At 43.2% G+C, this 144,179-nt stretch overlaps 1 protein-coding gene across 1 annotated transcript; it reads left to right on the top strand.

The window, feature by feature from the left end:
* The first annotated feature begins 39,741 nt into the window (after positions 1 to 39,741).
* Positions 39,742 to 141,061, top strand: LOC134874819 (semaphorin-6D-like). The gene is made up of 20 exons (XM_063899035.1): positions 39,742 to 39,944; positions 40,354 to 40,468; positions 41,449 to 41,506; positions 53,817 to 53,873; positions 54,810 to 54,911; positions 72,671 to 72,761; positions 73,126 to 73,248; positions 77,517 to 77,605; positions 79,669 to 79,758; positions 79,993 to 80,120; positions 80,443 to 80,574; positions 80,855 to 81,010; positions 83,796 to 83,969; positions 84,168 to 84,308; positions 87,504 to 87,581; positions 114,475 to 114,533; positions 114,736 to 114,789; positions 137,303 to 137,544; positions 137,944 to 138,075; positions 138,612 to 141,061. Exons 1-20 carry the CDS (start codon positions 39,794 to 39,796, stop codon positions 139,824 to 139,826), a joined length of 3,387 nt encoding a protein of 1,128 aa, XP_063755105.1. The 5' UTR covers positions 39,742 to 39,793; the 3' UTR covers positions 139,827 to 141,061.
* The last annotated feature ends 3,118 nt before the right edge of the window (positions 141,062 to 144,179 follow it).

The raw sequence follows: 144,179 nt of genomic DNA, 5'->3' as shown, positions 1-144,179 counted from the left end.
AGGCATCCCTAAACAAAACATTTCTTGGGATCTTCATTAACGTGAAAATGGCCGGGATTCAAGATGGGATCACTGCCCCCTTTTCAGACCCAGTCTACCTCAAAGCAGCTGCCTTGGATCCAGCCTTTTCTCTGCTGTGGGTGGAGCACCATGTACTGGTCAATCGTGACATCAAGGCAGAGGTGGCACAACAAGTTAAAGGTAAATATTATTGACTTCAATGCAACTTTTTCCTCATAGTCTGATCTTATTGACAGCATCAATAATTGCATTTTTCAGTCTAACACTGTATCACCAACACCAATGGTAATAAGGGCTCTTTTGTTTCTGCTGTTGTTAAATGTTTTTCCAGAATTGATCCTGCAAGATGCTGCAGAGACTGAGCAACCTGTGCCTCTGGTTGATGAAGAAGAGCAAGAGGACCTTGGATAAGGAGAAGGGCTGTTTGCTGCATAGCATAAGAGGCAGAAGAAGGATGTTGAGACCACTCCAGCAGTACAGCTAAGTCCCTACCTAGACACAGCCTAAGGACAGAAAGCCCTTTTGTTGTGTTTGAACAATGTTCTTGGTTTGATAAATATATACAGATCTTAAAAGCATACATGATTTGTGTAAATATTATTTCTCCGTTGTTAAAAGGACTCGAAAGGACTTGAAACTCAAACGGTAGGACTTGGGACTTGACTCGGGACTTGAAGGCAAGGACTTGAGACTAACTTGTGACTTGCAAAACCATGACTTGGTCCCACCTCTGCAAACTGTTTGCCTCAGCAAAGTTGTAAGCAAACACTAACAACGCTACGCTACCAAACTTTTAGGCTGTATGCCCACTAACTTTACCTAAATTGTGCAGAAATACGGCGATGATTTTTCAGTCACAACACGTTAACCTCTTAAACCCAGACGCAGCAACTTGTAACAAACAGCGTCTCAGGGCATGTTAACCATTTTGACCAAAACAAAACATAATTCTAACACCAAGCGTCTAAACCAGCACTGAACGAAAACGAGCCAACGCTACATAGCACTGAGTGAGCTACGGCTTTTTTTACTTTATGCTATCTGCACAAACCACATATCATATGAAACCTGAGATTCCACAGATTCCATTAGTATAAGTCTCATTACTGTACGACCAAAACTCACTGAACTAGCAGCCAAGAAAGAGCAAGAAAACTGCTTCACTTCACAGAGCCATAGCTATAAGCAGTCTTTGCTGTTTGTGATCAAAAGTAGTGTTCAAGGTCATACAAACGCTGCTGAAGGTTAATACGATGTCTCTGTGTCACTTCAAATGATTACTGGTAATCCATCATTATTTATTTGGAATAAACTGGTACGGCACAACAAGCGATGCCATTTTTTCACAGTTTTATTCAGGGGCTGGACATTTGACAAATCTCTAAGCGGTTGACCAATCACAACAGAATCGCCAGCTAACCAATCAGAGCAGAGTGCGCTTTTGCAACGGTGGGGGCATGAGCTCTTCAGAGCGTTTTCAGATGGAGTGAAAATTTAACAGGATTGATTAACACAAATAATATGATAAGTCTACAAGGGAAACACGGCTGTACAATAAACTGTAAGTTACATGCTAACTGAGGCTAAAAACAATAACATCCGGTACTACCGGAAGTACAAAGATCTGACCCGTTGGGAAACAGTGAATATCCTCTAATGTTTCGTTTCTATATATTGATTTGTTCTCACAACACGGAGCACGGAGTGTTCAAAACGAACACTCTTCAAGGCTCGATGTGGACAGCGCTTGTTTGACAGAAGTGTTTTCGCGTAAACAGGAGCAATCTGTCTATGTTTCCATTACACAAGTGGGGCCTGACTGTAAAAGTTTGAGAACCACTGCCGTAGCGAGAGGGTCTTCTCCACAGCAGGAGACATTTTTAGTGCCAGCAGATCTGTCCTTTCTGCAAGCAATGTGGACAAGTTAGTCTTTCTAAAAAAAAAAGAAAATACAATGAATGTACAAGCTGACAAGTCCTAAATGTCAAGCTGCTTATGTGAATAGTAAAGTAGTTCATTTTCGAAATGCTGCACCTTAATGTTTATTTTATTATATTTTGTATTTATTTGAGAGAATATTCACCGTTTAATAATAATAAAAAAAAACACAATTATTTTATGTATTTTATCATTTTTTCTGCTGTACCGAAAACGTTCCGAACCGTGACCTAAAAACCGAGGTACGTACCGAGCCGAAATGTTTGTGAACTGTTACACCCCTAGTGCTTCTTTTTTTTAATTAATAGACTGAAAAGAAATGTGTCGACAAATACTTTTTTTGCTGACTAAACGGTTAGTCGAGTAATTGGGGGCAGCCCTAATGCTCTGTCAGTATTCATTTGTTATGGATTGTTTTAAAGTAAGTGTGGCTCAGGTTCACCTCACTGCACCCCAAACATGCAGTGGATAGGAGGGTGGTGTGGGGGGTGCCCCCCCTGCTCAAGATTAGGGTAGTAGGGATTATCTGATCCCGCTGAAGGCCAGAGACCCCCGCTGCAGGTCCTGCAGCAGCAAAACCACATCCTGACCGGCTCAGAGACTGCTTCAGGAGACCATCAGCTACCCCCCAACCCTATTTACTGTGATCCTGGTAGTAAACCAAGTGAAAATGTTATTGCTGACCATCATCACATGTTGATGTATATTCACTGAGAGTCATGGAGTAACCGCGAGGAGGGCCATGTCTGCTCGTGGTTACTCCATGACTCTCATTGAATATCCAAAATGACTCAGCAGTTCATTGACTACTGCTGGATTTGTTTTCTAGCTCTAACTAGAGGTGATGGAGGCTTTCAGCCATATTTCAGATTAGCAGTGGACAGCTAAACTCATATCAGCTGTTCATGTGATATATGACATGCCATGATGAGGGTTCAGCAGTTTGTCTTTTTTTTGCATCAATGTCAGTAATCCATATGGTAGAGTATAAATGTACTGAAGGCCAAAGCATCAGTCTGAGCCTGACTCCATCCCTGCACCCCCAGCCTTTTGTTTTCTGATTGACCCAGCCTGCACTCATTCATACCCTCTCCTTCCATCATGTCCACATGTGACCTGCTCATAATCAGTCGAACGTCGGCTCGTTTTTGGAGGATTTATATCAAAACTTCTGATATGGTCATTCGGGTTTTTGGTGGATTTTAAACAATTCAAGGCTTTCAGAATCTGAAACCCTTATCGGAATAATCCGACGATAAATACATTTGAGTGTGTGTGTGTGTGTGTGTGTGTAGTTAGCAGTAGGGGGGGGGGGGGGGGGTGTCTGTCTGTTTTTGGATTAAAACTGTTTCCTCCACTCTTTAATCCCCCTGGCTTGAAAAAGCCCTAAACCCCCTGCCCCCTCATCCCCACTATTTTGCAGTGTGTTTTGATCAGTAGTAACATGAAAAACATCACGACTTAATTCTTCTTCCAGCATTCACAGAGACACTGCATCATTATGGGGAGTCGTGTTTGTGACCACCTGATCCGTCTATGGTCTCCAACACCTCCTAAAGAAAAGATTTGTCTCTCTTGAGTTTATGAATTGTCCTCCAAAAACCCCAGCTCAACTCATGATGAAATAGTATACAGTCAAAGCTCACTGCGGGGTTTCATCTACAAACCTCAACCTGGACGTGTCAGATTCATCTCCCCTCCTTGCTTTATGATTCAGTAGAGATTTGAAAGCTCCATGGCAGGGAGGACAGTGTTTGCTAGCGGAGTGCTGTAACCTTATTGTGCTGTCACACTGTTGTGAAGTTGCGTGTGCAGATTGCACTCATTTAGTTCTCCTGCAGGTATGTTTGATGTTTTTTTAGTGCCCTCTAAAAAAAGTCCTTATTTAACAAAGCTGATGCAATATTTCAGCATGCAAATCAGTGGCCGTTATAAAATTAGTTCTTATTAAGGTTCCAATTTCTGTCTTTTTGACGTTATGATCATGTGATGAACATATATTTTATATGTTAGCTAATAAAAAGTTGAGTAGAAATACTCAAACTGTCAGCATTTTATGAAACCGAAAGAAGAAATCCTGTTGAATCCAACAGTTTCCCTCCCTGTCTCAAAGACCCTCGCTTGGTCCATCCATCCATCTTCTCCCTCTTTTCCGTCAGGGTCGCGGAGGTAACAGCTCCAGCAGAGCATCAACCAGCTCTGACTGGGGGGATTCCAAGGCGCTCCCAGGCCAGCGAAGAAATATAATCCCTCCACCTGGTCCTAGGTCTACCCCTCGTTCTCTTCCCAGCTGGACGTGCCTGGAACACCTCCCTAGGGAGGCGCCCAGGTGGCATCCTCCCTAGGTGCCCGAACCACCTCAACTGGCTTCTTTCAACACGAAGGAGCAGCGGTTCTACTCCGAGTCCCCCCCGGATGACTGAACATCTCACCTTATCCCTAAGGGAGATGCCAGCCACCCTGTGGAGAAATCCCATTTCGGCCGCTTGTATCCGCGATCTCGTTCTTTTGGTCATGACCCATCCTTCATGACCATAGGTGAGGTTAAGAACGAAGATGGCCTGGTAGACAAAGAGCTTTGCCTTCTGGCTCAGCTCTCTTTTCGTCACAACGGTGCGGTAAAGCGACTGCAGTACCGCCCCCGCTGCTCCAATTCTCCGTCCCATCTCACGCTCCATTGTTCCCTCACTCGAGAACAAGACCCCGGGATACTTGAACTCCTTCACTTGGGGTAAGGCTTCATTCCCTACCTGGAGTGGACATTCCATCGGTTTCCTGCTGAGAACCATGGCCTCAGATTTGGAGGTGCTGATCCTCATCCCAGCCGCTTCACACTCAGCCGCGAACCGATCCAGTGATTGCTGCAGGTCACAGACCGATGAAGCCATTAGGACCACATCATCTGCAAAAAGCATTGGTGCAATCCTTAGCCCATCAAACTGCAGACCCCCTCCCCCACGACTACGCCTCAAAATCCTGTGCATGAATATGACAAACAAGATTGGTGACAAAGCGCAGCCCTGGCGGAGGCCAACCCTCACCAGAAATCGGTCCAACGTGCTACCGAAGACCCGGACACAGCTTTTGCGTTGGGAGTACAGAGATTGGATGGCCCTGAGTAGAGACCCCCTCACCCCATACTCCCGCAGCACCTCCCACAGTATCTCCCTGGGAACCCGGTCATACGCCTTCTCCAAATCCACAAAGCACATGCAGACCGGATGAGCGTACTCCCAGGCCCCCTCCAGGATCCTTGCGAGAGTGAAAAGCTGGTCCATCGTTCCACGACCAGGACGAAAACCGCATTGTTCCTCCTCAATCTGAGGTTCGACAATCAGCCGGACCCTCCTTTCCAGCACCTTAGAGTAAACTTTCCCGGGGAGGCTGAGTAATGTGATGCCTCTGTAATTGGCACACACCCTCTGATCCCCCTTTTGAAAAAAAGAGGAACCCCGGTCTGCCACTCCCGCGATACTGTTTCCGACTTCCACGCAATGTTGATGAGCCGTGTCAACCATGACAGTCCTTCAACACCCAGAGCCTTCAGCATTTCTGGGCGGATCTCATCCACCCCCGGGGCTTTGCCACTGTGGAGTTGTTTGACTACATCAGTGACTTCCCCCCGTGAGATTGGAGTTGATCATCCTTCATACTCCAGCTCCGCCTCTAACGTAGAGGGCGGAGCTGTCGGGTTCAGGAGTTCCTCAAAGTGTTCCTTCCACCGCCGTAACACACTATCAGTTGAGGTCAACAGCGTACCATCCTTACTGTACACAGCTTGGATGGTTCCCTGCTTCCCCCTCCTGAGGTGTCGGACGGTTTTCCAGAACAACATTGGTGCCGACCGAAAGTCCTTCTCCATGACGGAGGCTTTGAACACCGCCCACTCTGGTTCAATGTCCCCAGCCTCCACAGGGATGCCTGAAAAGCTCTGACTCTCCCCCTCTCTCTCTGTATTTTGAGCTCTGCTTTAATTCAATCACTGTGTTGGAGTTTATTAAAACAATCCTGATTTGTCCAGAACACTGATTACTCTGTGTGTGTGTGTGTGTGTATATGTGTGTGTGTGTGTGTGTGTGTGTGTGTCTGTATGTGTCTGTGTGTGTCTGTATGCGTGTGCGGTTGCGTGTGTGTGTGTGTGTGTGTGTGTGTGTGTGTGTGTTGCCCATTAGTCTCCCACTTGAAGCCCCCCTCCTGACCTTTCATTTGTCTAATGGATGAAGACTTAAGCCTCCTTAAAGCCCAATGTGGAAGCATGTGGTGCACATGGATCCAATAATTAGCTAAAGAGGACCCCTTGAGCTTCCTGCCCCCCCAATCACCCCCCTTTTCTTCTTGTTTTTTTCACCTGCTTTACCCCTAAAAGCCTTAATCCCCCCCTCCTGACGATGTGACTCCTCCGATCAGCTCTCATTAAAAAGTGATTTATACATTCCAGTTTTTTTTTTTATCATCTATTTAGAGGAAATGTATACCTGAGCTGGCGCACACTTAGCTTCACCTGTGTGTGTGTGTGTGTGTGTGTGTGTGTGTGTGTGTGTGTGTGTGTGTGTGTGTGTGTGTGTGTGTGTGTGTGTGTGTGTGTGTGTGTGTGTGTGTGTGTGTGTGTGTGTGTGTGTGTGTGTGTGTGTAATCAGTTGGTCTGTAAAAGACAAGAAAACATGAGAGAAGCCGATCAGATTCAGCTCCTAAACAGTTAGTCAGTGATTGAGAGATAATTTACTCTTATTATATAGGAACTGTAGTGTCCCCGGCTGAATGATGGTCTAACTCTCGAACTGATGGTATGTATTTATTGTATACCCTTGCTTGTATACAAATCATTACCAACGTATCAAATAAAGTTCAAACAAACCTTGTACCCTTATCAGCCAGGTGCTGAACACCAAATTCAATGACTCATTAAATGTTCATTGCAGCATTGTCCATCGCCATTACACGTGTCCGTTTCACTGCTTCGTTTTCCGTTGTTTTCCGGTAGAAGTTCCTTCAAAACAAAAGTCCGGATCCTATACCACCAAAATAAAGGTGCAAAAAGAAACTCCAAAGGTTATTTACAGGAACAGTTCAATATGACATAAATACACAAGCATACGAGTAAATAACATACACACACACACACACACATACGCACAGACACACACACACACACACAAAGACTCATGTTATTAATGCAGTGCTGTAGATTTAAAATCTGTAGATACTTCCAAAATGTTTCATTGTTTGTTATGTCGTGCTGCTTCTCAGAGGCATAACTCCAGCAGCGGGCCGTGCATTTCCCCCTTAGGCCTTCAGCAGTGGCGTAGCTAGGCCTATTTTAGGTGGGCTTTCAAGCATTCACGTCTCATGCCCCTTTTTGAAGAATAACTTATTAAAATGAAAATATTTCACTTAATTGTCATTGTTTATAGTATTTTTTATACTTTGATTGATTGATATATTTGTCCTATTAGTGTTGAGAGTTGCGCCCCCTCCCCTTACCAAGACCACAAAGTTATGTTGGATCTAGCATCTTAATGTTGCTCTCAAAGTGCACCAGATGCATGCAATTCACTTTAAAATGTAAAAAAACTAAATCTGTCTGGGGGAGCATGCCCCCGGACCCCCCTAAAGGATGTGAAGGCTAGGTAACATGGACCTGGTTAACTTGAAGAATATATTGAAGACGCAACCTGCACAATACACTCTGGGTGTGTAGTGGCTTTGCTCAGTGCAAAATCTCCACACTTACTTATCCACCATCATGCCATCGGAGTTCCTGGTTATTGTACCCCAACACCTTAAAAAAATAGGCCCGGAAAATGTTTTAGTGCTCACATTAGCACGCACACAGCTCCACCTCACCTCTGGGCTAAGCCCCAAACTTGAAAACCTAGCTACGCCGCTGGCCTTCAATAGTGTCCCACCTGAATAAATCCACCTCTTAATACCATCATTATGACATCACAGCTATACAAACCATTAATATTATACAGAAAGGCCGTATAATAGTAGCATCACAGACAAGTATATGATGTAGCAGAATGAATGCCGTTACTAAAGCAAGAAACCCAGATAACACATTTCTACACTGAGTTTCTACAAAGGGGCGTGGCAAGCAGCAGCTCATTAGCATTTAAAGCACTTTTGGAACAGGGCTGAAACAGAGGGGTTTATGGCATGCTATAATCCATGGTCTCTTTTGTATTTTGAGCAAAACACTTCAGTGACATGTTTTGTAAATATCTAACACCTACAATATACTGTTAATATAAATAGTATAATACGTGACCTTTAAATATAATTGGCTAAAAAATCTCCAACATAAACAACCGTTACTGGAGAAGCTATAAAATGAAGAGAATTGAATGATGGAAATATTTTTAACGTGTTAATGATAAACTATATTAACGCTCTGAGGTCAACACTGAGGCCAGAAAAAACGTTTGCCACACTCTCGCTGGAATATCTTTGCACCAGAGCGAGCTTATTCCCAGCGCCACACCTCCCTCACACATAATGCCGCTCGTTTAAACCATTTTCAGGAGATTTGTAAGCTATTCTAGATTTTTTTATTTTATTTTAGATGTCAAGAAGCGTATAAACAAACAATGGATATCTCTTATGAACATTTATCCATGTTGGAAGTAGATTTAGAGGTTCTACGAATTAGAGATTATAGATCTAACTATGCATCCCATTAAGCACTGCATTAAGTCTTTTGGCCAATCAGAGGCTGTTGTTGGCCTGCATAGAGGTTTTTTGTTTTTTGTTTTTGTTGGCATATCATGCAGGCCAGCAAGTGGAGGTGTAGAACGTGTACTGGGGCCCTCTGGCTTGTTTCTGATAGAAACTGCTTTGAGGAATGGCACAACTAACCTTCTTGACAAAAAGGGCCATGCCTTTTTGTAAATGTTACGGATACATGTTGATTTCGGTGCTTTGAAATATTTTCTTTTTTTCCCCATGGTCACCAAGACTTGAAAGAACTATTTGCTGATGTCTGAAGACATGCAGACAACTTTTCACTGAGGGATTTGAATACATTTCTGAGTGATAACATCTTCGCCTTGTTTTTTTCTTGGACTTATGGTCTCATAACTATTTGTACATCCATGTGACATCCCTGTAGCCTACATATGCTGATAGCTTGTTAGGAATAACACATGTATATTACTTGATTATGCAGCAGTGGGTTCATGGCGAGCCAAACATATGAAAAGGGGGCTCAGACCTCAGAGAGTTAAAATGGCCAGGGATTGTAATGGTGTTCAGAGCAGGCCACTGTGTAACTCCAATCGGTATTCAAAAGTTTAAACATGCACACATTTAAGTGTAGAGCTAACTGACAGAGCTGACAATGCAATTTAAGATCTCTAAATGATAGAGTTTACAAAAGTCCTTTCCCTCACACAAGCTAAGAGCAGAGACACTGGTTTCTGAAGAAAGATCAGGTTCAGCCAGCGAGCGCTGCCCCTGAAGGAAGAGCTCAGCTTTAAGCTTAATGTTACGTCTGGGGCACAATAAAATGATAAAACCCAAATGCACGACTCGACACAAAAAGAGTTTCCAAAAAAGGTTTTTTACTAGAGGTAATATTCCATAGTCACAAAAGTCTAAGCATAACGCACACTAGCGTGGTGATAACTCAAAACGATCTGGCCTTGGGCACAGAGACAAACACAGCTTAAATATACAAGGTGAACACAGGTGTAACAATAAGGGCGGGGCAGTTAATCAGGTCAAGGGGAAATCAAGCTACCTGAAATGAGAAAGGATGTTAGTGATAAAATAAAACCGGAAATGACACACAGGAAATGGCAGACAACAAAAAGGATTATTGGACACAGACTAGACAATACATATACATAAACTAAGGTCAAAAAACCATAACCATAATTCAACATATTTGCCGAGACACAACACTTTAGCCTAAACCAGAAATGTGTTTTTTCCTTCAATTTCACTTTTATTGTGTTGGGGGGAATTTATTCATCAAATATGGATAAAAAATCAAACCATTCAGCTGTCTTTGCCCTATTTTATTTCACGCAAGAAAGATCAGTCCGTCATACAGAGAGCAGACTGTCGGAGTGAGAGAGGAAGCGACTAAGATGAGGTACTTGAGTAACACAAGAACCTGGACCTGGCTTGATGATAGTGCTGGTTGTCTAACTCACGAGAATAGACGAACTGGCACATGACAAGGGGAGACTAGAACAAACACACACAAGGTAGGAAACACAGGTGGAAACAATCAGGGCGGGGCAGACCATCACAGATGTGGGAGACACACAGGGGCAAGGAGCACAGAACTGAAACAAGAGGGAGAATGACTTTTCAAAATAAAACAGGAAGGTACAAGACAACAAAAGGACAGGACAAACACTAATTTGAATATGCAACTCAAATTATCTTTCGAGACATGACACCCGCAGTACTGAATGTATGTGGGTCGAGTTGGATAAAAGTGTCGTGATGTAATGCGATTGCTCCTCTAAACTGTCAGCAGCTGCTGGATGGTGTGGGTAGCAGGGCGCGGTGGAGACATTCTGAAAACAGAGAACCAGGAGACCGGTGCGACACTGAGACAGGAAGTCCCGCAAGCCATTTCCCTTCTGGTTAAACAGCCTCCGGCTCATGTGTCCATAGTTCCAATCCTGAGAGGCTCCTGGCAGCTTTTAGATTTGAGCTTTTAAAACCAACCATTGATTCTGACGTCCTCTTTATCAGCTGTCTGCAGTGGACAGTGCACCCCCATCCAGAGAACACCTTCATACCGCCTGCAGAGTCACATATGAGACTGATAAGTGATCTGACACAGTTTTATATGAACAAATACTTTACTATCATAGCTTTACAGGACGTCACCATCTCTGCTGATGGTCCGTCTGAGTGTTGATAGATAACACACCATGCTTGTGTGTGTTTGATGTGTGTGTTTTCAATTTAACTACTACTGCTGTAAGGACCTGTCTCCCACTGTCAGACTGAACGTCTGGTGTGTGTGAGAGATGTGTGTACATGTGATGTGTGTGTAGGATAGGTGTGTACATCATCGTGTGTTGTATCAAAATGAGAAATCCTGCATTAGTTCCACAGCCGGGAAACTTCTATTTGTATGTGTGGGTGATGTGTGTATAGGTGAGGTATGCGTGATGTGGCTATGTTTGCGTGTACATGTGAGGTGTATGTAGGCGTGTTATGGGTGTATGTGGGGTGTGTGTGTGCTGAATGTTTCCCCTGGTCTCTGCGGGCTCCCCAGTGAGTTGACGCTCTAAACCCAGCGCAGGGGGCGAATCTGGATTATCCAACGGAGACAGACTATGTGTGTGTGTGTGTGTGTGTGTGTGTGTGTGTGTGTGTGTGTGTGTGTGTGTGTGTGTGTGTGTGTGTGTGTATGTGTGTGTGTGTGTGTGTCCTGCTGAGTCGACAGCTCTCTGTAAATCAGATTTCCTGCAAGTTAAGACTGAGTGTCGCCGTCTCATCCCTCCATCTGTTATCCTCTCTGTCCCCCCCCTTTGTTAATCCATCCTTTTTCATAAACACTTCTTACTTATATCTGTCTGGCCATTTGACTTCCATAAGCTCTCCCTCCTCTCCCCTTCCCTCTCTTCCTTCCTCCCACATTATTTTGCTATATGGTTTTGTTGCCACTGCAGCCTCAGTATTCCAGCATGCTCATCATACCAGATCCAATGGCGAGGTATTGAGCCCAGGTTCTGCCAGATCCAGGTCCAGACCCAGGTCAAGGTATCTGAGATGAGAGGGAACCAAGCGAGAAAGTGATGAGGAGCGGCCCAGAGGAAGAAGGGACTACTTTGATGACCTGGAGTATAGGTCTTTGTCCAGGCGTAGGTCACTAAGACTTCAGAGAGAACCAACGCTACACCGGGAGCCTAAGTGGTTGCCCCTGGTGCCAGACGACAACATGGAACAGTTTCTCTCAGCCTTCAAACGCATGGCACCAGTTCTGTGGTTGGGACCGAGGGGAGTGGGCGGTCTGATTGGTTCCCCTGCTGTAAAACGTGCTTATGTGTCTCTCTAATGGACCTTAGAGACTGTGAAAATCACCACTAAGTGGAATATCACTGGTATTGGGATTGACTTATTTTCTTTTATTATTTCTTGCATAGAGTGGTGCAATGGCAGATTTTTGCAGGGCTCCCTCAAAATATTATTCCTTTAAATGTTTCACTCCACAAAACAGTCTTTTAAAAATGTGTTTGTTTGATTTGAAAATATGAGTGGAGATGAAATATAACTTAATGAAAACCATTTCATTAACACGGTTGTTCTCTTTTTTATTCATATTTTTCTTTATATATCCTTTAAAATGTTCCCCATTAATTGGTACCATCTCACTTTTAAGTAATATTTGGTGCTAATTCATTTCTCGGTTTCATGAAATATTGAATGTAGTGTGATTTTCCCCACTCATCCTGTAAAAAATAAATATATATTTTCAGAAAAGGAACTAAACTCTGACATGGAAATTTGAAATGTGTTCCAGACAGGAGCTGATAACCAACTCTCTGTGGTGGAGCACTCTATGCATGAACACTGAACACTGAAGGTCCTGGTAATTAAAGCTGCAATATATCAAAAACACCACCAGGGGGAAACTTACTTTTGCAGTCACTGACAGGAGTCGGAACAATTTTCAATTCGCCAGCGAAAAGGACAAGAACAACATAACGGTAAAATGCACTCTCTGTGTTGTTGAAAAGCTTCTGTCGACCTCAAAAAATTCCACTTTTTAAAAAAACATCTTGCATCGAAGCACCACTCTATCCCGCTGGTAGCAAGGCCTGCTGAGGAGCACGACGGTGGTGCACCATCTCCAAAGCAACAGCGTCTGAGTTTTAGCTCAGCTACCCTCTCTGCCAGTGAAATTAATAAGATTGTCGCCGGTTATGTGGTTGAGGAGATGCTTCCAATTTCAACTGTGGAGTCTCCATCTTTGAAGAGTAAATATGAGTTTAGGCCTGTGATACGTGAATAGTATTTTCATAGTTCAGCTATTAGGCTATATTTGTAATTTGCCTGCTGTGTGCCAGTGAGTGGTTTTATTGTTCGTTTTATTCGGCATTTTTGTTAGATCGTTGATTGGTCGTTAATTTATAAATGGATCTGAATCTGCAACCTGTTTACCTCAGATTCTGTTTACTTAAGCGCACGTAAATTTATGCACTTTCATAACTGCATCATATCGGCTACCTGGGCTGGGTACCAAACATTAGGCAACTCCTGAATTTTGATCACATGTTCTGTGATTTAAAAAAAAAAAAAAAAAAAAATGCTATGTGGCATATAACTGACTGTCTTTCTTGTTATTGTTATCCTGCAGAGTTAATTTGGTTGGATGATGTTATTCATTGGGACGTCTCGGTGCATTTAAAGTAGGCTGTGTGTCTGCGTCAGTTAAGCTGCAGCATACGCGAGGCGCTGCAAACGGCTTTTAATTTTCGGTAACGCAGGAGTACTCTAACGCGTTACTTTTATTAATAGGTAAGGCTGTAACGTAACTGATTACTTTTAATTGATAGTAACGTTGTAACCTAATTAATTACTTTCCAAAGTAACTATACCCAACACTGGTAGCATGTATATCATTTGTATTAAGAACTAAAAATAACCCAAAAATATTATAAATAAATGGACAGCTGTTTGCTAAACAGCAAGGTTTTCACACACTGCGAATACAATGAGTAAAAAGAAGGATGGTAAAGATGTCTGACACATTCTGGATTCACGTCCTCATTCACAGAGTGAATTTGATCAGCTTCAGTTATTACAAGTTGAAATTCGAAAACTTTTTAAGATCAGCCTCACATTTCTATAGAGGAGAATACAACAGAAGGATGTCATTTATCTTATAGGTGATCTTTGGTTGAGATATTCACCAGCAACTCAGAGCTCAGGCTCGAGCATTGCAGTCAAAGTGCAGAGTCATCGTCAGCTGACAGCACTTCTCTGTCACACAAAGTCAGCTGTGTAAATTTCATTCATTAGAGCAATCTAGACCATATTTCATCTTTTGTTCTGAAGAATCTTTGATTCACTGCAATCTCTCAATACACTCTGCCTTCCTGGAAGGTTGACACATATATCTAAAACACATTTTTCAGCTCAGATTAAATCCACATCTGGTGCTCACATGTTACTGATGTGTTTTGTTTCACACTAATGACATCTGTCTTAGTGTTAGTGGGATTCGATTGCGTGAAGAAGAAGCGCTGTCGGTTGTAAAAACATCTTCCAAACAGCAGGAGAGGATGTCTTCCTGTCCGCTGGGTCTCAGTGTTGATCACACAGTGTGTTGTGTATCTGACCCCCATTGCCTCTATGAAACTCTGCAGTCTCACTTCATCCTCTATTGCTGATCTCAATAGAAGGGTCGCCTATCATTTCTATGCTATAGTCTTCATGGCTCCTATTACCACTAGCTAACTCGTGTAGAACTTCCTGCTGCTTCCTCGATAATAGGCACTGTTGAAAAAGTTCATTCAAGCATCTGAGAGGGGTGGGATGTGGAGATAGTCCTTCTCTCCTGTCAGACAAGCTGAAAGCTGGGACTGAATTCACCTGTGGTCCATGTTCTCCAAAATCAGACTGCCCCGACTCTTTAAACTCCTCTGTCCGTTGAGTTCTCGTTCTCGCTCGAGGTGATCAGGCAGCTGATCTCAGTGTATCTTTAGTCGTGAAACCTCCAGAGACATCACATCCAAACATTTAAACCACAGGGGGAAGAAATCCAACCAGATCCAGAATATAACAATGAAAAGAAGTGTTTTTGACAGTGAAACGTCTGTAATCTCTGTGCTTGTTCATTCTTTCTAATGACCGTTATAGCCTTAGTGGCCTCTAGGGGCAGACAAGTGTGTTCAAAGTGAAACGTTCATGTTAGGTCTCGGTGCTGCCATTTTATTTGAGAGCCACATGGGGAGTAGTCTCCTGAGTCGGTCTACCTCTATCAGCTTATTTTTGCCCTTGAGATAGCATAATCTGTGAGTAAATGTATGTGGGGATACATTTTGTATAATCTGTGACTTGTATTTTTGCATTTTATGTAACATGTTATCTTTATTCAGCCTATGTAGTTAAGCCATGTATAGGTTTCAAGGTTTCAAGGTTTCAAGGTTTTATTGGTCATATGCACAGCAGATACAGCGTATATGTTGGCAATGAAAATCTTATGTCGCGTGCTCCTCCAACAACTCAACATGCATGGTGCAAAAGATAAATAAAGTAGTGCAAAAAGAGAGAAGAATATTTACAATATTAACAATAAAGATTTGAGGATGTGAAATATATACATATGTGGAATACATTGAAAGTATTTAAATACTTTACACTGTTGAATGAGGAGGTATGGACAGATGCATATATTATGTATAGCAGATGTATATGGCAGATATGTACAATATATAGATAAATTGAGGAGCTCGAGACACGGCAGCCATCCTCGGCGCCATCTTGTCTCTTAGAATTGCTACATGAATAATTATTATCTCTTTCTTGGTTGTTGAGTGCATTTAATTCATTTATAGGGAGAAATACATTGTAGTTGTTGTTTATACATGTCTTTGTTTGTTCTTTGTTCGAGCTCCTGTCTCTGTCCTTTTTGGGAGAGTGTTTAGTTTACTGCATAGCTACGTGTCTGCATGTGTGTTGAGGGCAGAAGAGTGAAAAGATGAACCTCACTTCGAAATCATCCCTTGGACTAGAAACCCTGCATCACTGCTGAGAGCAACGATGTCGAACGCCCCAGATCTCACTGAGCAACTCGAGATTTGATCACAATACAACATTCTGTCGTCATCATGACGCTCTAGTAGGATTGAAGGGCTACATGTTGGCAGCATTGGCACGTGCAAAGGCTGAAGCTGCAAGTATGAATACAGCTTATGCAAAACGTCAGGTGGACTTGGAAGTAGAGAAAGCACGCATTGATGCTACACTTAATGCTCTTAAAGAAGAGGGTGAGGCAGAAGCTGCCTCAGCAGCAGCAAATGTGCTTGAAGCAGGTGCAGACCTTGAATTTATGGAACATACAAAGAAATCTAGCCAAGTTTTATCTTCACAGTCTATGGAACACACCAGGGAGTATTGTCAATGAACATTACAACAGCCCAGAAGATTATGAAATGGGTCAGCAGACAAAACACGAAGAACAGCAAGCTGCTCTTTCTACAGCACCAGCTTTCCCTCGGAGTCGGTGGACCCTCACATGTAACTACATCCAGACCTTCAGAGATTTCAGACCTCGCCACATACTTGGCACGCCGAGACTTTGTCTTATCGGGGCGAAAGATGTTTGTCAACAGGCCGGAAGATTATCTGTCCTGGAAAGCCAGCTTCTGCAATGCTATAGTGGGCTTGAACTTGAAACCTAGTGAGGAGCTAGACTTGCTCACAAAGTGGCTCGACAGGGAGTCACTACAGCTTGTTAAAAGATTACGTGCCGTCAACATCAACTATCGTATGACTAGTCTTAAGGTGTTATGGTGTGACAATGGTTAGATAAGACTTACGGCTCTCCAGAGGCCATTGAAGCGTCTCTTTTCTCAAGGCTTGAAAACTTTCCGGAAATCCTAAATAAGGACTCTCAGCAGCTGCAGGAACTTGCAGATCTGCTCCTCGAAGTTGAAGCTGCTAAATGCGAGGGTTGCCTACCAGGCTTTAGCTTCCTTGGCACATCTAGAGGTGTAACACCCATTGTTGAAATACTCCCATATAACCTCCAGAACCAATGGATGATTCGAGGTTCATCATACAAAAAGGAACATCAGGTTTATTCCCCACCTTTCTCATTCTTTGTTAATTTTGTGCAAAGCCATGCCACAATGAGAAATGATTCAAGCTTTGCTTTCCAAAACTCCAGCGCTATACCTTTTAACAGTGAGAAACCTCCAGCAAAGCAGTGGAGGACTCAGAACACCAATTCAGTCAATAAAACAGAAGTCGGGAACTACTCCTCTCCTGACTCTAAAGCCAAGCCCAACAACGATCCAGAGGAGCTATGCCCAATCCACAACAAACCACACCCCCTCAGATAGTGTAGGAGCTTCGGGGGAATGCTGCTTGATCAACGGAAGAGCTTTCTGAAAGAGCATTTCATTATGTTTTAAATGCTGTGCTTCTACGACCCACCAAGCTAAAGACTGTAAAGCTGACATCCACTGCTCAGAGACAGTAATCATCACATCTCAGCCCTTCATGCTGGTCCACCTAACTGGGCAGCATCTGGACCCAGCACATCTGCCGCAAAGCATGGCAGGGGAGCAAGTTAAAGAAGTCACAGAGGTAGCCACCTGTCATTGCACCGAGGTCTGCGGGGAAGATCTCCAAGTTAAATCCTGCTCCAAAATAACTTTGGTCAACATCTATCCTAAAGGATATCTGGAAAAGAAAAAGAAAATGTACGTGATGTTAGGTGACCAGAGCAACTTATCACTAGCAGGATCTGACTTCTTTCACAAATTCGGCATTCACTGAAATGTTGCTCCTTATACCATCAAGACATACTCTGGCACAACAGAAACCACTGGAAGAATTGCCAGCTGCTTTGTTGTCGAGTTGGTTAAAGGAGGAGTGCCCTTGTTACTGCCTACCCTAATCGAATGTAACCTAATTTCTGGTAATAGGGCCGAAATTCCCACTCCGGAGGCTGCAAGCTACCATCTTCATCTGAAAATGGTGGCTGCTGAAATCCCACCACTCGACCCTTCAGCCGAAATCTTACTATTGCTCGGTAGAGACATTATTCATGCTCACAAAGTTCGCAGCCAGTGCAATGTGCCACACAAATGCTCCCTTTGCCTTAACGAGGCAAGGCGTTAGGGCAAAGGTCAAGGCGTTGGCCTTGACTTGGGGTGGGTTATCGTGGGCGACGTCTGGCTTGGGGGAGCCCACAAGCCAACTGTGAACACTTTGAAGACGAACATCCTGGAAAATGGACGCCCCAGCCTTTTCCGTCCATGCGAGAGTAACATCTATGTGAAAGACAATTTCCCAGGTCAACAACAAAGGCCTACACCTGACAAGCTAGGAAGGCTACTACGCAGGATTTTTACAAAGAAACCTGAAATGAAGGGCCACTACATGGACAATATGAGGAAACTCTTCAGCAATGGGCATGCAGAACCTGCTCCGACACTGAAGGAGCACCAAGAGTGCTGGTACTTACCGAGTTTTGGTGTCTACCATCCACAGAAACCAGGACATATCAGGGTTGACATTGGTCAAGACTCTCCTCCTATGCAACATAGTCTTGGACTTGGATGGGACCTGTCTACAGACCCGTTTGCCTTATGCGTGGCAGCCAGTGAAAAACCCTTCACACGTCATGGTGTCCCGTCAACCATTCACAGCTTGTTTGACCCTCTGAGAATTGCGGCACCCATTAGCATTCAGGTATCCCAGCTAATCAGCTTGCTCTGTCTCCATGGCTAACTGGATCCACCTTTCCCTCTGAGCTACAATCTTATCAACCAAACAACGAAGCTGTGTCTTAGACCTGCGGACTCGGAGATAGTCCTTCTCCTAGCAAGGGACACTTACTAACATTCACTGTGAAGTTAGCTACTACAGTGCATCAAACCTAACACTTTCTTTTCAGGTTCTGATTAGTTTTGACATCTTACAGATGCCAGGTGGGGAGTGTTCTGTCTTTCCAATGACTGTTATAGCCTTAGTGGCCTCTAGAGGCAGGCAAGTATGTTCAAAGTGAAACGTTCATGTTAGGTCTCCATGCTGCATTTTATTTGAGAGCCACATTGGGAGTAGGCTCCTGAGTCCATCTGCCTCCATCACCTTATTTTTGCCCTTGGGAAAGCATAATCTGTGAGTAAATGTATGTGGGGATACATTTTGTATAATCTGTGATTTATATTTTTGCATTTTATGTAACATGTTGTCTTTATTCAGCCTATGTAGTTAAGCCATGTATAGAATTGCTACATGAGTAATTATTATCTCTTTCTTGGTTGTTGAGTGCATTTAATAATAATAATACATTTTATTTGAAGCCGCCTTTCTCTGCACTCAAGGACACCGTACATGATACAAACACAAAGACAATAAAAGGAATCAACAATGCAAATTAAAAAAAATAAAAATAATAATAATTCATTTATGGGGAGAAATACATTGTAGTTGTTGTTTATACAGTGGGGCAAAAAAGTATTTAGTCAGCCACCAATTGTGCAAGTTCTCCCATTTAAAAAGATGAGAGATGCCTGTAATTTTCATCATAGGTACACTTCAACTATGAGAGACAGAATGGGGGAAAAAAATCCAGGAAATCACATTGTCTGATTTTTAATGAATTAATTGGTAAATTCCTCGGTAAAATAAGTATTTGGTCACCTACAAACAAGCAAGATTTCTGGCTCTCACAGACCTGTAACTTCCTCTTTAAGAGGCTCCTCTGTCCTCCACTCGTTACCTGTATTAATGGCACCTTTTTGAACTCGTTATCAGTATAAAAGACACCTGTCCACAACCTCAAACAGTCATACTCCAAACTCCTCTATGGCCAAGACCAAAGAGCTGTCAAAGAAGACCAGAGACAAAATTGTAGACCTGCACCAGGCTGGGAAAACTGAATCTGCAATAGGTAAGCAGCTTGGTGTGAAGAAATCAACTGTGGGAGCAATTATTAGAAAATGGAAGACATACAAGACCACTGCTAATCTCCCTCGATCTGGGGCTCCACGCAAGATCTCACCCCGTGGGGTCAAAATGATCACAAGAAAGGTGAGCAAAAATCCCAGAACCACACGGGGGGACCTAGTGAATGACCTGCAGAGAGCTGGGACCAAAGTAACAGAGGCTACCATCAGTAACACACTACGCCGCCAGGGACTTAAATCATGCAGTTCCAGACGTGTCCCCCTGCTTAAGCCAGTACATGTCCAGGCCCGTCGGAAGTTTGCTAGAGGGCATTTGGATGATCCAGAAGAGGATTGGGAGAATGTCATATGGTCAGATGAAACCAAAATAGATCTTTTTGGTAAAAACTCAAGTCGTCGTGTTTGGAGGAGAAAGAATGCAGAGTTGCATCCAAAGAACACCATACCTACTGTGAAGCATGGGGGTGGAAACATCATGCTTTGGGGCTGTTTTTCTGCAAAGGGACCAGGACGACTGATCCGTGTAAAGGAAAGAATGAATGGGGCCATGTATCGTGAGATTTTGAGTGAAAACCTCTTCCATCAGCAAGGGCACTGAAGATGAAGCGTGGCTGGGTCTTTCAGCATGACAATGATCCCAAACACACCGCCAGGGCAACGAAGGAGTGGCTTCGTAAGAAGCATTTCAAGGTCCTGGAGTGGCCTAGCCAGTCTCCAGATCTCAACCCCATAGAAAATCTTTGGAGGGAGTTGAAAGTCCGTGTTGCCCAGCGACAGCCCCAAAACATCACTGCTTTAGAGGAGATCTGCATGGAGGAATGGGCCAAAATACCAGCAACAGTGTGTGAAAACCTTGTGAAGACTTACAGAAAACGTTTGACCTCTGTCATTGCCAACAAAGGGTATATAACAAAGTATTGAGATGAACTTTTGTTATTGACCAAATACTTATTTTCCACAATCATTTGAAAATAAATTCTTTAAAAATCAGACAAGGTGATTTTCTGGATTTATTTTTCTCATTCTGTCTCTCATAGTTGAGGTATACCTATGATAAAAATTACAGGCCTCTCTCATCTTTTTAAATGGGAGAACTTGCACAATTGGTGGCTGACTAAATACTTTTTTGCCCCACTGTACATGTCTTTGTTTGTATTTTTTCAGTTTCACACCACTCCCAATTAAAGACCAAATGTCAGCTCCTGTCTCGGTCCTTTTTGAGAGAGTGTTTAGCTCACTGCACAGCTACGTGTCTGCACACGTGTTGAGGGCAGAAGAGCGCGGCCTCCTGATAGATACTTTATTGTTTTCACAGCAGTATTTTGATGGTCAATCTCCAAGAATTACAAATGATCTTATAAATGAAATGAAATACAAACATAATAAATATAAACTCTGAAAAACAATATAAACATATTCTCAGTAAAAAAGACATTTAGTAAAAACAACATATATTCAGAGGAATATCTAAACACTAACAGTACCAGCACTGCTCTCATATCTGAAAACACTTGTGTAATTTGTCCTGGTCAAACTTTCTCTTGGTTCTTTTTGTTGTTGCAGGATATCTAAACGGGGTCCCTGCTGCCTCCTGACTTCCTGTTTAAGTCCTGGAACGCAGTGAGCACTACCTGTCCCCTGACTGCTGGAGGCTCCCCTGCCCCCACTGAAGAGTCCTCAGGGTAAGCATGAATTTATTTTAAGATATTACAGTAGGGCTGTTTTCGACTAAGAATTTTCATAGTCGAATCTGATTCTTCAGATTTTGCCGTAGTCGACTGATAGTCGAACCTTTTTTTTTTCAGATAGCAGCTAGATCTTTATATTTTTCTGTTTCAAACAAAAGAGCTCAAAAAACATGGTAGGTGTGAAACAAATAACTTTATTTATTTAAAGCCAGATGAACGAAACTGGGCATATTAAACATCAGAACAGTTCACATAAAATCGGAACAAAATGGCTTCAAAAACAACAACGTGCCAAAACATGACTTTATCACTCAGTTAAGAACCTATTTCTTGGCTTTTAATTCACAGTTTACACTCGGGAATCGGGATAAAATAAATAAATAATTAAACTTATCGCAACAGCCTGGAACTAGTGCAAAATGACATAAATGTTTTTAGAAATACAATAAGCCTGCCTGAATAAATAAAAACAATTATACAACAACGAAAAAATAAACATAATAAAAGTCAGAATCAAGAAAAAGAAAAAAATCACTTCTTCACTCTACTGCACCTGTGATTGTCTGATTTTTTCTGAGGTTGTGTGCTAGGAAAACCAGCTTGTTCACGTTGGTCGGGAAAAGTGCGCTCCTTGATTTGTTGGCAATGAAACCCGCTTTGGAAAATATCCTCTCTGAGGGCGTGGAGGTGGAGGGGATGCTGTGAAATCTCCTAGCAGCTCTTGACAACTTTGGATATCTATCCTCATTTTTCTTCCACCATTCCAGGGGGCCTCCAGTTCATTTAGTGAAGTCCTTCAAATAGGCCTTCATCTCGCTTGTCTCATCCTGTTCCTCCTCATCTTCATCACTGGCCAGCAGCATAGCCATCACAGTGTCCTGTTTTGCAGTCGGGCCAGGATCCACCGTGTCACTTTCCCCCTGGCAAGACCTGTCAGTTAGACTCTCAGCTAGTTCTGCCACCACTGAATACGCCTCATCTCTTTGGTCGTCGGAGAGAAAGGAGAGCTTCTTGAAGCGTGGGTCAAGCACCACCGCACTGATGTAGACACTTCTTTCCAGCCCTGGCCCTTTAATCTCCCATTGCCTGTCCATCTCCTCCGACAGTGTAGTCTTGATGATCTTTGTGGTTCGACTGTCGTCTGCATGCACCACCAAATGTCTTTTTTTAATATTCATAAGCATGGGGACAGTGTTAGACAGGGATGCATTATTTTCTTGGGACAAAAGCTCTGTCAGGTGTGATCATTGGTTCAAGAACAGCGTCAATGTCCTCTGCTGTGCGCCACTGTAATGTGGATAGCTCCAGGTCACGATCGGACCGTTTGCTCACACTGTCATCTGTGAGCACGGCTGAAACTGGCCCCTTCTGTTCGATCAAGCAATCGAGCATCAAATAAACAGAGTTCCAACGGGTGACAACATCCTGCATCAGTTTATGCTGAGGAACATTCTGTTGTTTCTGTTTATCTTGAAGTGCTGTGGTGGCCTTTGCGCTTTTAAAAAAAATGAGAAACCAAGCGCCTTGCAGCAGCAACAGTGCGGCAAATGGGGTCCTGCTTCAGAGCGCTGTTTATGCAGAGTTCTAATGTGTGGCCCGTGCAGCGCACCCCTTTCATATTTCCCCAGGAGGGCTGCTGGACCAACTGGTTGGTGCACGCAACCATGTTTGCTGCGTTGTCATGCACCACAGAAACGATCTTGGTACTTGGAATGTCCCACTCGCAAATTATCTCCGTCAGTTCTCGTGCAATGTGATCGGCTGTGTGACTGTCCTCCATTTTTTTTGTTATTAAAACAAAACTCTCCAGTCGCCAGTCTCCAGTGATGAAATGTGACATGACTGTGAGATAAGCCTCCATCTGAAGCAAGGTCCAGATATCAATTGTGAAACTGACAGCTTCACAGTCCTGTATTGCCCTGTATATCTCTGACTGTGTCGATAGATATTTTGTGTGCACGATATCCATCACAGTAGCTCTTGTAGGGATGGTGTAGCCTGCCTCAAGTGTGCGCAAGAGTTCTTTAAATCCCCCACCCTCAACAATGCGCACAGGCCTCATATCAAGTGCCACAAACTCCGCAATCTTTTCAGTAATTTCTCTTTTTCTCTTCTCTGAAAGTGGTGGTCTCAAATCAAGTTTTTTTTGCGTTAATCTCGGGGCCACCGCTGATGCAGACGTGCCGGCTGAGTTGTCGTCATGACACTGCGGGTGTAACTGTAAATGATAGAATAATATAAAAATAATATTTGAATGCCTGTATTGATAAAAGAGTGGTAGAACTGTTTGTTTGTTTGTTTGTGTTAGCAGAGCAGCCCGTTACAGCGGCTACTCGTTGTGAAACTCAACTGTGGGGTGCACCGAACGTGGAGGACAAAGAAAAAGACGAGAGACTCTCTGCTGCTTCTCATGGCACTCACTCTGCAACTCAGCGCAGCTGCGTGCAGGAAGGCCCTTTATTAGCCACACCCACCACACAGGTGGCTTGTCAGTGTGAATCACAAATTAAGTATGCCCATCATTTATGGAAACAAAATAAACAATAATTGAGAGCACCATTCAACACCCCCTCTTGCTCTCACATTATTACAAACAAATCAAAACATTACCTTAACAACCAGTCAGAAAAACATCACATATTACATCTCCAGATTTTTTCAGTTATCCCCAAACATAAATCTGGCAAATTTAGCCAACTTAAATTTTGTTGCAGGCTTGGTCATCAGATCTGCAACCATCTGGTCAGTTGGACAATATTCCAATAATACTTTACCATCAGTCACAGTGGACCGTATGAAGTGGTACTTAATGTCCACATGTTTACATCGCTGCCTACTGACTGGGTTCTTAGCTAAAGCTATTGTGCCTTGGTTGTCCTCATACACCGTGGGTAATGCATATACATGTCCATCAATACCATCTAAAAGTTGTGTGAGGTACAGACACTCTTGGATGGTTACAGCCAGAGCAATATACTCCGCCTCAGACGTGGACAATGCTACAGTGGGCTGTTTTTTCGTCTTCCACGACACCAAAGTGGCACCCTTAGTCAGGCTTACACAATACCCACTCGTGCTTCGTCGATCATTTACATCACCAGCCCAGTTTGCATCACTGTATGCATGTATACCCAGGTTTTCACCACACTTTCGATAACACAACTTCTTATCACTTGTGCCTTTTGGCTGTTCCATGTAAATCTCACAGTCTATGGGTGCATTTAAATAGGCAGTCTTCACATCCATTTGGTGTAAGATCAAATTTTCTTGTGCTGCCTTCTGCATCAAAACTCTTACACTAGTCATGTTAGCTGTAGGGGAAAATGTCTCCCCATAATCCACACCCATCTTTTGACTGTACCCCTTAGCAACATATCGGGCCTTGTATTTTTCAGATCCATCAACATTGGTTTTAATAGCATACATCCATCTACCCCCCACTGCTTTCTTACCCTCAGGCAAGTTGGTCAGGGTAAATGTGCTGTTCTCCCTAAGTGAATGCATTTCCTCATCCATTGCTTTGACCCACTCTCTTGATTTATCTGAGGTTACAGCTTCTGTAAATGACACAGGTATGTTACACATAACACGATAACAATAATCAATGTTACTCTGGACTTGATCAGTCTCCTCCTCAGACACATATTTAGAAACACCGCAATCTGTGTATCTGTCTGGTCTCCTCCTCTCTCTGGAAGGGTAACGGCTGCACTCAGGCTCACATTTGACCTCAACTGTCTGTGGTTGGTGGTGGCTGACTTCAGGTCTCTGTTCCACTTTAACATGATGATCTGGACTTCTGGACCTGTGCTGGATGAAGTCATCATTCTCAGATGCAAAATCAGTCTGTCTCTGTCGTTCTACACCTGATTTAGCCACAAACTTTACCAGTCTGTGCTTCTGCACTTTCTTACTGACAGGAAAGTAAACAATGTATGCAGGACTGTTTTTGTCGTACCCGATAAAAACACACTTTTCACACCTTGGATCAAGTTTTCTCTTGTCTTGTTTATAAGCAAAACATTCGGTTCCAAACCTTTGCATTCTAGACAAGTTGGGCCGTCTTCCTGTCAACATCTGGATTGGTGTCTGCCTTGTGCGTTTGTTAAAACACCTGTTCCTAACCACAGCCGCAGTCTGGACTGCATAGGTCCACAGTTGTTTTGGCAAACCACTTTCAATTAGCATGCACCTTGCCATGTCAAAAAGTGTGCGCCAATTGCGCTCAGCAGTCCCATTTTGGTGAGGAGAGTAAGGTGCTGATGTTTGATGTCTGATTGCATTTTTAATGAGTAAGGTCTGGTATGCTTTCCCTGTGAATTCAGTACCATTATCAGATCTGAAGCATTTCACTTTGCCATATAGGGCTGTATCAGCTAGAAACTTCAATGTAGCTTGTACTGTGTCACTTTTATTTTTCAAGAAATACACAAACACTGTACTGGAAAAATCATCAGTAAATGAAAGTGCATATCTGTACCCTTCTCTCGACTCTGGGTGGATTGGTCCTGCCAAGTCTGTGTGTACTAGCTCTAGAGGGGCTTTAGCCCTCACATCAGGGTCTCTGTTTCTAGTTTGGTAAAACTTGCCCTGAGTGCACACTTCACAATGTAAAGGTTTGTTCGTTGAACCCTTAATTTTCATACCGTCCACAACATCTTGTAACTTCTCAATGTCATTGTAGTTACAGTGTCCCAGTATCTCATGCCATGTCTGCATATCATGACATCCCTTGCATTGATCATCACATTCATTGTCATCATTGTTTACTGTGTGCAAATAATATAGTCTATCGTGTACGTGAATGTGGAATTTGGTACTGTCTTTGTGGATCAGAACGTCCTTCCCCTTCTTGAAGATCACCGTCGCTCCGCTGGCAGTAGCTGCTTTCACGGATAGAATGTCTTGTGTGTAGGATGGGATATACAGCGCCTGCCTCAGCGTTGCGTTCAGGCGTCTTCCTTTGCTGTCGATCAGACAGACTTCTGCATCGCCTCGGCGCTCTGCGACGCCCTTGCACCGCGTCCAGCTCCACGCAATGTGTTTTGGCTTGGAACCCGTCATCAAAGCTCTTAAACTTTGCCAGGTCTGTGACGATGTGCGAAATTGCCCCACAGTCGACCACCAGGCCCCTCACGTCCATTCCTGCTGCTCCTTCGCTCACCCGGAAGACGTACTCCTTGTCCTGGTCAGCTGTCTGCCCGGATACCTTTCGTGCGTCGTCTCGGTCCCGCCGCTGCCTCCGTCTGCAGGTTGTGTCCCGGTGTGTGTTGCTCTTGCAGTGACTACACCAGCGTTTACGCTGGCAGGCTCTGGCCAGGTGTCCCTTCATGCCGCATCTGAAGCACACCGCGTCCTCTGCGGCCCTCTCGGCTCCCTGGTCACCTGTCCCGGCGGGTCTCGCGCTCTGCTGCCGCACGTTCATCACGTTGTCATCTGTCGCTGCAGTGCGCATCTTCTCCGTGTCCTCGTAGCTGCGTAGCTTTGTTTTAAACTCAGCAAAAGATATTGTCTCATCTTGTTGTGTAACATGGATCGCGAATGGTTTGAAGGACTCAGGCAAACCTTTCAACCAGTCCCGGCTCCAGCTCAGTACAGAGGGGGGGGCAGCTGAAAACCGAGGGGGGGCGGTGAGTCACAGCATCATGTGACATGTCACCGGCGGTGACATGTCACATGATGCTGCATAGAATGAGAAAACATAACAGAGCAACATCAAAACAGACTCCACAGATCAGAGGCGCTGATCTAACATATCCAACAACGTATGATCAATAACCACATTGCTAACAAACAGTAGCAACAATACAAATGATAAAATAACCAGCTCTTACCTTCAGTAGAGTTGCAGTCTCCTCTTTCCTGACGAGTGGAACCTCCTCAGCAGCATCTCCTTCCATTCATCTTTGAATTTCCTACTGAGGTCATTCTCAAAGGCCAGCTGGATGAGATGGGCTTTGCGTCGATGCAACATGCTGCGTCTGTGCTCACTAAATACATTCTTCAACGTGGAGAACGAGTTTTCACATGTAGCAGTTGATGCCCCGAATGTTAGTGCGTGTTTGAATGCTGTCATTACCGCTGGCATGGTACTTAATACCCTGGACTCCTTTGCAACAAGGTGACTCAAAGTCACTCTCACTTCTCCCTGGCCTGTGCACCGGCTTTTCAAAAACTCTCGCGCAACTGTGAACTGTGCCTCAACCATGTCTGTGGTTGTTAAATCCAGTAGTGGTTTCACTTTCTCAGCCTCCAGGAAATTCACACTGGCGGGGTCCAAAGCGTCCAAAGCTGACATATATTTCCCGTTACGCTCGCTGAAACGTGCAGCCATTTCACTCGGAATAGAGTCGATGATGCCAAAAAACTGGACTGCAGTGATTAGATCTGTTTCTTCGGCTTGCAGCATCCGATTGGCTGGGTCCATCAGCCCCAATAGTTTGTGCATCACACCAGTGAGAAATGTGAAGCTCCGTTCTGTAATGGCCTTGTGAAGTCCAACAGATTCAATTTTCACATCAGCACTTGCTCCCATGGTTCCGATCTCTTTCAGGAAGTCCACCAGTGCAGTGTGTGACTTCAGCACCACAGACACCGTGTCAAGGTGTCCGGTCCATCGCTGCTCTAACAGCCTTTTAAGCTTCTCTCCTTTGTACTGTGCGGCTACAGTGGGCTTTTTCATGAATTTATAAAGGGAATTGCACACTTCAAAAAAATCCCCAACTGCACTCTCTGAGGAAATAGCATGCACGATCACCAAATGTAATTGGTGGTTGAAACAATGGATGTAAGGCACTTCTCTGTTTAACTTATTTTGAATAAGCTTCTGCATGCCTCCCTCTCGTCCCGACATGACGCTGGCTCCGTCATAACACTGACTAAGAATTTCGTTTGCGTCAAGGCCAGCATTTGACAGTTCATCAAGCACAACATTAGTGAGTGACTGGGCATCACATTTGTCCGTTGTCTGCATTGATAACAGCCTCTCTTGCATTTTGTAGTCCTTGTCCATATAACGCACAACTATAGATACATTTTCACTGCCTGTCGGGTCTTTAGTTCCATCCACCTTGAGTGTAAACCATGACTCCCCGACATCTTTAACAATTTGCTCTGTTACGATCGTGCTCATCAGTTCAATGATGTGATTTTGAATATCATGTGATGTGTAAGTTGCGTTTTTTGGAATTGTACTGAAAGCCTTTGCAAGCTCTTGGTTTTGCCTCAGCGTGTAACCAAACAGGGAGAGAAACATTCCGCTTCCCAGTTCATCTCTGCTATTGACTGAATCCACTTCACCCCTCAGTGGCAGTTCGTTTGAGACAAGAAATTCAATTATGTCAACAATTGCAGACACATACAGGCGGTTTCGCGCAAGCTGATGAGAGTTAACCATGGTTGAAATGTCACTGCCTGTGTTGCATCGCATTTCCTTCTCTTTCCAGCTACCATTGCATGCTTGATGCTCTTTGCTGTTACTGTGCCTGCTAAATCCCTTTGCCTTATCATTAGCATGCTTCCAATTAGTATATCCAGTTCTTGTGAAAACGGAGTCACTCCCAACAAATTTCCTGCAGGGAAAACAAAAGGCTGCATCCAATTGCTGCAAATATTCAAGCCAGTCTCTCTCGTTGTACCAATTAGCCGAAAATGACCGTTTACAGTCATTATTATGCTGTTGCTTCTTTGGAAACTGCCTGAGATGAACCTGAGCTGGCTTGTCAACTCCGAGGTCCTCTGGTAGGCCTAAACCATGCTGTGAGTGCGACAGCGGGCTCTCCGGTCCCAGTGAACCCAGCTCACTCTCCTCACTGCGAGGCTGAACCCGCGGCTCCTCCCTCGGCAGGTGTTCCTCGTCCTCTCCGGTGCTCCTGCTGCTGCTGCTGCCAGGCGGCGGTGATGCCGCCGACGGTGTGGTTGTTTCTGGCTTTTTCAGCCATTTGCGAATATCCATTCTGTCCATAGACAGAGATGTATAAAATATTCTGAATGTCCGCTTGAATTAAAATAACTGCTACGTTGCTTCGTTTGTTTTTGTTTTATGGCGGGAATCGGGATGACGCACTGACCGTCAGTAGGCTAACCGTCAATTTGACGTAGCCTAAACTGCGTAAATTGCAAAGCTGTTTTTTTATTTACCCATGCTGTTCATTTTGGTTTGTCAGTGGAGTTTTCTGTTGTTTTTAACACATCATAAACTGTTGTAATAAAACTAAAAACAATAAAAAATACATTAAAAAAATACTATTTTGATTGAGGGGGCGGACAGTCCGCGTGAGGGGGCGACGCTTTTCGCCCGTCATCGGCAGCCTCCCGCATCACCAGCGACAAACTTTTATCGTCCAGAAACTGAATGAGTTCTGCATAGGCTTCCTCATTCTTTCTGGTATCTTCCAGCAGCTCATCCGCGTCGTCGGCAGTGGGCTCTGTTAGAATTGTTTCTTTTAAGCCTTCCAAACGAAGGTGGCCCAAAAATTTCGCCTCCCATAACTCATAGTTCTTTTCTTCTCCATCAAACAGGAGCCGCGCCCAGCGGCTACTGTGGCGGCTACTTGCATCGGCAGCTCGTCCGCTCATGGTGCTAAAACTTGTTTCTTAGTTTCTCTGGGCCCATAACCTGTTAGCAGAGCAGCCCGTTACAGCGGCTACTCGTTGTGAAACTCAACTGTGGGGTGCACCGAACGTGGAGGACAAAGAAAAAGACGAGAGACTCTCTGCTGCTTCTCATGGCACTCACTCTGCAACTCAGCGCAGCTGCGTGCAGGAAGGCCCTTTATTAGCCACGCCCACCACACAGGTGGCTTGTCAGTGTGAATCACAAATTAAGTATGCCCATCATTTATGGAAACAAAATAAACAATAATTAAGAGCACCATTCAACAGTTTGTAAATTTAACAAGCCTTACCCGCTTCAAATGATATGCCATGTTGGTTGTCGTCGTGTGATATGCAAGAACCTGCTCACACAACTTACACTTCACTTTCTTCGGGTCATCTTTAACCTTTTCAAAATAGTTCCACACTTTTGATGTCTTTTTAGTAGCCATTGTGAGCCAATAAATCCGTAAACACTAACGTTCCTGTGTGCTGCTCACCTGCGCTCATTTGGATTGCGCAACTGCAGTGGGTGTGATTTATTAATACCGTAATAAGCTAAGACTACCATTTAAACGAACAAATCATTGGAACTCTTTATTAACATAAAATAGACAGATTTTGCATTAAAATAGGCTTTTATATAACAAAAAAAGACATTCTATCAGTGGCGGCTGGTGAAAAAAAATCTTGGTGGGGCTAGTGTGCCAACAGATTTCCCTGCCTAATTTAGCATAAGCATTCAAATGAACAGTCGGAAAATGACTACAGTTCCACAATAATAATTTAATTTCACAGTTTCCAGCTTCACAGAAAAAGTAACAATTTACAGCTATATTAGACTTTATGCTATCAAATACTATACAATACAATCAAGGGATAAATGAACAACAAGGGTATGATTTCAGCTGAATCTATACAAATCAACAGTGAGTGAGTGAATGAGTGAGTGTGGGTTGAGAAGAGAGAATGAAACAGAACTTTCCTATTCAAATGTAACATATACAAAGAATTTAGAACCAAGTTATTTTCAAAATTTTTTACATAAACAGATTATTTTAATACCCTCTCTCAAGGAAAAATGCATTTACTTGGAGAAAACAGCATCAGTGCCATACAGTTGTCATTGCATGTCACAGCCTGAGAGAAACAACAAAGCATTCTCCACAACTATATTATAATTACATACTATAATATTATTACCTATTACATCGCCATCATCTCTCTTCGTCGTCGCACGTATTTTTTCCCCACGTAGCGTAGGACAGAGTCTGGGAGTCGCACTACGAAAAAAAACTATCGCTGGCTCCTTATGTAGCTACAGCAATCCTAAACCTTCACGCATTTTACGTAGCAGTTGGGGCTAAATTTCCAGCGCCCCACCGGCGTTAAATTTGGCGACGTTGATAGGCCAATTATTCATAATTTCTCCCTAGCAACCATAACCGGATTGGCTGTTTAGCTGCCGGTCAGGGGCACTTTGCCGATCGCCCCATGAGAGAATGATACACTGTCTGTCAGTGGAAATTCACTGTTTAATGAGTGTTAGTTGGTGGAAATGTTGTTTAAATTATTTAAATTGCATGTAGGCACACACACTATTAAGTAAAACTGACATTGATTTAAAAAAAAATATGCAAAAAATATTTGTTCCCCTCAACAGCTGGTGGGGCAGAGCCCCAGCGCCCCCTATGGGCCAGCCGCCTCTGCATTCTATGTAACAATTAATGCTCAGCAGCCGCGGGCACCCCATATAGTCAGAATGGTATGGTCTTTGTTGTATAACAAAATTTTACGTAGATTCGACTACGAGGTTCATAGTCGAATCAGACCTCTCCGAATCGAATCGTCGAATAGTCGAATATTGGAGGTCAGCCCTATATTACAGTAGGAATAATAATAATATCTCTTGCATTGTGTGCAGTGCAAAATGACTCTGAAACTCTTTGTCTGAGGTTTTCAAGTGTATAAAAGAGTTCTGCCATGTTGGATCTTCTTCTTCACCTCACAACAAAATTATTGTGAGGAAAGAAGTTCTTGTTTCAATTACAAATATTTTTACCTTCAAACACAGATATTTTTTTTAATATTTATATAGTTATTGAATTTTCACAGGGAAACACAATCAAGACGGAGCATGATACCAATATATACCTTTTTTTGTTATCCCAAACACAGAACACATTCTCCACACATAGAATAATAAAAAGTATAAATATATAAATTGAAGAAAAACTAAATAATAATAATAATAATAATAATAATAATAATAATAATAATAATAATAATAATAATAATAATAATAATAATAATAATAATAATAACAAATCAATTATAAAAATAAATGTACAACGACACAGCACAACAGTAGAAGGAATATAAAGATGTGAACACCGAGGGTGATAAGACACAACAGTTACATAAAGGCTTGTTAGACATTGTAAAAGATATGGAATATGCCTTGAAATCTAAAACCATGTTTTTCCGTAGAGACCACTTTGGGGGGCTTGGGCCCCCTCATCTCCATTAAAGTCCAGAAAAGGGTTCCGTATGTGAAAAAAGTTTAAGTGTTTGCCCTTGAGACAGAAGCTTATAGCATCTAAAGCAGGGGTCTCCAACCTTTTCCCCTCTGAGAGCTACCTCTAATGAAAACAAATTACGGAGAGCTACTTGTGTTTTATATCATGTGTAACATTTATTCACACGTATCTAAATCCCTGAATAAGGTTTCGTTTGGCACATATGTATATACAGAACATACATCCAACACTCACTATTTGTGTAAGAACATTAATACTCAAATTAAACTCAAAGTATGCATGTCAAAACATTTCTTTCTCTTTTCAACAACATATTTTTTTTGCATGAACATATTCAAAATATTGGCAGCCAAAATACAGAAATGTAACTAAATATGTATCAGTATGCATGTCTATGCATTTCTTTCTTTTCAGCTATCACTGATAAACTCACATTTTTTGCATAACATTTACAAAACACTGACCTCTAATAATCACACTTTGTGTGAAACATAGCCCAAATTGAACTCATCAGCATATGCATTTCTTTATCTGTTCAAAATATAAAACACATTAAACTCACATTTTTTGCATAACATTTACAAAACACTGACACTTTGTCAAAACATAACTCACACCTTTGAAATCACATAGGCTACTATTGATGTTGAACAATTCTAACTTCTTAACTTTGTCCACATCACACTTTCAGTAATTTATTCACTAGCCTACATATTCAGTCAAGCACCTTTAGTTAGTGAGATACCTGGCACTGCATGGTGCCAACAAGAGAGCTGTATGCTGGAATATACCCACTTAGGTTCACTCTTATGGAGTCTTTCAAATGTTCATCTGTCAGTCTTGTTCTGAACTTAGATTTGATGACATTCATGTCGGAAAAAGAAGGTTCACAGAGGTATGTAGACCCAAACAAAGCAGCTGTCTTCAGAGCTGCTTGACACAGATTCTTATAGTTTTCTGGCTCAACCAAGCTCCAGAATTGTTCAGCATGCTGTTGAGATTTCAGCTGTATGTCGTTTTGGAGGTTTAGAGGGTCCATTTCCATTTCCACAGGATCGATACAGAAAAGGTCTGCCATCTGCCCAGAAATCTGACTAATGTCCATATTCATGAATGGGTTGGCAATTAATCTCACACAGGGCTCAAGTCTCTCAAAGTCTCTGAACCTGTCTGCAAACTCCTGGCCAAGCTTGATCAAGAGATCACAGTACTTCTCTGTGTTCAAAGCATCAGCTACCCCTGCATGGGTTTCCAAAACCTTTGTGACAGAGGGGAAATGCTGGAATCTTTTGGCCTTCAACTGCTGGATGAAAAAGGCCAGTTTTGCGCTGAACGTGTTAACAGCACTGATCATGTTGCAGACGTCTTTCTCTTTACCTTGCAACTGTAAGTTCAATTTATTCATTTTCTCAGTTACATCTGTCAAAAACGCAACATCAAGGACCCACACTGCATCAGATAACAAGGTTGTGTCCTCCCCCCTCTCTTCTAAGAAAATCTTGATTTCACCCAGCAAGGAAAAGAAACGTTGCAGTACTTTACCTTTACTGAGCCATCTGATGTCAGTGTGGAGCAGGAGATCTCCATAGGCCACAGTGCATTCCTCCAGGAATTGCTTGAAGGTCCTGTGTTGCTTAGCCTTTGCTCTGATGGAGTTGATAATCTTGACAACTGGCTCCATGACATGTTCAAATCCCATGACCTTCGCGCATAAAGCCTGTTGGTGAATTATGCAATGGTAGGCCAGAAATGGCGGAAACTCCGGGTCTGCTTTGCATCGGGCAATAAATCCAGAGTGACGACCTGTCATCGCTGGTGCTCCGTCAGTGGTTATTGACACCAGCTTTTCAATAGGGATCTTCTGTTCCGTGAAGTAGTTCTTCACAGCATTGTAAATATTGACTCCCCTTGTTGTAGTTTTCAATGAAAGTAAAGTCAAAAACTCTTCATGCGCAGTGAAATCATCAAAAACCATGCGGATGAAAACAGCCAGCTGGGCTGTATCGCTCGCATCAACAGATTCATCCAGCTGAATAGAAAACCATTTACACCTGTTAATGTCAGTTTCCAACTGTCTTCCCGCATCCACAGCCAGTGCAGACACTCTCCTTGCCATTGAATTTGCACCAAGTTGTACATCAGCAAATGCAGACAATATTTCTGTCTTACATTTATGGTCCGTGAATAACGTTTCAGCCACCGCGGTCATGGCCTCCTTTACAACACTGCCATCAGTGAAGGCCTTTTTGCGTTTTGTCAGGATGTGCGCCACTTTAAACGAAGCCTCCGTACAAGCAGTAGCCTTCTGTGCTGGTCTGGTAAAAACAGACTGCTGTCGTTGTAGCTGTATTTTCAGGTCCTTCATCTTTTCTTTTCGTAGATTGCTACCAGCGGGAAAGTTCCGTGAGAAGGTGTTGTGGACTGTGGTGAAATGGCGCTCCACATTGCATTTTTTACCGACCACCACGCTTACTCCACAGATCAAACAAACACACTTGTCCTTTATACTTGTGAAACAAAAGTTTTCCGCCTCTTGTTGCATTCAGCGGCCATGGTCAAGCTAATGCCGCGTTCGGTGTTTGCCGCGTTTACATCGGAGGTTGGAGGTCGGAACTGGGAGTGACGTCACATTCGAGGTCGGAAAGTCGGAAAAGATGGACGCGCCTTGTTTACAGATTTAGCAATTACCTCGGGTTAGCCATTGTTAGCAATACCGGTTGATAACAGCGCTCTGTGTCATATTTTATGAAAACAAATATCCTAGCAACATATCTTCAGATAGAAGATGAGCGGTACTTTATGTACAGGTGACAAATTAAATTGGCATATTATGAAAATTTGTGTTTAAATCTTATACACTCGGTTTAAATGTAAACTATTTGGTGAGCTACTTTGAAGGGGGCGGCGAGCGACTGGTAGCTCGCGAGCGACGTCTTGGAGACAGCTGATCTAAAGGAATAAGTTCCATAACCAATCAACATCTCCTTGCACTAAAGAGAAACCCCTTTAGTAGATTAAACACAGATATTCTCGCTGAGTAAACATTTAATTATTGATTCAGTGAGATACAAATTTGACTTGTAAATCAAGGAAAATGTATGTTGCCATCATTGCATTTATGAATGCTCAATAAATAAAGGTAAAGATAATCTAAAGAGCACACAGCTGGAAGCATCAGTGTGACCACAGTCAGAATACACTGCCAGAATGCCCTTTAGCCTGAGTTTATTATTTTTAGGGTCTGAGACCAGACGTCGGCGAAGACCCTATTATAATCGCTTGCAAATCACTTGTTTAATTGGTTCCGGAACTTTGCGTAAAAAAAATTGCAAGCCACGCCCACTTCCGTTTTTAACGTAAACTCCCCCCACCTTAACTTTCTCGTAAACGAACGAAATTTGCTAGGGTGTGGGGATGAACCAAAAAGCTTCTTGGAGGGGTATGAAAAAACATACAGGAAGTCAGCCATTTTGAATCTGGCATTGGCTTTGGCTTTGACGAACTCCTCCTAGGGCACTTATCCGATCAACTCCAAACTTGGCAAGTAGGGTCTCAAAACCTGAGCGATAAAAAGATATCCAACAGAATTGTTTTTATCGCACGCCGTGGTCGTGATGTGGCGCCCATTTTCACGTTCTGCGATGCTAGGTGATCTCCAAGAAAAATGCTCTGATCGGCACTAAACTTCACATGTATATCACTGGTCCATGCCTCAAGAGCTCTACATCAAGTCAGAGGTGTCATAATATGCCGTTTCATGGCAACATATCCCTCGTCTTAAAACACGATGTCCCCGTAACTCTCTGGAAAAAGGATTGATCGCCCTTAAACTTCACATGTTCATCACCGGTCCATGCCTCAACAGCACTACGTAAAATCAGAGGTTTCAAAATTTGGCGTTTCCATGGCCACAATGCCTCAACATAAAACACGATGTTGCCTTAACTCCAATGTACATGGTCCGATCGCCACCAAACTTCACATGTATATCACCGGTCAATAGCTCTACATCAAATCAAAAGTGTCGTCATATGCCGTTATGCCGTGTTCCATGGCAACACAATGCTCGCCATGAAACACGGTTTTCTCGTAACACCAGTGAACATTCTCCAGACGGCCCCAGACTTCATATGTTTGATAACAATGCAGACGTTAGGACACCTAGGCCTAATATGGGGTGTCATCATATGTCGTTGCTATGGCAACACAATGCTCGCCATGAAACACGGTTTTCTCATAACTCCAGTGAACATTCTCCAAACTGCCCCAAACTTCATCATATGTTTGATAACGATGCCACCCTCAAGACACCTAGGCCTATTATGGGGTGTCATCATAAGCCATTACCATGGCAACAGATCACTCGTCATGTTAATGTTACAGCTGTAACTCCCATATACATTCTCCGATCAGCCTGAAACTTCCCACGTTTGCTAACGGCCGAGTCCGGAAAACACATATGCGTGACGTCGACGTGCGGACAACAGCAAACCTGCGCGGAGCGTTGAAGACCCTCTCATCGCTACTCGCAGCTTTAATTGTTATTATTATTTGTTTACATCACTTTTGATTGTATTTGCTGAGCACACCTTGTAATTGTCATGGGTGATTCATGTATAAAGGTCACCTGTTGCATACTGGGGCTGAATGACAGAGGGTGCGCTTGTGCAGACATTTTTTTCTGTTCTGAAGTTATCGTTTGATCTCTATATTAATCATTATCGACCACTCAAAACTCTATGGATATTGTTATCAAAACGCGACACAGCATGAAGCCAGACTCAGCCTCTTGGTGACCCAAATTTAAATGGGAATTTGGCTGCCATAGTCACCTTAGAATGTCTGCCAATAAACTACATTAAACAAAGTTCCTCTGTGTCAGAAAGGGTTAGATGAGAAACAAAATCATCTGGAGCAGGCAATCATAGGATAGAGTCTCATATAACTTCCCTGTGAGCATCGAGAGCCAAGCTGCGAGAAGATGCCCTGAATGCTTCACAGGTTAAAGGCAGTGGAGGTCTAGGGCCTTTTTTATAAAGCTTTGCATAGGATTCACCTGAAAAGAAGGCGTACGTACGAAAAAAGGAAGTGAATATGCACAACAATAATCAGATTCATAAAACACTGCACACACACGTCCTAACGCCAGATCTCTTTATAAATCAGTTTCAGGCTTTTTACCTGTTCATAAGGCTTCTCCAGAAGGTCTGCAGTCCAGAAGCGTTTCCCCTAGCCCGGTATTATAATGACATAACAAACAGTAAGTTAGCTTTTTAAGCCAGCAGTTACTAAACATTTGGCAGCAGATATCAGCAGAGAGCAACATCTTCTTGTTTAGAAAAGACCCCTGAAATATGAAAACTTTGATCAATAAAACAAAAACAAAGGTCAGTGAAATATTTTAAAACATATATTATCAGTGGACTTCTTTGTTTGAATAATCTACCTGCGTTTGGTATGCTGTTGTCAAAGAAACAAGAAATGAAAGAAGGACATTTATATAAAATCAAAGGAAGGAAGAGAGATGAAGAAACAAATGTTGAAGGGAGGGAGAAAAGGAAGTGAGATGGGAAGAAAGAATGAGAGTAAAATCACTGGGAGTCCACTCTTTAATACAGCATGATGTTCATAAAGATGGATGGATTTTATCTTTAGTATTTTTTTGATGCATGCTTATTCTAAGCGGCCTTTGGCTCTGTGGTTGCTATAGCAAATGTAAATTTCCCCTCCGTGGGACGAATAAAGGTATTCTGATTCTGACCTATCTAGAGTTAAATAGACTATAAATAGCAGCGTAGGATTTAGGGCGGGGCTACCTGTGATTGACAGGTTGCTGCCACAGTGTTGTCTGGTCTCAGTGTCTTAAAGCTTTCCCAATGTGGTTTCAGCTATTTCAATCTTTATGAAATGCCTAATAATCAGACAGGAGGACAACAGATACACACCAAAACAAGGAGGAAGACGAGATGTTTCAATAATCTAAATTAGATTTGATTACATTAGATTAGATATACTCTATTGATCCTACTTCGGAAAATGAGTCTGGCTGACTGACAGCTGATGTTTAGTTCTCTTGCTCCATAAGTTTGCAGAGAAACACAGATTTAGGGTATGTGGGGAGGACAAAATAATGACTACCTGACAGATGGTACAAATAAATCCATGTTTGAACTTTACAAACGCAGGCGTGTGGAGACACTCACATCATGACAACAACAATAATAGAAAACAAATAAAGGGAAAAAGAGAATAATTGCGAAACAGTGAGGAATAGTCACAGCTGATCTCCGGCTTCTGTCCGGTCCACAGTCTTGTCAGACTGACACCGTTAAACCGCTTCTTTCATTTACGGTCCTGGGCTGAAGCTTCAAATCATCATTTATAATTTATATTCAAATTACAAATCCTCATTTGTATGTGTGCACCTATTGTCATTCACTTTAAGTCTATTCTTGAGATTAGAATTCAGTGGTGGTAGCGGGTTGTTGCCGACCTGTGTGAAACAAACATTCCAAAAACTACAGAGCATAAAACTGTAAGAAGAAACAGTTATTATGAAAAGATTGAAGAGATAATCTCCAAATTCCACAACATGTTTTTTGTTTGTGGAACAACAGGAATTTAATTGAGCCGCAAATTTGGTCTGTATTAGGAGCCATGTCATATTTCCTGGTTTCTGTCACATTGCATTTACTTGATGCTTTTATCCAAAATGACTTACAATAAGTGCATAAACCATAAATATTCAAACTAAGGACCACAAGAACAGTGCTGACATATTCACCTCAAACAAGAAATATCACTGTAAGTGCTGCTGCATAACAAAACTCTTACGTTCGCATTTTTTTATTTGTTAGTATTGTTTTGTTATTGGTAGGTCTTCAGTTTGCGACGGAGGATATGTAGACTCTCTGCTGCCCTGATATCAGTGGGAAGCTCTTTCCAACATTTGGGAGGTGGTGGGCAGCCATCTACTGAGAGATGTGAGCCAGATGAGCAGAGATGGAGATCAGCCAGGGTTTCAAGGGGGGGAGGGATAATTAGTTGTGTGTCGTCTGCGTAATTGTAGTAGGAGAAACCGGGAGAGCGAATGAGAGAACCAAGAGAGTTTGTTGTCAAAATCAACACAAAAGGACAAGGCTAATGGTGATCCAGCGAATTGATTGCAGGCTTTGCTCTGGTAGGTTAACCCAGGGCTAACTGCTAAATGCAAATCCCTTATAATTGATAGCTGTAGACGATGTTTATCTCTCCCAGGTAATTCTCTCTAAAACACACACACACCGTTTTTTGTCTCTAACCCTTATCTCTCTGTTTCCTCACAGACCACACAAACCATGTCCTGCTGACATCATCTCCCCCCCCCCCCCCCCCTTTTGCCTCTCCTGATAAAATGGCTTCCACCAGTTGGCTGTCACCGTGGCGACAGTTGCCGTTATTGCTGTTGCTGCTGCTCGTCCTTGCTAGCTGCTTCCTGTTTGAGCCCGCCTCCAGCACGCACTTCCCCAGAGACCTGGAGCCAATCAGTGTGGTCGACTCTGAGCGTGAGTGCACTGTTTGAGGGTTACAGAGGTTTCCCTGATGTTATCATTCTGTTCTGTATGCAAAAAGTGAAGTGAGGGATATTCTTTTTAACTTCCAGTCCACAACCAACACTCTCTTTCAGCAGTTTTATGCTTCTTATTTTCAAACATATTTAAAAAATAATGACCCATACAGGTATATGCAGTAAAAAAGAAGCACAAATAATGCTGATTAATTTCAGCTTGGCGAAAAATTCTAGAATGTTTCTACTTCATAGCTGGTAGCTTACTGTTTTAACATCCCTGATGGGAGCTGTAGTACTACACATCGGTAGTGCCAGAATTTTCTGAAATGACTACGGCTCAGATTGTACCGACAACATAAACACCTCTTCTGTCTGTCGGGATTCCCTCTGCTCTCTGTCTGCAGAGTCGGACCAGTTCCCAGGCTTCCAGGGTCTGCTTCAGGACAACGACACACTGCGTCTGGGTCTGGACTTCCAGAGGCTGCTGCGCATCAACCACATGCTGTACATCGCTGCCAGGTCAGACACACACACACACACACACACACACACACACACACACACACACACACACACACACACACACACACACACACACACACACACACACACACACACACACACCTTCTCTACCCGATGGATCAGTTTCACAGAAACACTTAAGAGCCATAGCCCAGCCCCTCCCCCATAAAAGCTTGCAAAGAAAGATGATTTGCTTTCAAACTGTTCTTGGCCGCTTTACAGAAGTACACTTTCAATAAGAAGGCGTCTTAATATCAGCCGGTTCCAGCAGCGGCACCACAGCAGTGATTTGCTCGTAAAGAATTATTAACAGTTCCAACATGTCCTATCCAAATAAAGGTTGATGCAGAGTGAAGGCTAAAGATTAAATGAGGGCTGGAAATGCAGATATAGGTCTGTGCTTCATGGAGACAAGCCCCACACACAGAGTGTTGCTGACCTGAACCAGCAGCCTGCAGTCTGACACACTGTGACCCGCCCTAACAGAACCCTGACAGGCTGAGGCAACCCTAACCCTCTGTGGGAAACCATAATGCTTTGGTTGAGGATGAAATACAGTTTTCCCCCCCTTTCTATATCAACATGTCCCACTGTTTTCGTCTTTTAAATGTTGGAATGCATTCTGGAATTTGTGAAAACGACTTGCTTCATGAGAAGTGGATCAAATTGGGATCCTAAACCCATAAACGACACGGTATGATACTTGGGTAAAATCTTGATTTCACACAAACAAGCAGAGTAAACCAGAGGTGGGACCAAGTCTTTCATTCAAGACCAGAGTAAGTCTCAAGTCAGGAGGGGCAAGCTCAAGTCAAGTCCTGAGTCATTGGTGTTCAAGTCCAAGTTGTTTGTTGTTTTGCCAAAGTTGTTACTCAAGTCCAAGTCATGTGACCCGAGTCCACACCCCTGGATAACACTGAGCACAACATGTATTATTGGATCTTCTGATGCGGGACCCTGTGCTCTGAACTCTGCAGGGATCACGTGTTTGCAGTGAACCTGACCACAGCTTCAGAGGAGTTGGTCCCTCAGCTGGTGAGTATATTATTTAGATTAATAGTAAATAGATTATTTCTATGTTTCTATGCAGATTTGTTAGTCTTGTTAGAGAGAAAGGTTACAGATACTGGAGCTTTGGCACCCTTAACCCTCTGAGTAACAACAGGACATTTCTGTTTTTGTAGATTTTGTTTTTTTGCCTTGTAAAAGATCAGTTCTTACAGTATAATCAAGTTCTACACATCCCAAAAATCAGCACAACCTCAGGCAATGTTATATGTCACTCATTAAAGACTTCTACACACAATAATAGGGGATATTTGGCTAAAAACGCACCTTGAATTATTTATTTTTTTAAACAGAACTGCAAACCATAGTATAAAAAAAAATAACATTCAACAAAGAAAGTTGCACACATTTGTTGGGATTGTGCCAGAATTTATTAGAAGCTTTTAACTATCTGTTCATGACTTAGGCCCATTCTTTTGGTGATGATTTTTAAATCTAAACATGGTGTATGTCATGGTAGTTCCTGTCCACAGTCACACACAGGGGCTCCTGGCATGCCTTGCAGTAGAATGGGGAGCACACATTTCCCTGTGGAGAATGTAGCTGTTGATGGTGGATACACCCAACCCTCTGAATCAGTATCTTTCCAAACTTGGCATCCAATCGGAGTATCTTTTCAAACTTTACGCATCGGTTTTACCGATGCAAGTAAACGGCTCACAATTACAAACTGATAACGTTGTTTAGCACTGTTTCTTTAGCTTCAGAGGGACAAACCGGCATGTCTCTAAATTAAACTGCAGAGAAGTTATGATGCCTTGAAGACGACGTGATATTTGGGGGCGTATACGATCCCGTGGGCCTCAATCCACAGAAAAAATAATTTTCCTAAAGGATTATTTATATTTAAACACTGCATTCACTTCACAGTGACTACAGTTCTAAACTCATTTTTTAATGGGTTAAACAAGCTTCCTATTTGAATCTGTGCCAGTGGAGTGTGCTGCTCATATAACGGATGCTCACAGATCTAAGTGCTACTCAACGATCCTGAATATTAAAGTTATGAAGGTTATATCATGCTCAACATGACTAGTGCTGTCGGGGTTAGTGTATTCATGACAAACCATCATGGTTCCCCATGCATAACACACAGTATGTAGACTGATGATTGACAGGTCAGTGGTCCGCCCTCACCATTCAGGGTCAACACCTTCGTTATTTTGGCAAATTGAGGAATACCGTTTAAGTGACGTAACTCAAAAAAACATTCTGTAGTTAGGTTTCATCTCCATGACAACTATGAGGGGTGCATTTTTTTTTTAATAACTAATCTGTTTGACTTATATTAAAGCTTAAAGTTATGCATAAACGAGGTCAAAGGATCCTGACCGTGTGTTCTGTTTCAGCCTTATTTCTCATAAGCCGTTTCTGTCATGAAATTATGTCTGGTGACTCAGGTCGGCTCATCTTCTGAACTCCTGAGTGTCAGACGCTCTCTCACAGACTGGAGATACTCTGTTTAGTTGAGCTGAGGTTAAAGTGTTAGAGGCAGCTGCCTTGTAGAACCTGATAATGTAATAATTTCCCAATAATGTAATAAATAGCCCCATAAGTCCACTGAAAATGTAATAAAACCTGATAATGTAATAATTTCCCAATAATGTAATAAAGTGCATTTCCCAATGATGTAATAATTTATTTACTGATAATGTAATAAAGTGTTACATTAACAGGAGGTTATTACATTATCAGGTTAGCCTTCATTTTGCAGAACCTGATAATGTAATAATTTCTAAATATTGTAATAAGTTTGGCCAATGCTATATAGTAGCAGGCCGCCAATTACTTATCGTCAGGTAGAACTTGAAGCTAAATGTAAAGTAGGGTACTAATGCATTTTTTAAAATAATTTGATAGCTTAGGACATTTAGATAAGGAATCAGATTAGTGCCGCTGTAATGTAATAATTCCCCAATGTTGTAATACTGTTATAGCAAGCCACCAATTAATACCACAACTTCAATTAATGTCTCTGGCAGTCTTTTGTACTGTTCTCGTACTCCAGTTTGTATTGTTGTGGGCCAAGCAGCTAAGTTGATTATGTTTTCACTTTTTCCTATTAATATTCCTCTGTCATTGGAGTCTGAGCACTTTGTGACATTCGGCACCCTGATTCGGGTCAGCTCCATGATCACTCACACCACTTTGAGCTTGAAGCTCCAACTCTCTAGCATCGCCAACCAGAGGTGGGACCAAGTCATTGTTTTGCAAGTCACAAGTTAGTCTCAAGTCTTTGCTTTCAAGACCCGAGTCAAGTCCCGAGTCAAGACAAGCAAGTCCAGAGTCAAATCCCAAGTCCTACCATTTCAGTTTCAAGTCCTTTCGAGTCCTTTTAATAACGGAGAAATAATATTAATATATTTAATTAATATGAATAAACAAAGGCAAATGTAATTTCCACAGAAAGTGTTGACATTGTATTTCCATTGCTTATTGCACGATAACTGTCTCAAAAGATCCTCATCTTTGCAAAACACTCTTCACCTTAAAACCTAAATTTAGCCTTGAACTAAAAAACATGTCTTCACCCTCAAACAGGTATTTGGAGGATCAGAAAAACAGTTGAATGTAACTTTTCCAAATGTGTTACCACTTTATACAAAATATTTTCAGTCTTTTTAACTCATTTCAAAACCTAAGTGTAACCTTAACCTTTTCAAACATGTCACCACTTTATACAAGATATCCTCACTCCCAAAAAAGTGTGTGTGTCTGTGTGTGTGTGTGTGTGTGTGTAGGGCTGGATATCGGTTGGGTTTTATCCGATACCGGTGCCCACTCGGTATTTTTGAAACGGTTCCGGTGCCGAAACGGTTCTCGAACTGGTACTTAAAAAAACGAAAATGTACACACATTGTCAAAAAACAATACCCTTTTATTTCCAGGGCCAAATTGAACACAGTATTAACTTACATCTTTAAACAATATAAATACAAGTAACCTATAGTAATAAATAAACCAATATAGAGAGTCCCAGCATGGGACTTTGTCCGACACTGGCTGCTGCCGTTGAAGTGCTTGGCCTTTCGTCACGTAATTTATCAAACACGGTGCATTGATCAGCTTTTAAATAAACTCCATGCACCGTCAGATGTTTCATTAAATTAGAAGTGATACCTCCCTTGCATGCTATTGCTTTAAGACATGTGTTGCATGTCGCAGAATCTGCATCCTTAGATGTGAAATGAAGCCAAACCTTGGAGGGTTCTACTTTTGGCATCTTTATTGATCCTCTCACTCAGTTCTGATCAACAAGTGTGCTGAGTAGCGGCACTGACATCAGGTTCAACAACCTCAAGTTGACGCCGGAACACCAGGGGGCAGTATATAAAAAAAGTCTGGCACCGAAATGTTCGTTCTTATTCGGTCTCATTACTACCGTTTATGTCGGAACCGGTGCCCTATTGGCACCGCGTTTCGGTGCCCTACCCTATGTGTGTGTGTGTGTGTGGAAGGGGACTAGATGTGAAGTGTCATGAACAATGAGTTGTGCTTTTCTATGTCAGGGCCCTATGCTGCATTGCATTTGCAAAAGATCAAATTGGCCAAATTCCTGTCAAAAACGTCATTTGTGCACGATGGGGACGTAGTATGATGCCACCATGGCTGAAAACTCGCTCCACTGGAGCACTAGAGGCAGGCACTGCCAAGACTCTGGTGGCCACTCGGAAGAGTGAAGGAAGAGACTTCATGTTCAGTGCCCAGAACAAAAGGGCGTTCTGTCCTTCGGCTGCGTCTAGGTAGTGACTTAGCTGTAGTGCTGGAGTGGTCCAAACATCCTTCTTCTGCCTCTTATGGTATGCAGCAAACAGCCCTTCTCCTTGTCCAAGGTCCTCTTGCTCTCCTTTATCAACCAGAGGCACAGGTTGCTCAGTCTCTGCAGCATCTTGCAGGATCAATTCTGGAAAAACATTTAACAGCAGAAACAAAAGAGCCCTTATTACCATTGGTGTTGGTGATACAGTGTTAGACCGAAGAATGCAATTATTGATGCTGTCAATAAGATCAGACTACGAGAAAAAAAGTTGCATTGAAGTCAATAATATTTAGCTTTAACTTGTTGTGCCACCTCTGCCTTGATGTCACGATTGACCAGTACATGGTGCTCCACCCACAGCAGAGAAAAAGCTGGATCCAAGGCGGCTGCTTTGAGGTAGACTGGGTCTGAAAAGGGGGCAGTGATCCCATCTTGAGTCCCGGCCATTTTCACGTTAATGAACATCCCAAGAAATCTTTAGTTCAGGTATGCTTCGAGACTTCCGACCAGGCCGCTCAGGAAACGAACTTGAGGCTTCAGCTTCTCAAGGTGATGATTGAGGGACAAGACGGATGGAACAACTGCATTGATTGTGACGACCTTCTCTCCCTGTGTCAAATCAGTTGCTTCTCCAAACGGCTTCAAGATGTCTCAACTCCTTATGCCCAGCCTTTTCTAGAATGGCACAGAGCTTTAGATGATCACACTGTTGAACTGCCTTTACTTGCCTCAGTGTTGAGTTCCATCTTGTGTTGACTGCAGCAGGGACGCCTTTCTGTTCCCCAAATTCACTATCACAACACATATTTGAATGTTGTGCTTGTGTGCAGCAATGAGCTAAGTTTTGATAACTTGGAAAGAGAAGGACATGCCACTTTTGTTTCTTTCAAACCGTCTCCCACCACCAGCTGAAGAGTATGCGCAAAACACTGCAGGCGCTGTTTCTTTGCCATAGCAGCATCTACCGTTTGCTGTTCTTCCAGGGTTAAGTCACACCAGAGATCAGGGTCATCAAGATGATCTCCGTCATCATCCTCTTGTTCACTGGGGAAGCACACAGTGAATGCATTTTGCATGTTAGCAGCATTGTCATTAATATGTAGATATGTAAATGTAGTCCAATTTATCTTTGATGTTGTATTTATCGCATATTGACTCAAATTGGTCACAGATTCGTTCAGCTGTGTGTGAGCCTTTGAAGCGATTGCAGGCCAATAGATTTGTATTTAGCTGTATCCTCTCTTTAGCTGTCTCTTTCTCTATCCAGTGGACAGTGACACCAAGGAATCCCCTCATCTTTCGGTCAGACCAAATGTCCACAGTGACTGAAACATGCTCAGTGTTGCTCAATTGAGTTTTTAATCTTGAACGTCTCTCCCCAGCGAGGCTCTCTGTTTTTGATATCAATGTTCTGCGACACACTGGGCTGTACTTACTGTCAATTACTGTCAGAAAGTGCCGAAAACTCTTGTGTTCCACAATAGACAGGGGAAGGTTGCAATCAATAATCAGGTCGGACAGTATTGCGTTACTGATAGCCTTCTGCTGTGGATGACTCATGCTGTAATGCGCTACACGACTGTCCAAGAATTGCGAGATTGAAGGCTCTTGTGGTTCATCTATGATGCTTCTACTCATCTGGTATTCTTCAAATCTGTAACAGGTAAGCATATAAAACAGATGTCAGAAAGTCCCTTATAGCCACACATAAATTGCATTTGAAACTATCTCCTCATATATCAATGCTAACACTGTGTTAATATTTATTTTTGTATTATTATGAATTGTATTGTATACCGTAAGATTGTGTTTGTTTTAACATTACATTGATAAAATACATTTCCATTTTCAGTGTACACTTACTAAAATAATTTATATTTTTCCTGCTTTACCTTGCCATCAAGCAGCCCTTTCCGACAGGAAACTGAAGTATGCTTGTTAATTCACTCTCTCCAGCACACCTGATTCCATTGGCAAAAACAGCAATTTTACCTGCATCACACAGAAATTGCTGGTCTACTGCTGGCTCAATGATTAAGTTTAATTGTGCTATTCTATGTCTTCGTTGATAGTTCAGCTTTGTTGTGATTTACCTAAATTGCATAAACGACCTCAATGAGGCAGCAGTAGACTAGCAACTCCTTTGTGCTGCAAAGTAAAATAGCCATTTTTGTCAATGGAATCTGGTGTGCTGGAGAGAGTGAGATATACTCGGAAAAAAATCGTCTGGCAGCAAGCTAAAATGGTACACATATTTATAATATAAAGTACATTAAACTGATTTGAATAGGCTTGCTTTAGTTTTGCTGCTGGCAGCAGTCTACTGTGTATGATCCACTGACTAGCTGTTAAGTACATACAATCTCGCTTCAAATAATCCTAAACTATCCTTTTACAATATTTGTATGGATAAGTTCACTGTTTTGCACTTTGAGCCCCATTTCTGGTTTGTCTAGGATGAAATAGTGTGTTAGACACCGACATTTTAACGATTGGTCCCCCATGTTTCATGTAAGGGCATTCATAAAGCGGTCCTTAAATCAACCTTAAACGTTCGTTTTCAAAGATGTGCAACTCACCGAGTGAGATCACCGAGTGAGTTGCACATCTGGTTAGCGGTGACACTGGTTAGTGGTGATGCTCCAAAACGAGTGTCTTAGCAAAATACAGTTTCTGTCGTGTTTAATTTTCCATTTTGTATTCCAAATATCAAGCGGAAGTTAATAGCCTAATCAGTGAGGTATCTGAAAACATAGCTAGTTCCACAATAGCAAATAACACAGATGGAAACCAAATATTTCGCCGATGTATTTTTTTAAAACAACCACGAACATCACTTACCACTCGGTGAGTTGCTCATCCTTGAAAACGAATGTTTAGGGTTGTTTTAAGGCCAATGTTATGAATGCCTGTAACCAACCATTCTGAAGCAAGGGGTGATTCCAAATTAGCCAAAAGCTGGAGACTGGACCAATCGTCAACATTTCTATTTCATCCAAGACGACCCAGAAAGGGGGCTCAAAGTGCAAAATAGTGAACTTATCCATTAATGAACCCACAGGAGATACCGTTTAGCGTGTTTGTAAGCCAAGGTGACGTTTACAGTCTCATTGATATGTAGCTAGCTAGCAATTAGCAAATAAGCTAGTGTTGGCTTTCATTCAAAACTTACCGTTATTTGTGCAACTTCAAATGTCGAACGAGTTGGAAGTTGTCGCGTCTCCGTCTGTTATCTTTACAGACTGCAGTTGTTTTTTTTTTTACCATCTCAAAGTTTTTAAATCCAAACGAAATTACCCGTGGTATCATTTTTGCCTACTTGGCGCCTTATAGTTTGTTCCGCCTGATTGGTTGGATGCTGTCAGATCAAAACAACGTGGATCTAATTTGATTGGATGTCGTGCCACACACACGTTACGCACACAGATGCACACAGGTGCAAAGAGAGATAGCGCTGTCCATGTCAACATACTTTTTAATCTTTGGGTTTGAGGAAAGTAGCAAGTCTTTTCGAGTCAAAAGGGGCAAGTCCAAGTCCAAATGAGAGTCACTGATGTTAAAGTCCAAGTCAAAGTGCAAGTCCTTTTAGATTTTGTCAAGTCAAGTCTCAAGTCATCAAATTCATGCCTCGAGTCTGACTCGAGTCCAAGTCATGTGACTCGAGTCCACAACTCTGTCGCCAACAGGTCAAGTGGATTGACCATATTGGATTTTATCGAAAGTTACAAACAGTCTTCGGACAATAACCTGGTCTCAACCAGTCACACGCGCGCGCGCCCACACGCACACACACACACACACACACACACACACACACACACACACACACACACACACACACTATGTAATAGTGTGCTGCAAAATGCAACTATTTTGTATTTTTTAGTTCATTTCAACACACAGCAAGCTTTGAACGATGAAAGATATTTGACACATAGGTTTTTACTTGTTGGGATTCTAATTGCAATGTAACACTTGCAATTCCTTGGATTCAGTGGAACAGTGGACTACTCTCTGATATAAATTCAACAATGCTCTATCAGGAATTTATAGGACTCTATTCAATAATTGTCTATACTTAGTGATAAGGTTAACACATTCTCCAGACTTTGTTTAAGAACATTAACACAAGTGCATGTAACTTCATTCTTTAATGACTTACAAAACAGTAACCTATAACAGTGTTTGTTTCAAAAAAAGCAACCTCATGTTAGAGCCACGACTTTAGAACTCCATTATGGTTGATTTCTTCATTTGTAGACTCTTTTGAATGTGTATTTGAACTTGATAGATATGAGTGCTCTGAAAACATTTGGGACATCAAAACATAACACGAAATACTGTATATACTGTAGATCACAGGTATAAACTAACTTGGCTGTTCTACTTCCAGTATATGGCACTCTGAGATTCCTGGCACTCTGAGATTCCCTTGGAATGAAGAGTGCATTACAAATTAAATATATTATTATTTATTATTATTAGTATATATCTCTGACTTGGTATCTCCCATAACTCAGATGCTTGAGCACAAGCCATGCTGTCATCCAATGAGAATGCTTGGCGAAGAGTTCCTTCAGTTTAAGAGCCACACCACGGTTGCACCAGATCCTTTGTATAACTTCATCATACTTATGGTACATTCTTTTTCTGAAGTCATTCAGAAATGTTACAGGAGGTGGTGGAGTAACAGGAGGTGATAGGGTGGCAGGAGATGATGGAGTAAGAGGAGGTTATGGGGTGACAGCAGGTGATGGAGTTACAGGATTGAAAAGATTGTCACTATTCTCGTGGTATTCAAGAATATCAATGGATGACATGGGTTGGTCAGAACCAGAGTTCGCTTGAAATTCACGTGTTGGACTCGACTCAATGTGTCTTCGAGATGAGACTCCTCTTGCTGAATACCATTAATGTATGGACTAATTGGGCCATCTAAGCTGACAAAATGATCTCCTTGACCCTCGGCTATATGAGCAAGTACTAAAGTGGGCAAGTCCTCACAATATTCTCCATCCACACCAGGAGTTGAAACAACCAAAATCTGAACTCTGAACATTTGAGCAGCTCGCTGGAGAGTGATATGATCTCCATAAGTTCCCAACTCACCCATGCTATCAATATACTCATCCCAGTTTTGATCAGTAACAAAATTTAACAAAGGTGTGCCATCAAGACCAAAAGGATTTGTCACCAAATTGGATACGATTTCCTGTCTAAGAGTTGAGGATGACTGGAAGATTCCCAAGCTAGCTAACTGGTCAGCCAAAGCTGAAAACTGGCAGTTGCCATCTGGGAGAGGATCAAAAGCTACTGCCATTCCAGAAGAAATAAATGAGTGAAGCTGATCTGAGTGACTTTTGCCTATGAGAAAAAGCTTTCTTTTCACATTAGCTGACTGATTAAGAGCTGTTCAACTTATTTCGTCACTACGTGTGACACTAGTTAATATCAGCTACTGAAAACATTTCTGCTCAGGGTCGGCGGATTCTGACATTCGATATTTGACCTTGTATTTGAAGATTTTTTGATTTCTCTTAACGATGATCCCTTGAACAACTGAATGCTTTTGGGTGACACGGTTGTTAGTGTGCTTTATCTTCACCAAAACCTCTTCATTTACATTGTGAACAGACACCGGTGTGGATTTAGTGGCTTGTAGGATAACATTCCTCACATATTCTTCATTTGCAGGTTGTGCTTTTTGTCGAATCTTTGATCTTTTCCTCCTAAATGATTGTCTTTGCCTCCTTGTGGGGAACGTGCATTGGATATTAGCATAGCCCTCTCTATTCTCTGTATTGGAATCATCATTTGACTGCAGGACAATGTTAGACTTTCTGCCATAATAAACCCCAAAAGGTGAGGCCCAGCCAAGTGTCTTCTTTGGATCATTGTTCAGTTTTCTGGCATAATCTGGCAAATGGTCTACCCAGTTAACACCACGCAAACTCAACAGGTCATGCAACATTGTTTTCCTCAATGTTCTATGCATTCGCTCTACCTTCCCGTGACTTTGTGGATGGTAAGGGATCTCCGAATGATTTTCACTTTCAGGGCTTGCATTAATTGTCCCACTGCCCCTCGAAACTCCCTTCTTTGATCGTGTTGCACTATTTTTGGAGTACCGTGTTCATTATAGATCATGTGCAAATGCTTGGCAATTTCACTGCTGGCCTTTTTTTTCTGTGGCTTCAGCCAAACAAATCTGATGAACACATCTTGCCTTGTCAGAACGTATCTGTAAACCACTTTTCCACATGTCACTTTCCATTTGCTCATATCCAATAGGTCAACCTGGTGTCTCATTTGCACTTCCTTTTCAGTTATCGATTTAGGAATTGATTTGTTTGTGAATCTGGCCTGTAAATGTTGCTAATGTCTAGATTTGTTGAGCCGAGATTGGATCCTTGCCTCACTGATGCCTCTGTAATAATCCCTAAAGCGTATCATTAGTTTTCTTGCCCCTGAGCCTTTCATTTTTGTTATGCCATTCTCCACCACGTTTGGAATTGAGCCTCTCCTTACAACAATTTTTCCATCACATAGGACAGTCTTGCCATCATCATCTAGAGAGAAGCTGTCCCTGTTCCTCCAGAATCTTATTACAGCATTGTACTTTTGTTCGCATTTTAACAGGGGTTTTAAACTTTCCTTGAAGTAACTGGGAGATGGTTTCTTATGCTTCATCGTCCATTGGCTGGTGACCATAGCCACAGCACATGGCCACGAGAGCCAGGAGCAAAATAATCCTAAATTTCATTCTGAAAAGATATTAAAAGATATGTATATATTATTATGTATTTATTTATTTATTATCATTAAATTAGAATGCTAATATATTCCTCATATGCTTGCCATGTGTGATTTCATTATGCTGGATTGTTAAAGTAAATATTTTCTTCTAATAAGAGAACAAATGCATGAGTAGAAGTAGCTTGTATGTAGCTTTGAGGTAGAATAGAGATGAAGCTGTCCTTGAGCTTCATCTACTGGTCATATACTGACCTGGTGTATACAGCAAATAAATATATTTCACAGGTAGAACTTGGGCAAAATAGTAGGGTACTATTGCAATATTTTTGCAGAATATGATAATTCAAAGGGTGCTGACTCATAATATGACGGGTGTTGCTCTCGCATCCTTGAGCCTGTACACATTGAAAATCATTGTGAATGCAAAACAATATAGGACTATGTACTGTCCATGGCACTGAAGGAGGTGGGACATGTCTCAATGCATGTTAACATGCATCATAGGCTACAACCAATGGCTTATTCGCCGTGCAAGCCATGCTTCCCCAGAGGCCAAATTGTATTAATTTGCGCCTGGTTTACAAATACACAGCACAGGCACATATGGGTCATGGCTATCAAAGTAATTAAACAGTCTAAAATACATATTTTCTACAAAACCTATTCACTGTACATTTGATATAACATAATTTGTGAACCAGAACGGTACAAAAGACTGCCACAGACATGAATTGTAGTTGTAATAGTAATTGGTGGCCTGCTATTACAGTATTACAACATTGGGGAATTATTACATTACAGCGGCACCCGTCTGATTCCTAATCTACATGCCCTTAACTATCAATGCAAAAAAAGAAAAGAAATGCATTAATACCCTACTTTACATTTAACCTAATTTCTACCGGACTGTAAGTAATCGGTGGCCTGCTACAGAATTGGCCAAAGTTATTACAATATTGGGAAATTATTACATTATCAGGTTTTGCAAAATGAAGGCTAACCTGATAATGTAATAACCTCAGTTTAATGTAAGACTTTATTACATTATCAGTAAATACATTATTAAGTTATTGGGAAATGCACTTTATTACATTATGGGGAAATTATTACATTATCAGGTTCTACATGGCTTTATGCTTTTCATTTGGTAATTGAAGCCGAGTCTCTTCTTTATCAGAACCTTCAAACCTCTTAGCCTCTCTGCTAAGATATTTTTTCTGGCAGACAAATAGACCAACAAAGCTTTTTTTCGAAAACCACAGCAACTAAAATGTACCAACATCCCAGATTTGGCTGTGCTGCTCCTCTGGCTTTGACTCACATAAGCATCTTTCTCTAAAAATGACGAGAGAGCAAAGCTGACGGTTGACAAAGTGCAGAATATCTTTTTGCAGAAAATTCAGAACAAACCAGAGCCTCTCGTGATCTGTGAGACAGCAGAGTCCCTTCAAAGCTCTCGTCCGACACAAACAATTCTAAGTTTTCCTTTGAATAAGTAATGTCACGAAAAAGTGTGTTTTACCACCTGATGAAAAGCTTTTTGCAAATGTGGACCTTGATTGAAACTCTTAAAACTCAAACATCTCATCATGATTCAACCTTTATGTGTGATCAAATATCACAGCTGCAAACAAACCTGTCAATCCTCATGGCTCAGCCACAGAGAAAGGTTTCGGTAATCAAAAGTAGAATGATATTCTGCTCAGGCTGAATGAATACGTTCCGGTCAGATTCAGACCTGTGCTGTCCTCTGTGTTTCAGAAGCTGACGTGGCCGTCTGAAGACGTCAGCAAGTGCACGGTTAGAGGGAAGAATAGCGTAAGTTCCTTCTCCTTCTCCCTCCTCCTGTTTCCACTTCTTTTTGTTTTATACTTCAAAACTTACCGTTCTTATACCATTTCCGGTTTTCTTATACTGCATTTTGACTTACAGTATCATTTTAGTATTTATGGAGGAATAGTTTAAAAAACGCTAAATGTGAAGAGGAAATCGTCTGACACATTTTTGTTATTTGTGAACTGCAGGGACTCTCTAAACTGATCTCAGGTTGCACGATTGGGAAGAAAAAAATAATTCTGATTATTTCCACTGATTTGTAATTGCAGTATGATTAATGATTCTAGAGAGAGGGTTAAAGTGCGCGACGCAGCTGGTATGACACCCAGGTCTTCTATGCACTTGTAATTTGGTAATTGAAGCTGGGTCTCTTAGTCAGAACTTTCAAACCTGTAGATGTTTTTTTCAGGCAGTGAAATAAACCAACAAAGTTTTTTCTTAAATGTATCAACATCCCAGATGTGTCTGTGCTGCTCCTCTGGCTTTGACTCACATAAGCATCTTTCTCTAAAAGTGGCGAGAGATCAAAGCTGACGGCTGACAAACTGCTGAATATCGTTTTGCAGAAAAACAGTAACTATCAGAGCAGCAGAACAAACCAGAATCTCTTTCATCTCCAAATGATCCTTATTTTTAACATAACTATCTCTTTCTTTGTACAAGATATTAAGTTGCTCATGTAGCGATTTCTTTCCTTACCAAACAAATAAGGTAAGTCTTTAGAATAGGATGTTTGGGCCAAAATATCTGTGCAGCTCTACAAAAGGAATTCAAAATGATGTTTAACCATATTAACCATTTTGCAATTTCAATAATGTTTGGAATAATTGTTCAGCCCTGGTTTCATCCCTGACATTCTTGATCAATAAGTGCGATAGATGAAAGTAGAAGACCATTGTTTTATTTGTTGGGTTTTAGGACGAGTGCTATAACTACGTCAAAGTCCTGGTGGCGCGAGACGACGAGACGCTGTTTGCCTGCGGTACCAACGCCTTCAACCCCACCTGCAGGAACTACAAGGTGAGCAGGCGGTGGTCTACACTGAAGGTGCAGACACCACCATTATCGCCCCCCAGCTCCATACACATCCATTCTCCTGTAAAGGTTTCATATCTGAACAGAGCAGAACACACTGCAGGTGATCCGTTTCCCGAGAAAAAAAACAAACTAAATTAATTCAGGATAAATGACACACACAAACCAACAAACTAAAATGTTTTCTCCTCCTATTGAAATCATTATATTTTCTTGGTACATTTCACTACTGTACTTACCGCTTTATTCAGGTCATTATTCATTTATATGTTGCTGTTCTAGTTGGTGTTTTGAAATAACAATAAACGATGTAGATGCAGTTTATAAATACAATTTACTACTGTGTGTGTGTGTGTGTGTGTGTTTTTGTTCTATTGCTAGCCTTCTGATTATCCAATCCCTTCATCCCTAGCGTCAGTGATCCCGCAGAGAGGCGTGGGTCCGGGACGGGGGCGATGTTTTCCTGCCAGCGATCCTTTCACTCGTTATGTTTCTAATTGAAAGTTTCAGACAGCTCGAGACCTCTTCAGAACCAAACACACACCTTGACAAAAAAAACATTTTCAGGTGTCAATCCAAAGTCATTTTCCCTTTTCGATGCTGCTGCAGTGCTGAGGGTTTGAGTGACAGGAGCTAACCACGTTTAGCTCCCTAGCTCTTTGAAACACTCACCCGTAGACTGTAGAGGAGCTTTTTTCCTGTAAGAGTTTAAACAAGATGAAAAGCACTGTGAAGATGCTGTTGCATCGCTAGCTGGCACTAAAATAAAATCAGCTTTTACAGAGCAGGAAATCATTAAAGAGCTATTTGGAACACTCAGTGTAGTGACCACGATATCAATTTGTTTGTTTCTTTGTTTGTGAATCAGTCCTGGGCTGATGGATGAATTGACACTTGATGTTGAGAAGAAATAAAAAGAGAATGTCCAAATGAGATTGAAAAATGAAATAGTCTTGTTTATTCCAATGCAAAAAAGGGTAAATAAGGTACCAAGCTACTCTGTCCCAACAAGCCAGGTCTAAAAACTGTATACTTCAGTTGGGCGGCAGCACCTCTCCTTTTATGCTGCGATCCCAACCTGCAGGAGCAACACACGCAATTTAAATAAATAATAAACACCATACAATCTCATGTTTTTAATCTAATTTTAAAATGATATATTAATTTAAACTAAGGAAATTGCTTCTACATAACCGGCTTCTAATTTTATTTGGGAGTAACAAAAAAATAAATCAAATATATATTTAAAAAAAGGGAGCTTACACAGTCGTGATTTTTATACATTTCAATTAGGCAACTATTACGGTAATATGAGTTTCGTGTGGTGTTACTTATCCCTGCTATGTGACGAAGAAGACTCTTTGCTACCATCACTCTTCACATTGCAACAGTAGACAGAGCTTGGTGATTGGCCTCTCCAGCACACCGGTTTGTGTTTTGATTTTGACAGCTCGAACAAGTCGTTTAGCATCTGCCATGGTATGTAGCTCTCTTCCCAGGACCCAAGAGCTGCGGGGAGCAGTAGGGTCAACTACCATGACCAAATCTCCAGGTTTAAAGCTTCTCTGTCCTTGCACCATTTCTGCCTTTCTTGCATGAGGGGTAAGAATTCCCGGCACCAGCGTTTCCAAAATAGGTCTGACATGTATTGCACCTGTTTCCATCGGCGTCTTGCGTACAGGTTGTTCTTTTCAAAAACGCCAGGGGGCCGAATTGATAGATGTGGTTTGGGGTAAAAGGCTCCAGGTCTTGAGGATCATTGGAGGCTGTTGTGATGGTTCGACTGTTCAAGATTGCCTCTACCTCAGATAAAAGAGTTTGTAGCCTCGGAGGCTGGAGACAGGGGCGTAGACCGTGGCGAGGGAACTCTGGGGGTCGGAGACGCGGGCGGAGGCCACGGCGAGGGAACTCTGGAGGACAACCTGGAGGAGGGCTGGAAAAGCTCCGGAGGACGGCCTGGAAGGCGGCGAGACAGCTCTGGAGGGCGGCCTGGAAAGCGACGAGACAGCTCCGGAGGACGGGCTAGAAGACGGCGAGACGCTCTGGACGACGGGCTGTAGGACAGGCTGCGGGACAGGCTGCGGGACAGGCTGCGGGACGGGCTGCGGGTGGCGAGACGCCTCTGGATGACGGGCTGGAGGCCGGCGCAGGCCGCACTGGGAACCCTCTGGAGGACAGGCAGGAGGAAGGTAAGGAGCACCTGGAGCAGGAGGCGGCGGGGCCACCGAGGAGACAAGAGCACAAGTCAGCGGGACCCCCGAAGGGAAATGGGCTGTTGTCGGCATGACATGAACTTGAGTCGGCGGGACCACTCACGGGACATGAGCTTGAGTCAGCGGGACCACCGACGGGACATGATCTTGAGTCGGCGGGACCCCCGCCGCGACAGGAATTGGAAGTGTTCTTTTATTTGAAGTCCAGGAGTAGGTTTAAAAGAAAATAAAGTGGCTCCGAAAATAAAGTGGCAAAAAGCCCCCCCCCAAAAAAAGAAAAATGAAAACAAAGTGAAGCTCCTCATACAAGTTTTAAAAGGAATATTGAATAAAATGATGCGGTGGTAGATTTTACAAAAGTTTCACAGGTGTGGCTCAATAGTTCGGAACACGCTTCTACAGGCCACTTAAGAGTAGAGACTCAAAGCAGTCAGCTGTCTGGCGGTCAGTGACCAAAGAGAGCGATTCTTCAGTTCAATAATCCTTTTATTCTGCGATCGCCTTTTCCTATTGGTCGCCTTGACGTAAAACTGAACTTCCGGTCAGTTTAGTGATGACGTGGCATTGGGTCATCTCCCTCCTTAGGGTATTACAGCGTCAATAAGTAGAATCAGACATTTTGTGTTTAATGTATAACACCACAAGTAACGGTTTTCAAAATAAGACAGTGTTGTAGTTACACATAATATTGATTATTATTCCTTACGGTGGGGGGTCCCGCCGGCCAGACAGGGACATGGCTCGGTGGGACCCCCGACTGGACAAGGGAGGCTGGGGTCGACTGGACAGGCGAGGCTGGAGTCGACTGTACATGCAGGCTGGAGTCGACTTGACAATCGAGGTTGGAGTCGGCCGAGCCGCCGCCAGCGCAGGAGAGGATGGAGTGGGCCGGGCTTGGGCCTGGAATTGTGGCGGCCGGGATTCGGCCTGGAAACAATGTGAAGGCCGGGACTCGGCCTGGTGAAGTCATGGTGGAAGCCCACCTCAACTCCAACAACCTGTTCGAACCCTTTCAATCTGGATTCCGATCACAACACCAGTACAGAAACAGCCCTACTAAAAATCACCAACGATCTCCTCCTCGCCTCAGACTCTGGACACCTCAGCATCCTCATCCTCCTTGACCTCACTGCAGCTTTCAACACCATCAACCATACCATTCTCCTCTCCCAGCTCGAAACCTCCCTCAACATCACTGGCACTGCACTCTCGTGGCAACAGTCTTACCTCACAAACCGACAGCAATTCATCAACATCAACAACTGTACCTCCCCCCCTGCTCCTCTGCCCCAAGGTGTCCCCCAGGGTTCGGTGCTTGGTCCTCTCCTCTTCATCCTCTATCTCCTTCCCCTCGGTAACATTGTACCCCGCCACGGCCTCCACTTCCACTGAAAACCACATCAAGCACATCACCAAAACTGTCTTATTCCACCTCAAAAATGTATCCCATCTCTGCCCATCACTCTCCTTCTCTGCAGCCGAAACCCTGATCCATGCCTTCATCTTATCCAGACTAGACTACCGCAACAGCATCCTCTATGGTAAACCATCCAGACTCCTCAATAAACTCTAGTACATCCAGAACTCAGCCGCCCGTCTCCTCACCCACATCCGCTCTCGTGACAACATCACCCCTGTCCTGTAGAACCTCCACTGGCTCCCAGTCCCACGCATCCACTTCAAGATCCTTCTCCTCACCCACAAAGCCCTCCATCACCAGGCCCTCTCCTACCTCACAGACCTGCTCCAGCACTCCTTCCCGCAGCCTCCGCTCGTCAGACGCAAATCTCCTCTCCCTTACTCCCAGGACCAAACTCCAGACCTGGGGGGACATAGCCTTTTCTGTCGCTGCCCCCTCACTCTGGAACTCACTCCCCAAAAACATCCATGACTGCCCCGACCTCACCCTGTTTCTATCCCAGATCAAAACTCACCTTTTCAAAACTGCTTTTAAACTGTAAATGAATGTTGTGTTTTAAGTGTGTTGTTTTAATTATGTTTTTATGAATTGTATCCCTGTAAAGTGTCTTTGAGTTTTCAGAAAAGCGCTATATTCATAAATGTATTATTATTATGGAGGCCGGGGCAAGGCCTCGACACATGGCAGCCGGAACTGGAGCCAAAGGCATGGCTGCAGGAGGTAGAGGTGTAGTGGCTGGGGCTTGAGCCGGAAGTGTGACTGCTGTGACACAAGGTTTAAGGCAAGGGTGCAGGCTCTCTGGGGAAGTGACAAATGTCCTTAAATATTCCGGTAGTGAGCTCTCTAACCATGGCTAATCTGCCAATTACCGGCGTGCATGAGGAAGAGCTGTATCCTGAGCCTCTTTAGAAAGACGATTATCTGGCATTAAAACATCATTCCTCCTGAAAGGTAGTCTTAGACTGCAGTGTCCATTCACAATGTTGGCTGAGTCTTTTGCAATTTGCATGAATTGCTTGTCCTCTGCTGACATTTCCTTTATTGATACAGTAGGTCTTTTCACTGAAGTCTGTGTTGTATTGTGTGATTATTAACTCCTGTACATTAACCAATGAGATCCTATTTACGGACACTGAAGGTGTATTGCTGTTTCCTCCTCTCAACGGGCCGTTGACCACCCATCCCTTTAGAGTCCTGCAGGCATATGGGCCTTCTCCTTGGCTATTAATGATTTCCCGCGTCTCCATTACTTTTGGTGCATTGGTACCAATCAACATGCCGATTTATGCATCAATGTTTGAGAGATTGATTTTGCTGAGATATGGCCACTTTGACAGATCCCTTTGGTTGGGAATGTTATATTTTGTGACAGGCATGTTTTTCTGTTTGTACATTTCTGGGAGAGTTATGAACGTGTTGCCATGTAACTCACTCACTTCCAAACCTTTGATTATATGCCTGCTCACAGTCTTTTCTTGGCCCATGGTGCGAAGAAGGATGCTTGTTTTCTTTCCTGTCATGTTGAGCTGGTTAATGAGCCTACTTGTGCAGAATGAAGCTATACTTCTAGGGTCAAGGAATGCATATATGTTTGAATGATTTGATTTCCTTTGTTAGTCTTCACTTTAACAGGAACAATTGATAGCACACTCTCCTCTTCAACTTCATTGGCCCCAATATGCCCACATGCTTTTAGAATTGATTTCTCTCCAGCCCTTGAGGTGGCTGACTGTCTCCAGTTTTGTTTCCTTTTCTTTTCCTATGTGAAGCACAGTTGGTTAGGATATGTTGCACGCTTTGCATGCCAAACGATGATTGCAGTTTCTACTCATATGACCTGGTATAAGAAAACCATAGCAGATTCCTCTTTCCTTTAGGAAGCTTATCTTTTATTTGTGTATTTTCTTTTTGAGCTGGAGACATGCGTCCATTGTATGTCCACCTGATCAGAACAAACAGAAAGTCTTGTTAACAGCTTGGGAGGTGCTGCTGTGAGGCTGGGGAGTTGCGCAGTCAATGTTTGTAACACTGGTGGCAAAGCTGCTTCTGGTGGATTTTGGTAATTTGTTAATAGTTGCTTTGAAGCCCTTTGATGTTTGGTAAGTTTGGTCCTGTATGCAGCCAATGACGGGTCTGTTAAGGTCTTCACATGACACTCAATGAACTTCACAAGGTCGCTGAATTTGACCTTGCTGGGCCGCTTTTCCTGAAGCATGCAGACTTCTGTTCGCCACCTCTGTCTTAGCTTGTATGGCAACTTTGTCGTCAGGGATTTAAGGTTTGAAGGAAGATCAATTTCCTCCATTTAGGTGATTTCCTCCATTCCATTACAGCATCCTCTTAAGTATAATGCAAAGGCCTGTAAAGCCTTGGAGTCCTCAGGTTTGATTTGAGACCATGACAGGGCCTTTTCAATACATGCATTTGGTTGCACACTTTACATATCCACTCTTGTATCCTCTGTGTAATCCTCTTCCTTTGCAGAGATTGCATCCTTTTTTTTCACTAACCGTTAAACCATAATAGGCATTCATTCCATCCGTTGTTGTTTGTTTGGCTTGAGATTCCAGAATGTTGAAGACATAGATTTTAGCAGCAGTTGCTTCTAACTGGGATTGCAGCTCCTTTTCTTGTTCTTAGTTGCTCCCTTTGCCTATTAGCTCCTCCTCCTCCAAAGCAGGCCTGGTCTCCAATGCATTTAATTGAGCATTAGTGCATCTTTCTCTGCTTCTGCACATATGGGAGCGGAAGCGGATGATGAAACACTTGAGGAACATTCTCTTCCTTTAGACCTTTTGGAGACTTCCGAAGCACTTACCCAGTGACAATCCTCGTTTCTTGTAGCGGACTCAGACAGCCATCTTGTCACAAAAATAATAAATTCTTCAATGCCAGTCGATTTGGATTGAAACCGAGCTTTTCTCTCACGTTTTTCTTCTTCCCCGTTTAAAAGTAAATGATAGGACAAGTGTGAGCCTTTAAAACTTTCAGACAAAGCATTATATTTTACCATGTTCTCCTGAACTTCTTCTGCATTCATGTCCTCCATTAATTCCTTAATAATGTTTGTAACGGATCCCCGTATATAACTGGTTTGAGTCTTTACTGCTGGTTCAAATTTACTGTTTTATTTTCTCTTGTTCAATACTACATTCCTTATACTTTCAAACTATCACCACCGTAAGAACTGTTTGGCCTCATACGGGTTCATTAAAACTATAAAATCCTTCTATTTTACACACGTACATCCGTTCGTGACCAGATCATACACTGTACTAAAAAGTTACACGCTAACAAAGTGAAGTATGATTAACATTTTACCTTTACCGTTGTCAAAATAAAAGTCTATAGGAAAATGAATGGCATAAGGCCTGTATAAAATTCTTAAACTAATTCCGTGTTCACAATTATGCAAATAAGTACAAATTAAACTAAAAATGAATTATACCTTCATGGGGTTATTTACACTCCCACCAAATTCTAGTGTTTTTCCAAAATGGAAACATTTAAAACACACAATTTCAACTTATAGGGATAACCCTTCAAATATATATGGCTACACCACACAGAAAACTATATTGCATTTCATAACTGCATAGTGCCTAAACAGCTTCTAGCAATAGAACTAATTTCTGGACAGGGCGCTCCAAAGAGGTCCTGATGGTGCGCTCTCCTTTGTGGTTCAGCTCCTTCTCTCCAAACAAGATTTTGGCCCGTCTCACAAGTCCATCTTTGCCTTGAATGACTTCAGTCACTGTCCCAAGTCTCCATTTGCTTCGTGGTAAAGTGTCCTCAGCGTCCATCACTACATCACCGACCTGTAGGTTCCTTTTAGTGCCATGCCAGCACTGTCTTGCTGTGATGCTGTGGAGGTACTCCTTTTTCCATCTACTCCAAAACTGTTCGGTCAGGTACTGCACCTGGCGCCACCTCTTTCGTCCATAAAGATCCTCTCTTTCAAATGTGCCAGGTGGAGGCAAGGCTGTGGTGGATTTCATAGTGATGAGGTGGTTAGGAGTAAGTGGCTCTAAACTGTTGGGGCTGTTCAGAGCGTCAACTGTGAGTGGACGGCTGTTCACAATAGCCATGGTCTCATAAAAGAAGGTGCGCAGTGAAGAATCATTAAGCCTACCAGGGGAGAGTAGCAGAGTGGCGTTGAGAACGCTTCTCACAGTTCTTATTTGTCGTTCCCACACACCCCCTGCATGGCTGGCATGAGGTGCATTCATGACAAAGTCGCACTGCTTTTCTGTGAGAAATGTATTCAGCCTATTCATGTCCAACTCTTGCAATGCAGCATTCAATTCATTTTTTGCACCAATGAAGTTAGTGCCTTGGTCACACTTAATTTGTCGCACTGCACCTCTTAAAGCAATAAAGCATCTCAGTCCATTAATGAATGTGTCTGTGGACATGTCCTCTAAAATTTCAATATGAATGGCTCTAGAACAGAAACAGGTGAAGAGCAACCCATACCTTTTTTCTTCTTTTCGCCCTTGCTTAGTCCAAAAAGGACCAAAACAGTCCATCCCACAGTATGTGAATGGTGGGGTGGGTTCTGTTCGTTCGACAGGCAGGTCACTCATCTTTTGGCTTTCAACAGGCCTTCTCAGCCTTCGACATGTCACACAGTGACGGATGTAGGTTGCCACTGCTCTGCTCAGTCCACAGATCCAATAGCCATTGGACCTGATTTCATTGATGGTGAAGCCTTTGCCCTGATGTTTCACTCTTTCATGATGGTGGGCGATGATCAGACTCGTCACGTGATGTCCCTGAGGAATGACTGTTGGGTGCTTGAATGTGTTAGGGAAAGATGAGCGGCTGAGCCTACCTCCCACCTTGAGCACACCCTCTGCATCTAGGAAAACATCGAGGTGATACAGCTTGTTTTGTTTTGGTAGCTGATGTCCTTTGCTTAGTAGCTTTATCTCTTCTCCGTATGTTTGACTTTGCATGTCTTTGATGATGAGCTGCTCTGCACTCTGTCTTTCACTAACTGATGAGAGGTCACATGATTTTACCTTTCTTGCACGCCGTATGAGCCGCGCCACTGCTTTGACTGCCCGAGACCAGCATGAGAACTTATTCAGTCTGTCTACAAGGTCAACTTGTTCTGAGGTCTTTGTCTGAAATGTCTGAGCCTTTCTAACCTCTGGGTCACCGACAGGCAGCTCTGAAGGCACCTCTGTTGGCATTTCGATCTCCCTTTTCCACAGAAAGCTAGGGCCAGTGAACCAATCAGAAGAAAGTAGCTCATCTACTGTTTTCCCTCGAGATGCATAGTCTGCTGGGTTTTCGTCAGTTGGTACATAGAACCATTGCTTGGGGTCTGAGGCATGACGAATTTTCTGCACCCTATTTGCTACAAAGGTGTGAAAGCGGCGAGCATCATTATTTATGTAGCCTAAGACAACTTTTGAATCTGTCCAAAAGAACTCTTCTACATTACAGTAGCCTAATTCTTCTTTGAGCATATTGCTCACTGTGACTGAGACAACTGCTGCGGTAAGCTCTAACCTGGGTATAGTTGTGACCTTCTGTGGCGAGACGCGTGCCTTTCCCATGAGAAGAACACAGTGAATGTCTTCTCTTTCGTTCTTCAGTCTTAGGTATGTGCATTGGCCGTAGCCTGTGGTGCTTGCATCTGAGAAGTGATGTAGCTCTGTTTTGATCACTTTTCCAAAGCCAGCTGGCTGGTAGCAGCGAGCTACGCGTATCTTTTCCATCTTAACAAGGTCATCTTGCCATTTCTCCCACCGTGGCTTCAACTGCTCTGGAATTAGGTCATCCCATCCTGTTCCTTGATGGCACATGTCCTGGAGAATTTTCTTTCCGTTAAGAAGGTACGGAGCTACGAAGCCTAGCGGGTCATATATGGAGGCAACAGATGACAGGATGCCGCGCCGTGTTGCGGGCTGGTTCTTTGGTGCGACTTTGAAGGTGAAACAGTCACTCTCGATGCTCCAGTATATTCCTAATGCTCTCTCTAAGGCTGCGTCATTGAATCTGAGATCCTTTGCTTTAATGTCTATAGCGTGCTCTGTTGAGGGGATGCTCTGGAGAACAGCACAGCTATTGGACACGAATTTGTGAAGGCGTAAGCCTCTCTTTGCACACAGCTCACGTGCCTCCTTTGCTATCTGAATGGCCCTTTCAACAGACTCAACACTAGTGATGCCATCGTCAACATAAAAGTCTCTGGCAATGAACTGTGATCCTAATGGGTGTGTGTGACTGTGTTCTTTGGCGAGCTGCTTTAGTCCATAATTCGCACATCCTGGTGAAGACACTGCTCCAAACAGATGGACCTTCATCCTGAATTCTTCGGGAGGTGTGCTTACATCGCCGTTCTTCCACCATAAGAAGCGTAGGTAGTCACGGTCCTTCTCTGAGACATGGAACTGGTGGAACATCTTTTCAATGTCACACATCATAGCAATGTGATGCTGGCGGAAACGAATGAGAACACCTGTGAGACTGTTAATCATGTCTGGGCCTGGGAGAAGGTGTTCATTGAGGCTACTTCCCTTGTACTTTGCCGAGCAGTCGTAAACTACTCTCAGCTTTTCAGGCTTTTTGGGGTGATAAACACCATGGTGAGGTATGTACCATTTTTCTCCAGACGTGCCTTCTGCGCTTACCTCTTCTGCGTCACCCCTTTCAATGATGTCTTTCATGTAGTTAATGTAGTCGTTCTTGTAACTTTCATTTGCAATGAACTTCCTTTTCAGGTGACTGAGCCTCACGGCAGCAAGCTGCTTGTTATCAGGTAAGCACGGTCTCTCTCTGAAGGGGAGGGGCATTTCATAATGTCCATGTTCGTTTGTCTTTATGTTTTCCTTTAATTTGTCAAGAAACATCAAATCCTCTTGCGAGACTGTTTTGTCATCACTTTGAATGTCTCTGAAATCAGTCTCCAGAATTCTGATTGCATCCATTGGAGTCACTGCAGGCAGCTCCTTCACAGTTACTCGGTGACAGTGACTGTTTGACATGTGCGAATCAGAGTGAGGTGCAGAAAAGCCAACAATACTCCAACCTAAGTCGGTAAGAATGGCGAAGGGTTCATCATCCTTTCCTGTTATGACCCGTCTCGGTACAAGACTCCTTGGACAATTGTAGCCTATCAGTAGCCCCACCTCGCAACTAAGGAGGGGCGGTATTTGGTCTGCTATTGCCGTGAGATGTAGCCATCTTTTTGCCGTTTCGTGTGTTGGTATGTGTTGTTTGTTCACAGGTATGCAGTCTTTGGTGTATGCGGGAGGCAGTTTGATGTGCACAGTGGAATTGAATCCTCTCACTCGCAGACCAGATGTGCGTTCACTTTTAAAGACCATATTTTCACCCATCATGGTAGTGAGTTTCAGTTTAACTGGGCAAGTAGTCAGCTGCAGCTCTGTACACACATCTTGCTCGATGAATGTTGTGTCACTTTGTGTATCCAGCAAGGCGTACACAAGTTTTTCTCTGGATGGATTCTTTTCGTTAGACACCCACACCGGCACTATCATGGAGGTGTTTTCTGACTGACCTTGGCTGGTGACGTTGAGGGACAGAGCAGGTGTTGGGTTCGTTGTACTGCGTTGTGCTGAATCTTTGTCTTGACCTTTTCCGTAGTTGTCATCATGAAGACATGTGGGATGTCGTCTTTTGCATGAGTCACATGTGTGGCGGTGCCTGCACTCCTTTGCGCTGTGACCAGGTTTTAGACATCCTTAACACAGTCTGTTGTCTTTGATGTACGCTCTTCTATATTCCAGTTTTCTTTTCATGAAGTCTGGACATTTGCAAAGCTGGTGACTGACATTCTGACATAGCATGCAGGGGGGCTTGACCTTTTCGTTTGTTGATGTATGCTTATTATTTTCCACCACTGTATGTGTGTTGAAGGCACTGGCTTTGTTTCTTTTGCCTTCCCTTGTGCTCCACTTGTCTTGACAGGATTCTGCTGGATGGAGAGCGAGGAAAGAGGTAACTGGATTGCAGGCAGTTTCGGCCTCCACTGACATGAACTTGGCAAAGTCCTTGAAGCTAGGGAAATCCTTTCCCTCCGTGAGACGTGCTGTCACTTGCCGGTTCCATCGTGAGGCTATCCACTCTGGCAGTTTCCGCATCAACTTCTGATTTTCCTCACAGTCGTTTAAGATGTTTAAGCCTTTTACATGGGGCATGGCCTGCAGACAAGCATTTAAGAAATCTGAGAAATCTCTCAGTCCTTCAGCATCTTTAGACTGTATTTTTGACCAGTTGGATAACTTTTCCCTAAAGGCCTTTTGAATGATAAACGGCTGGCCGTACCTCTGATTGAGCTTGTTCCATGCGTCACTGTAAGCTTCACTGTCGCTACGATAGAAAGTCCCTTTTATGCATTTGTGAGCTGAGCCACCTACATATCTCTTGAGGTAGTGCAGCTTATCGGTAGTGGGGATGTTCTTTCTATCTATAAGTGATGTGAATGAAGCCTTCCACTCAACAAAGTCAATTGGATTGCCATTAAACACTGTGGGCTCTGGCATTGGAAGTCTGTTAATAGCAATGCTGTCCTGAACGGCTTGGGCTAGGCAGGATACATCGATGGCAGGAGATGGAGTGACAGCCGTGTAAGGGTGCGTTATGGCAGGGGGAATAGAGTTGTGTGGCATAGGATCATGACATGACTGAAAAGACTGGGCATCAGACTCCTCTTTCACTTCTCTGTTGTATGCTTCAAGTCTGGCGTGGGCAGCTTTCAAGTCTTTTTCAGCTCGTAATTGTTCTAATTCGGCCTTGTGCTTTTCTAATTCCCTTCTGTGTTCTTCTTCTAAAACACAATTTTTTTCCTTCTGTTTCTTTTCTTCCATTAGCACCTTATATTCAGCCTCCTTAGCAGCTAACTCCGCCGCTGCTTCTGCTCGCTTGGCTGCAACACTTGAGTGCGTGGAACGATGACTGCCAGTCAGTATTGAAGCAGTGGAGCCATAAATGGACCGCGCATAGTCATGCTTAAGCAGCTCATGCAAACGCTGCCCTTCATATTCTGCATCATATTCTCCATTTACTTCAGTCAGTCTTTCGTTCAAGATTTTGACAATGTCAATCGTCACCGCTGCACAAGCATCAACTTTACACCTTAGCTCAGTATCGGGCGTGCCGTGCTTTCTCAATTCTTCATACACATTCATGATATCCATTTTCCTTAATTCCAAGTTGTCTATAAGGGATGTTAGGCATTTTTCAGCTAGCTCAGATTTGAGTTCATTGCGTGTTTGACGAGCTTGGGCTTTCCACTGTTCATACAAGCTAACAAGTTTCTTTGCTCGTTTGCACTGTTCATCTTCACGGTATGCTAGCATCTTTTCAGTGGGAACTCGCGCTCTGTCAGAACGTCTGGCTAAATCTGTATCAACATCTTCATTGCTTAACAGTTCGTCGAGAATTTTCTGCTTGATTTGCAATGAATCTTTTAGTTCGTTACTAACAGCACCTTGTTCTGCTTCCCTTTCTATGATTTCCTTGTATTCCTGAATTACCTTTTGAAGGATATCAATCTGCTCCTCTTTATCCTTGCCGTGCAGAGTAGCATCGTTTCCCTCCATTTTTATTATCCTTTGTTCGTCTTCTTGCTGCCTTTACCGCCAAACCGTCTTCAATTCACCGCTGCACGTATCCCTTTCATCCATAAAAGTGTTCCTTTCCGTCCGTAGAAGTTGTCCTTTTCGTCCGTTGAAGTCGTCAATGCAGCAGGTTTACTGAAGAGGTGAAGCTTTTGCAGGGGAGGATAAAGTTCTTACTTTTTCCGTGGAGGATAAGTTCTTACTGTAACGGATCCCCGTATATAACCGGTTTGAGTCTTTACTGCTGGTTCAAATTTACTGTTTTATTTTCTCTTGTTCAATACTACATTCCTTATACTTTCAAACTATCACCACCGTAAGAACTGTTTGGCCTCATACGGGTCCATTAAAACTATAAAATCCTTCTATTTTACACACGTACATCCGTTCGTGACCAGATCATACACTGTACTAAAAAGTTACACGCTAACAAAGTGAAGTATGATTAACATTTTACCTTTACCGTTGTCAAAATAAAAGTCTATAGGAAAATGAATGGCATAAGGCCTGTATAAAATTCTTAAACTAATTCCGTGTTCACAATTATGCAAATAAGTACAAATTAAACTAAAAATGAATTATACCTTCATGGGGTTATTTACAATGTTCCTTCTGCGCGTAAGATGTCCAAATCTGGCTTGTCTCGATAAGCGCATTTTTGAAACATGATCCTTGTCCATTTGGGTTTCAATTGAACTCACATTCGCCACAGCTGCTCAAATCAGTTCATTGTCATCCATTTTGCAGATTATTTTTCACTTTTGTATTAGTATCAATGAATCGGCATAGTCACTCCAATATTGCTCCTTAATTAGGATTGATCTCTTCCTTAACGAAATAATTCACATCCATCCAGCTTGTTGCACTAGTTGGAGCATGTTGATACTTTGAAACTTTATTTACCGTTGTGATGTTTTCCGGGTTTGCGCCGTCTCCATTGTTCCTTTGTTTGGATGCCGTTGCTCTTTCACTCACTTTTCCTCCAGTTTTCCACCCAAAAGCAAGTCTTTTGACTATAGTAGTGACCACGATATACATTTGTTTGTTTTTTTGAATCGCTCCTGGGCTGACGGATGAATGAATGCTTGTTGTTGAGAAGAAATAAAAAGAGAATGTCCACATGATATTGAAAAATGAAATATTCTTGTTTATTCCAATGCAAAAAAGGGTAAATAAGGAACCAAGCTACTGTATCCCAACAAGCGAGGTCCACACAGTTAGGTGGCAGCACCTCTCCTTTTATGCTGCGAGCCCGACCTCGCAGTATAGTAACACACCTGCAGGAGTAACACACGCAATTTAAATAAATAATAAACACCACAAAATGTCATGTTTTAATCTAATCTTAAAATGATTAATTAATTTAAATTTAGGAAATTGCTTCTACACTGGGGATGCAGCAGTTTCCAGATCCTCAGTGACGAAGCATTAGCCATGCAGCTAACGTAGCTTCTGAACAAAGTGTTATCATCAAACAGCTGCAGGCTGACAATGAAATATCATCAGTGCTATCAGCTTAGCTAATACAACAATGACATTCTGACCGGCATATCTAAATAAGAGTCGATGCTGAGAATAAAAAACTAAATAAGAAAGGCGCTGTCATGGATTACAAAGGGAACTGCATACAGTGTGGGAGGCGAACAAGAGATACACAATCATGCTCAGACAGAACCACTTGCAGGAGTGAAGGGGCTGCTAGTTGTTCAGCAGTGGGGGTCCGGTGCCTTTCTCAAGGGCACATTGGCAGTACAGGGGGTGAACTGGCACCAGCTACCAGTACACACTCCATATGTTTGGGTCCGATCGGGACTTCAAGACCCTTCCGTTCACATGCCAAGTCCTGGATTGGTTCCCAGCCCAAGCCCCTACAGACTGAGCCACTGCTGCTAGCCAAAATAGTGATGATCTTAGGGAAGTAAACAAAGGACTACATTGGAGGGGTTTGTTGTTTTGGAATCCCCACATTCAATGTAAATCACACACGTATAGTATGTATCACATACACACAGTGGGTTGCAACGTTTCTTAAGTCTGTGTTTTCATAATTATATTTAAGTAACCAATACTTAACATGATAGTCACATTTAAACTCCATCAATTTAACAACATTGAATGACGGTTAGAAAAATCCTAGCATGCATATATGTTTTGGATGCTTCTATTATATATAAGGGGCCATATTGTGCTTTTTTGGGTTTTCCCTTTCCTGTAGTGTGTTTTATATGTTTGTGTGCATGTGATAGGTCTGCAAAAGCTAAAATCCCAAAGTTCAGGCTAGAGGGGGATTCTCTCCCATATTCCTCCCCCCTACCTGAAACTAGAGTTGTTCCGATTCCGATACCAGTATCGGAAATGTCACCGATACTGCTGAAAATGCTGGCATCGGTATCGGCGAGTACTGGAGTCCAGGCACCGATCTGATACCACGTAATTTATTAAAATAGGAATCTATTTACTGGTTAGCGCCGTTAGCTCTGACACAGTTCTTCTTCGCCACTCTTAAAACAGTTGCGCTGTGCTGCCATCTGCAGCCTGCTGTTTTAGAGGGGCGAAGAAGAATTGATCACCTGACACCTGTTATACAAGGACCTAGCACTAGCATATCATGTCAGCGGTGTGGCAATATTTCACACTGGATGCTCCCACCAGCAAGATTGCGACATGCAACATATGCCAAGACAAAATTTCGAGGGATGGCACGAGTGTTGCTAATTTCAACACCAGCAACTTGATTAATCACCTGAAGACGTGTCACACTAAAGAGCACGACAAATTTACCAAAGCAAAGGGGAAAAAGAAGGACGAGCTGCAGCAGCAAACTCTGGAAACTGCGTTCCAGCGACGAGATAAATTCTCGAAAGACAGCCCAAAAGCAACAAAGATAACTTTTGTTAAATTGTTGAATTTATTGTCCAAAACTGCGCTACCCAAATTATACGAGTTAGGGAACACATTTCGTCTATGCTTAGAGACGTGCATGCAATCAGCTTTACCACGGAATATTTGACGTGTGTCCCATGTCTTTGATAAGTTTAACGTCACACTGGGTGGACAGAGAGTCAACATAGAATGATTTTTTTGTAACATACTGGTATCAGTACTCGGTATCGGAATCGGTATTGGGAGGGAAAAAATGGTATCAGAACATCTCTACCTGAAACGCCTCAATTGGATTCCTTTCTTTACTTCATGGTTCAGTTCCGTATCACACTGACGTCACCTGATATGGAACTGAATTCTAGCCAATAGTAGTGCGAGCCGCTCCAACACCACAAGGTAAATCCGACCCAAGCGGAGGAACCATGGCGAGGAGACGCTGCCCCTTTCGCTGCAAACCACAACTTTCTTTGTTTGCCATACCTAAGGAAGGAGATGTGAAGAACAAGTGGCTTGCTTTTATTTTTACCATTATTCCCCCGGAGCAAAAACCCAAATTATGGTTGTGTCACTCAATTGTGGAGCGCCTGTGGAAGTTTGCAAGGAAGTTGCAAGCTAACGATATCAACGCCACCCTACCAAGCTCTTAGGCTGTATGCCCACGCAGAAATACGGCGATGGTTTTTCATTCACAACACGTTAACCTCTTAAGCCCAGACGCAGCAACTTGTAAGAAACAGCGTCTCAGGGCATGTTAACATTTAACAACCTATTCATGTAACATACCCACTTAACGGGAAGAAACACAACAACCACACTATATTAACCATTTTTACCTAAACGAAACACAACTCGAACACCAAGCGTCTAAGTCAGCACTGAACGAAAATGAGCTATCGCTGCATAGCACCGACTGAGGCGAATTTTTTTTATTACATGCTATCTGCACAAACCACATATCATATGAAACCTGAGATTACATTGGTATAAGTCTGACTGTACGACCAAAACTCACTGAACTAGCAGAGAGCAAGAAAACAGCTTCAGTTTACAGAGCCATAACTATAAACACGTGTTATTTTTGCTGTTTGTGATCAAAAGTTGTGTTCAAGGGCATAAAAACTCTGCTGAAGGTTAATCCAATGTCTCTGTGTCACTTTGAAATGATTACTGATAATCCATCATTATTTATTTGTAATAAACTGGTACGGCACAACAAGCGATGCCATTTTTTCACATTTATTCTTTCGACACATGGTTGACCAATCACAGCAGAGTCGCCAGCTAACCTATCAGAGCAGAGTGCGCTTTTGCAAAGGTGGGTGCATGAGCTCTTCAGAGCCTTTTCAGATGGAGTGAAAAGTGATACTTTATGCACAGGCACTGTGAGGAAAATAAAGCGTTTTTTCAACATTAAAGCATGTAAACATAGTGGAGCAACAATATACATATATGGACCTGAAAAGTAGCATAATAGGGGACCTTTAACAAGTTCCTAATATGTCTTAATTATGTTATGTATTTTTTTACCAACATTTCTGATATGGATTTCAAAATTCAAAGTGGCATACATGAACAGTTCAAAATTTGAACCCATAAACGTTTATTTTGTGATGCATTCCTCTCTCCTGTCAGATGGCGTCCCTGGAGCAGGTGGGGGAGGAGGTGGTGGGTCAGGCCCGCTGTCCCTTTGAGTCCGGGCAGTCCAATGTGGGACTGTTTGCTGGTAAGTCCAAAGTCACTGTCTGAAAAAACTCATGAGCCACATTTACTGAGGGCTTTTAGTATTCTGCACTTTTGTCTACAGGTATATTCTAAGATATGTAATTCATTAGTGATTTAAAGGATTTTCCACATGTGTATTTACAGTAGAGCAAAAACACCAAGAACTCTACAAGTCTGGGCAGCAACATGTAGATAGTTACAATTAATGCAGGCCAGAACAAATGTTCAACAATACGCTTACAGAAAAATTACATGGAATAATATATTTGAATTCATATTGGTAAATGGTAAAACAAAGTCATTCCCTCATTTCAGTATGTCAGAATAGTTCTCAGCATGAACATTAAACTGCGGCATTTGCTCAGGCGGAGACTTCTACTCGGCCACCATGACGGACTTCCTGGCCAGTGACGCCGTCATCTACCGCAGCCTGGGTGACGGCCGGCCCGTCCTCAGGACCGTCAAATACGACTCCAAGTGGCTCCGAGGTCAGTCACAGGTTTCCTGTCTCAACTCCAGACTCAATTCACCTATTGTTTCTTGAAGCTTCACATGAAGTCAATATGGAATTTGAGGCAATGTAATGCATAAAAAAAGCAAACCTATTTCAAGATTCAGATGCTTTAATGTCATTTGCACAGTAAAAGGTACAGTTTAGGAATGGTAATGAAAATCTGAGGTCCTGAGCTCCTGCAACATAGTTATATAAGACATACACAATACAACTGTCAAGAACTTTTGTCAGGGTTGGGGAAACAGGACCCAAGTGCAGTAAATCAAGGGGAAGCAGGTAAGGGTCAAAAACAAAATGCGAGCTTTATTCAAAAGCTGTTGACGAAAGCACGAAGCAAGGGTAACACAGGACATGAAAAACACTTAGCTTCAGACATGAAGGGCGACAGGAACAGGCAGGTACCTTGGACGAGATCAGGGAAGAAATGACGACGACCGAACAACAGACATAAGGGAAACAGGGACTAAATACACATGGATAATCACAAGACAAGAGACACCTGGAAGGGGGAGGAGAAACACAGGAGCAACAGGTGAACACAATGACACAATCAGGCACAGGAGGGAAACGCAGACAGGAAGTGAAACTTAACGGGTGACACAAGAGGGGAAAACATTTCAAAATAAAACACACATCACAAGGACATGACAGATACGAAACAAGGATCATGACAACTTTACACACAAGGCAGTAGGACTCAAATGCACGAACCCAGGAGACAGAGTTAGAGTATAAAAAAAATGCTTTATTTCAAAGATGCAAAAAAAGGCGCTCACAAGGAGGATAAATAAACAAAAACTCTCTCAGTAAGAGAATCAACATTTCCTACCAAAAAACGGTACAACAAAAAGGGTTCTCAAAAAGTCTCAACAGGATATCACTGGGAATGAGGAACAATAACTTACTAGCACAAAAAGTCAAGAAGAAGAAAAAGACCTGATACTTGAAACAAAATGCTGGTACGCTGGTAACTGACTCACAGACAGAACAAGATGAACTGGCACAAGACAAGGGGAGAAAGGACTATTTAAAGATGAGGTAACAGGGAACAGGTGGAACAATCAGGGGCTTAGGAAGAAGAAGAATAAGAAGAATCGGAGGCTGAAACCCTCTTTATTGTCACATACATCATGCACACAGCAGAGCACACACAGTGAAATTGGTCCACTGCATTTAACTCATCCTAGTACTAGGAGCAGTGGGCAGCTACCGTGCAGCGCCCGGGGAGCAATGGGGAGGGGGGATTGGAGATGTCTGGTGCCTTGCTCAAGGGCACTACAGCAGGGCCCAGGAGGTGAACTGGGACCTCTCCAAGTAGCAGTCCACTTTTCATATTTCAAGTCTGTTTGGGGACTTGAACCGGCGACCCTACGATTCCCACAGGATCCTAACGGAGCGAAATGCAGCTTATTAAGCAGTTTAAAACGTATACCACAACTTACTTTAGTGCTTTGTTTTGAACATTCAGCTCTATATTAATCAAAAGGAGAAATATGAACGTTACTTTTTTACTGAAATGATCAAATAAAGTCTACATTTCAGTGTTTCCTGAACTGTGTGGGGTTTCTGAAACGTTTTAAAACATGTTTGAATTGTGATATACAAAGTGATAGATTAAGGCATAACTAGTTTATTATAAATACTTTTGTATTTATTTTAAAAATATTTTCATATAATCATACGTATTGGGATTCATGTGGATTAATACATGTGGACTGGAGGGTGAGGGTGGCAAGCATAAGTTTCAATTTCCTTTTTTATTTAAATTCCAACCTTTGTAATGAAGAATATACAGTATGTCTCTCTGTTGTCCTTGTTCATAAAGCATACATGACCAACCATAGACCTGGAGCATGATGAGGCAAATAACAAACCTGACAAGACTAACATTTTTGACAAGACACAACAAAAACAAATAACGAAATAGTGCTCGAAGAAGTCTATATACATGTAAATAGAATTTGATATGTAGAAGATCAGAATGTAAAATTAAATATTGAGCAGTAAAATGACATTAAATACTCTTTATCAGAGTTCAGGAGTTTATCACTCTTATGGCCTGTGGAATGAAGCTGTCTCTGAGTCTGACGGTTTAAGTCCGGATGCTGCGGTGCAGCCTGCCAGACCGCAGCAGAGAGAACAGCTTGTTATGGGGTGATGGGGGTCTTTGATAATCCTGTGGGCTTTCGTCCTGAGCCGCTGGGAGTAGAGGTCCTGCATGGATGGCAGCTCCGTCCTGGTGATGTGCTGTGCAGTTTTCACCACCCTCTGTAGAGCATTACGGCTGAGGGCGGTGCAACTCCCGTACCAGGCCGTGATGCAGCCGGTCAGGATCCTCTCTATGGTGCACCTGTAGAAGGTCAGCATGCTCTCTATGGTGCACCTGTAGAGGGTCAGGATGCTCTCTGTGGTGCACCTGTAAAGGGTCAGGATGCTCTCTATGGTGCACCTGTAGAGGGTCCTATCTATGGTGCACCTGTAGAGGGTCAGGATGCTCTCTATGGTGCACATGAAGAAGTTGCAGAGTATCCTGGAGTCAGTGGTTAGTGGGATGACTCCATGTTAAGGGGTCAGCTGATGTGAGGATTTTTTTTTAATGTATTGTGAACGCAACGTGGGCATAATACAGTATGATGTGGCCTGTAAACACCGGCCTAAAATAAGACGTGTTTACTCAGCCCAGATGCGTTGACTGCAAGCCAAATCCATGAATGTGGCGCAGTGAGAACTAGGCACCTGTCAGACTAGCGATTAGGCATATTTCAGCTTCAGGAGAATAATGAACATGTGATTGTTTGTTCCACTGTCTGTTTCTCATGAGACCAGCGTGCTGCTGTTAAACATTAATGTGGACCGGCCCGACTGAAACTGACTGCAAGGTTATTTATTGTTGAAAGATGGATCCTCATCCTGTGAAAAAAAGAGGAAAGGTGGCACAGAGAGTAGGAGGGAGTAAAAGAAAAGCCCCCTGCATGTTACAGAATAACGAAGCAGAAAGTGAGTTAGCTAACATTATTAGCCACATTTCTATATTGTAGCCTGATGTGCAGACAGACTGTCAACAAAACAGTTTCTCTGTCCAATGTAAGGTTAGTGGCAGACTCTTTGTCACTGGAGACTGTAAGGCTACACAAAACCCAGCTCCTTGGTTTTGCTCACGCTGAGATGGAGGTTGTTATCCTGGCACCAAGATCTCATTGTTCTGACCTCCTCTCTGTCCGCCGCCTCGTCTCCGCCGGTGATCAGGCTGATGACGTTCGTGTTGTCAGCAAACTTCACGATGGTGTTGGAGCTTTGTGTGGCCACACAGTCGTGTGAACAGCGAGTAGAGGAGAGGGCTAAGCATGCGGCCTTGAGGGGCTCTAGTGTTGAGGATCAGGGTGGAGGATTCCGTAGGTTCAGGATCCTATCTCAGAGGACGCTGTTGAGCCCGAGTTCTGTGAGCTTGGAGGGCACAATGGTGTTGAAAGCTGAACTGTAGTCAAAGAACAGCATTCTCACAGATGTGTTCCTCTGATCCAGGTGTGAGAGGGCAGTGTGGAGGGAGAAGGCGGTGGCGTCCTCTTTGGACCTTTTGGACCTTTTCAGCAGAAGTGAGATTTGATTGGATTTGCTTAAGGGAGGGTGAGGGAGAGCATTGAAGATAGATGCTCTCAATGAAAAGATCGGTCAAAAGAAATAACCCCCACATCCGAGCACCAGTTATTGTTCACCATAAAGCACACACCTCCTCCCTTACTTTTTCTTGAGTTTACAGTCCGGTTCTGGCAAAAATTCTGACGGGGGCAATGGCGGAGTCCGGGATTGAGGAGTTGAGCCAAGTCTCAGTGAAAACCATAACATTAGAGTTCTTAATGTCCCATTGAGAAGTCGTCTTGCTTCTAAATTCATCCAGTTTATTACCTTACCTTACATTACATTACCTTTCATTTCTTGTAACAATAACTAATATTAACAAGAGCCATTACATTCAGCTAAAGCACTGCAGGATGTTCAATCAGATCTGTGATTTTCAAAAGAAAATATTTTAAGAAACATATTACAATCAATTAGTCCATATAGTCTCTCTGGGATTTCAAAGAGTTTTCCAGGGGGAAAAAGCCAGTCAGGGTGGAGTGGACAATGAAGGTGACAAGATTGCTGGATTTGTTGAACATGATATAATGTGTTGCAGTGAAAGAAGATATGAGGAGAGCTCTACCTTAAAAAAAGGAATAATTCATCATCTCCATCTCTCTTCAGAGCCTCACTTTCTGCACGCCATCGACTACGGTAACTACGTCTACTTCTTCCTCAGTGAGATCGCAGTTGAGTACACCACCTTGGGCAAGGTGAGTTTATGTGTGTGTGTGTGTGTGTGTGTGTGTGTGTGTGTGTGTGTGTGTGTGTGTGTGTGTGTGTGTGTGTGTGTGTGTGTGTGTGTGTGTGTGTGTGTGTGTGTGTGTGTGTGTGTGTGTGTGTGTGTGTGTGTGTCATTAGAGATGACACATTGTATAAGATTCAGGCACAATGAAATAATTTCCTCTGATTCTGATGAGACCTTCTGCTAGGAGCTTCTGCACCTGTTACATCATGACCCTCGTGCAAAAATGATTTCCCATTCAATCTAGATGTTGCACAAAGACTACCACATTGGTTGGATCAGTGGTTCCCAACCCTGGGTGCTGGGACCCCTAGGGGTACTTTACATAAAAAGACTTGTGATTGCAATATACAGTATTTCCACACACAAAAAACACGAGACCAAAAAGGTTTGAACCACTGGGTTGGATGACCGTCTGTTTCAAATTTGATATCAACATTCTTTACAACCAACGCATAGGCCTCCCGGTAAGCTGGCTGCAGAAACTCTCCAGGTATTGTTTTGCTGTGCATGTACATTGCAAGAGTTTTACTCAGAAGTCCACAGAATGTGAGTAAAAGCAGTTAAAGGAACAGTACTACAACACATGCTGCATTTCCACGGAAGAGCAACAACTTTGAACAATGATGTGATTGTCACTCAACACTCTCAAATGTGTTAAGGAGGCGGGAGGCTGTGGCGCAGTGGACTCGTGCTTGGATTTTCGGATCAGGGGAGCAACGGTTCAATCTCCACTGCAGTCAGCATGTTGTTGTGTCCCTGGGCAAGACACTTCATCGCAAAACTCACTTTGGATAAAAGCGTCTAACATGTAACATGTGATGTGTTAATGTCATGCAAAGTGTTCTATTTGTTATAAAAGTGGTGTGGCTCCTTTAAGGGTAGCTCTGTGCGTGGAGTGGAAGGGGAAAGATTGAGTGGAAATAGGTTAAAGAAAATAATTGGACAAATATGATCCGTCCAGAAACAGTGAATTATCTTTTAATGTTCCGTTTCAATATATTGATTATTTCTAACAGTAGCCAACATATAAACAGTGTCTGTGGATTAAAAGAGAGGACCAAAGTTAACGTATTGCTCAGGTCACAGCGCTGTTATTTCTGACATGCATTGCATACAGTTCAGTCACATGAATCACAATGATTTAAAATATATTCCACATGAACAAGAAGTGGCTTAACTGGAAATGTTAATATATACCAAAATAATATAACTCAAAACACACATTCACGTGACTATCATACCTACAGTTACTCCTATTTTAATACATACAGTCTTGCTAATGCTCATTCAACACACACACACATACACACACACACACACACACACACACACACACACACACACACACACACACACACACACACACACACACACACACACACACACACACACACACTCAACAATGGGCCTACACTCCCAAAAACATCCAGAACACGTCCCCTGATGCCACAGAGTGCCAGATGTCAGCCACCCACACCCCCCAAACTACTGTGCAAGACCGTGTCCTATGAAAAACACTACTTCGCATGGCAATGCTAACCGGAATAATTAGCTACAACAGGATGCTTGCTACACTTACACACATGTCAAAAGTCATGTTAAACATTACAAAACTATTGACAATGCATTTACACTATATATTGATGCAAGGTAAAGACAGAAAAGTCAGTTTTTCAGTGCCTGTAGATTAATAGAGAGGACCAAAGTTAACGTCTTTCTCAGGTCACAGCACGTTTATTTCTGACGTGTGCATGAGCTTAGTTTGTCGCAATATTCTCCCTAATGCATCCACAGCAGCGCCAGAGTTACATCTACTGATGTTACAAGATATTGTATACATTTGTGTTGGAAAGATTATTTATTCACAAAAAATACGGGGGTGTCTGTTTGAATAAAACATAACATATAGCATTTCTAACCTGCTACACTGGCAACAGAACAAACTTAAAGTAAACAGAATACATTTTCAATTTGGAACGCAGACCATGAATCCATAGCGGCATTACTCACTACTCTCTCTCTCTCCAGGTGGTGTTTTCTCGAGTCGCCCGGGTCTGTAAAAATGATAATGGAGGATCTCCAAGAGTTCTGGAAAGATACTGGACTTCGTTCCTCAAGGTGAGTTCCCAAATCGCTGGACATGAAGACCCTCCTCTGATGAAAGAGGAGAATGAATTTCACAATGTGGAGCCAATTGGAGTTTCTTATTTGCATTTACCTGTTGGTGTGTGTGTGTGTGTGTGTGTGTGTGTGTGTGTGTGTGTGTGTGTGTGTGTGTGTGTGTGTGTGTGTGTGTGTGTGTGTGTGTGTGTGTGTGTGTGTGTGTGTGTGTGTGTTTGTGTTTGTGTGTAGGCTCGACTGAACTGCTCTGTTCCTGGAGATTCGTTCTTCTACTTTGACATTCTTCAGTCCCTCACCAACGTGCTGCAGATTAACCAGAGGCCCGCTGTGGTGGGGGTGTTCACCACGCAGGACAACAGGTAACATGAGGGGCCCACTCTGTGAGGGCAACTCAGGTTTACACCTGAAGTGTTAGGACAATCGCTTAGTTTCTCTGGATATATCACAGCAGGACTGTGCAAAGAAGGAGAATCTCAGCAGAGATCTCGTCAGTGTGTTGTTGTGTTGTGTTATTGTGTTCAGATCTTCAGAGTGTTGGAATTGAAGTTGTTGGTTTTGGTTTATTTTACGTTATATTTTCTTTGTTTCTTAAGTTTGGTCTGACACTTATCAATGCTTCTACATTCAGATAATTAATGTTGCTTGTTCTTGGTAAATATTTCTCCCTGACATTCTGCGCAGTATTCCCGGCTCAGCAGTCTGTGCGTTCTACATGGACGACATTGAGAGCGTCTTCAATGGAAAGTTCAAGGAGCAGCGGACCAGCGACTCCTCCTGGACTCCAGTCCCTGAGGAGCAGGTTCCCAGACCCAGGTGAAATGTCCCTCAGACTGTGGCCCAGGGTCCTCCCAACCTAGATCGCTTTAAAACACAGTCTTCATTCGACACATGCAATGGTGTATTCAGGCTGGAAATAAAGAAGATATTCACCTTGTGTTACTCCAGTCTGAGCACGGAATCATTTGCTTTTCCAGGCATCAATATATGAAATAACCGTTTGAATAACAGCTTAAAGAGCAGAGTGGTGATCAGTTTACAGCCGCATTTCAAACTCAACACATTTGGAATTACTTTTTGTTTTTGTTGTTTCCAGGCCCGGTGCATGTACCGGTGACGGCCCGGCTGCGGACTACAAATCATCAGTCCAGTTTCCCGACGAGATGCTGATGTTTATCAAGTCATACCCTCTGATGGACGAAGCTGTTCCGTCTGTCAACCACTGGCCCTGCTTCACCAGGACTTCCAGCCGGTAACACACACACACAAACAAATTGAATATCGAAATATCAAGAGTCAAATCATAAAATAATTGTTTAAATGCGGAGCCGTGCATTAAACGGTATGATGTGCAGCCTGCAGGTGGTTAATGAGAACCCCTGCATCTTAGAGATATGTTTTTGACACACAGTATGATTTTATATATTTTTGGAACTTTTAAGATGAAATCTATGAATTAGAAATTGATATTCTGATAATAGGCAGCTGTTTGTGAATGAAGGATGTTAGGCTCCACCAGATCACAATAATGATATTTGGGTTTCGTTTTCTGGAAGGTCAATAATAGTTTATTGTTGATAAATCCTAATTATCATAATAATATAACATGACAAAACATGACACTTTTCAAGTGGAGCTTATCAGTATTTTAGGGTGTGCTTCTTGTGAACTGTGTGTTAGACACTTAATCTCATGCTGCTTCTGAAAAATGAAAGCCCAGGATTAGCCACACAAAACAAAATCTCTATATTTATATAGCACTGTGCCTGCAACTAAAAATCAACAACAGTTTTACACCCAGTAGCAGCTACACGGTTGGTGTCAAACAAACCAAATCCACAGGCAAAAAAGCTTACTGCCAGGTGTGAAACATGAATCACATATTGTTTGTTGTGAACAAAAAACGTTTTCATATTTCCTGCACTAGCTAGCAACTTAGCCGAAGCTAGAGCTGTGTTTGCAACTTTAACAAAAGCTTCACACCTAAACCCCCAGGAGTAGACATACTGTTTGGTTCAAACATAACAGATCCACAGCATTAAATAAAGCTTACCACAGGTTGTGACCAACAGAGAGGGAACTTCTCCCCCTCTCATCAGTTAATGTTGTGAAAAACCTGACCGTGAGCCGTGCGCGGGTCAGGAAGCAGTCCGGAGGAACAGTGGTGAAAACTAATTTCAGCCTCTTGTTCTTCAACTGCTTTCCCGTTCGCAAGGCAGAAAGCAGTGTCTTCCTGAACATGGTGTTCTGGGTCTGACTAGAAACATATGGGGTCAGATCAGTCTCATAATACACAAATGCACACAGAAGGATTCACACTTGTATTTCATTATCCGCAAAAGCATTCACACTTGTATTTTCAATACACACACAAATGTGTTCCGTTTCACATACATGTAAATAAAATCCACATACATAAAAAAGTTTACATGTGTATTTTTGATCTACACATTTGTTTTCCGTTTCAAACCGCTGAACCTTCATACACAAACCCCTTTCTGTGCATGGATCGCTGTGCATTCGTGTGTTATTATTTAAATATTCCATTGTGTTTAATGATGGAGTTGAAATGAACATTTAGAGCTGACGTTAAATAGGATTAACCGGTTAAGGTCCTAAGTAGTCTATTAGCATTATATTTATATTAGCAGCTAACTTGTCACCCATATTACTTCCATGCTAACAGTAACACATCACTTACGTCACAAGAATTCATACCATAAACATATTTAATCATTCACGCAGAGCGGATCGGCACCACAGAGGAGACAAAAGGGGGCTTTGCCCCTTCAGTTTGATCCTCATACATCCATCAAGAAGTACAAAATATGTCACAATTATTAAATAACTATAAATGATTACTTCCCCCAATTCTAAGGGGCTTTAGTTTTTCTTGAAACTGTCATTAACTTACAAAGTAGAAGGACAAATAAATATATATTAACTTGTACATTTACTTGTGTCGTTCTGTTTCTATTCATCTGTTCTTGATCGCCCACACATGTACCTGAGAGCACTTCACTGTCCCACTGTAGGTATTCTGCTTTCAGCCACTTTGACACATTTACATTGACGTTGATTGTTCAATACTGTATTTAGTACTGTGCTGTTCTAGGTTTCTGTGATTTATTTTTTGTGATTTGGTTAATAAATGTTGAAACCGTGTGTTCTAATTGTTCAACCTTTTTGCATGGGTACATTAAGTTACTTTATTTTCTGAAGATATTTATTTAGTTTTTTTTTTAATAGCCCGGCGCCAGGATAAAATGACTGAGGGGGCTTTTATCACTTACACTTGTGCTAGACGCAATGTTGAAGTTGACCTATCAGCTCCGGACAGCGCAAAATGCGTATAAAGCACTACGTCATGAATGCAAGAAATCATACCCTCGTGGGGGCGCGCTCATGTGATTGGCTTAGAATGGAGGAGACATCTGATTGGCTATAGATGGAAAACATTACACGGGAGTCTAAAAAAAAACCACACATGAATGCACAGCGATCCATGCACAGAAAGCGGTTTGTGTATGTAGGTTCAGCGGTTTGAAATGGAAAACAAATATGTGTGGATCTACACATCTTCTGCTGCAGACTGAAAACTCACCTGTTCCAATGCACCTTGGCCATTATTTTTAATTTATAGTTTTATTTTTCATGTAGCACTTACAAAGGTTTGGCTTTAAGTGAAGTAAATGCAGTAGCACTTGATCTGGTTGGTTGGTTTATAGAAAGCGAATGTACCTGCAGGACTCCTGCTTTTGTTTCTTTATGGGCTATGCACTTATTGTAAGTCGCTTTTGATAAGAGCCTCATCTAAATGTAATGTATAAAGCTAAATAGGGCCGCTTTAAATACATGTTATTGTATGAGGGGGGATGTTGCATGTGGCACAGGTGTGCTACATTTGAATAATAAAGGAGTCCATAAGTTGTTTTTATTAAAGTCTTTGGCATCACACAATTTATTTAGTCAAAAGGAGGTTTTTCCACCTGATATAGTTCCTCACAGATCACTGAGCATCCCTTTTTTACTGCAAGGTCCAAGCTGAGCAAGATAGTGGTGGATGTTTCTGCTGGGCCGCACAAGGACCGCACCGTGATGTTCCTGGGTTCAGACGACGGCCGGGTCCTGAAAGTTCTGGCAAGCACACATCCCAATGATAGCTTTGGATCCAAACTGCTAGAGGAAATCCGTGTCTACAATCCATCCAAGTAAGATCTGAGCACATCTGAGATGAGTTCCATACTGCCTTTCTGCTGAGGACGGCTTTATATGATGAAAGTGTGTGTGTGTGTGTGTGTGTGTGTGTGTGTGTGTGTGTGTGTGTGTGTGTGTGTGTGTGTGTGTGTGTGTGTGTGTGTGTGTGTGTGTGTGTGTGTGTGTGTGTGTGTGTGTGTGTGTGTGTTTAGGTGCAATGTTCAGGGTCAGGAGGATAGAAGGGTTCTGGCTCTGGAGCTGGATAAGGAGCGCCATGCGTTGTTGGTAGCATTCAGCAGCTGTCTAATCAGAGTGCCGCTCAGTCGCTGCAGCCAGCACGGAGCCTGCAGAAGGTAAGTCCACACACAGCTTGAGCTTGCTTTTAACCACAAGACATGAATAGAGACTTCACCAACATTGCTTAAAGGTCCCCTATAATGCAAAGTGCACTTTTTGCTGCCTTTTATACATAAATATGTTTCCTCGGTGTGTAAGGAGACTCACAAAGTGTCAGAAAATACAACCCTCTCTCTTTTCCTCCTTACTCACATCTCTAAAAAAGGGGGTACAAACGAGCTGATCCAGATTTGCTGCCAATATGACGTCATATAGGAAATGTGGGCTGGCTTTACATTGAACTCCTGGCAACTTCTCACCCACGTGTCACGTCACAACCTATCGTCTGCAAATTACAGTCGCAAGCTGAATCCCCTTGAGCACCTCTGTGTGTTCAGCAAGATGTCTGCAGGAGAGACTTAGAGTTGGTGTATATATAATACATATAATGTCTCTGTTCTAGTGGTAAACACTGAGAATGTTTTCCGAAATAATTCTGGATGTGGTTTGGAACATAATATGACGTTTAATCACGGCAGCGATTTGCTGAGTTTCTCCATTACAAACCTCTCTCTTCAGAGCGATCATGATGCTCCAAAAGGGAGTGGCCAGCTTTAGCTCAGCTCAAATTTACAGCAACAGTCACAGAATCATCACTTTCGAAAATGGGGCTGAAACAGAGGGATGGAGGACATGCTAAAATGCATGATCTGTTTGATATTTTGAGCAAAACACATCAGAGACATGATTTTTTAATATATTTTAGACCTATAACATATTCCATGAAAGAGCATAATAGGAGATTTTTAAGACTTATGATGTAGTTATGTATGTGTTCATGCATATTCTGTTCTTTTATTTTTACTTCTCATGAGTTTTTCTCATCAATAAAATCCTCTCTTTTTTCTTCATGTCTTCCCTTTATTGTCCCTCTCAATCTTCCTTAATGATTTCCTCTCCTCTCCTCCCTCCTGTCCCTGGTTGCTGCCTCAGCTGTATTCACTTTCTTTTTTAGGGAACCCCTCACCATTGATAGTGTTGTTACAGTTCCATTTGACAATATCAATATTATGGTGGTGAATCAATTTTAATTTAGACACAAACATTTTTTTTCCCCAGCCATGACTATTTCATTGTTTGAGTCTTGATTTATACACATCAACACTTGTTTTTGTGTTATGCCACATACATTTAGAAAGACAGGCCTTAAGGATGTCAAGCTGATATCCCCCATATGTACCACACTAAAGCCATATGGTCAACTTTAAAGAATATAATTCAAATGTATCAGCAATGACTTCAATTCAATTTCCCATGTGAGAAAGTGTTGAACAGGAAAACAAGAACAAAGATGGCAGCTTTTCTGAACTGCAAAAAAGCCATGAACTCCTGGATTATAGTTTTTCTGTTGGTTCCTTTCAAAGCTCACATGGAATATAGCCACGGGAGAATTGTCCAGATCTGATCTGTTGGTTGCATTGAGTGTACATTTTTTTTTATAATGATTAAGGTGACCCATTCAATAGGTTTATTAAGCTAGACCATATACATTTGTTGTTTGATGATTAACTCAGAAAGAGATCCCTCTTGTGTCCACTAGATGGCAACACACAACAGAAATATTTCCCTTCTAGCTACATCTCAGCACAAGCACCAGCTGTGTCTGTGTGGAGACGTCCGTAGTCTCATCAGCTTGAATGGCTACATAGTTTGCTGACTTCACCTCCTCCACAATGCGTTCCCTCACGACCGCTAGCATACACTCTAGTAGCTCGTTTTGAACAGTGTTTGATGTGCCCTTGAACACTGTAGCATGTTTTAGATGCTCATCAAAAACTTAAACTAACTGTGCCACGAAGTTGACCAGTCCGAGAAAAGTGCCAGGGTTGGTGGAGCCCTCAGTTTCATCTTTGCCTCGCAAAGCTAGCTCAAACACCCCACAGAATTTCACACACTGGACAAGCCTCGTGTATGTATCCCTCATCCAGTTGAGTGGCAATGTTCACCCTCCCAAAAGAAAATCTCAAGCAGCTATCCATGTGGATCTTCCACAGCTCATGTTTCTTTATTTTTTCAGATAGATTGTGCATATCTGACGTCCAAGCATTGCTGTCTGCCGTGCCACCTTCAGGGTGAAAAAGTAGGCAGGGATAGTTGTGCACTTCACAGCCTGCTAGCCAGGTTTCTCGCTCATCCCAATTTGTAGAAACTTGTTGAATGGTAAATTTTGTCTTGGAGGTCCTGATTGTCTTAATGCCAATTTATCTGAATTTGCACGCCGACTAAAAGGAACTTCTTTCAAAGACACAATGGAATTGCACTGAACGCTAGCCACCTTGAGAGTAGTAAAGTGACTTGATCGAAGAAGCTGCCGTTTTCTTTCTCAGTTACGTATGACGAAAGCGCTTAAGTGCAAACCCTCCCGGAACCCATAGAGATTGGGACCATGTGAAGCACGACTTTAGTCTGATTGGACAATGACGTTTTTGACAGATCTAACGTCTAGAACACTGAATACGACTGCTGTTGTGTTAGAAACAAATTCCCTCTTTTTCCCGTTGGTATTGAGTAGCACAGATCACCCTAATACACAAACCGCCCCTGATGAGTTTATAAAATACTGGGAGGTTTATAGATCCTATTGACTCCTGAACGAAAATTGAAAGTCACATTGCGTTTGATTTCCAAATTCAAAACTGAAATTGTGACACTGCTCACCATCACTACCTGCAATAACTTCATTTTTGTGTAGAAGCCAAGGTTACCCAACAGGAAGGGAGATAAGCCTTCACATGGCCGTACCTAGGCCCGTTGAAAAATAATTTTACTTGAGAAATTGAGATAACCTTACATAAAATAATATCATTTTCAACTCAATGTGTTAGTATCATTTATCCATATTATATGGATATATTCATCGCCATGTAAAATGTTTCCTGTCGTTTAACCACTTTCTCATTTAAAATGGTAAACAATGCAATCTTAACATGAGGTGCACAAGACGACTTCTGCAGGAGATGTTGAGTCATACGTTAAAGGTTCACACTGTGTTTCAGAGAGTCCGACGTCCCCCTGTGGTTGGACCGTAGGAAAAAGTTTTGTCCAAATAGAAATGTACCTTCTCATTTTATTTGAGAATTCACTGTTTCATTTGGTCAATACGAACTGAAATATTACTGATCCAGATAAACATTATCCCCCCCCCTCTCCAGATCCTGCCTTGCCTCCCGTGACCCATACTGCATCTGGCTGCGCACCGGGAGCTGTGCCGACATGGCGCCAGGTTTCAAGTACGTGTCCCCTCTCTCTTCCTGTGTCCCTCAGCCTCTCTTTTTTCCTCTGTCCCTCAGCCAGCCCCACAGCTGAAAGCTCTCAGCTCCACGTATATCTGAGAGACGTTAATCACGAAGCCTTGCACACCAGAGAAAGGGTTGGCTGAGGAAACATGATGGGACACATATTTATACGGATGTCATGTTCTGGGGATTGGATGCAATTTGTTAGAAATCTCTCCTTATTAAATGGCCCTGGGTAGTGGGCACACTTAAATTGTCCCCCCCAAAAAATCAGATCTTATAATATTATAAACACCATGGGGCTAATTAATGTAAGGCAAGGCAAGGCAAGGCAAGTTTATTTATATAGCACCTTTCAACAAAAGGCAATTCAAAGTGCTTTACAAAAATGAAAGCCATTAAGAGCATTAAGAAATAGTGCAGCATAAACACATTATAAAAAGACATTTAAAAACAGTCATTTAAGATCAAAGATAATAAAATAAACACAACAGGTATAAAATACATGATTAAAAGTTACAATGCAGAATAAAACTTAGAGTTAGATAAGAACAGTTCAATTAAAAGCAGCCGCAAAAAGAAATGTTTTCAGCCTGCATTTAAAAGTAGTAAGAGTTGCAGCGGACCTGCAGGGTTCTGGGAGTTTGTTTGCAGATATTTGGAGCATAATAACTGAACGCTGCCTCTCCTTCTTTAGTTCTAATTCTGGGGACAGAAAGTTGACCCATTTCAGAACACCTGAGAGTTCTGGAAGGTTCATAATGTAGCAGGAGATCACAAATGTATTTTTGGGCCTAAACCATTCAATACTTTATAAACCAGCAGCAGAAGTTTGAAATCAATTATTTGACAGACAGGAAGCCAGTGTAAAGACCTCAGAACTGGAGTGATGTGATCCTCTCTCTTAGTGTAAAGACTTCAGATCTGGAGGGATGTGATCCACTCTCTCAGTGTAAAGACTTCAGAACTGGAGCGATGTGATCCACTCTCTCAGTGTAAAGACTTCAGATCTGGAGTGATATGATTCACTCTCTCAGTGTTAGTGAGGACTCGAGCCGCAGCGTTCTGAATCAGCTGCAGCTTTGTAATGGATGAGGTAGTGAGACCTGTAAAGACACCGTTCAGCAGTCCAGTCTACTGAAGATAAAAGCATGCACAAGTTTTTCTAGATCCTGCTGTGACATTAGTCCTTTAATCCTAGATATGGTCTTCAGGTGATAGTAGGCGGACTTAATAATTGTTTTAATGTGACTGTTGAAGTTCAGGTCAGAGTCCATGACTAAACCTACATTTCTGGCATTAGCTGTTGTTTTGAACATTGCTGACTGAAGCTCAGCACTGCCTTTTTTTATGTCATATTTGTCAGCTCTGATGTGTAGCTGCCTATAGAAACAAATTGTTTCCTGTCCTTTAAGTAGGATTCAAACCAATTTAACACTGTTGCTGAGGGTTTCAACCAGTTTTCTACTCAGTCTAGTAATATGTTGTGGTCAACAGTGTCAAATACAGCGCTTAGATCCAATAATACTAACACTGAGATTCTGCCACTGTCTGTGTTTAAGTGGATGTCATTGAAAACCTTAACAAGAGCAGTGTCAGTGCTGTGATGCGGTCGAAAGCCTGACCGGAACACATCAAAACAGTTATTTAAAGCAAGAAATTACTCAGTTGTTTAAAAACTACTTTTTCAATGATGTAACCTAGAAATGGGAGGTTTGATATGGGCCTGTAATTATTCATTGCTGAAGCGTCCAGATTATTCTTTTTTAAGAGCTGTTTAATTACTGCAGTTTCCAGGGCCTGTGGAAATACATCTGAGTGAAGAGACCTGTTTACTATATGAAGTAGATCTGAGGACATGCTATGAAAAACATTTTTGAAAAATCTTGAAGGTATAATAGCAAGGCAGCAGGAGGAGGACTTCAGATGTTGAATGATGTCTTCTAGGTCTTTATCATTAATCTGATGGAATTGTGTCATGGTGTTTGAATTGATTTTAAGTGGACACAAGGACAACACATTTACTGTACCTTATACAGAAACACCGACTGCCTGTCTGATTTTCAGAATTTTGTCAGTGAAAAAGGAAGCAAATTCATTGCAGGGCACGTGAGTTGTTTGTGTTTTTGGCAATGATGTCAGAGAAGGAAGACTGTCGTGTCTTTTTTAATTCCAAATTATAAAGCCCAAGTCTTTCTTTATAGATTTCCAAGTGAACCTGGAGATTTGTTTTTCTCCACCTGCGTTCAGCTTTTTCTAGACTCTCTTTTTTTCTGTTCTCACGCTCATGGACTTTCTCCATGGAGATATTTTCTTGCCAGACTCCTCATTTACTTTGTTGAGTCAGTCCATAGGAATCAAGAACACAGAACAGTTTCTTTATCCCTCTGTCCTATGTAAGATGTGAAGGAGGACTCATCAGACTTTAAGAACAAGAGAGTCTCCTGGAATCTCCTCCATGCTCTTGAGACTGTGCTGGGAGACACAGCATACCTTCTGGCAATGGCACGTATTGATGTGTTGGACTGGCGGTGCACCCTCTGTAGGGTCCAGGTATCGCCTCATGCTACCAGTAGAGACAATGACCCTAGTCAAATGCAGAACTATTGAAAAAAAGATGAGGAGTGGGGAAATGTCAGCGGACTCCACCTGGAAAACCATTCCTGTTTTGGGGGTCATCTCATTGTTGCCCCTTTACTGCACCTGTTGTTAATTTCATTAAAATTCCCCCACCCTCTGCGACTTAACTGACCAGATCAATATTCCCGGAGGTTAATTTACTTGGTGCTATATTCTGAATGAAAGTGTTCCTTTATTTTTTAGAGCTGTATATACGGTATGTGAAGTATTAGGATGGGTAACAAAATCAATTAGGACTCAAAAAGGGTGAATTATTTATAATAAAGAAATACAATCTAGGATTAATTAATAAGCAAAAATGTCAACAAAATGGTTGACATACTGAGTGCTATTCTTCCCAAGAGCAACTGGATACCTCTCCACACTGCAGGGATTTATACCATTGCTGGCCAGTCCATTACAGAGTGCAGGAAAGAGAAGACTCTAAAGATGGTGGGTTAGAATAAGTGGCCACTGAAAGCTGGTAGATATGGCTGGAAGCTAACAGTGCTATAGACGCTATCCTTTATATCTTTTCCCAGTACACAGTACGGTTCAAATTCACGAGTAAAGACAAAATCCATCGCAGCAATCTGGAGTTATCTCTGCAGCCATTATCTGAAATGTCTTCATTTGAAAGCCTTGCATTTAAATGTAAGTCCCCCTCCCCTGTGCTGTCCCCTGTCCTCATTTACCGACCACCAAAACCAAACTGATCATTTATCACTGAGATGTCAAATCTTCTCACAACTTTCTGCACATCCTCTGCCAATGTTATAATAATAGGTGATATGAACATCCACGTTGAAACCCCCTCCTTTAATTTAAAGCAACTTGTTGATGTCCAGGGGGCACACCATGGACCTCGTCATTACAAACTCTGCCCCTCTCACCAACCTGCAGGTGTATGACCTAGGTGTGTCTGATCACAAGGCCATTTCTATGGAGTTGCCATCCCCATCCAGCCTCTCCAAGCCTAAACAGAATATCTGTTTCAGAAACCTAAAAAGCATAAACCCAGAACTCTTGGCAGCAGACCTTCAGGATCTTTCCACACACTTTTCATCAGCCGACGAAGCAGTGGACTACTACAACAGCCATCAGAGCAGCCTCCTGGACTTCCACGCCCCTGTTAAAACCTGAACAGTCACCTTCACCCGCTCAGCTCCCTGGTTCACAGATGGGCTTCATAAGATGAAAGCAGAAGGGCTGGTCCTTGAGCGGTGCTTCAAAGCCTCTGGCCTCACTGTCCACAAGCAAATTTACCGGGAGCACCAACAATAATATGCACAGTCCCTCAAAGAGGCAAGTTCACAGTTTTACTCCGATGACATCAGAAACAGTCCAGGAAATTCCAAGCAGCTTTTATCCACTCTCAACCACCTTCTCAAACCACAATCCCCTCACTTACTGGCACTACAGAAGAGCAGTGCAATAAATTCATGGATTTTTTTCACATCAAAAATTGCACATATTTGCTCTACCCTTTCTGGTCCTCCCACCCTAACTGTTCCCCCAACATATGCCATCTCCCAACCCCTAAACTGCTTTCCTGAGGTTTCATCAGAAGAGGTGCAGAACATCATCAGGAAGATGAAATCCTCCACCTGTGCCCTGGACCCTCTCCCAACCTCCTTGGTAAAAACCCATAACACTGTCTTAAGTCCCCTGATTACCGCTGTTATGAATCACTCCCTCCAAACTGGTCACGTTCCCCATGTCTGAAAAAATGCATAATCAGACCATTGCTCAAAAAACCCACTCTTGATCCGGAAGTCCTATCCAACTACAGGCCCAACTCCAATCTCCCCTTCATATCCAAAGTACTTGAGAAAGCAGTTGCCACCGACCTTCAGGACCACCTCAAACATAACAAGCTCTACGAAATATTCCAGTCTGGTTTCCGCTCTGCCCACAGCACAGAAAACTGCCTTCGTAGGAGTCACTAACGACCTCCTCATACCATCCGATGCTGGCTCTCCCTCCCTCCTCATCCTCCTGGACTTTTCTGCTGCATTTGATACTGTCGACCATGGCATTCTATTAAACCGGCTCCAACTCACCACTGGATTTTATTACACTGCCCTCAGTTGGTTCAAATCATACCTCACAAACCGGACAGAATACATCTCCCTGGGTCACTCCAAATCAAATCCACACACAGTCACTTGCGGTGTCCCCCAGGGGTCAGTCCTTAGCCCCATCCTCTACCTCATCCTCCTTGGCCAATTTAGCAGCCGTCACGGAATTTCATTCGATGACACACAGTTCTATGTAAATGCCTCAGCTGCAACCCCACCCTCATAATCACATTCATCCCCGTCAAAACTCACCACCTTTCTGGAGGAGATAAAGGTATGTATGGAGCACAACTTCCTCCAACTCAACAACTCCAAAACCGAAGCCTTCATGGTTGGCACTCCTTAACAGACCAAATCATCATCCATACCCAGCATCACCTTTTCTGGCTCCAATATCCCCCTCTCATCAACAGTCACAAATCTTGGTGTAAAAAATGTACCCCCAACTCACCTTTGAAGCATTTATCAATCACCTCTGCAAGACCTCCTTCTACAACCTCTGTAACATTTCCAAACTCCCCATTCTCTCCCTCTCAAATGCTGAAACCCTGGTTCATTCCTTTATCTCCTCCAGACTGGATTACTGTAACACACTTCTCATTGGGATTCCTAGCAAGAGCATGCAGAGGCTTCAATACATCCAAAACTCTGCAGCTATGATCCTGATGAGAGTGCGGAAACATAAGCACATTACCCCCATTCTCCACTCACTCCACTGGCTTCCTGTCTCCTCCAGGATTGAGTGCAAGGTTTCCCTCCTCACACACCAATGTATCCATGGACATGCCCCCCCCCCTACCTCAAAGAACTTCTCAACCCATAAAACACAACACACTCCCTCTGCTCCACTCACTCAAACCTCCTCCACATACCCAGAACCAGACTCAGGACCATGGGAGATAGGGCCTTCTGTGCTGCTGCCCGACGTCTGTGGAATGCCCTCCCTGACACCTTGAGGGCACCACAATCCACTGACGGTTTTAAAAGGGTCTTAAGACATTTCTTTTTAGCAAAGATTTTGGTCCCCCTTAGATGTTTTTTAAAACCTTTTTTATTCTTTTTTTGTTGTTTTAATCTGTAGCACTTTGGGATATTTGATGAAAAGGGCATTATAAATAAAATGTATCATTATTATTATTATTATTAAGGTCTGAGACCAGAGGTCGGCAAAGACCCTATTGTAATCGCAAGCGAAGTGAGCGACAACCCTGCAAAACACACAGAAAACAGGGAAAACGACTGGCAAAAGCACAATAAAAGGGGCCGAAATCATGACAGTTGGGTAGCCCGCTCTCGTAGAATGACGTGGGAATTCTCAAACTTAATATCTTTGAAAACGATGCAAGCCTCAAGACACCTAGGCCTATTATGGCGTGTCATCGTATGCTGTTGCCATGGCAACACAATGCTCGCTATGAAACACGGTTTTCTCATAACTTCATTTAACATTCTCCAAACGGCCCCAAACTTCCTATGTCTGATAACGATGCAGATCTCAAGACTCCTAAGCCTATTATTGGGTGTTATCATAAGCTGTTACCATGGTGATAGATCACTCGTCATGTTTATGTTTCAGCTGTAACACCCACGTCGGTCTCCGATTGACTGAAACTTCTCACGTTTGCTAACGGTCGAGTCCGGAAAACACATCTGCGTGACATCTACATGCGGACAATAGCGGACCTGCACGGAGCGTCGCAGACCCACTCATCCCTGCTCGCAACTTTTATTATTATTATTATTATTATTATTATTATTATTATTATTATTAAGATTTTTCTTTTAATACATTGCACTCACTTTTGACAACTCACCAAATTTTGGACGCGCGTCAGAACTGGTGAAAATTGCAATGTTTAATTGGTTCGGGAACTTTGCGTGAAAAAAATGTGCCAGCCACGCCCACTTCCGTTTTCAACGTAAACTCCTAACCCTAACTCACATTCTCCGATCGGCCTGAAACTTCCCACGTTTGCTAACGGCCGAGTCCTCGAGACACTTTTGTGACGCGGCGACGAGCAGACAACAGCGGACCTGCACGGAGTTTCGAAGACCCTCTCATTGCTGCTCGCAGCTTTAACTATTATCATCATCATCATCTTCATCATCATCATTATTATTATCATTATTATTAATATTATTATTATAGTTTTCCCAGGTTGGATTCAGACTGAAACACAGTTAAGGATTTTGGAAATACATGGTTTTCAAGGCAGAGGGCTCTCCAGTTGATACTGCTTCATTCTGAGAGTTTGGGAACCACAGACATTTATGAAAACCCAGAACATGTCTGTCTTTTTTCTTTTCATGTCTGATGGAATGGATGGTTTGATGCGTGTTCTGGTCGAATGACAGAGTGGATGGACGAGTGGAGGGTTGGGTGTGTTGAGCCCAGGTGTCTCGGTATGCTATTGAAACAGGAAACATGTATAGAAACATCAGCAAATGGAGCAGAGAGCAGGAGGAAATTAAAACAGACAGGGTGAACCCGTGGAGGTGAAAAGAGACAGGAACAAAAAAAGAAGGGGGGCTGATGCAAGATGTGGAAAGGAAAGACGGAGCACAGTGAAAATAAGAATGTTCAGATATCTGTGTCAGAGAGTTAAACGAAGAGGAAGATAAACAAGTATGACAATAGATTGAGAGAAAGATCTTCATCCTTAGTGTCTGTCTCCTTCCATTTAGTCTATGCATTCACACTTTTTTGCTTTAAAGTCTTTATTTACTTTTTATTCTTCTCTGTCTTTTAATTATCAAAATGATTTCCATAAAGTACATTTAATTACCACTTGTTTGCTTCAACAAATATGTTGGAGGAAATATAAATGACAGGAAAGAGGTTTCATATGTTATTGTAATGTTTCAGCCTTATTCAATGTTCCCCACAAGCCAATAATGACACAGTGAAACACTGTTTCGTAAGCAGCTGGGAAGGAAAAGGAGAACATGACAGTAGATTTGGAGGGGGACCAAAGGCAGATTGCCTCTGCCAGCATTGTAAAGGAGTGCCAGTTACCATCTCTTAATGGGAGAGCGCAGCAAGGGGTGTCAGAATGGTTTGAGACTGTTAATGACCCAGCTTGCTGGGGGGGACAATCAAAGTCACAGGGCTAAAGCAGCTCTCATTGACAGAGGGGTCAAAGTGTTCCAAAACTGGAGTGCAAGTTATCCTGCCTCTGCAAGAGACAGTGGAATAGGTGGCAAGATTCGTGTTCTAACAAAAGACCAGCTCAAATGCATGTTGGCAAATGGCCAAGTCGTCGATAGAGAGTGGATCACATATTCTCGGTCCACACACGGTTTTGCATGCAAATTGTTTTCGTCCAAATCACGTTCATTCGTCGCTTGTTATTCCAACTGGAAACATCCAGAGCGGATTGGCGAACATGAGAGAAGTGCGGAACATCTGGCCTGTATGATCGCCCTGCATCGTCGTACAACAGCAGCTACCGTTGACAGAGGACTTATGAAGCAGATAGAGGGGGAGAGGCAGTATTGGAGAGAGGTGCTCAGAAGAGTTGTCCCCGTTATCAAGTTCTTGGGGGAGAGAGGACTTGCATTTAGGGGGACAAGATGAATTACTAGGCTCACCCCACAATGGGAATTACTTGGGCAATTTAGAACTGTTATCGCAGTTTGACTCGTGCTTGGCAGAGCACATCAAAAAGTTTGGGCAGAAGGGCCGTGGCAGCGTCTCCTATTTATTCTCTACAGTCTGTGACGAGTTCATAGAACTCATGGGACAGAAAACAAGGCAAACTATTATGAAGGAATTAATTGATGCCAAGTATTTCTCTGTAATAGTTGACTCGACACCTGATTTATCCCACGTAGACCAGCTTACGTTCATTTTTAGATTCGTGAGTGAAACATGCTGCATAATGGAGCGCTTTGTTGGATTTGAGCCCATCAATAGTCACAGAGGAGAAAGTTTAGCTGATTGTGTTATCTCAAGGGTGCATCAACTTGGTCTAGATCAGCTGTCTCCAACACGTCGCTCGCGAGCTACCAGTCGCTCGCCACCCCCTTCAAAGTAGCTCGCCAAATAGTTTACATTTAAACCATAGACTGTATATATAAGATTTAAACACAAATTTTCATAATATGCCAATTTCATTTATCACCTGTACATAAAGTACCGCTCATCTTCTATCTGAAGATATGTTGCTATGATATTTGTTTTCACAAAATATGACACAGAGCGCTGTTATCAACCGGTATTGCTAACAATGGCTAACCCGAGGTAATTGCTAAATCTGTAAATAAGGCGCGTCCATCTTTTCCGACTTTCCGACCTCGAATGTGACGTCACTCCCAGTTCCGACCTCCGATGTAAACGCGGCAAACACCGAATGCGGCATTAGCTTGACCATGGCCGCTGAATGCAACAAGAGGCGGAAAACATGCTTTTTTCACGAGAATTGGGAAATAGACTTTTGTTTCACAAGTGTAAAGGACAAGTGTGTTTGTTTGATCTGTGGAGTAAGCGTGGTGGTCGGTAAAAAATGCAATGTGGAGCGCCATTTCACCACATTCCACAACACCTTCTCACGGAACTTTCCCGCTGGTAGCAATCTACGAAAAGAAAAGATGAAGGACCTGAAAATACAGCTACAACGACAGCAGTCTGTTTTTACCAGACCAGCACAGAAGGCTACTGCTTGTACGGAGGCTTTGTTTAAAGTGGCGCACATCCTGACAAAACGCAAAAAGGCCTTCACTGATGGCAGTGTTGTAAAGGAGGCCATGACCGCGGTGGCTGAAACGTTATTCACGGACCATAAATGTAAGACAGAAATATTGTCTGCTTTTGCTGATGTACAACTTGGTGCAAATACAATGGCAAGGAGAGTGTCTACACTGGCTGTGGATGCGGGAAGACAGTTGGAAACTGACATTAACAGGTGTAAATGGTTTTCTATTCAGCTGGATGAATCTGTTGATGCGAGCGATACAGCCCAGCTGGCTGTTTTCATCCGCATGGTTTTTGATGATTTCACTGCGCATGAAGAGTTTTTGACTTTACTTTCATTGAAAACTACAACAAGGGGAGTCGATATTTACAATGCTGTGAAGAACTACTTCACGGAACAGAAGATCCCTATTGAAAAGCTGGTGTCAATAACCACTGACGGAGCACCAGCGATGACAGGTCGTCACTCTGGATTTATTGCCCTGATGCAAAGCAGACCCGGAGTTTCCGCCATTTCTGGCCTACCATTGCATAATTCACCAACAGGCTTTGTGCGCGAAGGTCATGGGATTTGAACATGTCATGGAGACGGTTGTCAAGATTATCAACTCCATCAGAGCAAAGGCTAAGCAACACAGGACCTTCAAGCAATTCCTGGAGGAATGCACTGTGGCCTATGGAGATCTCCTGCTCCACACTGACATCAGATGGCTCAGTAAGGGTAAAGTACTGCAACGTTTCTTTTCCTTGCTGGGTGAAATCAAGATTTTCTTGGAAGAGAGGGGGGAGGACACCACCTTGTTATCTGATGCAGTGTGGGTCCTTGATGTTGCGTTTTTGACAGATGTAACTGAGAAAATGAATAACTTGAACGTACAGTTGCAAGGTAAAGAGAAAGACGTCTGCAACATGATCAGTGCTGTTAACGCGTTCAGCGCAAAACTGGCCTTTTTCATCCAGCAGTTGAAGGCCAAAAGATTCCAGCATTTCCCCTCTGTCACAAAGGTTTTGGAAACCCATGCAGGGGTAGCTGATGCTTTGAACACAGAGAAGTACTGTGATCTCTTGATCAAGCTTGGCCAGGAGTTTGCAGACAGGTTCAGAGACTTTGAGAGACTTGAGCCCTGTGTGAGATTAATTGCCAACCCATTCATGAATATGGACATTAGCCAGATTTCTGGGCAGATGGCAGACCTTTTCTGTATCGATCCTTTGGAAATGGAAATGGAACTTTTAAACCTCCAAAACGACATACAGCTGAAATCTCAACAGCATGCTGAACAATTCTGGAGCTTGGTTGAGCCAGAAAACTATAAGAATCTGTGTCAAGCAGCTCTGAAGACAGCTGCTTTGTTTGGGTCTACATACCTCTGTGAATCTTCTTTTTCCGACATTAATGTCATCAAATCTAAGTTCAGAACAAGACTGACAGATGAACATTTGAAAGACTCCATAAGAGTGAACCTAAGTGGGTATATTCCAGCATACAGCTGTCTTGTTGGCACCATGCAGTGCCAGGTATCTCACTAACTAAAGGTGCTTGACTGAATATGTAGGCTAGTGAATAAATTACTGAAAGTGTGATGTGGACAAAGTTAAGAAGTTAGAATTGTTCAACATCAATAGTAGCCTATGTGATTTCAAAGGTGTGAGTTATGTTTTGACAAAGTGTCAGTATTTTGTAAATGTTATGCAAAAAATGTAAGTTTAATGTGTTTTATAGTTTGAACAGATAAAGAAATGCATATGCTGATGAGTTCAATTTGGGCTATGTTTCACACAAAGTGTGAGTATTAGAGGTCAGTGTTTTGTAAATGTTATGCAAAAAATGTGAGTTTATCAGTGATCGCTGAAAAGAAAGAAATGCATAGACATGCATACTGATACATATTTAGTTACATTTCTGTATTTTGAGTGTGAGTATTGGCTGCCAATATTTTGAAAATGTTCATGCAAAAAAAATATGTTGTTGAAAAGAGAAAGAAATGTTTTGACATGCATACTTTGAGTTTAATTTGAGTATTAATGTTCTTACACAAATAGTGAGTGTTGGATGTATGTTCCGTATGCTTGTGCCAAACGAAACCTTATTCAGGGATTTAGATACGTGTGAATAAATGTTACACATGATATAAAACACAAGTAGCTCTCCATAATTTGTTTTCTTTATAGGTAGCTCTCAGAGGGGAAAAGGTTGGAGACCCCTGGTCTAGGTCTTGCAAACTGTCGTGGACAGTCGTATGATAATGCGAGTAATATGAGTGGAAAATATAACGGATTGCAAGCCTACCTAAAAAAAAGAATCCAATGATTCACTATGTCCCATGTGCAGCCCATTCTTTAAACCTGGTCGAAGTGAACAGTATTGAGGGCTGTAGCAATGCGGTTGGCAATTATTTCGATTTTTTGCAGTCTCTGTACAAATTCGCCGCTGCCTCACCGCATCGCTGGGGCAAAGTATTCGGAGATTCTAGAGCTTACTTTGAAAGCCCTCTCTAGCACATGCTGGAGCTGCCAAGCGGAGTCAACAATGGCATTGTGGCAAAATTACCAGCAGTTGCACGAAAGGGTAAAGCTTTTTTCCACAGATATGGATGAAAAAAGGGAGACACGTTCAGAAGCACGTTCACTCTGTAAGCAGTTTAAGACATTGGAGATTGCGTTCATGGTCACGTTTTGGGATACAATATTGTCACGATTCCATGCAACTAGCGCTATTTTGCAGCGCAGCGATGTCTCACTTGAGTGTGCTGTCAGAGCGCTGGAATCACTACGTGATTGCGTTGCTGCACAAAGGGATGTTTTTCACAAATTTGAGAGGGCTGCATTGAGTGTGCCTGGTGTCAGCCAGGTGTGCAAGCATGACATTTGTCGTCGAAAGAGACGCAAGGCCTTTGCTGACGAAACAGCAGAAGAGGGCATTGAGCTCGGGGGAAAACGCACATTTCAAATACAGACATTCAATGTTGCCTTTGACACACTCACACAGAGCCTCAGACACCGTCTGGAGGCATACAGGGACTTGTATGACTTGTTCAGTGCAATTTTCTTCGAAAAGACTGAATCGGATGTCTCAGTGATGCAGAAGGCCAGTGTTCTGGCATCTGCCTACCCATCTGATATAGACAGGGCTGGACTGGCTATCTGGCGTACTGGGCAAATCCCGCCAGGCCCTCCAACGTTTTGGGCCTTCCCAGGGCCGGAAACAAAACATACATTATATATATTATATTTTTTATTGATTGCGACGGTAAAAACATGACACATCGTGGCCCATTGGATGCTTCTCTTGAGGCACATTTGGCTAGTCCAATGAAATTCCTTGGTTCTCGAAGGCCCGCCCCTCCCTAGAGGCCCTCACTTGACCCAAGTCATCACCTCAAATTTTGTAAGCGAATGGTGGAGGATAGAGAGGTCGCGAGATGGAGAAACAAAAGAGTGGCCATGAGAAGCGAATGGAAAAGAGAAAGCAAAAACTTAAAGACGACGCAGCAAAATGTACAAAAATCACCGACTTATTCAAAAGCACAAGCTCGACTTCAGGTTCGGGTAGTGGGGCTGCTGCTGGGGCCGTGGGAGATGATGAGGAACCAGGCAGCTCAACCTCGGGTTCGGGCGGTGGGGCCGCCGGTACAACGACAACGAGCGCACAGGTGGTGGAGAATGTAGAGGAGGAGGAGGCGGAGGAGATGGTGGTTCGAGCCGGGGAACCAGAGGAGGAGGAGACGGAGAGACGAGAGTCACGAGACGTGACCCAGCAGGGAGAGATTGAGGTTAGAATTCAGCTCAACACACCCGCTAGCTAGCCAATGCAGTGTAGCTATTCACCGCTTCGGCGTTTCGTTTCCCATTTATTGCCTGAAACCGAGACCAAGTTGTCATCCTGACTTTATCAAATCAGTCACAAACATGTACCCATTTGATATATTTTCATGCACTTCTCTTGTAATGTTGCACCAGCATATATACATCTTCCATTTGTCGAGCTGTTACAAGGTCATGTGATGTGTTTTAAGTTATGCTAGTGCCGTCCCGTCTAGAAATACCCTAGCTAGCTAGGCAGATTAGCTATTCACTGCTTCAGCGTTTTTCCCATTTATTGCCTGAAACTAAGACTAAATGTGTCGCCCCCACTCTCTCAAATCAGTCACAAATATGTACGGATTTATTTTCGTACACCTTTCTTGTATTGTTTTGACAGTTTATAGAAATCTTCCATTTGTCTTGAGCTGTCAGCTGTCACAAGGACGACATGTGCTGTGTCTTGTGACTTGTGCTGTGTCTTTTTATATATATATATATATATATATATATATATATAAAAATGGCGCTTGGCCCTTGGGTGATCAAAAGTGCCCGGGCCCTTTTCAGATGCCAGTCCAGCCCTGGATATAGATGAATGTTTAGGCGATTAACTAATCCAACTGAGGTCATTCATCAAGGCTGGGGATGACACAAGCCCAAAAGGACTGCTCAGACTAATTTTGGATTATGCCCTTGAGTCTATGTTTCCGAACGTGTATGTTTCTGAACGTGTATGTTGCGCTTCGGTTATTCCTCACACTGCCTGTAACCAACTGCGAAGGTGAGTGATCATTCTCTCTCCTGGGTCGGATAAAAAATTAATTAAGGACGAAGATGAAAAAAGAACGTCTCTCCTGGCTTTCTATGATGGCCATCGAGAGTGAGCTGATCAAGTCATTGGACTTTAATGACATTGTCAATGAATTTGCGCAGCGCAAAGTCCGGAAGAGATGCGTTTAATGATAGCCTATTTAATATTTTTTAGCCTGCTTCACACAAACATATAGCCTACGTTTCAGATCATAACTTCTGTGTGAGTGATTTGTTCAAAAGTGATGTTTCATGAATTAAAATGTATTTTTAGCGCAACCTTTGTACTGCTGCTGATTTGTGCTTGAGTGCGGAGTTGGGTTGTGTGCCGATGCGGCATTTGTGTGTTGGGGGGGCCGACGGACTCATAATCCGTCCCTGTTTATTAAAACCTGCTACACATATGCTTTTGTTGTTGCTGTTCCGCTCACCTGTCCAGACACATCACGGTCGCTCACTCTCGCTCGCTCTGCCATGCACACACACATGCAGCGCCACGACCCTCTCTCTCTCTTAAAGGGATAGGGCTCTGCCTCTAAATGTCCCTTATAGCAGCAGATATTACACAAAGTGTTAAGAGAGTGAAATGTTGCTTTACGAATTTCAACACTTAATACTGTCAACTGGATTCAAATTTCAGATACCTGTATTTGCGAAACTGAATTACTTTATAGAGAGACAAACATTTTGACTAAACGTTGACTAAAATGTAATTTTCGTTGACTAAAACTAGACTCAAACTATCAAGGATAAAAAGGACTAAAATGTGACTAAAACTAATAACCATTTTCTAAAGACTAAATCTAAAATAGTTGCCAAAATTAACACTGTGGTGGTGCAGTATATTGTTGGAGACCTGCAGCCTTTGAGTAAAGTGGAAAGCCCAGCTTTCATAAACTTAATTAAGGGGTTGCAGCCATCCAAAATGGTGCCATCGAGAAAAAAAGTACAGACACTGTTAAACAAGAAATTTAAAGAAAATACATGTGAACTTAAGACTGAACTGTCTGAGATCGATGCTGTGTGCACAACAGCAGATTGCTGGTCAGCTGTGAACAAGGCATTTATCGGCATCACTATCCACTGGCTAAACAAAACAGATGTTTGTAAGAGATGCTCTGCAGTACTGGCATGCCAGATGAAGACGATCAGATGGATCCTGAACCTCTCTCAGTAAGGATTTTCCTTCTCTCCCCCCTCACAGAAGGTGCATGGCTCATACCTTGAATCTAGTGGCCAAAGATACAGAAAAGGTAAATGAAAAACACTACAAAACAATGTCGAGGGCTGTTTTTGCAAAATCATCTGCTCTGCTAATGTTAACCTTGGTTGGATAAGGATTCAAAATTGGATATAAAGATGAAATCTGACGCATAGTTTCAATGTTAAAACTGATAAAATAATTGCTGTCTGTGGTTCTATATGGGCTCTGGCAATAATTTAGAAAAATAGCTTGCAGAAACATATTGAAAAAAATAACTATAAACTAGTTCATTTTAGGAACTGTGAACTTAGTTCAAAGTTTTGAATTATGAGCTATGAACTGAACTACTTCATTTAAAAATTTGTGAACCGAACTTTAAATTAGTTCATGTAGAAAAATAACTTTCACAACACTGCCCAGGGCACATCACTATTAAAGAACAGGTCTGCAACAGGGACATTGAGTTGTTAGCCGTTAGCATGCGGCCACACTATTTGCCCTGAGAATGTTTGCATGTTATCGCGATAGCAGCGTATATTCCCCCTCTGCTAATTCTGAAGAGGCATGTGACGTCATCAGTTCTACTGTAAGCAGACTGCAAAGACAGCACACAACTGCCCTCATCCTGAACTCTGGGGACTTCAATCATGCCTCTCTCTCAAAAACTCTGCCCACATTCAAACTATATGTCACCTGCACCACCAGAGAACACTGGACTTACTGTACGCCAACACCAAGGAGGCATAAAGCTCATCAGCCCTTCCTCCCCAGGGCAGATCTGACCACAACCTGGTCTGCCTCCTGCCCGTGTATCAACCTCTGATCTACATCTATATCCAGCACAGACGCAGCAGCGTGAAGAGGTGGTCTGAGGCGTCTGAAGAGGTCCTTAGAGACTGTTTTGACACTACTGCGTGGGATGCGTTCACTGACTCTCATGGGGAGGATATTAACAGGCTTACTGACTGCTTAACGGATTATATCAACTTCTGTGAGGAAAATGTCGTACCCACCAGGACTGTACAGTGTTTTCCAAACAACAAATCCTGGATTACCCCTGAGATAAAGGCTGTCTTGAAGGACAACAAGAGGGCCTTTCGATCAGGCAACAGGGAGGAGCTGAAGGTTGTACATAGAGAACTGAAGTGTAAGATCAGAGAGGTGAAAAACAACTACAGGAAGAAGATTGAGGAACAGCTACAGCAGAGGAATGACAGCGGAGTCTGGAGAGGCCTAAAAACCATCTCTGGCTACAAAGGACCAGACTCCCAGGTCCGGGGAGACCGATCAGTGAGCAAACAACCTGAACATTTTCTTAAATAGATTTGATCAGTCATGCGCCCCTACCCCGACACATTCCCCCCTGCTGCACTCCCCATTGTCCCCTTTTCCTGGAAATGGCCCTGTCACCTCTCCACCCAGCCCCCGACCATCGGGCCACAGACATTTTTCACACCAGCCCCTGATTTTTCTCCCCCAACAACCCCCCCACCCGCTGACGGCACCTTGTCCTTCACAACCAACCAGGTGAGGAGGGAGCTGCAGAGGTGTAAGGCACGGAAGGCAGCGGGTCCCGATGGCATCAGCTCGATGCTCCTGAAATCCTGCGTGGACGAGCTGTGTGGGATTGTGGAGTTTCTGTTCAACCTGAGCCTGAAGCAATGGAGGGTACGACTACTGTGGAATACGTCCTGTGTGGTACCCGTGCCAAAAAACCCACATCCCAAGGACTTCTACAGCTACCGGCCGGTGGCGCCAACATCGCAGCTGATGAAGACCCTGGAGAGGCTGGTCCTTGGACACCTTCGGCCCCTTGAGAGACCATCGATGTTCCTGCTACAGTTTGCCTACCAGCCTGACATCGGGGTGGATGACGCTGTCATCTACCACCTTGAGAAGGCTGGGCGCACTGTGAGGATTTTTGATTTCTCTAGTGCCTTCAACACCATCCAGCCCCTGCTCCTGGGAGACAAGTTGCAGCTCTTGGGGGTGGATCACCACCTCACCTCCTGGATCCTGGACTACCACACAAACTGTCCACAGTACGTGAGGACCAGGGAGTATCACACGACTGGATCGTCATTACCATCATATTGTAGCGATCAGGTTGTAGGTTGCTGTGTGGGTCACTCAGCCATCACCTGTCTCTGAGGCAGTCACAGGAAAACACAGTAAGGTTGGTGGTGTGCGGGGATGTGATTGGCTGAGCAGAGGGGGATGGCTGTAGTGTGTGACATTGACCCTGATGTGTGTGAGTTTAGTTTTGGTAATGAAGTTGGTCATGAAAACCTGTGTCCTGGAAGTGTGAAACGGTCTGATGGTGACAGGATAACAGCAGGACAATTAAAAAATAAACTATCACTTCAGTCCTGCCTCTACCTCTTTGTGGAACACGCATCTGCTGTTAGCCCGTGCTAGGTGACAGCCTATTGCAGTGTTTTTTACTACTTTTATTCTTTTATTTCGCTTTTTTTTTTCTTTCACGTATTTATTTAAGTTTGGAACAGCTCTGTTCGCGCTCTGTTTCAGACGTTTTATGGTAATTTCCAGTTACTTTCTGCACTTTTTGTTACGGAGAGCCACGCTCAAAGGGCGGAAGTCATTGTTTTCACTCGCTACCAGCTGATCACACTTTGCAGACCTGTGCTGCTGCCGGGAGCCAGGCATGACATCCCGGAGGAGCTACGGAGGCACCGGCGGGGTTGCAGGGCTGGAGCTGGAGATACAAGCCTTCCGTACCGGCGATAGTAATGGGGAACGTGCGATCCTTGGCAAATAAGATAGACGAGCTCGGCGTGTTGACAAAGACCCAGTGGGAGTATGGTGAGAGCAGCGTATGTGTTTTACTGAGACGTGGATGCAACCGCATATTCCGGATAAAAACACGGCTCGACAGGGACGCTATAGGCTACTGAGCGGTAAAAATAACGGAGGAGGGATTGCACTGTATGTGAACGAACGATGGTGTAATCCTGGACATGTTACCATGAAGGAGCTTCTTCTCCAACAGATACAGGAGAACATTCCTGCCCACTGCAACAACAGTGTATAACAAATAACCTCTGGCTGAAGGATAACTCTCTGCTCCATAGCATCTCCGTGACCACTGGACTTAAACTATTACACACTGTACATTTATTCTATTAATATTCCACACCTCTCACACTTATTGTACATATTGTATCCTTTTTTATATTTTGTTTTTGTTAACATTTTCTGTATTTTTTTTGTCACTAATGTATATATTTTTAAATTGTATTGTTACCATATTGCTTTGTTTTTAGGCTGCTGCAACATAAACATTTCCCAAATAGGGATCAATAAAGTAATTATTTTTTATTCTATTCTATTACATTGGTGTCAGAAGTGACTTTTTCGGACGAAAGACGAGACCTTACCGGAGCTCATAACTGCCTCACGGAGTTAGCTAGTGAGATAGCGGACATGGAGGAGTTCGGCAGGATGGTAGTGAAGCAAGAAAGGAGTGACAGAGAGGAGGATAGCGCAAGCGGGTGGTCGAATGACATGAATAGGAAGTTTAAGATTGCATGGGAGGTGAAAGAGCGCCTGAGAGAGTCTGCGATGAGGATGGCTAGAAACGCGGGGATGACTCCCACCTCAGTGGCGTTTGGCGCCACTGGCCCGCGGGATGTAAACAACAATGGCGGTGCCCAGCATCCAGTAGCAGTTGCAACGGTGAAAACACCCAAGTACTCGGGTAGGTCAGACTTGGAGGCTTTCCATGCCCAATTTGAATTGTTAGCACATGCAGGGGGGTGGCCAATAGAGACTAAAGCACTACCGTTGGCTATGTGCCTCACAGACGAGGCTCTGTCATGCCTTCTACTGCTTAGCCCTGAGGACAAGCACAGTTATGAAGTGCTAGTGGGTGCTCTGAAGAGGCGGTTTGGACAGTGTTTTCCACCAGAGATGCTCCGAAATGTACTGAGTAACCGCTGCAGGTCGGGCGAGGCGCTGCGGGTGTTGGCTAACGACGTGGAAAACCTGACGTGGCGGATGTATGCGAACATGTCGCCCGGAGTTCAGAGTGAGCTGGTGCGGGACCAATTCATCTGGGCCCTCCTCCATGCTGACTTGCGGTTTCAGGTACAGCTGCAGCATCCACAGTCTTTGCAGACAGCCTTGGAGATGGCTGTGGAGAGAGAGAATGTGTTGGGTGTGGCAGCTAGGAATGGTGAAGCAGTGGGTCAACCCGCTGTGAGGAGCTTCCTAGAGGAGGAGAGGCCTGCGAGGGTTGCTGAAATGACGGAACTGATAAGGCAGTTGCTGAAATGACGGAACTGATAAGGGCAGTGTCCCTGCAGCCAACACGCAGACCAAGTACCAGGGCCTGTTGGGTAAGCCAGGACATTTGGCCAGAGACTGCCCCAAGACACACAAGGCCCAGAGAAACGACTCGGGGTCCGCATAAAGGGGAAGATGCGGAACCAGGCCCCAAAACCCCCCAACCAAACCACAGCCTTATTCTCACTGTAACAGACATCTGTGTAAGGAGCCCGACATTTCCCTCTTGAAGCAGATGACAGCACATCCTTGGAGCCTGTTGTCACGGTTGGCTGTGCTGGTGGTGGGGATTCCTGTTATGTCTCTGTCACCGTGGAAGGGGTGACCTGCACTGCACTGGTGGACAAAGGCTCGACAGTAACCCTGGTGAGAGCAGATGTGTTGCCCATTGGAACTCAGTTGGAGCCAACTGCGGTGCGTCTGCGCACAGTCACGGGAGAGCTGGCACCTATGAAAGGCAAAGGCATGCTGACTGTGTCTGTGGGGGGAGTAACAGTGGATTACCCGGTGTTGATAGCAGCAGTGCAGGACCTGTGTATTCTGGGTTTGGACTTTTTGAGGGCAACGGACTGCAACCTGGATCTACAAGCAGGTACGGTGAGTTTTCACGTGGGGCCTCAGCCCCAGCTCTGCCCGTCCCAGTCCCAGCTCTCCCCCACCCAGCCCCAGCTCGTCCCCCACCCAGCCCAAGCTCTTCCCCACCAAGAACCAGCTCTCCCCGATCCAGCTCTTCCCCAGTTACCCTGGGTGGGAGTGGATGAGGCTCAGTCTGCAGTATTGGAGGTGAAAAACTGTGGTGGCCTTAATCCAGAGCAGGAGGAGAAATTGTGGCAGCGTAATATACAGTGGGGCAAAAAAGTATTTAGTCAGCCACCAATTGTGCAAGTTCTCCCATTTAAAAAGATGAGAGAGGCCTGTAATATTTATCATAGGTATACCTCAACTATGAGAGACAGAATGAGAAAAAAAAATCCAGGAAATCACATTGTAGAATTTTTTATGAATTAATTGGTAAATTCCTCAGTAAAATAAGTATTTGGTCACCTACAAACAAGCAAGATTTCTGGCTCTCACAGACCTGTAACTTGTTCTTTAAGAGGCTCCTCTGTCCTCCACTCGTTACCTGTATTAATGGCACCTTTTTGAACTCGTTATCAGTATAAAAGACACCTGTCCACAACCTCAAACAGTCATACTCCAAACTCCACTATGGCCAAGACCAAAGAGCTGTCAAAGGAGACCAGAGACAAAATTGTAGACCTGCACCAGGCTGGGAAAACTGAATCTGCAATAGGTAAGCAGCTTGGTGTGAAGAAATCAACTGTGGGAGCAATTATTAGAAAATGGAAGACATACAAGACCACTGCTAATCTCCCTCGATCTGGGGCTCCACGCAAGATCTCACCCCGTGGGGTCAAAATGATCACAAGAACGGTGAGCACAAATCCCAGAATCACACAGGGGGACCTAGTGAATGACCTGCAGAGAGCTGGGACCAAAGTAACAGAGGCTACCATCAGTAACACACTACGCCGCCAGGGACTTAAATCCTGCAGTTCCAGACGTGTCCCCCTGCTTAAGCCAGTACATGTCCAGGCCCGTCTGAAGTTTGCTAGAGGGCATTTGGATGATCCAGAAGAGGATTGGGAGAATGTCATATGGTCAGATGAAACCAAAATAGAACTTTTGGGTAAAAACTCAACTCCTCGTGTTTGGAGGAGAAAGAATGCAGAGTTGCATCCAAAGAACACCATACCTACTGTGAAGCATGGGGGTGGAAACATCATGCTCTTGGGCTGTTTTTCTGCAAAGGGACCAGGACGACTGATCCGTGGAAAGGAAAGAATGAATGGGGCCATGTATCGTGAGATTTTGAGTGAAAACCTCCTTCCATCATCAAGGGCACTGAAGATGAAGCGTGGCTGGGTCTTTCAGCATGACAATGATCCCAAACACACCGCCAGGGCAATGAAGGAGTGGCTTCGTAAGAAGCATTTCAAGGTCCTGGAGTGGCCTAGCCAGTCTCCAGATCTCAACCCTATAGAAAAGATCTTTGGAGGGAGCTGAAAGTCTGTGTTGCCCAGCGACAGCCCCAAAACATCACTGCTTTAGAGGAGATCTGCATGGTGGAATGGGCCAAAATATCAGCAACAGTGTGTGAAAACCTTGTGAAGACTTGCAGAAAACGTTTCACCTCTCTCGTTGCCAACAAAGGGTATATAACAAAGTATTGAGATGAACTTTTGTTATTGACCAAATACTTATTTTCCACAAGAATTGGAAAATAAATTCATTAAAAATCCTACAATGTGATTTCCTGGATTTTTTTTCTCATTTTGTCTCTCATAGTTGAGGTATACCTATGATGAAAATTACAGGCCTCTCTCATCTTTTTAAATGGGAGAACTTGCACAATTGGTGGCTGACTAAATACTTTTTTGCCCCACTGTAGGAGGGTTGTACGGGGTTTCACTTGCACTGCTGGACCCCTGTTCCAGCTGATAAAGGAGGACAGTGACTTTGTTTGGACTGAACAATGTCAAGGAGTGTTGGACAGCCTTCGGCGCGCTTTGAGCGAGACCCCAGTTCTCGCTCTAGCCGACCCCACCCTGCCATTCACCCTGGACACAGACGCGAGCAGCGTGGGTGTAGGAGGAGTGCTTTACCAGACCACACCAGAGGGGGAGAGGGTGGTGGCGTACTTCATCCGGGCATTTAACAAAGCAGAGCGGCGATACTGCGTCACACGCATGGAACATTTGGCGCTGTCAATCAGACACTTCAAATACTACCTGTGTGGCCAGTCTTTCATCGTGAGCAGTCCCGGCTCCAGCTCAGTACAGAGGGGGGGGCAGCTGAAAACCGAGGGGGGGCGGTGAGTCACAGCATCATGTGACATGTCACCGGCGGTGACATGTCACATGATGCTGCATAGAATGAGAAAACATAACAGAGCAACATCAAAACAGACTCCACAGATCAGAGGCGCTGATCTAACATATCCAACAACGTATGATCAATAACCACATTGCTAACAAACAGTAGCAACAATACAAATGATAAAATAACCAGCTCTTACCTTCAGTAGAGTTGCAGTCTCCTCTTTCCTGACGAGTGGAACCTCCTCAGCAGCATCTCCTTCCATTCATCTTTGAATTTCCTACTGAGGTCATTCTCAAAGGCCAGCTGGATGAGATGGGCTTTGCGTCGATGCAACATGCTGCGTCTGTGCTCACTAAATACATTCTTCAACGTGGAGAACGAGTTTTCACATGTAGCAGTTGATGCCCCGAATGTTAGTGCGTGTTTGAATGCTGTCATTACCGCTGGCATGGTACTTAATACCCTGGACTCCTTTGCAACAAGGTGACTCAAAGTCACTCTCACTTCTCCCTGGCCTGTGCACCGGCTTTTCAAAAACTCTCGCGCAACTGTGAACTGTGCCTCAACCATGTCTGTGGTTGTTAAATCCAGTAGTGGTTTCACTTTCTCAGCCTCCAGGAAATTCACACTGGCGGGGTCCAAAGCGTCCAAAGCTGACATATATTTCCCGTTACGCTCGCTGAAACGTGCAGCCATTTCACTCGGAATAGAGTCGATGATGCCAAAAAACTGGACTGCAGTGATTAGATCTGTTTCTTCGGCTTGCAGCATCCGATTGGCTGGGTCCATCAGCCCCAATAGTTTGTGCATCACACCAGTGAGAAATGTGAAGCTCCGTTCTGTAATGGCCTTGTGAAGTCCAACAGATTCAATTTTCACATCAGCACTTGCTCCCATGGTTCCGATCTCTTTCAGGAAGTCCACCAGTGCAGTGTGTGACTTCAGCACCACAGACACCGTGTCAAGGTGTCCGGTCCATCGCTGCTCTAACAGCCTTTTAAGCTTCTCTCCTTTGTACTGTGCGGCTACAGTGGGCTTTTTCATGAATTTATAAAGGGAATTGCACACTTCAAAAAAATCCCCAACTGCACTCTCTGAGGAAATAGCATGCACGATCACCAAATGTAATTGGTGGTTGAAACAATGGATGTAAGGCACTTCTCTGTTTAACTTATTTTGAATAAGCTTCTGCATGCCTCCCTCTCGTCCCGACATGACGCTGGCTCCGTCATAACACTGACTAAGAATTTCGTTTGCGTCAAGGCCAGCATTTGACAGTTCATCAAGCACAACATTAGTGAGTGACTGGGCATCACATTTGTCCGTTGTCTGCATTGATAACAGCCTCTCTTGCATTTTGTAGTCCTTGTCCATATAACGCACAACTATAGATACATTTTCACTGCCTGTCGGGTCTTTAGTTCCATCCACCTTGAGTGTAAACCATGACTCCCCGACATCTTTAACAATTTGCTCTGTTACGATCGTGCTCATCAGTTCAATGATGTGATTTTGAATATCATGTGATGTGTAAGTTGCGTTTTTTGGAATTGTACTGAAAGCCTTTGCAAGCTCTTGGTTTTGCCTCAGCGTGTAACCAAACAGGGAGAGAAACATTCCGCTTCCCAGTTCATCTCTGCTATTGACTGAATCCACTTCACCCCTCAGTGGCAGTTCGTTTGAGACAAGAAATTCAATTATGTCAACAATTGCAGACACATACAGGCGGTTTCGCGCAAGCTGATGAGAGTTAACCATGGTTGAAATGTCACTGCCTGTGTTGCATCGCATTTCCTTCTCTTTCCAGCTACCATTGCATGCTTGATGCTCTTTGCTGTTACTGTGCCTGCTAAATCCCTTTGCCTTATCATTAGCATGCTTCCAATTAGTATATCCAGTTCTTGTGAAAACGGAGTCACTCCCAACAAATTTCCTGCAGGGAAAACAAAAGGCTGCATCCAATTGCTGCAAATATTCAAGCCAGTCTCTCTCGTTGTACCAATTAGCCGAAAATGACCGTTTACAGTCATTATTATGCTGTTGCTTCTTTGGAAACTGCCTGAGATGAACCTGAGCTGGCTTGTCAACTCCGAGGTCCTCTGGTAGGCCTAAACCATGCTGTGAGTGCGACAGCGGGCTCTCCGGTCCCAGTGAACCCAGCTCACTCTCCTCACTGCGAGGCTGAACCCGCGGCTCCTCCCTCGGCAGGTGTTCCTCGTCCTCTCCGGTGCTCCTGCTGCTGCTGCTGCCAGGCGGCGGTGATGCCGCCGACGGTGTGGTTGTTTCTGGCTTTTTCAGCCATTTGCGAATATCCATTCTGTCCATAGACAGAGATGTATAAAATATTCTGAATGTCCGCTTGAATTAAAATAACTGCTACGTTGCTTCGTTTGTTTTTGTTTTATGGCGGGAATCGGGATGACGCACTGACCGTCAGTAGGCTAACCGTCAATTTGACGTAGCCTAAACTGCGTAAATTGCAAAGCTGTTTTTTTATTTACCCATGCTGTTCATTTTGGTTTGTCAGTGGAGTTTTCTGTTGTTTTTAACACATCATAAACTGTTGTAATAAAACTAAAAACAATAAAAAATACATTAAAAAAATACTATTTTGATTGAGGGGGCGGACAGTCCGCGTGAGGGGGCGACGCCCCCTCACGCCCCCCCGTGACGCCGGGACTGATCGTGAGGACTGACCACTCGGCACTGCAGTGGCTCATGACTTTTAAGGAGCCAGAAGGGCAGGTTGCATGGTGGTTAGAAGAGCTCTAAAAGTTCAACTTCAAGGTGGAGCACAGGGCTGGGGTGCGTCACACCAATGCAGACGCTCTCTTCCGTCGCCCTTGTGCCGTTGAAGGATGCCGCTACTGTGAGTGGAGAGAGGCCCATGAAAAAGAGTGGCGGTGGTCTCAGTTTGAGGCTCTGCGTCTGTGTCAGGGCGTACTGTAGCGTGCGTGGAAGGAGCCAGCAACGGGGGAGAAGAGGTGGCAGGTGGTGGTCCCAAAGGGTCTGCAAGAGGCTGTGCTCAAGGCCATGCATGGAACGGCAGGTTCTGGACACTTTGGTATCACAAAGACTCTCCGCCCGCTTTCGCCAGAGTTGCTTTACGGGGCAGGGCAGGGCAGGAGGGATGTTGAAGACTATTGACACCGCTGTGACCCCTGTATTGGTCGTAAGGGCCCCCCTGGTCGTTCCCATGCGCCACTTCAACAGTTCCCCCTGGGGGTCTCGATGGAGAGAGTAGCAGTTGATGTGGTGGGGCCGCAATAATAAAGCCCACCCCTTTAGAGGGAAGATATGATTGGTCATTTGTACTGTCATTTCATATTACTCTCTTGTTGATTTACTATTGCTGGGCCCAAAAATCTGTGGACCTGCAAACCTTCCTTTCTCTCTGGAAAACTATCTTTAATAATACTGTCCCTAAAAAAACCTCCTCCAAAGGTAAACAAGGATTTTAGGCCTGTTGCACTGACATCCATTGTAATGAAATGCTTTAAAATGATAAATGTTTTACTGTTTCAGAGGAGGTATCTTTATTTAGCGTCATTGTTAACGTTTGTATACAGCTAACATATTGGAAACAGTTAGGCAGGGTACTTTTTATGGCGACGTGATTGAAGTCCCCTGAGATTACAATGAGAGCCGACATTGGTTAGGCAGAGGGGGAATGTAAACAGTCAAAACAATGGGATGTGATATTCCCTGGGTCGGACTTCCAAAGCAAAAAGTTCTGACGTTGTCGCCAGGTAGGGGAGAGTGGGGTAAGATGAGCCATGTTTTACTTATGTTGTCCTCTAGGCAAGGACAAATGAGATAGAAGTCAAATGATAACAACAACCTTTACCTCAGGATGTCTTCTGTCTATCAAAATGAAAATAACAAATCATTCACTAAAGGCCATTAAAATATGACTTCTCAAAAAAAGTGGTCTTGTGGCTTAACTTGCCCCATCCTGAGTTTTAGCCACTGCTCTGAAGGATTTTCCAGCCTCGCAACCGGTGTCTGCTCTCTCCATCTCCTCCATTTCTCTTGGACTTTCTTGGAATGATAGCTTGTTAATGTTAAGAACCCAAAAAACAAATCTGTTGTGTAAAACTACATTGAAATAGCATTTTATTTTAAGACATCAAATCACTAACTCAGTGCTTCATGGCGGGGGTAAGTTGAACCACTGGCTCACTTTGCCCCACATCCACTTTTTGGGAAAAAATCTTTAGCTCAATGATTCACATGGTTTTTCACCTTGGTAAATAACCAACATGTATGATACGTATTTTCACGTCTTCTGCAATTTACAAATTTTACATTTATATATTAATAGGAAGATGTGTCTATGATACCAAACAAAATCTAAATGATGTCCTTAAATTTGAAAAGAAAGAAATTCAGAATTTTGAAATGTTCTGAAACAAGGCCTCATTAGTGAGGGGATGTGATGTCTATAATTCCTCTCTTTCTTTCTCCTCTCTTTTCTCCTCTGTGCAGGGCCGGGTTTGAACAGGATATTGAAGGGGACCACCTATTTCCTCAGGGCAGCTGTCACGGTGAGATGAACTGAATCTACAGCTACAGGACTGACCTGAGCAGCTGTAACATGAGGGTTTCACAGTGAATTCAGTCAATTACTAAAGTGCAGTGATGCTTTGGGTAATAAACCTGACAGTAAATAAGATTTGGAGAATTTGAAAGAGATAAATGTACTTTTTGCTGCATAATTTGACAGCTATGTTGTTTGTGTGTGTGCAGTTAATGTGTTGGGAACTACACAGAACCAGGAGTCTGCGGCCGACTCCGCCTATGGTAAAAACTTTTTCTTTAACTTCATGAGCAGAGTCGTAGGAAAGATACAGAGAGATCTGTGTGGAGGACTACTGGGAAAGCTGTGTGTTTTTCAGCAGTAACTTAAGATGACTTCTATACAGTCGAACGCCAACATGAAACTGTAGATAAAGAAGACACCTGAAAGTAAAAACAGCAACAACCAGAAAAATGAATCCACAGATTTAGTAGAATCTACAGTACATAAGAAGTAAAAGCACTCAGATCCTTTACTCCAGCAAAATACAAATACTATTGTCTTATAATACTCAACTATAGAGAAAACCTGATTTAAACAATGCTACTTAAGTAAAAGTAAAAAAGTATTACAATCAAAATGTACTTTAAGTACAAATAATTAAATTAATCATTCTGCACAATGGCCCGTTTCATACAGTACAGAAGCAGTCCTTCAAGTGTCAAAAGTTATACTCTTTATACAGAATGGATATTTTCACTGTATTTATTACTGTATTTCACTGTGTGTGTGTGTGTGTGTGTGTGTGTGTGTGTGTGTGTGTGTGTGTGTGAGTGTTCTGGCGTTTTACAGTTTTTCTCTGAACAGTTATCTGAGAGCAGTAAGACAATGCCAGGCCGAGGGGCAGAATGAGCTGATCTTTCACTACAGGCTCAGGGAGTTACTCATCCCTGCTCCACACTGAAAATGATCTCAAAATAAACAGTCAGCAGTCAGAGAAAATTACGCATGGGTTATTGATCCGGGTCCAGGCGAGAGTGGCATCTGTGCATTTATTTTTTTGATCTCATATCATAAAAGTACAACGGATTTCTTATCTCGTGCTTAGCCTATGGTAAAAACATTAGCTACTGGGAGCGCTGAGGCCACCACCACCTATTTCCAAAATATAGAATCACCAGGTCCCCAATACTGCCTTCAAAGTACAATAAACAAAAACAGCAAGAAAAACTATTAAATAATATGTATGGCTCCATCAACAGTAAATATTAATACACATTAATAGAAAGTTTGAAATGTATCTATGAAGTAAAATAAACAGGACATGTAAGAATAAAACAAAAGCTACGAACAAAATAACAAACACAAATAGGATACTACATATATACATTATAAAGTGCGCAAAGTAATTGCAGTTTTATGCAATTTAAATGTAAATGCAGCGAGGTAGTGTTCAGGGATATCTGAAGGAAACAGGAAACTATAAGCTGTTAGTTTTCTGCCAGCCGGAGGAGTTGTAGAGGGTTAGAACTACTATAGGAAACATTTTTTTCTCCCTAACACAGCCCAGCTGGATCAGTCTGTAGAGGGAGGGGGGTAGGGTTAGAACATTGACCTCTTGTGCATGCTTAGTGTGTTAGATTTTTGTCGAGTCCTGATGATTTTAGAATCAGAATCAGAATCAAGTTTGATCACAGGTATCTACACCAATGCTGGTGCTATACAGTTGGATTTGCATTACTTATTATATTGTTGGTGCTCACTGAATAACTTTATTATGCTGCTGAACTCAAGTGTAATGGTTTTGAACAATTAAAATAGTTTTCATGTTTCTAAAGCTGGGAATCACATTTAATCCTACAGAAGAAGAAAAAACAGGATACTTATTAAGAGAACATGAAATGAATTTAAGCAGTGGAGCGTCAGGTTTTGACCCCCTACAATTCAGTCCCCACCATCTCTATGTAGACACTTCAACCGTGGCTATTGGCACTTATATTTGTGAATTAGTGTGTGTGTGTGTGTGTGTGTGTGTGTGTGTGTGTGTGTGTGTGTGAGTGTGTGAGAGAGAGTCAGTTAGCAGATGAAAGAGCCATTAGAGCTTATGAGTGTGTATTTCAAAGGTTCCCTATTATGCAAAATGCACTTTTGGATGGATTTTATACATAATTATGTGTAAGGAGACAGAAAATACAACCCTCTCTCTTTTCCTCCTTACCTACATCTCTAAAAACGGGGGTACAAACGTGCTGATCCAGATTTGCTGTCCTTATGACATAATAACCGAAATGTGGACTGGCTTTACATTGAACTCCTGGGAACGTCCACGTGACACGTCCCTACCTATCGTCCGCAATATATAGTCGCGAGCTGAACCCCCTCCCCAACTCTGTGTTCAGCAGGATGTCTGCAGGAGGGACTTAGAGTTGTTGTGTATATAATACATATAATGTCTCTGTTCTAGTGGTAAACACTGAGAAATGTTTCAGAAATAATGCTGGATGTGGTTTGAAACATAATATGGGGTTTAATCATGGCAGCGTTTAGCTGAGTTACTCTGTCAGAAACTTCTCTATTCAGAGGAGATATCGTGACGCTCCAAAGTGGCGTGGCCAGCTTCAGCTCAGCTCAAATTTAAAGTTACAGTCCGAGAATCAGCACTTCAGGAACAGGGCTGAAATAGAGGGGGGTGAGGCATGCTACAATGGGGGATCTGTTAGGTATTTTGAGCAAAACACTTCACAGACAAGTTTTGTATAGATATTGCCCAACAATATATTGTTCAAATATAGCATAATAGGAGATTTTCAATGAGCTGGATCTCTGCCCAATGGACAGTGCTGCTCAGCAGGGAGCAGCCCATGGATGTGTGGATCAGCTCTCTGGATCAGTTCACACATGGTGTCGTTCACGAGCGTCCAGTGTGGGTCAGATAATGATTGGGGATTTTGGGACTTCCGGGATTTCACATATTGTTTCATGTTAAGCTGTAGAAAACAGATCAGTTAATACATTGTCCGTCCCAAAAAAAGTCACACACTCTTAAATTCTGTGGACCGCCTTAAGCTTTGAGTACGGCACGCATTCGCTGTGGCATTGTTTTGATGAGCCTCTGCAATGTCAAAACATTCATCTCTGTCCAGAGTTGCATTCATTTCCCCAAGATCTTGTATTGAAGATGGCAGAGTCTTCTCCAGCACATCGTAAAGATTCTCAGTGGGTCAGAGGTCAGGAATCTGTGGTGAACCTGACTGCAGCAATCCCAGATCAGACCACTTCCCCCACAGGCTTGTACGGTAGGCACTAGGCGTGATGGGTGCATCACTTCATCTGCCTCTCATTTTACTTTGATACGCCTATCACTCTGGAACAGGGTAGATCCGTGTTCATCAGACCACATGACCTTCTTCCATTGTCAATCTTTATGCTACATAGCAAATTGAAGTCTTTTTTTTCGATTAGCCTCATTGATCGGTGGTTTTCTTATGACTACACGGCTGAAGCGGCCAAAATCCCAAAAATATATAAAATATATACAACTCAAAACCAACTGCCGCTGAGGCACCCGTCAGCAAATATTACACATGGGTTTAAAGAAAGGTCCGGGAAAAAGTAATTTCTGTGCATTTTATTGTCACGATGCCAGATAGCAGAGACCACCACCTGTTACCAAATTATAATCACCAGGCTCTCTCTCCCCAGGTGTCCAAAGAGTGCTATCAAAACAAAAGCATAAAACAATTTATTCGATCACTTGGATTACACAAGAATGCAAACGTAGATTTACAATAAACAAAAACAGCAATAAAATAAATGTATAACTGTTAAATAAATAATATAAGTCTGCATATAGCTCCATCAATGGCTGTTCACTCCCAAACCCTTGTGTTCCCTTCCCATTTTGTGTTTGAAAATGCTCTTACCTTCACTATTAAGATAAGATAAAATAAGAATTACTTTATTAATCCCAAACTGGGAAATGTTAGTGTTGCAGCAACATAAGACAATACAAGGCATAGAAAATCATTTGAAATAAAAAGAAGGAATAAACAATGCTAAAGTGTCGACATCTCAAAGAAGAAATAAAAATAAACCAACATTAGAGAAAAAATATATATACAGTTGACTATGAAGATAAATAACCTATAAACTGTCAGACAAGTAAACACTATTGAAATTAACAAAATATACTGCAGGATATTATATACATAATAGTGCAGTGAATGGAATATTAAATAAAGTATAACTGTACGACGTAAAGTGTAAAGTGTGCATGTTATGTTCCAGTTCACAGAGAGGCTATGGAGCAGAGAGTTATCTGCCAGCCAGAGGTGAGTTGTTATACAGGGTTATTGCAGTGGGCAGGTATGTTCTCCTGTATCTGTTCTTGTGACAGCAGAGCTGGAGCAGTCTGTTGGAGAAGGAGCTCCGCTGTCTGTCCAGCTGCAGGTGGAGAGGGTGGGTGGGGTTATCCATGATTGATAACAGTTTGTTCAGAGTCCTCCTCTCCACCACAGCTTCAAAATTGTCCAGTTCAGGGACGTGCACAGATATTTGGAGGGGCTATTGCTCTATACTGGCAAAAAGGGCCTCCCCCCAATTAAGATAATTTTTTAAAGCTCTTTGCATTGTTGTAAGTGCTCAATTAATGAAAGCATTATTACTGTCTCCTTGACATTATAAAGGAGTTCAAAGATGGAGCTGTCTCCAAAAGAAACATTTTACATATATACAGTATATTCTTATTTGTAAACAGAATTGTTAGAATCAGAATTAAGTAACATATACACTTCATTCTTTAATGCTATAAAAACATACTAAGTTAACTGAACACTAGTGCAGTGCATTTAAATGGATTGTGGCTGCACTCAGGGATTGTTGTGAGTCCCAGGAATTAGACTGGAGAAGGTTATATATAGTCATTCATGTGATAATAAATATGTTGCCTACTTATATAGAATATTTACAACCTGTTGTAAAGTCTTTGGGAACCAGTTATCTGGCCATCTTATCCATATTAGACTACAGCTATTAGTAGTATTTTACTTGATCACCAAGCTTTCAAATGTGTTCTGAACTGGAGGCTTGGGGTTAGCCCCTAACAGAAAATGTAAACTTCACTCAGCACAGATACAAGCTTTGCATTTATCACTGATATAATATATTTGTTTAATGAGTTATTAGTGTACTCCAATTTATGTAGTTGCTTGACATAATCACAGTGCTGCAGTTGCCCTGCTGGCACATTTTATCCAGCTCTGCAAAGCTGCAGTCCTTTTAGCTGCCTCTTTCAGGTAACTCTCTCTCTCTGATTCATTCCCCTCTGTCTTGAATCACTCTAAAGCACAGAAATGCAACATTAGGCTATGCATAAAAATAAAAAAAACAATTATTACTTTAACAAATTTGAACAGTAGTTCACATCATCTCATAACAAAATAAGCTAAGGCGACTACTTGCATTCTGAACTGATTTTTAAAATGAAAACCAGGGACATTATTAGTTTTGCGGTCCATAGCTCATTAAAATATCTAATGTTAGTAAATATTAAAGAAAAAATGGGGACAATTCTGTTTTAATGTAGTTGATCATTGTAACTGCTGAGGAGACATACTTCTAACTAATTACCTTAAATAAACTCACTAATTAATGAAACCAGTTCAATACACATTATTCTTATTCTTATCATTCTTTATGAGCGCAGTAACGGTAAGGTATCTTAATAAGTCCCCTGGTTTGTCCCCTATACTCTAACTGCCATGAGAAAACTCAAAATCAATCGTGTGTAATCACACACTTAGCAATATAGAACATAAATAATAAAACCTTACCTGGTTTAAAACACTTTCGTGGTCATACTGTGTGGAATTAGTTCACACTGAAACGAGTTATTCATTCAGAATTACGCGGGCAATTACATTGGAGGAGGAGGAAGAGGAGGGGGAGGAGGATGAGAAGAAGAAGAAGAAGAAGAAGAAGATTTTTAAAAAACACTTGATTTGTCTTTTCCCACAACAAAAGTCAGAAAAAACAATACATTCCATTAAAATCAACAGTTTTTCATGAATAAATAAATAAATATTATTTAAACATTGTTACCATAAAAGACCACACACACTACTACAAACTACATCTTTTAAAAATTCAGCACTAAAGAGTTGTTCTCCCCAAGTGAGCACAGAACCTGCCCAACAGCCCACACATCCAAAAAACCCTGCAGATTATTGGTCAGTTTGTAGTATGCATGCTCCACCCTCAGACGCGCTGCCACCAGCCCCCTCAGACAGAGCACTACATCTGTCCATCCCACTACAGCAAGTTGATTTTTCCGACTTTTCCAGATCGCTAATTTAGCATTAGCAAACAAGAAATTTACCAAAGCTAGAGGTTTACTCTTTTTCAGGCTGTATTTGGGGCCATGGACAAATAGTGGTATGGTGAAAACCTCCCCTAACCCCTCCGCCCACTCCTGTACCATTTGTTTTACACCAGCCAATCGGGGACAGGACACTACCAAATGTTCCAATGTTTCTGCCATGAAACAGTACGGGCAGCCCCCCCTTGTGCCTGGGTCAAAATGTGCTCTATATTTATTTGTGGCAATTGCTCCATGTATAATTCTCCATTGGATGTCAGCCATCCGTTTCTCGACTGGAGACTTATACAGGATACGCCAGCTGCCCTGAGGGGAAAAACCCAAGCCAAACACATCTGTCCACCTCGACTCCTTGACGCCTGCAAGTGAACTGATGTTGAGCACCTTTACACAGCAAGAGTATAGCTGCTTCCCACTGCAGGAGCTGAAAGTTCCAAGTGTCAAAGTCCTCAGGGACAGCAGGAGACCTTCCTCTTCTCTCCATTCCCCCACCGCAGGACCCACACTCAAGGGAGGGAAGATGTACTCGTATCCCTTTCTCCACTGGTCAGCTAGATCCGTATTCCGAGCGAAAGTCCGGTGGGATGGCGACAGCGAATGCCACACCTCATCTACCAAGTTTTGTAAAACTCGGGTTGACCGAACACCTGTCACTTCAGCCAGTCTTTCTGTAGAGATCCCTGTCAAATGGCCCAGTTTTACCAATCCTGCTTTGATGAAACCGCTCCTAAGGGTGGCCGAAGAGAAGGGGGTTCCAGAAAGAAAACCACTATCAAACAGTGGCTCCTCAAACAGCCACATCCCAGGAGGGGCGTCAGGTGGTCTGGAAAAACTCAGGATCTTCCAGGCACTGATGAGTGAACTGGAAAAAGGCGCAGTGGCCTTGAGCAGAAACAGGTGTTTATCAAAACAAAAACCCCCTGCCTTCCAAAGCAACAGTCGGGCCATAGCCAGCCAGCAGGGAGATGACCCATACAGCAGACGCTGAGCTGCCTGTAGTCGAAAAGCAGCAGTCCTAGCCGTGATGTCCACAAGGCCCTGCCCCCCCTCTGCCACAGGTAGGTACAGGACCGATGCTGGCACCCAGTGATGTCCCGACCAGAAGAAATCCACAAGGAGCCGCTGCAGTTGTTTCATGAGGTCCGGCGGTGGGGTTAGTACCTGGAGTCTGTGCCACAGAGATGAGGCGACCAGATTGTTGGCTATGAGAATTCTTCCCCTGTAGGACAGCTGGGGTAGCAGCCATTTCCATTTGGATAATTTAGCTTGCACTTTTCCCAGCACTACCTCCCAGTTCTGTGCCACAATGTCCCCAGTCCCCAACCAAACTCCCAGGACCTTTAAACCCTTGTTTCCCCACCTGAGGTTACCAGGAAGACTGGGCCTATTCTCTACACCCCACTGACCTACCAAACAAGCCTCGCTCTTCTCCCAGTTAACTTTGGCTGAAGTAGCCTTGCCATACAGAACTAGACTGTCTTGTAGCACCTGGATGTCTTGCTGACCCTGGATAAAGACACTGACATCATCAGCATAAGCTCATACAACCACAGGGGGGCCCTGAGCTGACTCTGGCATACACAGGCCCCTCAGCCGGTTCCTAAGCCTGTACAAAAGGGGCTCGATGGCAATACTGTATAATAGGCCTGAGATAGGGCAGCCCTGCCTGCTCTCCCTTTTAACTGGTACAGGTCTGCTCAGCCCTCCCCCCACCTTCACAATACAACATGCATCACTGTACAGCAACTTCACCCAGGACAAAAAATTCTCCCCAACACCAAAAGCCTGCAATGTGGCAAACAGAAAGGAGTGATCAACACGATCAAACGCCTTCTCCTGGTCAATAGAAATGATACCAACATTTAGGTTATACAGCTCACAGACGTCAAAAGTGTCTCTCATCAAAAACAAATTGTCCACAATTGATCTGCCAGGAATGCAATATGTCTGATCAGTTCCAATAAGAAGTTCAATAAAACACTTCAGCCTGTTGGCTAAAACCTTTGACAGTATCTTATAGTCTGTACATAACAGGGCCACAGGTCTCCAGTTCTTCAGCAGGGTTAAATCTCCTTTCTTAGGTAACAGTGAAATCACCGCACGCTTACAGGAAGGTGGAAGAGCCCCTTTTCCAAAGGACTCCTTAACCACGTCCAACAAGTCATGTCCTAAAATACTCCAGAAGTGTTTGAAAAAGTCTGCAGGTAAGCCATCTGTGCCTGGAGCCTTGCCGGAGGCCATCTGTGTCACTGCAGAGGTCAGTTCCTCCAGAGTAATGTCGGAACCCAGGGTGTCACTTTCTGCTGAACTCAACTGTGGAAGACCCTGAAGAAGTTCATCAGCAGCTTCCACATCGCAACCTTCAGCTTTGAACAGGTCTGTGTAGAAGGACACTGCGTGTCTCCTCATCTCAGCAGGTTCAGAGGTTACTTGTCCATCTGGAAGATGTAAACATACCATCTGCTTCCTTTGGCCCACAGACCTCTCCAGGTTGAAAAAAAAGGTGGTTGGTGCATCAATGTCTCTCATGGAAGTAAAATGTGCTCTGTTCAGAGCTCCTTTGGCTTTCTCCTGAAGAAAACAGTTAAGCTGTTGTTTTTTTTAGGAGGGACTGTTCTATGTTTTCAACAGACACCCTCTCTAACTCACTGATCTCCCTCTCTAACTGCTCTATAGCCCTTCTAATGTTTGCAGTGGAGTAGGATGTATACTGTTGGCAGAAAACTCTAATCTGAGCCTTTCCTACCTCCCACCACTGACTCAGGGAAGGAAAAGAGTTTCTCTCTGATTTCCAGTTAATCCAGAACAATTTAAAATTGTCACAGAAATTGAAATCTTGTAAAATTTTAACATTAAAGTGCCAGAACGATCTAGGTTTTTCTGCAGTGGATAAAACCAAATCTAAGGAAATTAGATGATGATCTGTGAAACCAACAGGTTGGATGTGACAGTTCACTGCTCGAGCGATAAAAGAGGCAGACAGGTAAAATCTATCTAACCTGGCTGCACTAACGCCTCCATCTAGCATTCTCACCCAGGTGTATTGTTTAACTGAGGGATGTTTCATCCCCCACACATCAACTAAGTCAGCCTCTCTGATCACCTGTGACAATAAAAGGGAAGACTGAGGATGAGGCTCTTGTCCTATTCTGTCTAAAGTGACATTGGTGCAAGCGTTCCAGTCCCCCCCCAGTATAACACACTCCCCCTGTGTCTAGCTTGTCTCTTAGAACCTGAAACAAAGATAAGCGTTCAGAGCCTCGATTGGGTGCGTAAATATTAATAAAAGTGAAAAAAAACTGTATAAGTTCCACTTTCACCATCAAGACTCTACCTGCCACTGTCTCCGTGCTGGAAACAAGCTTAACATTTAAAGAGGGGGAGAATAAAACAGCTACCCCAGCACTAAGGGTAGAGCCATGACTGAGTACATACTGACCCCCTTACCACATTACCCAGTCTCTTCTTGCTGATCAGAGCCAGCCGGCAGCTCCTGCTGTGTGTCAACAGCCTCCACCTGTCTCACAGCACCAGTCCTCACCTGTCCTGCTACAATATCCTCCACCCTTTTACCTGTTACCCACATTTTTAGCTCCACTCACCACACTCTCCACCGTCCCGGTTTCTTCTCTCACAACACTCGTCTGTACTAAGTCTGCAGCCTCCGGGGCCCCCGGAGCTGATCCCGGGGCTCAGCCGCCCCGGGATCAGCTGCCCCAGACGCACCAGGTGGAGCGGTGTGCCGTCTATGTGGACATGCAATGCGTTTGTGACCCAACTCCCCACACTCAAAACGCTTAACGTTCCCAGAGCTGGCATACACCATGTAGAAACCATCTTCGTGTCTCACACGGAAAGGCACATCGAGTGTCTGAGTTGGACAATTCAGAAACATGAACACTTGTCTCTGCAGAGATTGAACATGTTTCAGTTTTTCGTCTTTACACCCCAGAGCAACAGTGCGGAGATTACTGGCAAACTTACCAAACCGCTTCAACTCCTGTTCCAGCGCTTCATTCGGGATAAACGGAGGAACGCCGGAAACGGTGATCCGCGTGGACGGTGTCTAGGGTTGGCCAGACATCCGGCTTTTCAAGCCGGACGCGTATTTGTCCTCCTTCTTGCCAAATACGCGTCCGGCGCCGGACGCCGGACAGGGCATTGAAAAGCCGGACTGTCCGGCCTAAAGCCGGACGTCTGGCCACCCTAACGGTGTCGCCAGCGGTGAAACCTGAATAAATTCCTCATCTAGGGTTAATCCGCTCTCGATGAGTTCCGTGACGTATTTCTGGTCTTTTAGAAAGACCACGACCGCTTTATTCATGCGGGAAGCATATGAAATGTTTTCATGACTGACCTGATCCCCCACAGCCAGCAGCACCTGCTCCACGGTGCTGGAGGCCTGAGCCACCAACCGCACTCCGTGTCTCAGAGACACCGATGGCGTCCCAGAGGGCGTCATCCCCGCCACGAGGCACGGGAAAACCACCCGTGAAAACCAACTAACCTACTTTACAAAACTAAAAATAACCCAACAAATGATCATACAATCAAACACAGTAGAAAAAGAAGAACGAAATAACGTTCCAAAAACAAAGTTTCAAAAACCCCTCTTCCCTCTTCCAACACACCACCACCGAAGCAGAAGCAGAAGAAGAAGAAGAAGAAGACTTTTTTGACTTTTACAAAAACACTTTATTACAGGTTTAGCAAATGTACATTTACATCAAATACAATAAAAATCAATTTACCTAGAATAGATAAATAAAAAAGCTAAGCCTCTAAAACTTGTGTAAAGTGCAAATCCTCATTAACCACAGAACATACAATGTCTTTATAGCACCAACGTTGTTTAAAAGCTTCCAAGTCCCCGATGTGTTTATAAAAACGATGCTCTAGCCAGAGTCTGGCTCTGATATTGCACAGCCAGATCGCTTTTGCTTCTTGTCCCTTTCAGTTTTCCACTCTGTTCTTCCTACTGAGGTAGATAGCCATTTTAGCTTCACCAGAGAGGTAGTTTAGGAGCTGCCACTTTTTCTTTGCTTGTCTTTCTGTATGGAGCCCCCATGATAAACACACTCTTGGTAAAAGCTATACTAAAAAGACTAAAAACCAATGTTAAAAGTGAGAAGAAACCTGTGAGTCTCTGGCACTCTGTAAAAACATGGAAAACAGTCTCTCTAAAACCACAAAATGGACAGTTGTTACTGACAGCAGGATTAATGATGGAGATAAAAGAATTGGAGGCGATAGCGCCGTGTACAATTCTCCACTGGAGGTCGGCAGTACGTTTTTTTTAAGGGAGGTTTGTACAGAATCCTCCACCTCCATTTTTGTTTTTGGTTTTTACAATGCTCATGTATATAGTCTTTTTGTCCGCTTTGTGCATGGTCATTTTCTCTGGGTTTGCAACCTTGAGCAGGGGGCCCGTGCAGGTATATCTCCGGGAAAGGGTCTGTTGGGTCTGGTTTGGCTCTGCCCTGTCCATAGCTCCTTAACAGTCTCTGTTCCTCAGCGCAGAGGCTCCGGCTCCATGTTGCAGGATCCTCTGGGCCACCCGGACAGAGTGTAGACCCAGCAGAGAGCCCAAGGCCCAGGCATCGCTCAGCTCCAGCCCCACTGCATCCACCACCTGCTGAAGGCTCAGGGTCCCAGATCTGCACAGCGCCACCGTCAGTCCTGGTGTCTCGTTGCTGCTAACGTCCAGCCTGGCTCCATGAATCAGAGGCTCTTTTAACAACCAGTGCAGAGAGTCAGTCTTTGGACACCTTTTATGGTTAAAAAGGGCCCAAGACTTAAAAACACCTTGATAAAAGGGAGGTAACCCACTTAACTTTAAAATGGTTAAATCAGTTAAAAACAGCTGCATTCTAAGCGTGAGTAACCTGGGGCTGGATGCTGCTCGGTTTTTACTCACATCTCTCCACACTAAATCGGCCGGGCCGGTAAGATACCTTTGCAGAAACTGCACTCTAAAAGTGGCTGTTCGGCTGGCCAGGTGGACAAGGCCCTGTCCCCCCTCCTCTCTAGATAAAAACAGCACCCCCTGTGGCACCCAGTGTAGCCCATCCCAAAAGAAATCTACCAATCTCTTTTGTATTTGGGCCAGTAGGCCTGAGGGTGGGTCTACACAGGTAAGGCGGTGCCACAGTTGGGATGCCACAAGGTTGTTTAAAACCAAAACTCTACCTTTAAAAGACATCAGCGGGAGCAGCCACTTCCATTTGGACAGTTTTTCCTCAATCTTCTCTGTGACGTTCTCCCAGTTCTTCTGGACTATATTTGTGTTCCCTACGAACACAGGTACTTTATGCCATCTCTTTTCCATGTCATGCCCTGGGGAACAACTTGGAGACCGCCACGCCACTCACCGACAGCGAGGGCCTCACTCTTCTTCCAATTGACCCTCGCTGCCGATACTGAACTAAAATCTGTCACAATATTGGTTAAAATGTCTGCATCCCTCTGGTCACTAATAAAAACAACGGTGTCGTCAGCATACGCAGATAAAACCGTGTTTCCATTAAAACCAGGTAAAAACAGCCCTTGCAATTTAGAGCGTATTTTGCAGAGGAGGGGTTCTAGGGAGAGTGCATAGAGCATCCCAGACAGAGCACAGCCCTGACGGACCCCTCTACACACTCTAAAAGGAGCACACAGCCCACCGTTGAACTTCAGCACACTATCAATCTTATTGTACAAGACTTTGATCTTAGCTATGAAACCAGCGCTGAACCCAAACTTCTCCATTACTTTCCAGAGGAAGCTGTGCTCAACGCTGTCAAAAGCCTTTTCCTGATCTAGAGAAATCCGACCAGTATTAATGCCCAATGAGCTGGAGACCTCCAAAACATCTCAAATCAGGTGAACATTGTCCACCATGGACCTTCCGGGCACACAGTAGGTCTGGTCCCGATGGATGACCTGCTCAATAGCTCTCCCCAACCTGGTGGCCAAAGCCTTGGACAGAAGCTTGTAATCCACACACAGCAAAGACACAGGGCGCCAGTTTTTGATTCCTGCAAGCTCCCTTTTTTTGGCAGCAGCGTGATCACCGCTCTGCTGCAGGACATTGGCATAGAGCCAGAAGCCAGACTCTCATTAAAAACGTCTAACAGGTCATCAGACAAGATGTCCCAATACGCTTTAAAAAACTCAACCGAGAGGCCATCGATACCAGGAGCCCGCCGTCCCTGCATGCCTTGCAGTGCGGCCTGCAACTCCTGCGTTGTCAACAGCCCTGCGAGCTGTGAGTTGGCCTCCTCAGAGACCTGAGGTAGTTCCGCACAAAACTCCTCTGAGAGCGTTTCGTCCTTGTTATATTCACTCGTGTAGAGGGTGGAATAAAAGCTCACAGCTCGCCTCCTGATCTGGCTTGGCTCTGTTAATTCCTGCCCTGTGTCTGACAGCAGTGAGTGGATTACCCGCCTCTGTCCATTCTTTTTCTCCAGGCCAAAGAAGAAACTAGTGGGAGAAAAAAGTCAGTGAGAGGCATATCGTAAACCCAACAGGAAGTCGGCCATCTTTTTTTGAAGTTCAACTTTCCACTTTTGAAGGGTCCAAACAAAACATATGTACTCATACAGTTTTATTAGGATCGACTACAAATGTGGCCAGTACCACCAAAAGACTTGAATAATCCATTGTATTTTCTACGTTTTTGCAATTTCCATACGATCTTGCCTTGGCGTGGGCGTTCACGCCAATATACAGGAAGTAGCTGTAACACGGCCATATTTAGTCCTAAAATGACCAAATCTCCCATGGGTGATTGGAGTCCCGGCTTGAAGACAGCTGCTTGAAAAGAGTCACGCATCTACATAGCGCCCCCTGCTGGGACTAGAAATAACAACTATTGGGAAAAAAATTCCTCCCCCTCCCAGATTATTCACATCTTATTGAAATTTGATCTGATAAGCCTTAAGAGGTGGGAGAAGCACCATATTAAAGCTGTGTGTCTGGGAATAACGGCTTGGCTGTGGTAGTGCAACAAATTAAGATCCACTGCAATAAGCAAAGGAATGCTATAGCTCACCTCTACATGGTCAAACCCTTCCAAAACTTCATATTTCTGATAAGGACCATGTCCTGAAGACATCTATAGCGTTATTCAATCACAGGTGATTCTGTTGATTTTTAATGAATTCTTCAAATGTTGATTGAGATGCAGTGTTAACATTTGGAGACTTGGACGTGCAGGGAAAGCACGCAGAGAGTTGACATTTCAGTGATTATAAGAGCAGTACATGTTGCTGAACCACAGTGAAAATTGTGCAAATAGGAGATTTGATTGAATTTAAACACATTTTTTTAATTTGTGATTTTGATTGCGCAATAGTTTTTTGTGCCTCCAGCACTCTTGACCCCTCCTCTTTTTATGGCCCCAGCTTGAGTGACAGGTCTGTCCAGCTCTGTCATGCAGAGTGTTGTGGTCTTTATGGACTAATGTTAATGCGTGTTTGTATGTGTGTGTGTCTGTGTGTGGATGTTTATTTATGTGTGTGTGTGTGTGTGTGTGTGTGTGTGTGTGTGTGTGTGTGTGTGTGTGTGTGTGTGTGTGTGTGTGTGTGTGTGTGTGTGTGTGTGTGTGTGTGTGTGTGTGTGTGTGAGAAAGAGTGTGTGTTGGTATGTGTTTGTGTTTTTCTGTGTGTTATTTTGCTGGTGTGTGTGTGTGTGGGGGGGGGGGTGTGTGTGTTTATTTCGGGAAATGTAATGAGGAAATCATTTCATCGCTCCTGCAAAACAACAGTGGTGGCGATATGTAGCTCGCTTGCTTGCGTGCTCGGAACAAATTGTGTTGAGGATATGGTTTCAAGGTTTCAAGGTTTTATTGGTCATATGCACAACATATACAACATATATGTTGTGCATATGACCAATAAAGCTCTCATAAAAACATGTGAAAATCTCTCACACACACATATGAAATGGTCTCACACACACATGTGAAACACTCTCACACACACATAAGAAACGCTCTCACACACACATATGAAACGCTCTCACACACACATATGAAACGCTCTCACACACCCGTGAAAAAAAAAAAGAGGAATTTCAGTTGAAACAGAAGGCATTTCACTTGAAACGGAAGGCGTTCCAATTAAACATGAAACGGTTGAGAACAAACAGCGCATTGCAAAATACAGGCGAAATACTATTCTTTGTTGAGATGTCTTCTCAACAGCCCGCACGTAGCCTAACTGAGGCAGCGCGAGGTCAACAATATATTGGCCTCAGCGGAGACCATTAGAACGCTGTCAAGTGCAACCACAATCGTGCAGCAACCGACCGTTCCAACTCCAGGTGAGGACACCGTGGACGGTCACCTAGCATCGCTCTTCCCATCCCGCAGCGGGCAGCGGCCAGCTACAGCTCCTGTTGGGAGAGATTGTGCACCACGTTATCAAGCACAACATTGCTTTGGCACATGGACATCTGGCACGAGGAAAACAAGGTAATTAACAAACCGTTTTGAGTGTTTTGGTTTGATGTCATTTAAATTTTTCAACTTTTGGTTGCGTATTGGAGACAAAACTTGACTGAAGTTAATAAAAATGATATGTGAGATAACTTTACTGCCAGGAGAACCAGGCTATTAGCTCCAGAGTAAGCGGAAGTTAGCTAGCTAGTGTGCTAAATAAAGTTATAGTATTTTAGTTCAGTGGCATTAATTAATAATGTGGAAACTATAATTTTCTTCCCAAATGAAGAGCATTGTCGGTTTTATCATTATTGTTAATAACAATAATAATAATAACATTAACATTGTTATAACCTTCACAGTGGGAGATATGGACCTGTGCTGGTGACTCAGATGCACTTAATTTTTGGTTTAAAACATGAAAAAAAACATTTGCTCGTTTTATCGTTTTTAATTAAGGGGAAAACTGATCATACTTTAGTACCCTGACCTACTGTTTTCTCATTATTGTTTTATCATAGCAGTATGACTTAACTGTCTGTCTTCATGTAGTCGAATAGAAGACTTATAATGCATAATACATTCTTATTTCAGAGCTAGGGCACAGCAGCATGGCCATTTCAATAAGGACGCGATACTACTCCCCAATCCATCATTGGATGTAGTGTGCAAACAACGTCCAAAAGTACGGTTACACAAACATGGACATATCCTCAGTGCCTTTGAATTCCAGAAGGCCTGGGACCACCGGACTGTTATTGATCACATCAGACATGGTTTTGGTGAGCATATTCCGGAGGACGTCAGGTAAACCCTTTTTTTTTCCTTCTTGCATTGTTAACAATACAACAATCTTTATTTAAAGAGCACTTCACTATTTTCAAATTGCAATCATCATTTATAAAAACACATAAAAGTTGAATTTGGTTCAAAATGTACAGGATTCAGTCACACACCTTATAGGAGCAAGAACCTGACAGACAGACAGACACACACACACACACACACACACACACACACACACACACACACACACACACACACACACACACACACACACTAACACAAGCATACTGTTACATCATATTGTTAAGCCCTTAGCCGTAAAGTATTTCTTGTTGTTGTAATATCCTACATCTTCTTTGTAGCCTCCAGCTTGTAATGTCTTGTGGCAATAAGTTGGTGTCCCCTAAGATCCAGGAGGGTCAGGAGCTGAATGAGATGCTAATCCACAAGGTATTTAAAACCAAAGCCCTGTATGTAAGACCATCAAGGACCCTTTTAGTAAGTTTGCTTTTTTGTTTGTTTTACCACTTAATTAAATTAAGTATAATTACCTTTTGAAAATAAAATCTTTACTTTAACCTGCTTATAGCAATTTAAAGTTTATATTAAATTCAAATAGAGCAATTTAATTGAGAAGAGTGTGAACAAAGGCTCCCTATTTTAATCGGTTAAGTAATTACTTGATTTTTATTTAAGGTTATTTAATTTCAAAGTCTTACTTTTTTGCTTTTGATATATTATTTTGGGTTTTCTTTCTTTGTCTTTCAAAGACTGACTCAGAGGAGGATAGTGAACATTCTACCACTGACAGATCAACTGCTAAGGACAGTGATGAGGATTGTTGTGAAATCCTGCAAATCCCTGCAGGCATGAGCAGCTGTGTCACCACCAGGGCAGCCTCAAGAGCAATGAGAAATAATGATCCCTGTACTGGCAATATTGATGGTGAAGGCAATCCTGGCACTGGCACTGGTATTGATGATGATGATTATAATGATGACGCCACCAACCACCCAGCTACCAGTGCTGTTCGAAGGAGTAGATTAGTAGTGGAAGGAGTGGATGGCGGCCCTGGCACAAGCAGTCAAGATGGAGGCTGCCTTCCAAGGAGTGATGGCAACCATAGGACTAGCGGCCATGATGACTACTCATCATATTAAGCACTTGTGTCAACTCTTCCTGACGACTCCTCAGATGACGAGGAATTAAACAAGGCCATTATTGCCAGTATGGAGTGTCCAATGTGAGTAGCCCACACAGACTGCGAGCGTGAGAGATCAGGATAACTAATAAGGATGTCATCTGATAATTGACCTTTAAATTATTGTGACGTACACATTGAGGATCATTTGGATGCTTGCAATGACGAAAAAAGGGTTATTGTAAAATGTGTAACTTTACAGTGTTTTTGATCATTTTTGTCTTTATAGTGCAGAAAAGGTCCCGAGTCAGGAGATACTGCTGGAACTCTCAAGCAAATATATTACAAAACGACAGTGCAGGTTCAATATAAATCCCTCTGCTGTCTGGGAAGGAGCCATGTGGGGTTTCCAAAGGGTATCCTATGACCCCAACTTGATGATTTCTGTAAAGTTCTCGGATGACATGGGGAAAAATGAGGAAGGGATTGATTTAGGAGGGCCAAGTAGCGAATTCTTGAGGCTGCTGATGGAGACCATTGCCAGATCCGCCATGTTTGAGGGAAAAGAAAACATCAAGAACTTCGCTCTTGACAGTACTGGTAATGTCTTGTTGTTTTTTTTATTAATAATGGGAGCTATTTTAGTGTGTGGTGATTTTTACATGCAAACTGATTTACAAGTTATTTAATAACACATCAAATCCATGATTTTATGTAGCAATGAGTCTTTACTCATTTTTCAATATTACATTTCCTTTTATATGATTGTTTTGCAGCTCTAAGAGAGGACCGGTACTACAACGCTGGCAGAGCCATTGCAGTGAGTTTGGTGCATGGTGGTCCACCACCAAACTTCCTGTCACCAACAGTGTTTTCGCTTCTTGTTGAAGGTTCAGCAAATCCAGCTGTAGAAGACATAGCTGACCCAGAACTCCTTGAGAAAGTCAAAAAGGTCAGTTGGTAGTTAGTTGACATGTTATATTCCATTAGAATTAGGTAATATTACAATGTTCTCTTGCTGTTTTACATTTTGAGAGGCAGTATCAGTCCTGCCCAGTACATTGCTGAATGCCCACTTTCCATGTGTTGTAGTTTGAGTTCCACCACAATCCAACAGACAAGCCAATTATAATTTCTATGTTTTCTGTCACATTGTAGCTATGTGGGAAAAAAACCCTGAACCTTAATCAACTGTTAAGGGACCATTTGTTATCATGTAATTATGCAGTCCTCTAGTGTCTGGGTTTTTTACTAATAAGTTATAAGCATAGCAAGTAGCCCCCATAACAAGCCAACCTGCTGCTCCTTGTGATGCTAGGTATCTGAAAGTACCACGGTTGAGGAGCTTGAGGAGTCAAAGGCACCTCTACTTGAGTATCTGGCTAATGCAGGATGTCTAAGGCCTGTGCAGTCAATCAGGGACAGGGAGCTGCTGGTACAGGACATAGTGATGTTTCAGGTTGTCCACAGGGTCCAAGGTCCATTTCAAAGGTATTCAGTGTTGGTTATTTCGTCAGGTTAATCAGAATAGGAATCAGAATTTGAATTATTGACCAACATGTTGTAGGATTTACTTCACTAAAACTAAAAACTATTAGTTGTATATACAAGTAAGTCACACATTGACAATTCATAAGTGAATTAGGAACCCTATTTAAATTATGCAAAATTAGTCAAATGTTTCCATGTACTTTGTACAGATTCTGTGAGACATCCTGACAGCTTTAAGCCCCTGTTTTGCTATGAGGCAAGTCTTCTCACTGCTGACCAGATGGACAATCTCTTCAGCATTCAAATCTCTCCAGAAGGGAGCAACAAGAGAACTGCAGAAGAAATGGTTGTAATGTCCTGGACAGACTATCTCCAGGATGCAGAAGGTAATTGATAGTTTATACTACTCGTAAAATGATGCATCTATTTATATTTTTACTTTAAAAATAGTTTTTTAAACATGTTAATTAGACCAACTACCACTTAAATTGTTTTTCTGTTTTTTTGTATAGAAGAAGAAGGGCCATCCAAACTACAAAAAATATTGGCCTTCTCAACAGGAACATCTGTGGTGCCACCCATCGGCTTTTCCCCAACACCTTCTGTGGAGTTCATTCACAAGGGAAAGGACGACTATGCCTCTCTACACCATTGTTCCCTATGGCCAACACATGTGTCAACTGCATCAGGTTGCCGCTACATGTGTCATGCAAAGTCTTTGTTTGACTTTGCTTTAGGGAACACTCATGGGTTTGGCAGGTCATGAATATACAGTGGTGGAAAAAAGTTTTCAACGTGTCAACATTTCTTTTGTTAAATATTTTAATGTTTTTCTGATGCAGCTATTCATTTGAGATTTATACCACATATTGGAATTGACTCAATAAAAGTCAATAAGTAAAGCTACACAGGTAAAGACATTTACATGTGTGTTTAATACTTTTTCCTGTGTTATTTCACTTTGTTAAACACGTTTTATGGAATGGAATGTTACGTTTCCTTTACCTGTGTAGTTTTATTAAGTCAATACCAATATCTGGTTCAAATTTCAAAGGAATAGCTACATCGGAAATATGTTTAATGAAAAATATGTTGACTGCATATCTTAATGGCTCAACTCTCAGAGTTTGCCTGTGTCTGTATAGGGTTCTTCGACTGACTCCAAAGCATGATGCAATTCCCTGCCATGTCATACCAATGGACACACAATGAGAAATCTGTTCAGCGGTTACGCTGTATTGGGGTCGATCTGGATGGCCAGTCAAGGTTGTTGGGGGTATTAGATTGTTTGTCACATCAGTGGATCTCCGTCTGGCCTCATGTTCATGCAGCAAGTTGCGAAAGCATCTATACAATGATCCTAGTAGGTCACTGACATCCATATTATCATGACCATACCTCAACACAGCAAGAAATGCAGATAGAGTTTGTGTGTGGTCATCGAGCACTCGAAAAAGCCTGACCTGATCCAAATTGTTGGATTCTTCACTTGCAGTGACTCAATGCATTGCAAAGCACTACTGAAAAAACTTAAAACATCCTCTTCATTACCTCTCACTGCAAAAAATAAAGTTTGGACTTGGAAAATAATGAGGATCAGATGAACATTCATTGTGGTTGAAGTTGACTCCTTCACTCCTAATTCCCTACTGAACTTAACATTTCATATGTGTATGTGAGAGCGTTTCACATGAATGTGTGAGAGCGTTTCAGGTGTGTGTGTGAGACCGTTTCATATGTGTGTGAGAGTGTTTCATATGTGTGTGTGAGAGTGTTTCATATGTGTGTGAGTGTTTCATATGTGTGTGTGTGAGAGTGTTTCACATGTGTGTGTGAGAGCGTTTCATAAGTGTGTGAGAGCGTTTCATATGTGTGTGAGAGTGTTTCATATGTGTGTGTGAGAGCGTTTCATATGTGTGTGACAGTGTTTCACATGTGTGTGTGAGAGCGTTTCATGTGTGTGTGAGAGATTTCCACATGTGTTTATGAGAGCTTTTGGTTTCAGTTGTGTGTGTGAGAGTGTTTCATATGTGTGTGTGGGAGTGTTTCACATGTGTTTATGAGATCTTTTGGTTTCAGTTGTGTGTGTGAGAGTGTTTCACGTGTGTGTGAGACCATTTCATATGTGTGTGTGAGAGATTTTCACATGTGTTTATGAGAGCGTTTGGTTTCAGTTGTGTGTGTGAGAGTGTTTCACATGTGTATGTGAACGGTATTTCTGAATAATGTCGCTAGGGGCCCCTCATACGCCTGCGTGGATCCTTGAAGTACCCCGGTGTGCGCTGACTTGCGAAGCACCGTTCACCGCTGCTTGCAGCTTTAATTATGATTATTATTACCTTAACTTAAATGTTATACCTGGTATAACAAATACAGGACGGATAATAATACATTGAAACTATAATAAAAAGAGATGGATGTGAAAACTACATCTCAGGTTTGAAGGTATTCATGTGATCCGGTGACAGTAAACAGCGTCGTTTAAAAGTGGCGCTGGAGTGAGCGGGGAGATCCCAATTCATACCGAAGGACTCCACTGTCCTCGTGTCTCCTCCGCACGTCTCTCGCTCGCATCTTAAGGGGGCGGAGCTAAGACTCGAGTGACGGAAAGGAGAAGGCCAAATAAGCAAAGGGTGAACCTAGTGTTTACTTCCTGCCTGTCTTCTTCTTCCCTTTAGAGCAGGGGTGCCCAACTCAATTTCGGGCCACATTAGCATTATGGTTGCACTCAGAGGGCCGGTTTTAACTTTAAAACAATACAAATATACATATATATAATATATATAAAATAATGTATTATATTACATTATTGCCTCTGCATTGGATAATTATTGGTTTTGGTAATAACTACACCTGAAAGCAGAAGGTGTGTCACTTTCACCAGTCACTCACTGTTTTCAGGGATGGGGAGGGGCGGTGAGGAGGATCAGAGAGGACAACGATCGCGGAAGTTTTCCTCCTGACTTCACAAACTTTACTCACGTATTTACAAGTATTTATCATCTGAATTTAGAGAAAACAAATTCATAAGCTGCAAGTCCAGACCTCATATCTTTCTCATATCACAAAAGTGGAAATAACCGTAATGCAAGTTTATTTAGAAAACATAAATCCCTTTGTGAATGAGCCGTAGCAACATCGGACTGACTCTAAAAGAGCAAGTCATTCTGTGAGGATCAGCCGTCTGTTGGTTCTGGTTCCAGTGTTTCTTGTCTCGGTTGCTGAAACAGACTTCGCTCGGTGTTTGGCGCTGTAACTAAGCTGCCTCACTCGACAGTGACTGAAGTCGCTTCAGTGCGCATGTCACAAAACGAGATAAATTGTGGGACATGTAGTTTATGGGCAACGAGCTTCTGTAAAGGGGCGTGTAGCCATATAATAAACGTATTATATTCTTTGAAAACTCTCGCGGGCCACATATAATGAGTTTTCAGGCCAGATTTGGCCCACGGGACTTGAGTTTAACAAGTATGCTTTAGATGGTCAATGGTAAATGGACTGTACCTTTATCCAATCATTGGAAGTATGTGAAAGTGTGCTTAGGTTTCTGTGAGTATGAAAAGTGTTTTGTGTCTCCAGGTGTCCGTGGTTTTCCAGAGATGGAGCATGCTGCTACTAACATCCACTACACCCTACTGCTGGCCTGCGTCCTGGTGGCCTTCTCGCTGGGCGCCATCTTTTCGGGCTTCCTAGTGTCCTGGTACTGCAGACGCAGCGTCGTTCAGCAGGCCAGGAGGCTGGGGAAAGACCCGGAGGTCCCACACACCTTATCCCTACGATCCCTCGCTAAGCTCAATGGACTGCTGGACGGACAGAAGAAGGTAGATTATCTGCATAAGTAGAATGTAGGAAAAGAGAATGTAATTAACCATTATCTGAGTGTGTAACTGCTACCAGAACATGAAAAGGGTCAAATGAGAACAGCAGCACACTGAACCAGAATAGTGATAGCAATGAACTTCATGTCCACAGCAGGGAGCGGGACCAGCTGGTAGAGGTTGTGTTTTGTGGTTTTGGAATAGTCAGAGGATCAAAAAAGTGCTTAGACGTAGGTAAGGAAAAACACAGACTTTGACATAAAACCTTTGTCAATTCAAACCGTTTTCTTTTCAATGCAGCAGACCTGCTACGTTTCTCAGCCTTTATGAAAAGAAGAAGATTTAATGCACCAAGTAAATGATCAGGTTTCTTACTGCTCTTCTTCTTTTGTCATCTGGCAGGAGGACAAACATGACGTGTCCATCGCCAAGATGTACAGCTCCTTTATTCCCAACGGCAGCGCAGAGCCTCACTGCTACACCCCCGCCCTCCCGGGCCTGCCGCTGGGAGACCCCGAGCTCAGCCTCTCCCAGGTAGGACAGCTTACACTGGGACTACAATCATGACTTTTCGGCCCCTATTCTCAGGGTCTCCCAATCCAGACGTCTCCATCGTGTCATATCATTGTAAAATAAAATCGAAAAACAATTGCATACAAATGTTATGAAGAGATCACAGTGCATCATGAAAAAGCAATGGTTATGCGTGCCATAGGGTCAATAAAAACTATTTTAAAGGTCAGAAGTTGAAATGTCATAGAAAGCAATTAAAAAGTCATAACATAAGTAAGTAATAAAAGGTCTTAAAATATGTTATGGTATGTAATTCAACATTTAAATAAATGTTGTCATGTACCATGAAAGAGTCAGAGCTTAATTTCTCATTAAAATGTGATAAGATTATTTAAAAGTCACATCAAATGTCATTGAAAGAAATGTTAACAGTCCTGGTGCAGGATGCACGGTGTCTTACAGAACAGATCCTTCCTGTTTCCTGCAGCGCCTGTAGACAGAAACATGATGATTCTATGAATGTGTCATTTCTAATAATGTGTGTAATCTCTGTTCAGTCTCTGTCTCAGGGAGATGGAGATCTGTCCGGCCTGCCCACGCCGCTCTGTACCCCCAAGCTCCCCATCAGGAACCTGAAGGCCCTCAGTCAGCACGAGAGGAACCAGAACTGCAACAACCCCGCGGACAGCAGCCACAACCCTGAGCCGTGCGGCTCCGGATCCAGCCTGGGTTTCATGGCTGTCGTCGGGAACTCTATGACAAAGCAGGGGTTGCCCTTCTCCAATCAACATGGCAGTTTGAACCATGGAGCAGCACATACCTCTTCAACTTCCCTGCATCTGCCTGATGAAATGAACAACTTAAAAGATGTGTGGGCAGAAGGAGGCGGAGGACCACCTCATCACCACCACTCCCAGCAGTCCCTGCCCCAGGCCGGGGGGGGGCAGTCGGCACTGGACGAGCTTCTCAAACACATCCATGAGGTGAGCGCGTCGGGGACCGGCGGCATCAAGGTGCTCACCTCGACCTCCTCATCTGGAGCACAGCGTCATAACAACCACCCTTATTATAATCATAACCCCCACAGCCAAACCAGCCCCCACTACTACAGCCACAGTCATCACCATAGCAACCACCACAACAATAACAGCAGCAACGGCGTTCTCCATCAGCAGATCCCAGAGAACAACTCGGCTCCTTATTATAGTACCTCCACTTTGCCGAGGGACGCTCCCACTCAGAACTCCTCCTCCTGCTCCTCTGCCTCCTCCTCGTCCTCATCCTCTGACAACCCCACCTCCTCCACCTCCATCCAGTCATCCAACTCCTCAACGGCACTCCAGCAACAGGCCATTCCAGAAAGACCTGGAAGAACAAATGTATCAGTCACACGACACCACTCCCAGCGCCACTTGCTCATCAAGATGGGGCGAGGGGTGGGGGGTGTGCCGCGTCAACACAGCTTTAACCAGCAGACGCCGCAGCAGGCACACTTTTTGGCCGGGATGAACACCAACAGCAGCAGCAATGGCCCTCCAGGCGACAGCGTTGCGGCTAACATCAGCAGAAACGCCCCTGGCGGGGGGGAAAGGCCCCGGGGCCCCAGCGCCTGCCTGACTCGGCAGCACAGTTACAGTGAAGGGCCACATATGCAGCAGGCGGCAATTGTCCGCAGAACACTGTCGCTTAAACCCGAGGTCCCGCCTAAACCGTTGTTCCTTCCAAACACAGCAACATCATCCATAGCAGAGGCGGGAAATTACAAATACTGAGGGGTGGGGCTTCACTCAGCACTCTGTCTGCAGGGCTCCTGCTGAATCATTAAATTAAAGCAACGGAAAAAAGAGATTTCTGAGCTTTTTGGCCCTTATTAAAACCACACTGAATCTGCTGAGGATCAAACGACAAACAAGGTCTTTAAATCATTTCTACAATACGAGGGGGCTGCTAATGGCAAATGTCCCCTCACCACGGACTGCAGATCAAACTGGCGAGTCTGAAAAACATTCCAGAAACAGGGTGAAAATTAAAATCCATGATTCACGCAGTTTCCTTATGAGCGCTCTGATCTGCTGTCCGGCTTTGGCACCTTTTGTAATCTCTGCTTGTGCAAAGATTACAAAAACAGTGAATGGTACTGTACAGCCCCCACCTGAACTGAATCTGGGACTGTGGGGGTGTTCACACTCCTTTTCTGTGATTAAACTGCTACAGAAAAACTACTGAATGGATGTTTTTGTTATCACATTCGGTGGAGCTTTTTAGAACATCGAGACATCAGCATCACAAGAGAAAGAGGATTCTGCTTCATGAGCTGCAGTCTAAAACTGAAAAAGAGATACAGTCCAGAGCAGCTGTCACTGATAGTACAGAGGGAGTCCATATATCAGGATCTGACACTCAAATAAAACATAAAGGGAGCGTTTGATGTATATGGTACGGAGCTAAGAAGGAAATCGGATAAATGATCCCTTCAATTTAGAAATTCATGCTCTCAGTACTTAAAGTCCGTAATGTGTATGGTTTGAATTACTAATTTATTTTCTTACTAATTAATGTTAATATTGAATTAATAATTTCTCAAATTACTAAATATGCCCTTTCTTTTGCTTTTGTCTTTATCTATAAAGAGCTTCAAAAGCTCTGAGCTGCCTCTATAATGTGATCTATAAAATATGTTTAAAGAGATGTGAAAATGCATTAACTGCATTAAATCCAAGAGGCTGTTATCAATTTATTATCAATATCCGATGTTTTCTCATCTCCTGCACTGAGCGTTGAAGTTTTGACTTCTCCAGACACCAGCAGATCAGAAGGGGAACTACAGGAGAGACCGCACTTCTGGTTCTCTTGCCTCTGCTGCAGGGGGCTTCATTCACATAGTTTTCACTGTACAGGTTGATCAACTACTGTTTTATATTTTCTAACATAATGTCAAAAACAAGCAATAATCATTGAAGTTATCATGGTAGCAACATGTCCATGACCTGCATGCAGGCAGCTCGTATAGGCCCAAATATGTGTCTTTAAATGGACACGCACATGTAACATCAGTGTTATTTGTTGTTAGATTGAACAATAAATTATTATAACAAATATTCTTGGCTACATATTTTACCTTGAGGCCGGCAGGACTGGTGCTCTGAATCTGAACATCTGAAATAAGAACGTTCCAGTTCCGTGCTGGTTTAGGTTTGTTAATTTACAACGTGGATACATTTCATTCCTGTGGACTATTGGGAGATTGGTAAGTGAACAGAATATAGAACTGCAGCTGACATGAGGCCACAACCAGAGTTCCACTCACGTACATTTAAAACGTTTTTTATCATTTTGGAGTTGAAATAAAGGATATGTTAAAGCAGTCCAAACGGGCTTAATATTGGGCTAAAGGGCTAAAATATTGCTATAATCCAAATCTCAATTATCCACATCCCAACCACATATTAGCCTGGTGTTTTAGTGAAAATGTGTTTGGAAGTAGTGAGCGTGATCAAACTGCACCAGTTGTTTGAGTTAGTAAACTATATCAAAATATAAGTTTGCTACATTCATTCTGAACCCTCTGTTTTTCCATTCTTTGTTCACAGTTTTTTATTCAAATCAAGGTAAAACAGGGTAAGCTGGCCAAAAAAAGTTCACACACTCTAATATTCGTTGGACCGCCTTTAGCTTTGATTACGGCACGCATTCGCTGTGGCATCGTTGCCACAAGCTTCTGCAGTGTCACAACAATTATTTCTGTCTTGCATTAATTGTTCGCCAAGATCTTGTATTGATGACGAGAGATTCGGACCACTGCGCAAAGTTTTCTGCAGCACATCCCAAAGATTCTCAATCGGATTCAGGTCTGGACTCTGTGTTGGTCAATTCATGTGTAAAAATGATGTCTCATGCTCCCTGAACCACTCTTTCACAATTTGAGCCCAATGGATGCTGGCATTGTCATCTTGGAACATGCCCGTGCCATCAGGGAAGAAAAAATCCATTGATGGAATAACCTGGTCATTCAGTATATTCAGGTAGTCAGCTGACCTCATTCTTTGGGCACATAACATTGCTGAACTAGACCAACTGCAGCAACCCCAACCCCAAATCATAGCACTGAGGACTTCTCAAAGACTTAAGAGTTCTTAAACAGAGGATTAAATTATGTAGATTAAAATGCAAGAGAATATTTTGAGAACACTGAATAACAGTACATTTGTTAAACACTTCATATATAATCTTGTATTGTTTGTGACTGTTTTCTTCACATCACCCACTGGGAAGGACGTGAACATTATATCACTTAAAGTGTGCACAATGGAAAATACCACTTCTGTTATTTCACAGTTGAGAACGTTGAAATAACAGAAATACTTTTGTGATTATAGTGATGCCCTTTTTTTCCTCCTGACCCAAATGTCACCCCATTTGTGGATGGGAGTGTTCTGAAATTAAGAAGCACATTGACAGAGTGTACAGTACGCGGTGACGGACATATAGCACTCTCAGAGGGCTCTACAGCTTTACTTTTAAATACAAAGAAATTGTCCATTGTGTATTCATATCAACTCCGCCCCCTGCTGCTGTCTCCTCCACTTCACACTTCACCTCCACCACTCATTCGGGCTTCAACATATCCCCCCTGCTGAGCACTCTGAACTCTACCTCCTCACCTATTATGTGCCTCCCTGCTACTGTGACATCAAACCCCCTCCCCCGCCTCACTGTAACCACAGGCCAGGTGAAGAGACAGCTGGAGAAACTAAACCTAGGCAAATCTACAGGCTCAGACGGCATCAGCCCCAGGGTTCTGAAGACCTGCGCCAGCCAGCTGTCTCCTGTTCTTCAACACCTGTTCAACCTGAGCCTGCACCTGGAGACCATCCCGGTGCTTTGGAAGACGTCCTGCGCTGTTCCTGTCCCTATAAAGACTACTCCTTCTGGGCTCAATGAATATCGGCGAGTAGCTCTCACATCTCATGTGAGGAAGGGGCTGGAGAGACTGGTCTTGTCCCATCTCAGACCGCAGGTGAGATCATTTCTTGACCCTCTGCAATTTGCCTGCCAGCCTCACCTGGGGGTGGATGATGTCATTATCTACCTGCTGCAGCGTGCTCACTCATACCTGGATGGGTCGGGGTGCACTGTGAGAATCACCTTCTTTGATTTCTCTAGGGCATTCAACACGGTCCAGCCACGGCTATTGAGTGATAAGCTGCAGGCTATGAGGGTAGACGTGTCCACCATCTCCTGGATTACCAACTACCTCACAGACAGGCCACAGTATGTCCGGCTGGGCAGTGTTCTGTCTGATGTGGTGGATGGTAGTACAGGAGCCCCTCAGGGGACTGTGCTGTCTCCTTTCCTGTTCACCTTATACACCACTGACTTTACAACTCAGAGTCATGCCACCTGCAGACATTTTCGGATTACTCTGCAGTGGTAGGGTGTGTAAGGGATGGGCGGGAGGAGGAGTACAGAGCGCTGGTGGAGGTTTTGTGGATTTGACTAGAAGAAACCATCTGCTTGTGAATGTGGCCAAGACCAAGGAGACGGTCATTGACTTCAGGAAGAACAGGACGTCTCCACTGCCCCTGTGCATTCTGGGAGAGGATGTGACTGTGGTGGAGGATTACAAGCACCTGGGAGTGCACCACAACTGATTGAACTGGAGGGCCAACACTGACGTTGTGTACAAGAAGGGGATGAGCCGACTCTATTTTCTGAGGAAACTGAGAAACCTTCAACGTGTGCAGCAAGATGTTGGAGATCTTCTACCAGTCTGTTGTTGCTAGTGCACTTTTCTTTGGTGCCGTCTGCTGGGGGGCCAGTCACACCAGCAGACCTAAAAATCTAATTAAGAAAGCTGGCTCTGTCATCGGCATCAAACTAGGTCCTTTTGAAACTGTGGTGGAGAGGAAGACTCTGAACAAACTGTTGTCCATCATGGATAACCCCACCCACCCTCTCCACCTGCTGCTGGAAGGACAGCGGATCTCCTTCTCCAACAGACTGCTCCAGCTCCGCTGTCACAAGGACAGATACAGGAGAACATACCTGCCCACTGCAATAACACTGTACAATAATTCCCCTCTGGCTGGCAGACAACTCTCTGCTCCATAGCCTCTCTGTGAACT

This window comes from Eleginops maclovinus, chromosome 13 (genome assembly GCF_036324505.1).
Source record: "Eleginops maclovinus isolate JMC-PN-2008 ecotype Puerto Natales chromosome 13, JC_Emac_rtc_rv5, whole genome shotgun sequence".
Lineage (NCBI taxonomy): Eukaryota > Metazoa > Chordata > Actinopteri > Perciformes > Eleginopidae > Eleginops > Eleginops maclovinus.
The sequence above is the reverse complement of the archived record's forward strand: the minus strand, read 5'-3'. Positions and strand labels throughout refer to the sequence as shown.

Bases quoted from the DNA above. Each gene is read 5' to 3' on its own strand.
- LOC134874819 (XM_063899035.1), top strand. From the start codon at position 39,794: ATGGCTTCCACCAGTTGGCTGTCACCGTGGCGACAGTTGCCGTTATTG. The intron at 73,249-77,516 runs GTCAGTCACAGG...ATCTCTCTTCAG, and splicing joins CGACTCCAAGTGGCTCCGAG to AGCCTCACTTTCTGCACGCC. The intron at 80,575-80,854 runs GTGAAATGTCCC...TGTTGTTTCCAG, and splicing joins GAGCAGGTTCCCAGACCCAG to GCCCGGTGCATGTACCGGTG.